The sequence below is a fragment of the Sturnus vulgaris genome, chromosome 30, assembly GCF_052056855.1.
Source record: "Sturnus vulgaris isolate bStuVul1 chromosome 30, bStuVul1.hap1, whole genome shotgun sequence".
Classification (NCBI taxonomy): domain Eukaryota; kingdom Metazoa; phylum Chordata; class Aves; order Passeriformes; family Sturnidae; genus Sturnus; species Sturnus vulgaris.
Genome location: NC_142272.1, coordinates 10,110 through 130,121, shown reverse-complemented (window position 1 = coordinate 130,121; position 120,012 = coordinate 10,110). Strand labels below are relative to the sequence as shown.

The window sequence follows — 120,012 nt, the reverse complement described above, 5'->3', positions numbered from 1 at the left end:
CAATGCCTGCCGATCGATTAGATCGGCGATCGATTGCCAATGCCTGCCGATCGATTAGATCGGCGATCGATTGATCGCGCCTGCCGATCGATTAGATCGGCGATCGATTGCCAATGCCTGCCGATCGATTAGATCGGCGATCGATTGCCAATGCCTGCCGATCGATTAGATCGGCGATCGATTGCTAATGCCTGCCGATCGATTAGATCGGCGATCGATTGATCGCGCCTGCCGATCGATTAGATCGGCGATCGATTGCCAATGCCTGCCGATCGATTAGATCGGTGATCGATTGCTAATGCACACTCGTTGCACACCCTTTGCAACACTGTTGGGTGACAGTGGCACAAAATCCACACTTTGCTCTCTTTTCCAACAGGAGATTCCTGTCCCTTCAGCGTTTTTAGGGCTGAATCCTCCATTAAACCTGATTTGGATCTTTCCATGTGCTGTCCTTTATTTTTTTTAAGGAAAAGGTCCAGGTTTGTCCTAAATCCAGTGCTCTGCTGGGATTGTTCCTGTGGTGTTTTTTGCCAAAAAATCCCTGTTTTGCTGATGGATTTCCACAGAATCCCAGAATGGATTGGGAGGGATGCTAAAGCTCATCCCATTCCACCTCCCACCATCCCAAGGATGGGGAGTCCTCTGGGAATGCCCTCACAAGGAGGGATTCCTTCCCAAAGTCCCACCCAAACCTCCAGATCCCAGTGGGAAGCCACTCCCTGGGTCCTGTCCCTCTTTCCTTTGTCCCAAATCCATTCCCAGCTCTCCTGAAAGGACACCCTGAAGCCTTCTCCAGGCTGGAAAATCCCATTTCCCCCAGCCCTTCCTAGGAGTTTTTTGGGGGAAAATGAGGAGGAAAAAACTGAAGCAAATGCCCATTCCTAGCTGGGACCAGTGCCCAGAATCCCAGCCTCCTTCCCTGGTGACCCAAAACTTGTCTCACAGAGCCCCCAGTTCCCACTGAGTTTTATTTATTTATTTATTTATTTATTTATTTATTTTTTAAGGAGAAGGGAGAAATCCCAAACTTTGCTTTTCCTCCATTTTCTTCCCCTCCTGGCTGGGTACAATCCTGATTTTCTGAGGGTCTCCCCACATTCCCTTTCCCCCTCTTTCCCCCAGCCCCATCCCACTTTTCCAAGGATCCTGGAGGGGTTTCTTGGAGGGGGTGCCCCCAGCAGGGACCCTCGAATTTTCTGCTTGGCTGCACCAGGAGGGGAAGGGTTTGACCCCAAATCCTTTGTGCAGAGCTCCCATTAGGAGAGCCTCTTAAAGGACATTTTTGGGTGGAAAATCCTCTTTAATCCCCCAATCCTCCTTAATGAATTTACCCTGCCAATGTTTTGGTACTTGGCCACAACTGCTGTGCTTGAAGCTGGGAGGGTTTAAAATTCAAATTCTGCCCCGAAATGTCTTTCTTAAAAGCTGTTTTTGAAAACCCTTTCAAGTTATAATTTCTCCAAGAGAAGTTTTGCCATGCACAGAGGCAAAAAGGGGAGTTTTGACCCCAAAGAATTGGGATGAAACTCAGGAATTCCTCACCCAGGTGCTGCCTGGGGCCTCCTGCACAAGGAAGTCTGAGCTGGTTTGGGCTCTTCTGGGTCACTGGGCTGATTTTCGTCAAGATCATTTAAAAAAAATCCCATTTCTGATCTTTTTGCCTGTAATGAACAGCCTGGTGAGGAGCAGAATTTTCATCCGGGATTTTTTATGGCACAGCAAGACGGGAGGACCACGGAGTCTCCTACTTCCAGTGCTGCAAAACAGCCCAAAATGGAGTTTTTGCAGGTAAAAACCAGGATAAAATCCATGGGGAGGAGGAGACAGCCACCCCTTGCCCTGGTGACACCAAGATTGTGCCAGTCCTAATTATGGGACAAGAATTCCACAATTAAACCTCCTGCTTTTCCAAGATTTTTCACTTCTAAGTTTTTCCCTTTTCTTTTTTTTTCCGGCTTTTTTGGGGGTTTCCCCTCTCTTTTCCCTTTTAGTTTGAAGTATCCCAACCCAAAAACTTTGCAGTTTTAACACAAAATGAGGATTTTAAAGGGATTTTTTTCCCAACATAAAGAACTTTATAGTGATTGAAAGGGGGAGGATATATTTGAATCACTGCACACACACCCCCTCCCCCCCCAAAAAAAAGACTCAATTCAAATTTACTTTCCACCAAAAGTTTTTTTTTTAGATTTTTTTTCATTTTATACCAACAGATGTTAAAAAATACAGACTTGTTTTACAAGAATAGCACCATTTTTTGATTTTTTTGTGTGTTTTTTAACTCATATTATACATGAACACTCCTGCTGGGGGGAAGGGGCAAATGTGGGGAAAGGAGGGGATTTTTGATACCTGGATTGGTGAAATCCCATTTTTTTCGGGGAAAAAGGGATCACTGACATTCCCACCTCCACCTGACCTCAAAAACAGGTCTTCCAGGAAGAGAATAAATAAATATTAATGGGTTTTTCCTTTGATTCTGGTGTTGGGATGAGGTGGTTGCTCCCTGATTCGGGGTGAGCCCTTTCAGTGCAGAACTTCTCAGCTCCTTTTTGGGGTGGATCCCGTTTCTTGTGGTTTTTTTTTTTTTTTTTTTTTTTCTTAAGGAATCGGGCCGGGCTTTTTAAAAAAAAAACAAAAACCAAACCAACAAACAAAAACCACGACAACCAAAAACAAACAACCACACCAAAAAAATCCTTTTTTTTTTTTTTTTTACAAGAAGCAGACGGGGCCGAGGTCCACCCCGAACTCCTGCTCGGGGCCCCCAATGTCCATAGGTGCAATGTCCACGATGGGCAGGCGCGAGGTCTTCTGCGAGCGGTACTCGATGACAGTCCTGCCCCACTTCCCCGTGTGTTTCTGAGGGAAAAACGGGCAAAAATGGGATTATTGAATCCTCCAGAACCTTCCCAATCTCATTTTGAGCCCCATTTCATCACTAAACCCAGAAGGGCCGCGCTTCCCAGCGCGTTTCTGAGGGAAAACGCTGGAAAATGGGGTTTGGAGTCCCCATCCCTGGAGCACCAGCTGCAGCTGTGGCTCAAAGCCTGGTGGCGCTTGGTGACAAGATGCTGTCACCTCAGGCGTCACCCTTGCTGACCTCCAGGCTTCCTCCCCACCCGTTAACCCCACGATTTCCAGAGTCTGCCCCCATTTCCCCCCTCCCTCCCTGGCACCCACCGTGCAGCCGTCCTCCAGCACGCTGTAGGTGAACCTGCTGTTGCCCTCGGCGCGGATCTCGACATCGTTGGAGCCCTGGATGAGCAGCGCCTTCCTCAGGCTGCCCGACTCCTCGTCCAGGTAGGCCACGCTGTTGCGGCAGTGGTAGGTGACGTTCTGGGAGCCCTCGGTGGACAGCAGCCTCAGGAAAGTCATCTGGATGTTGGCCGTGTTGGGTGCCAGGTCCTCAGCACCGTAGCTGAACTGCAGGGAGGAGGGAGGCCTTCAGCTGGCTTTTTTGGGGGAGTTTTTCAGGGGAATTCCCAGGGTTTGTTTGCCCAGAGGGGTGTAGGTGTCATGGCCTTATGCCAAGATTTCCATGGAAGTCTCTAAATCCACCAGTTCTGGTACAAAACCCATAAATTTCACCCCAAGGAAGGACACCGCTCCAAGATTTCCATAAAGTCCTCTGGACCAACCAGTTCTGATCCAAATGCTATCTATTTCACCCCAAGGAGGGACATCAACTCCAAGTTTTCCATAATATCCCCTAAATCAACCAGTTCTGACCCAACCAGCACTGATTCCACCCCCAGGATGGACATCAGCTCCAGGATTTCCATATAATCCTCAAATCACCCAATATCTGATAGAATCACCAGAAATTTCACCCCAAGGAACGACATCAGCTCCGACTTTCCCATAAAATCCCTGCCCACCCCTTTTCCCTGCGTGTTCTCTGTGCTCATCCCGGCCGGACACTCACGTGGAAGCCGCCGTTGATGGTCTCGGCGAACCAGACGTGCTTCTTCTCCTTGGCTTTGCTACTCCACCAGTTCTTCCTGGGGATGCTGCCGGGGCTGGGGTACACGCATGTCTCCCCCGTGGCCATGTTGCAGAAGACCTTGATGGCATCCAGGGTGCAGCCTTGGTTGGGGTCGATCCAGTAATCACCTGCGGCCAGAGGGCATGGAGTGAGTGACCACATGGTCGTGGGGTCAGCGAAGAAGTCACCATGGTCCTTGGTGTCCAAGTGGGCAGTGGAGGGGACAGGGAGGAGGGGGGGACGCAGGGATGGAGGCAGGGATGGACACAGGGACGGACACAGGGACGGAGCCTCTCTCTTACCGCTCTTCCAGTCGGGGTGGCAGAGTTTGATGTCTCGGCAGGTCCTGGCCGGGTTCTTGCGAGAGCCCTCGGGGCTGCGGATGCTCTCGATCTGGTTGTTGAGGGCCTTGAGCGTGGCGTCCACCTCGGCATCGTGCGGCCGCAGCCCCGGCGCCGCCTCGTCTGCCCGCATGTAGCGCCCGGGGTCGGGGCCCTTCTCGGGCTGCCCCAGCCCCGCGAACGCCGACATGTCGATACCGGTGCCGGGGGGCCCGGGGGGGCCGGGCGGGCCGGGGTTCCCGGGGGGGCCCTGCGGGAAGGAGCAGTGGTCATGGGGGGATCGGCCGGGGGTTGGATCCCCCTGCCCCCCTGAATCCTTCTGTCCCTTGCAGGATCCCTCTCTCCCGCAGGATCCCTCTTCCTCACAAGATCCCTCTCTCCTCTCTCCTGCAGGATCCCTCTCCCCTGCAGGATCCCTCTCTCCCGCAGGATCCCTCTCCCCTGCAGGATCCCTCTCCCCTGCAGGATCCCTCTCCCCTGCAGGACTCCTCTCTCCCTCAGGATCCCTCTCCCCTGCAGGACTCCTCTCTCCCTCAGGATCCCTCTCCCCTGCAGGACTCCTCTCTCCCTCAGGATCCCTCTCCCCTGCAGGACTCCTCTCTCCCTCAGGATCCCTCTCCCCCGCTGTCCCCACTCACCGCCGGGCCGGGCTCGCCGCTCCTCCCACGGGGTCCAGGGGGGCCGATGGGTCCGGGCATCCCATTGGAGCCGTCCTTGCCCGAGGGGCCCACGGGGCCGGGGGGACCCTGAAAAACCCCAAAAAGGGCTCAGAGCACAGCAGAAGTAGGATTGCTACCCCCAGCGTGGCACCAGTCCAGGGGCGCCTCCTTTTCTCCTTTTCCCCCCAGAATTCCAGGACTTACCCTGGGCCCAGAGGGGCCTGCAGGCCCGGCAGCACCCTGGTCTCCAGATGGACCCTGAGAAGGACAGGAAGGTGGAGGATTTGGGATCCCACGGGAGATGTGGGATTTGGAGTGTGGGACGTGGGATTTGGGATCTGATGTGTGGGATGTGGGATTTGGGATCTATGGGGGTCTGTGATCCCAAACCTCGGCACTTACCGGGGGCCCGGGCAGTCCCTGGAGCCCGGTGAAGCCCCGGTGCCCCTTCAGGCCGCGCTCGCCGGCCTCGCCCGCCTCGCCTTTGTCACCGCGCGGCCCCTGGGGACCCTGCAAGGGGGACACGGCGGGTCAGGAGCGGGGGTGATGCCAAACCAGGATCCCAAACCGGGATCCTCAGAATTCTGGGTGGGAATCACTCACCGGCATCCCCCGAGCGCCAGCAGGGCCGGAGGGACCCATGGGACCCTGAGCACCCTGCCGGAGAAAGGAGAGGAGTCAAAAACAGCAGGAATGGGATTTGGGATTGGAGGTGTGGGAATATGGGGGTATGGGGTTTGGGATGTGTGATTTCGTCTTTCCAACTGCCCGGGGCACTGCAGATATTCCCAGTTTTATCTCCTGTGGTTCCCAGCTCATTCCCAGTTCCAGCTCCTGGGGTTCCCGGTCACATCCCAAACCAGGCTCGCAGGAATTCTCAGGAAGACGCTTGGAGCTGCTCCCGTTGCCGTTCCCAGATAGTCCCAAACAGCTCCGTTTACCGGGATAATTCCCGGTAATTCCGGTCTCCCCCCATCCTGGCGTGTCCCGCTCACCGTCTCTCCTCTGTCTCCCTGTTTTCCAGTGGGTCCCACGGGGCCAGGAGCGCCGGGAGCGCCGGGAGCACCGGGAGCACCCACGGGGCCGGTCTCGCCACGATCGCCCTGGGAACAGGGAATGGGGTCAGGAATCCCCGGAATTCCGGTCCTTGGATGGGACCAGGAGATATCCGGGACAAGGGAATGGAGTCAGGAATTTCGGCTCTGGGATGGGAGCGAGCACAGGGATAATGGGAGATCCCGGGAATTCGGGCGCTTGAGAAATCCGGGATGAGCTCACCTTCACTCCGGCCGCCCCATCCCTGCCTGGGGGTCCGTCAGAGCCGGGATTTCCCTGGGAAAAGAGGAGGAACTCAGATTTTACCTTTGGGATGGGGGGAAAAACTCATTTTTCTAGGCAAAATCCTATGGCAAAAACGTGCCGGGATTTTCCGGGATCAACCTTAGGGCTGTCCCTGCCCAGAATCAGACAGGGATCCATCCTGGATATTCCAGACATTCCCAATTTTCCTACCTCCCTGCCGGGCTCTCCGGCTGGTCCCGTCAGCCCCGGGGGTCCCACGGGCCCGGGGGGTCCCCGGTCACCAGCAGATCCAGGTGCTCCCTGTTTTCCAGGCTCTCCCTAAAAAAAAAACCGAGAAACCCCCGCCGTGAGTGAGCCCAGGATGAGGGATCGCTGCTCAAAGGGAAGGAAATATCGGATTCGGGCTTTTTCCCCTTTTCCGTGTGTCATTGACGGCAAATTTTTATGGAAAATGTATCACGCTTGCTTGGGTTTTTTTTTTGGTTTTTTTTTTTTTTTTTTAGGGTTTCGCTCACCGAGGGTCCGGGCAGCCCCGGGAATCCTCGCTCGCCGCGCTGTCCCGGCAGCCCCACGATGCCGCGCTGCCCTGCCAGCCCTTGGGGACCGGGGGGACCGTCCGGACCCTGCGGGGACACGAAGGCAGTCAGCGCCACTCGGGGAGGCGGTGCCGGAGGGTCCAGGGGGTGTCCCCAACTCCCAAATCCCAAATACCGCGGGTCCGTCCTCGCCAGGCTCGCCCTTCTCGCCGGGGGGTCCAGCGGGGCCCTGCAGCCCCGGGTCTCCCGCTCGGCCCGGAGGTCCCGCGTCGCCCCGGGCGCCTTTGGGGCCGTCCTTGCCCGCGGAGCCGGGGGGCCCGGGGGGCCCGGGGTTACCCTGCGGGAGAGATCGGGGTTAGAAGGAACTCAGGAGGGGTTTCGGTATTCCTGATCCATCCCTAAACCCATTCCTGATCCAGTGCTGGCGCTGCTTGGGGACAGGGGAGCGCTAGGATTGTCCCTTTGGAAGGGGTGGGGAGTGGAACCCGGGGGTGGCTTTGGCTCAGGGACAGCGCGGGGAGCGGCGGCAGCCCGGCCCCCAAAGCTGGGGGTCAGCGATCCCGGCTGATCCCGACTGTCCCTGATGATCCCAGGGCTTCCCCAGGGATCGCACCTGTCCCAAAATGAGCTGTTCCCAAATAATCCCAGTTTTCCCCCAGTGATCCCAGCTGTCCTGAGCAATCCCAGATCTTCCCAAGCCATTCTGGTTGCTCTGAGTGATCCCGGCTTCCCCCAGTTACCCGAGCTTTCCCAAGCGATCCCAGTTCCCCCCAGTTGCCAACACCAGTTGCCCCCAGCTCACGTTGGGGCCAGGGGGTCCGACACGTCCGGCTGCTCCGGGGAATCCGGTGGCTCCCTGGGAACGGAGGCAAGAGGGGGTCAGATCCTGTCCCTCCCCCGCTCCCCTCCCCCTTCCCCATCTCCTCCCCCACCTCTCCCCACTCACCGGGGGTCCCTGAGCACCCCGGGCTCCTTTGGGACCGGTGACACCAGTGGGACCCTGGGAAGAGATGAAAAGCAATCAGGACAGCCAGGACATGGAGATTCCCAGAACTCCTGGGATAAGGGACCCCTGCAAGGGCTCAGCCCCAATTTTGGGGGTCCTGGCTGGACCCACCTGCGGTCCAGGAGCCCCAGAGGGACCCTGAGGCCCGGGGGCTCCGGCGTCGCCCTTCTGGCCAGGCTCTCCCTGTTCGCCCTTGGCTCCGGGCTGGCCATCGGCACCCTGGGAAAGAGCCACGGTCAGTGGCCAGGAGTCACTGGGAAGACTGGGATAGACTGGGGACAGAACTCACCGGAGGTCCGGCGAATCCAGCAGGGCCGGGGGCTCCAGGCTCTCCGCGCTCTCCCTGTGGGGGAAACGGGGCGAAAATCAAGGGAATGGGGCAAATGTGGCACTGCCAGCACCGGCAAGGGGACAGGTGGCACTTACAGGGGCACCGCGGGCACCGGCGGCTCCAGACGGGCCGGGGGGGCCAGACTCGCCCTGGAAAGGAGAGAGGGGGAGTTGTGGGAGATGGATGGGGTCTGTCCTGGGGATCGGCTGGGATCTGTCTCTGTGGGAGCAGTGGCGGGGTCACTCTGGTCTCACCTTCTCACCATTGGGGCCAGCGGGGCCGGGGGGGCCAATGGGACCCGTCAGACCCTGTAGGGACAGAGGGGACAGTGAGGCCACCAAGAGCATCCCTGGCTGGCCACCATGAGTGTCCTTGACCGGCCTCCCTCCTGCCCCGTCCCAGTCCCACTCACGCGAGCTCCGTCCTTTCCGGGGGCTCCCTCGGGTCCCTTCTCTCCGACGTCTCCCTGTGGAGTGGGACAGGGCCAGCGTGAGCCCAGCTGAGCCCTGGTGGCACTGGTGGCACCCCGTGACCCTCATGTCACCATCACTCACCCTGTCTCCCTTGGGACCAGCGATGCCAGCAGCTCCTCTCTCCCCGGGCATTCCCTGCAGCCCTGGGGGTCCTTGGGCACCATTGGGGCCGGCGGGGCCAGTGGCGCCCTAAAACGGCAAAGGGACATTATTGGGGACATTATCCTGTCATCCCCCCCTGGTGGCACCGAGCCACCCAGCGCTGTCCCTGCGTGTCACCCACCTTGGGTCCGTCGGTGCCGGGGGTGCCGGGGAGGCCGCGGGGCCCCTGCAGGCCCTGGGCGCCAGGAGAGCCGCGCTCGCCGGGGAAGCCGCGCTCGCCCTGGGGACAGCGGGGACAGGTCAGCAGGGACACCGGGACACGGGTGGCACCAGGGCAGGTGGGCAGGGCATCGTCCCACACTGTCCTGGAGGGACTGGGAGAGACTGGGATGGGGACAGAACCAGCACGGAGCTGGTGGCCCTGGGGACCCCCCAAAAATCTCCATGGGATGAGCCCAGTCTGCGAGGACAGGTGACATTGGGGCGCCCCAAGGGTGACACTCTGGGACACCCCAGGGGACAGCTGACACTTACCCTGGGACCCACAAGCCCGGGGGCTCCAGCTTCTCCAGGAACACCCTGTGGGAAGGGGACAAAGGGGTTTGGGGTCAGACCTGGGGGATCTGGGGGATCTCGATCCTACCGGGGGGGGTCAGGGGGGTCTCACCTGATCTCCAGGTTTGCCGCTCTCACCGGGGGGACCTGGTGGCCCTGGTAGGCCCTGGGAAGGGAAAGGAGCCACGTGAGAAGAGTGACAGCGAGACCCCGGGGTGTGGGGTAGCATCACCCTAAGCCCCAAATCCCAAACCCCAAATCCCTGTGCTCACCTGGAAGCCGGAGGGGCCGGGGGCTCCTTGCTCTCCCCTCTCTCCTGCCGGGCCCTGCGGGACGGATGCTGCTCAAGGACCCCAAAAACCTTTGGGAAGTCAGACTTCCCCCACCCCAAGATTTTGGAGATCCCACCAGCCCCAGCACCACAAGGGCTGGGGATTTATGGATTTTGGGATCCCCCGGCAGATCCAGGGGGGTTTTTAGCCCAAATTGGGATTTTTAGCCCCAGTCCCGAGCTCGCCCCGTTGCACTCACGGCAGGTCCTGGGGGTCCAGCGGCTCCGGTCTCTCCGTCCTTGCCAGGAAGTCCCTACAGAGAAGGGAAACCTCACTGAGCCCCAGATCCCATAAATCTCATTTCTCCCCCTTCCTGTGTCTCAGTTTCCCCTTTAGGTGGCTTTTACGGTGGAGTGGCACCAAAAGGGGAATTTTTGGGGGTTTGTGGGGACAGAAAACCTCACCCTCAGCCCTGGTGCTCCAGGAAGTCCTTTTTCACCAGCTTTTCCAGGCTCACCCTAAAAAAGGATGGAGAATTTGAGGTTCCAGCCCCAGGGAGAATTCCCAGGTTTTTTTAGAGGAAAAAGGGTCCGTACTCACATTGGCACCTTTGGGACCAGGGAACCCCATAACGCCAGGCTGGCCCCGAGCCCCCTGGGGGCCAGGGGGTCCAGGGCGTCCATCCTCGCCAGGGGCACCCTGTGGGGACAGCAGGGTCAGCGGGGACAAGAGCCCACCCCAAACCCCAAACAACGCCAAACCCCAAGCCACCCCAAACCCCTAATGTGGTGTCACTCACCGTGGGGCCGACTTTGCCTTGGGGCCCAGCGTCCCCGGGGCGGCCCGTGAGACCCTGTGGGGACAAAAACGGTTTGGGGACATCCCCCGGTGTGGGGGGCCTGACCCCATGGCCATGGGGTGACCCCAAAGGGGACCTGTGTTCCCCACAAAGAGCAGGAAATCCCAAGGAGGATTTTTGGGAACACCAAATGCACCTTAGGAATCCCAGAGTATCTGAATTAGCAGAGAACATCTTAATTAACCCCACAGTTTCTTAATTGGTACCAAAGTTTCCTAATTAGCACCAAAGAGTGCCAATCACAACTCCAGGAAAGGTTTTAATGCCAAATAGCATCTTAGCTAACCCCAAAAAGACCTTAGTGACCCTAACAGCTCCTTAAACGACCCTAAAAGCACCTTATCAACGGAAAAGTTCCTTAACCACCCCCAAAATCCCTTTATTGACCCAAAAACACCTTAGCCACCCCCAAAATCTCCTTAAACCAACCCCAAAAGTGCCTTAACCGCCCCCAGAACCACCCTTACCAACCTCAAAAGTGCCTTAATTATCCCCAAAAGCATGTTAGTGACCCCAAAACCACCTTAACCAGCCCCCAAATCACCTCATTGACCCTAAAAGTGCCTTAACCAATCCCAATCCCCCATCCATCCCCCTGACCCCACAGGTCCCCATTTTTGGGGTCACCACTGTCCTCACCCTGGCTCCAGGCAGGCCGGGCTCTCCAGGGCGTCCGGGGTCGCCAGTGGCTCCTTTGGGGCCGGCCAGGCCAGCAGGGCCGCGCTCACCCGGGGCCCCCTGTGGGGGGATTTGGGGTCAGTTTGGGGGATCTGGGGTCAGTTTGGGGTTGTCACCCCCGGGACAGCCCCGGTGTCCCCAAAGTCCCACCTTGGGGCCGGCCAGCCCATCCTGCCCGGGGAAGCCGCGGTTGCCAGGAGCGCCCTGTGGGGGAAGATGAGGATTTGTGGGGTCAGAGAAGGATTTTACGGTTGAGGGGAAGATTTTTGGGATTGGGATCGATTGCTTGGGCTGTTTTTTTGGGGTCGGGGTCATTTTTTTGGGATCGCGGTTGATTTTGGGGTCGAGGGCACCACAGACCCTCTCTCCAGGTGGTCCCAAAGGTCCGGCAGCTCCGGGTTCTCCACGGGCTCCTCTCTTCCCTTCCTCCCCGGCCGGTCCGGGGGCACCTTGGGGTCCTGCAGGGCCCTGAGGACGAGGAGGAAAAGGGGTCACAAGGAGCCTTCATCCCCCCCGACCCCCCCCAGGGACAAATCCCATAAATCCGAGTCCCCCTTGTGTCCCCCTCGTGTCCCCGCTGGCGCCGGGCTCGGCAGGGCCCCATTGATGGTGGTTAATGAAGCGAGGGGGGAATGTCCCCACGGGGGGACACGCGAACACTGCAGCCATTGTCCCACTGTCCCCTCGGCCACCGTCCCCCTGCGGGAGGGGGACGCTGCCCCTCAAGGGGCCTCGTTAGGGGAACAGCTCGTTAGGGGCGAGGAGGCTCCGGAGGGGAGAGAGGGACTGTGGAAGGACACGGGCCTGGGGATGGACACTGGGCTGGGGATGGACACTGGGATGGACAAGAACACTGGGATGGGGAAGGACACTGGGATGGGGAAAGACACTGGGATGGACACTGGGATGGGGAAGGACACTGGGATGGGGAAAGACACTGGGATGGACACTGGGATGGGGAAGGACACTGGGATGGACACTGGAATGGGCAATGCGGGGCCAGGGCTGGACACTCAGTGGACAGTGAGGGCTGGGGCTGGACCCCTGGCCAGGGGCTCTGGGTGTCCCCCAGCCCGGACTCACCGTCTCTCCCTTGGGTCCCTGCTCGCCTTTGAATCCCGCAATGCCAGGTTCACCCTGGGGAGGGGGGACAATGTCACAACGTCCCCACAGCTGTCCCCACCCCATCCCTGTCCTGGTCCCTAGGTCCAGGTCCTTGTCCCCATCCCATCCCATCCCATCCCATCCCATCCCATCCCATCCCATCCCATCCCATCCCATCCCATCCCATCCCATCCCATCCCCACCCATCCCATCCCCACCCCTAGTGTCCCCTTAGGCGTCAGGACCGGGTGGCCCAGGGGTGACCCCGAGGTGACCCCGGGGTGACCCTGAAATGACCCTGGAGTGACCCCGGGGTGACTTTGGGGAGGGCACCCAAAGGAGTAAGATGTGAAGGGACGTGGCTTGGGCAAGAAGGGGCGTGGTCATCCTCGGGTTGGTGGGCGTGATCAACAGGCTTGGCGTGGGCAGTGGCCAGGGCGTGGGCAGTGGCCAGGGCGTGGGCAGCGTCCGGGGCGTGGGCAGTGTCCGGGGCGCGGTCACCGGCTGTGGCCGGGTCCCCGCAGGTACCTCGGGGGTCTCTCACCGTCTGTCCCTTGGGGCCCAGCGGGCCGGTGGCTCCCTGGGGTCCGGGTGGGCCGCGGGGGCCAGGGAATCCTGGAGCGCCCGCGATGCCTGGAGCACCCTGCGGACACCGGGTGACGTCAGGGACCCCGCAACAACCCTGTGTCCCCCTCAGTGTCCCCAAGGTCCCTCAGTGTCCGCCACCCTGAGTGCCCCACGACTCCCAGAGAACCCAAATGTCCCCAAATTCCAGCGCAGCCCTCGGCACCTGCTCCTCACCACGGGCCAGTCCCTGTCCCCATCCCCAGGGGCTCACTGGGACACCCCATCCCCGTGCCTGTCCCCATCCCTGTCCCCGTCCCCGCTCACCGCTGATCCCTTCGCTCCGGGGATGCCGTCGGTCCCGGGGTTCCCCTACAAGCAGATCCCGCTCAGCTCCGTGCCTCAGTTTCCCCGGATCCGGCCTCGTCCCCGCCGCTCCCAGCTCTTGAGACAACGCGGGGGGACAAAGCCACCAGGGAGAGGAGACGAAGCCACCAGGGCGACGGGACAAAAGACTTACGGGGGCGCCGGCGGGGCCGGGCGAGCCGGGGGTCCCGGATTCTCCGCGGGGCCCCTGGGCACCTTCGGGTCCTCGCGCTCCGGTGGGACCCGCTTCACCCTGGGGGGGAGGTGACAGACAGGGTCAGGGGTGACATCGGGACCCTCCTGTCCCCACCGGCACCAGCCCTGTCCCCTCACCTTGGAGCCGGGGGCGCCGGGGAAGCCAGGGGCTCCTGCGGGGCCGACGGGACCCTGGGGGCGAGAGGAGCGTGAGGGTCCCCCCGGGCTCTAGGGGGCCTTGGGGGGACCCTGCTGTCCCCTTGGGGGGTGTCACAAGGGCCAGGGACGCGCCAATTCCCCCTGGACTTACGGGGGGTCCGGCCGGGCCCGGGAGGCCGTCATTGCCACGAGCGCCCTGCGGGGAGACGGTGCCGGGGTCACGGGGGGTCCCCAGAGCCGGGAACGGGTCCCCCCCTGCCACCGCCGCGTGCCACCAGCGCCGCAGGTGACACCGCAGGTGACACAGCACTCACCGCAGCACCCGAGGGGCCTGGGCGTCCTCGCTCTCCGGGCAGCCCGCGGGGACCCTGTGGGGACAGAGGGTGACAGGTGAAGCCGGGGGTGCTGGCCCTGCCCGAGCGCACCCGGCCGTGCCTCAGTTTCCCTTTCGCACTCACCATGGGCCCGGGGGAGCCGTTCTCGCCCGGGGAGCCGGACTCGCCCTGCGGGGAGGGACAGAGGTGAGCACGGGGCGGGGACAGGCACGGTCCCCTGGAGTCACCGGGACCGTCACCGGAGCCAGGGGACAGTCACCCCAGCAGAGGGACAGTCACTGCACCCAGGGAATTGTCCCCAGCCCCAGGGACTGTCATTCCCTCTCACCTTGGCTCCAGGTGCTCCCGCTTCTCCCTTAGCGCCGTCCAGGCCGGGATAGCCCTGGGGACAGGGACACGGCAGGGATGTGACAATGACAGATCCACTCCGGGGGACACAGGGGACACGGAGACAGGGAAGGGACATTCACTCACCCGGTGGCCTTTGACTCCAGGCAGGCCGGGGGTCCCGGGGAAGCCACGAGCGCCCTGCGGGCAGCGGAGAAGGGAGAGTTGGGGACAAGGAGGGAACAAGGAGGGGACAGCGGTGGCTTTGTCACGGGGCCACGCTCACCTGGGGGCCGGGGGGGCCGCGCTCGCCAGATTTCCCGGGTTTGCCAGTCTCACCCTGCGGGGGAAATGGGATTTTTGAGGGGTTAGGGACACAAAAATGTCACTTTTTGTTCTTTCTCAGCCCGACTTCGGCAGCTGCCACCGCGGCTGAATGTCATGAATGTCACTCACGTCGTCACCGGGTTTGCCAGGAGGTCCCGGAGGTCCCCGGGGACCCATCGGACCCTGAAGGGGACAAAGAGGTGGTGGTGAGTGGTACTGGGGGGGCAGTGCCCTGATTCGGAGAGGGTTGGGGGCATTTGAGGACACTCACAGCAGCGCCTGGCTCGCCGGGCTCACCGGGGTTGCCCTGGAATCCTTGAGGACCCTGCAGGGACAAAGCGACATCAGCGGTGTGGCACCAGCCGGCCCAGACACCTCAAAATTGGAGGAGGGGAGCCATACTTACGGGGGAGCCAGAGGGGCCGGGGGGGCCGCGGGGTCCCATGGGGCCCTGGGGGAACACAGTGATGTCACACGGGGGGGTGACACCGGGTGGCGACACCTCCGAAACCACCAAAGTGCGGGAGCCCCCAAAACTGGGGGGTCCTGGAGTGGGAGTCCCAAATGGGATCGGTCTGCACGGGGGTAGGGAAGGGTGCGGGGTGTGGGGAGGAGGATCAGGGGATTTGAGGGAATTTAGCAGGAGGCTGATGGAATTTGGGGGGAATTGAGGGGATATGGGGGAAGTGAGGGGGATTTTGGGGGCTTTTGGGGTTTCGGGGATTTTGGAGTGACATTACCATGGGTCCCTGCATGACGCCCATCTGAGCCCCTCCAGCCTTCTCGTCGAAGCCCCCGGCCATCTGAGCCGCGAAGTTCTGCCAGGGAAAGGGGGTTCAGCACCCCAGAGACCCCAAAAAACCTCGAATTCCCCTCAAAAAAAATCCCAATTTTCATCAAAACCCTCCAATTCCTGTCCAAGTTCCTGCTGCTGCACTCAAGACTCACCCAAATCCCGTCAAAACCACCCCAAATTCCCTCAAATACCCCAAATCCCTTCAAAACCGCCCCAAATCTCCTCAACCCCCCAACCACCTCAAAAGCCCCCAAATCCCCTCCAAATGCCCCTCAATTCCCACCAAAATTCCAGGAAATCCACCCAAATTCCTGTCAACTCCCCCCCCCTCAAATCTCTTCAATTTCCCCCCAAAATCCCATCTACCCCCTCTCCCCCCCTCCAAATACTCACCCCCCCCAAGCCGGGGGGTCCCGGGGGGCCGGGGGGTCCGGGGGGGCCAGGATTTCCTGGGGTTCCGGGTTCCCCATCCCTGCCCCGCGGGCCGGGGGCGCCCTGGGGTGGGAGGCACAAAAAAAGGGATTTGGGGGAGCCACAGGGGATTTTGGGGGGGGTCCCCAGTTGATTTATGGGTTTTTTGGGGGAGGTCAAAGAGGATTTTAGGGTATCACAGAGGATTTTGGGAGGGTCACAGTGGATTTTTGGGGATATGGTGGGGTTCCCAGTGGATTTTTAGGGATTTTGGGGGACCCTCTCACCTTCTCACCCTTTTCGCCGCGGTCCCCTCGCTGTCCCTGCTCACCTGCGGGGCCCTGCGGGGGGAGGGGAGGAACAGGATGGGAGAGAGGGGGTCAGGAGTCCCCTCCCTTCTCCCGCCCCTCCCCCGCCCCCCCAGACTCCCCTCCCCCAAAAATTCCAGAGATTTCCCAGTCTGGAGCTGCTCCCACCTGCGGGCCGGGGGGTCCTCGGGGTCCTACGACCTGTGTGGACACAAACGGGGGCGACATCAGGGCTGGGGGGGGTGAGGTCCCGGCGCCTTTTTGGGATATCCCAACCCCGCCGCCCCACCCCCCGCCCCAGCCCCTTTTTGGGGTCTCCCCCCCACTCACATCTTTGATGTCACCGGGTTCACCTTTTTGTCCCTGCGAGGAGAAGCAAAGGGTGAGGACCCCAAAAATCGCCCCCAAATTCCTTTCTCCGCCCCCCTAGGGATGAGCGAAAAATCTCCCCAAAACCCCCCAAGGCAAAGGATGAACCCAGAGACCCCAAAACTGCCTCAAAATCCCCCCAAACGCCTCCCAAAGCCCCAAAACCACCCCAAAATTCGGGACAATTGCTCCCCAAATTCTCTCACCTTGGGGCCGGGTTGTCCTGTTAGAAACACCCAAAAAAAGAAAAATAAAGATAAATTAATTGAGGGGGAACACACGAATTTGGGGTGGGGGCAACACGAAGTGGCTCCATCCTGGGTGGGCTGTTGGGCCAAACTGGGGGGCACTGGGGGCTCCCCCAAAGCGAGGCCAGCAGCAAGATGGTCGAGGGGGCTTTTTGGGGGCAGTTCGGAGGCTTTTTGGGGGTGCTCAACCCTTTAATCCTCCCCCTCGGGCAGGGGCAGGGAAGGATTAAAAAAAGGCAACTTTGGGGATTTTGGAGGTTTGGGGGAAGCAGGTTTTGGGTTTTCCTTCATTTTGGGCTGAAATCCCACAATTGGGAACCCGGATCGGGGCTTTCTGTGGGGTTTCCATTCATTTTGGGATGCATTCCCACAATTTCGGGGCGTTTCCAACAAAGTCCTTCCGGGAGTGCAAAATCCCCTCCCACTCCGCTTTCCCCCATTTTTTTTCTGTCTAAAATCCCCCCAAACCTCCAAAATTTCAACCAGGGCTAAAAACTTCGATGATTTTTCCCCTGGGGCCGATTTCTCCCCTGTTGTTTCGGGGTGAAGTTGCCTTTTCCCCGCGTTGCCGCATGGATGGCGCCATCCATGGCCGGGTAATTTATTTATTAATTCGTTAATTCAAGGAAATAAATAAATTACAACCGCTGGGCTGCTCGGTGGGGCAAATGGGGCAGCACTCTCCGAAGGGGATCTCGGGGCTGGGGCAGTCCCGCAGCTCCTCGCAGATGATTTCGTCGCACAGCACTGTCCCCGTGTCGCACACGCAGATCCGGCACGGCTCCGGCTTCCACACGTCCTTGTCGCTATAGCGGTGCCCGTCCTGCAGGCAGCTGCCAGCCTCGGCTGCGGGGACAGCGCGGGGACAGCGTGGGGACAGCGCGGGGACAGCGCGGGGACACTCGGGGGGAGGTGGTGGCACTGCCAGCCTCGGGTGCCGGGACAGCGCGGGGACAGCGCGGGGACAGCGCGGGATAAGAGGGATGGCAATGCCAGCCCCGTCCTGAGCACGAGGAGGAGGAGGAAGGGGAGGCCAAAGGGGCCCCGCGGCCCCCAGTGAGGGGGGACAGCTCGGGGCCAGGCAGCAGCGGGGTGGTGGCACTGCCAGCCCCCCTTGGAGCCCCTGAGGAGGCCCCGAAGGGGACACAGCCCCGAGTAGCGACACCTCTCCAGCCCTCCCCCGGGTCCCCCCGAGTGTCCCCGAGGTTCCCGCGGCTCTGGTAGCACCAGTGTACCCACGGGTCGGGAAGAAGGGGGGTGGTGTCCCCAGGCTGACCCGGAGGTATCCGGGCGCTCCTGGAGTGTCCCGGGGGTCCCCCAGAGTCCCCAGGAGGTGCCTCGGGGTCCTCAGGCTGCACACCGGGGCCTCCAGGTGTCCCCAGGGTCCCTGGAATGTCTCCAGTGTTCCTGGAATGTCTCCAGTGTTCCCAGGGATGTCCCCAGGACACAGCCCAGGGCTGGCCCTCAGAGGACCCCCTGACCCCAGCCGAACCCTGTGACCCCAACCGGACCTCACTGTCCCCAGCCTGTCCCCAGCCTGTCCCCACCATGCCCCTGCTCCAGCTCATCTCCTGCATCCCCGGCTGTCCTTCTGTCCCCTCACTGTCACCTGCTGTTTCCCTGTCCCACCTGTGCCCCCCTCGGCCATCTCAGGCTGTCCCTGTCCGTCCCAACTGTCCCTGAACTCCGTCCACGCCACACACCTGGATCTCGAACTGTCCCCCAGTGTGCCACCGTGTCCCCTGCCCGCCTTGTGCCAACCTCCAGTGTCCCACGCTGTCCTTCCCTGCCCCACCTTGTCCCCCCACTGTCCTCCAGGCTGCCCCCGGCTGTCCCCGAAGCTGTCTCTCCCTGTTCCACTTCATTTCCCACCGTCTCCCGATGTCCCCAGCTCTCCTCGTGTGGTCCCCCCGCCTCCCTCCCTGTCCCCCACTGCACCCCCCCGCGCAACTAAGGTTGTCCCACATTTCTCTGACATTTTCCCCGGTGTCCCTGCGCTGTCCCACGGTGTCTCCCTGTGTTCCCCCTCCCCTCGCGCTGCTGTCCCCAGAAATGCCTCCAAGCTTTTCCCCTTGTCCCGTACCCCGTGCGTCCATCGCTGTCCCCCAAGATTCTCACGCTGTCCCCCGGTGCCTTCCTGCTGTCCCCCACGCTCCTCTCGCAGTCCCCCGATGTCCCCACACTCCGGTCTGTCCCCTCCCCGCCACACTGAAACTTTCCCCGTCCGTCTCACCCCGATGTCCCCCAAGTCCCCAGGCTTGCCCCCACCGTCCTCACGCCCCCGGTGTCCCCACTCTCCGAGCTGCCCTTCCCCGCCACTCTGAAACTTTCCTTCTCTATCCCAAAACATCCCTTAGTGTCCTCCGATGTCCTCTCCCTGTCCCCCATCCCCTTTCCGCTCCGTCTCCCCTCTGTCCCCATTGTTCCCCAATGTCCCCACACTGTCCCCCCCCTCCCCTTCTCCAACTTTCCCTCAACGTGTCCCATTCACCTCCCGGGGAATGCCCCAAAACTTTCCCATCCCTCACCCCGCTCCATCTCCGCTCCGTCCCCATCCCCGCCACTCACGGAGGTCTCGGTCCTGCGCGGCGGCGGCGGCGGCGAGGCACAGGAGGAGGAGGAGCAGCAGCCCCGGCCGAGGAGCGGCTCCGAGGACCGCGCCGGTGGCTGCGGGCTCCGTGCGGTGGCCGCTGCGGACCGAGCGGTGGCCGCCGGGGGCCGGGCGGTGTCCGGGCATGGCGAGGCGACTGCGCCCGATCCGCGCCCGGGGCCGGCAGTGCCCGTTCGGCCCCGAGGCCCCGTTTAAGTCCCGGCCCCGCCGCCCCCCGGAGCTGTAACCCGAGCCGGGCCGGCCCCGCCGGGCCCCCTGGACCTTCCCCCGGTGGCCCCGGACCCTCCCCCGGTGGCCCCGGACCCTCCCCCGGCCCCCGAGCCGGGCTGGCCCTCCCGAGCCCTCCCTGGGCACTCCCCCGGCCACCACCGGGGCCAGAGCGGGCGGAGGGACCGGACTGAGGGGGATGTGGGGTTTGGGGGATGTGGGGTTTGGGGGATGTGGAGTTTGGGGGATGCGGAGTTTGGGGGATGCCGGGGGTGAGGCGGCCCATCCCATCCCATCCCATCCCATCCCATCCCATCCCATCCCATCCCATCCCATCCCATCCCATCCCATCCCATCCCATCCCATCCCATCCCATCCCATCCCATTCCCATCCCCTTTCCCGTCCCATTTTTACCCCATCCCACCCCATCCCATCACCATTTCTGGGTCCTGGGAAAATCGGGATACCCCCGACCCCGCCCCGAGATGGGACATGGGACCCCCCGCAACTCCGTCCTCCCCCGCCCCCCTCGCGGTGTCCCCAAATCCCCGCCCCCCTCTGGGGCCCCTTGGGCCCAGCCCGACCCCTCCCCCGTTTCGTTGTCCCCATTCCCTGTGGAATTCCCCGCAGCAATTGTGGCATCAAGGGGGGGGACACGGGAAACCCCTCCGACCCCAAACTCAGCACAGCCTGGATCGGGGCCTGGGACCATCCCCTCTCCCCAAACCCCCCAAAATTCCCCCAAATACCCCATAAAGCTCCCCCAAATTTTTGGGAGTTAGGGTGGGATTTGGGGGGAGATTTGAGGGAGTTCTGGGAAGGATTCGAAGGGCTTTTGAGGGGAACTTAGGGGGGTTTTCAGGGGAATTTTGGGGGGATTTGAGGGAATTTTTGGAAATATTTTGGAGGGGATTTGGGGGGATATTTTGGGCGGGATTTTGAGGAGTTTGGGAGGAGTTTTGGGAGAGGGTTGAGGGCGATTTGGGGGATTTCGGGGTTGCCACCCCCAGCAGGTGGAAGAGCGCTCGGCGTGGCCGGATCTGGCCGGGATCGGGGCCAGGCCTTGGCTCCGGCTGCCGCTTTCCGATGGAACATAAAATTTGGGAATAAATCAAACAGCCAAGGTGGAGCTGCCCGACCCCTCCCTAATTTCTGGGGGAGCTCCGCCGCTGTCTCCAGGGTGACAGAGCCGGGACAGGGCCAGGGATGGCTCGTATTCCCCAAATCCCCCAAAACTCCCTCAAAACCGGAGTGGGGCCAGCGGGCGGGTGCAGCCCCTGCCATGGGGTGGGGACATCGCTTCCCGTTCTCCTCGGAGTGGGACATGCAGGTGGCACCGGTGGCACCGGTGACGGACAGACATCAGACTGGTGACACCTGTGGCACTGGGGAAATTGGCGGTGACAGAAGTAAAGCCAGGTCCCCCTCGACTTTGTCCCCTGGCCCCGGTCCCTGATGGCCACTCCAGAGCCCGGCGACAGAGGGGACAGCGAGGGGACCGCGGATGGGGGGGCGGAGCGGGGGCGTGGTTTGGGCTAGAACCGGCCCAGGGGTGGCACCGCCCCATTGTCCCCACGGGACTCGGGTTGTCCCCACCCCGGGGCCACCGCCCGCGAGCGTCACCCGGCCCTGTCCCCATGGAGCTGGGACTGAATTTTCCCAGTTTCCCCAAATCCCCCAATTTAGGATCAAGACTGCTCTGGGAGCGGAGGGGGAATTCCGTTTTTACCATTTTTCGCCATTTCCCCTCGTTTCCCCCCCATTTTTACTCCAATTTTGCCCTATTTGTCTCCCTTTGGCTCCGTTTTTCCTCCCATTTCTCCCCAGATTTTGACTCATTTTTGCCCCATTGTAGCCCCATTTTTACTCAGTTTTGGTCCCATTTTACCCCAATTTTTCCCCATTTACGTCCCATTTAAACCTAATTTCTGCCCCATTTTTACCTCATTTTGCCCTATTTTAATTGCATTTCCCCCATTTCTGCCCCATTTCCCCCCATTGTTACACCAATCTTGCCCAGTTTTAAGCCCATTTCCCACCACTTTTACTCAATTTTTTGCCCCATTACTGCCCCACTGTTCCCCTACTTATGTCCCATTTTTACCCCTTTCACCAATTTCCCCCATATTCCTCCTAATTTTGTCGCATTCCCCATTTTTATACCATTTTTACTCCCTTTCCCTCCAATTTCTGCCCCATTTCAGCCCCTTTTTTACCCAAATTTCCCCCTATTTCTGCCTAATTTCCCCCAATTTTCGCCCGACTTCTGTCCCATTTTCCCCCCGAATTTCTCCTCACTTTTCCCCCTTTCCCCCCCATTTCCTCTCTTCCCTCCCAATTTTTCCCACTTTCTCGAATCACCCAAACCCAGAGAGACAATTCCTCACCGAGAGGGAGCCAGGAATTTATTATTCCCTACAAAAAAGGGGTTTTTTTTAAGCACAAAAACTCCCCAAATTCATTTTTTTCCATCTTGCACCTTGCAAGAACCTCAGATCTGGCCCCAAATATTTCCCGGGGTACTTTTGGGGTTGGGGAGCAGAAAAAGGATCTTTGTCCCCACCAAAACCCCCAAATTTTATTTTTTCCTCCTAATTTCACAGCCGTTTCACTCCGTATTTTAAATTATACTATAAAATTTCCAATTAAAAATCAATATTTAATAATATTAAAATGGTATCTTTTTTGAACCTCAAACTGATTTTTCAGGGGATGCAAAACCCCGGAAAATCTCTAGTTTTGGGGAGACAAAACCCTCAAAATCCCCAATTTTGAGGCGAATTCATGAGATAAAAGCGATTTTGAAGACCCCAAGCCTCAGAGAAAACCCGATTTTGGGGCGAATTTACTCCGCAAAAAATAAATTGGAGGGACACAAAATCTGCTTTTATTCCCTAAACTCCCCCCAAATCCCAAATCCTCGCCCCAAATCCCTTTTTTCCACTTAGAGTCTTCCCTTCACCTCCTTTTCCCGGCAGGTAGAAGCCCCAGAATTCCCTTTTTCGCCCCATTTTTGGGGGTTTTGTCGCACAGAGCCCCTTTGTCCATTTTCCCCCTGGAAAGGTGGTAAGGGGCCCGAAATGGGGGAAAAAAACGGGAATTTTTGTGGGATGAGGTCAAAGCCTTCCCCCTGCGCGCGGCCTCTTCCTCCTCCTCCTCCTTTCCCTCCTCCCCCTTTTTTGGGATGAAAAGGCGATTTTTTGGGAAAGGTACAAAGGGATCCTTTCAGGGAGAGCGGGGGGAGCTCAGGGCCCCGCCGGGAATTTTTCTGGGGGTTATTTTGATTTATTTAGGTTTATTTTGATTTATTTTTTATTTTTAAATGCTTTTTTTTTTTTTTTTGCATTTTTTGGGTCGAAACTTTTTTTTTTGTTATTTTCTGTATGTTTTTGGGATATTTTTCGAGTATTATTTTTATTTTTTCAGGGGGGTTTTGAATTTTTTGAATTTTTTTTGTGTATTTTTCAAATATTGTCTGGCATTTTTTGGATATTTTTGTGTATATTTTTATATACATTTTTTGTGTATTTTTATATTTTTGGGGTTTTAATAAAAAAAATCGGTGCAATTTTTAATATTTTTGTGTGTGGGGGGGTTATATTTTAAAAATATTTGGGGGTATTTTTTTTGGTGGTTTGTATTTTTGGAGTATTCTTGGGTGAAGCTCTAGGAATTTGGGGCAAAATCCTGGGAATTTGGAGTGAAATTCTTGGGATTTGGGGTAAAATCCAGGGATTTTTGTGTGAAATGTTGGGAACTGAATGAATGGGTTTTGGGGATTCCTTGGGATTTTTAGGTGTCGTTTTAGGGATTTCTCCCATTCCCAAAGAGGATTTTCCCCCTGGAATTCCCGGACTTTTCCCCTCGGGGTTGCTCCATGTAGAGGGAGTCGTTGCACCTTTAATTTTTTAGGATCCCCACCCCCATCCCCCTTTGGGATTTTTGCCCCTGAATACCTGAAATTCAGGATTTTCATCCAGCTCCAAACCTTTAAAGTTTCCCTTTTTTCCCCTGCCTGAAGCGGGGAAGAGGCAAAAAACCCCGGGATTTAGGATCCTTTGATGGCGAATTCTCCCATCCCCCCATCCCCAAAAAACCCTATTTGGGGTGGCACCGAGCCAGGGCCCCAAAAGCCACGGGGACAAAGCCGGCCCTGTGTCCCAGAACCGAAAAAATCCCAATAAATAAATAAATCCAGGGAAAAAAATTAAAAACCACCAAAAACGCCCAAAATCCCCCAAAAAAACCCCGACCCTAAAAGGGATTTTTTGATGGGGGCTGGGCTGAGGGTCCCAAGGTTTGAAGGGAGATCAGGTTCGGGATTTTTTTTTTTTTTTTTTTTTTTTTTTTTTTTTTTTTAGATTTTTTTTTTTTTTTTAAGTGGAAAAAAAGCTCAGCGGGGCCTGTGGGTTAATTAATTAATTAATGAGGGCTCGGGGCTGTGGGGGATTAATGGAGTCGGGGGGGGGGGGGGGATCGTTAGGAGGAATTAGGATCAGGAGGCTCCTGGAGTGTGAGGACCCTGTCCCTGCTTGGGGTTAAAAAAGACCCAAAATTGCCCCAAATAACCTCAAAATTGGGGTTTAGGAGGAGCAGCTCTGATCTGGAGGGTTTGAGGTGAAAAATGACCTCAAATTACCCTGAAGTTACCCCAAAATGACCCCAAAATTGGGGTTTGGAGGGCTAAAAATTACCCTAAATTACCCCAAAGTGACCCAAATTGGGGTTTTGGAGGGGGTAGCTCGGACCTGGCTGGGTTTGGGGTTAAAAATTACCAAAAATTACCCAAAATTACCCCAAAATTACCCCAAACTGGGGTTTGCAGGGGTAGATGTGACCTGGCCATGTTTGGGGTAAAAAATGACCCAAAATGACCCCAACACGACCCAAATTTGGGGGCTTAGAGGGGCAGCTGTGAATCCTGGGGTCTCCCAGCTCCGAATTTGGGGTGCCAACCGTGGATTTTGGGGAATCTGTCCCAGATTTTGGGCCATTTTTCCTGGATCTGGGGGCTCTGTGTCTGATTTTGGGGGCATTTTTTGTGTTTTGGGGCATTTTCCCGGTTCTCAGGGTGCCTGCCCCGGGCAGCACACGGGGCTCGATGTCCCGGAATTTTTTTTTTTTTTTTTTTGAATCCTGGGATTCCCGGGAGAGCCGAGGTTTGCCCGGCCCGGCCGCAGCTCCACAAAGGGCGCCTTTATCCCAAATCCCGGCTTTTTCGGGGAATTTTTGTAAAAATAGTGGTGGAGCCAGCGAGGGTGGGGGGCAGGGACCTTTGTCACCTGGAGCCAGGGAATTCCTGACGGGATTTGAGGAGACTCCCGTGGAATTTGGGGTCATTTTCGGATGGGTTTTGGGGCATCTTCCCGGGTCTGGGGGCATTTTTACCCTTTTGGGACATCTCCCCTGGATTTTTGGGTATTTACCTCAGATTTGGGGCATCTTTCCCCGACCCTGGGGCTTTTCCCAGATTTTGAGGCATGTACCCTGGATTCTGGGGTATTATCCCAATTTTGGGTCATTTTCTCTGGGTTTTGCATCATTTTCCCTGGATTTTGGGGCATTTTTCCCTGATTTCTCTGGCTGAGGGCCCCAAGCCCTTTCCCTGGGATTCCCACCCAAGGAGCACAAAAAGCAGGAAAATTCCACAATTCCAGGATTTTTTTCAGATCTTTAATTCCAATAAAAGATAAAAAAAGTAGGAAACAAATCTGGTATAAAATAGGGAAGAGAATTTGGGATCCAAAGGGACACAAAGGACTGGGAAAAAATGGGAAAAAGGGCTCAAAAATTCGGGAATTCGGTACAAAACTTCAGCTCCCAGCTCGGGAAAAATAGAAAAAATTCCCAGCTCCCGCAGAGGAGGGAAAATACAAAAATTTGCGATTTTTTCCCACTTTTCTTCTCCTTACAAATCTTTTCCATCAGGAAGAGCAAATCCAGAGGCCTGGGAAGCTCCAAAAAATAAAATCAGGAATAAATTAATCCAGGGAAAGGGGTGTGAAAAGCTCCCCAGATAAATCCTGGGTTTTTTTTGGGAAAAATTGAAGAGATTCCAGGATTTTGGGCCTTTTCCCATGGTTCTGCAGTTCCTGGGATTTGGGAGGGCTTTTTTCCTGGAAAAAGTGGGAAAAGCAGCTGGAAAAAGCAACAGGAGTAGCTTGAAAAGGAGGGGAGCATTCCCAAAAATTCTCATAAAATTCCGGATTTTGCTCAGGTTTTGGGTATAAAGCTTGGGTATAAATCCAGAGAAATTCTAGCATTCTGGAGCTTAATCCCAGAAAAAAAACATGCTAAAAAGCTGCAATTTAGGAAGAAAATCTGGTAAAAAATGGGATTAAAGCAGGAATTATTCCCAGGGATCCCACTCCAGGTTTTCCCATGGATAAAATCCCCAAACGTTGGGAATGAGGTGGAAAAAATTGGAATTATCTCCAAAAACTCCCTCCAGACCCAAATCCTTCCTTTGCTTTTCCCAACCCAAATCCATGAGGGCACCTCCCTTTTCTTGAAAATCCGGCTCCCAAAAGCCCAACATTCCCAATTTTCCCCATCCCGGCAGATAGAGAAGCAGGAAAAACCATCCTGGAATCTCAAAAAATGGGAAAAAACCTCCACAAAATCCCAACTGTGCTTCCAAACTTTTCTATTCCCCCCAAATCCAAGGGGGGTATTTTGGGAAGAGCAGGACCCGCAGTTCCTTGGCTGTGTCCCGAGGAGAATCCCGGGATTCTTCTGATCCAAATCTCTGGAATTTCGGGATTTTTCCGGCATCAGAGGAGCTTCCTGTGCAGGATTTCCCAGGCCATCCTCTTCCGGAAGTAGGGCATGTGTTGCTTTGGGAATTTTAGGAAAGAAATGGTAAAAAATGGCAATTTTGGTCAGGGTTTGCTTGTCCAGGGGCAGATTCATGCTTTATTTCCATGGAAAATCAGGGAAAAGGGGGAAATCTGGGGCTTTGGGTTTGTAGGAATGGGGGAAGAAGTGGGAATTCTTGGGATTCAGGCAAAAAATGGTGGAATTTATCCCAGATTTCGCTGGGGTTTTGGGGAATTTGGAGTTTTCCTGGCCCTGGGGGTCTGGGGACTGAGGGAACTTGGGAATGTTAAAGGAGGGAAGTGGGATATTCCTGGAGGTTGGGAATGGGGAGTAATCCAGGAATTCCTTGGGATTTTGGGGAGGAATGGGGGATTTGTCCCAGATGCTGGGGGGAATTTTTTGGCTTTTCCCTGGCACTGGGAGTTGGGAGCTTTTTCCCAGGGACTTGGGAACAATTCCCGGTGGGGGGCTGGGAATGGGAAATAAGGTGGGAATTGGGTGAGAAATACCGGAATTTCCCCCAAATTTCACTGGATTTTCGGGATTTCCCCTGGCGGGTTTTTGAGTCGGGGAATTCAGGAATGTGGGAGTTCCAGCAATTCCCTGGAGCGTGGGTACCTGGGTGAAATTGATGGGCTTGTCCTTGGAGATGCACTCGGCGTATCTGCAGGCGAACATCCCGCAGTCGCTGCCGTTCATCTGCTGCGGGATCTCCTGTGGAAAAACAGGAATCAACGTTCCCAAACTCCCCCACTCCCCGTCCCATCATGCCCCAAACCCCCGGGGCCAGGAAAATCCCCCAAATCCCAGTGAAATCTGGGGAAAAATTCAAGTGGAACCGTCTGCCAGGAAAACCACAGAAGTCCCAGAATTCCAGAATTTTTTTTGGGCTGGACACGTCCCAGAATTCCAGGGCTTCTTGCATTTCCACCTTCCCCAAATCCCACCTGAACCCTTCCCCTTGATCTCATCCCTGTGAAAAATTTTCTCTCCCAAGATTTGGGATTTGTTCCCTCCTTTTCTTCCCAGGAACTCCTGAGGGAAAAGGGGCCCAAAAAGGGCCAAGGATTTTTTGGGAGTTCTGGGCTTTCCAAACCTGGCTCTTCTTGCTCAGCAGGGCCCATCCATTGGTGTCGAATTCCTTCTTTTTCTTATCCAAACTTTCCTGTTTCAGGTATTGCCTGCAGGAAAATGAGCAGGAAAAGTTGGAATTCATGGAAAAATGGGAATTCTGAGGTTTTTCTCTGTTTGGCCATTCCCAAAGTGACTTGGGGTGAGGATTTACAAATTAATCCCCCGCCCAAAAAATCTAAAATTTCATCAGGAGAGGCCGAATCTCATGGGGGTAAAAAAAGGGAGAGATTTCCTGGGATTTGTGGGAGGCAATTTCAAGGAAGTTCAAGGAATTTTCCAGGTCCTGGAAGGGAAGAATGAGCCTGAAAAAGGGAGCAAAAAAATGACCCCAGAGGGCCCAAAAATGACCCCAAAAATGGGCAACGTCGGTGTTTCCAAGGCTGGAGAAGCAGGAGTGGGACTGTCCCAGGGAAGAGATTTCACTCACAGCAGGATCCTGCAGGCCTCACTGTTGATCCCCCCCATGGAATCGTAGTACGTGATGGTTTTTTTCCTAAAATCCACAACCTGCACAGAGAAAAATTCCTTAGAGTGGGCAAAAAAGTCAGGAATTCTCCTTGCAGGACAAAAAAAAATTCAGGTTATTTCACACCAGAGAAGGATTTTCCCCATCTCCTGCTGTGTTTTTAAACCACTGAATGTTTAAATCATCCTCTAACATTGTAATTTATAATTTATTATTAGGAGTAGTAGTAGTAGTACTATTATTCCTCTCACAGGTTTACAACAATTTTGTCCCCCTCTCAAGGCTTCAGTCTGGGTGGTTTTTGGTGCTTTCCCTCCCCATTCCCACATCATTTGCGGTGGAAATGACCTCTTTTCCATGGAATTAATTAACAATTCAAGAAAGGAATTAATAAATTGAGGAGGTTTTTGCTAAAGGAGCTGAAAATCCCTGCAGGATCCCAGGAGCCAGGGGAAAGCATGGACAAAGGAGAGGGAATAGTGAAATAAAGTGAAATATCTGTGGCCTAAATCTCTCTAACAAGATCCTATGGCACCAGGAGTTGGTGGGAACGGGGTAATTGGATCTTCCCAAGGGAATAAATTCCCTAAAATGACCTCCAGGCTGAATTTAAGGACTAAAATCCCCGCAAAAAGCTGCTCCTACCTTTGTATTTCTCTTTAAACTCGGATTTGAGCCACAAACACCAAATTTTCCCCTCAGCATCACCCAAAACAAACAAAATTTGGGCCTTAAATACCCAATTGAGGATTTTAAGGAATTAAGTCACCTCCAGCCTGAATTTAAGGACTAAAACCCCCCCCAAAAAACCTGCTTCTAGCCTTGTACCCACTTTAGGTTTTAATTTAAGTCACAAGTACAGATTTTTCCCATCAGCATCACCCGAAACCAATGAAACTTGGGCCCTGAACTCCAAGCTGAAGATTTTCAGGGTAATTCAGGCACTCACAGCCAGGCACCAGTGCACTCCCAGGTGGATGGGCACCAGGAGCAGATCCACAGAGAAAATATCCACTTTTTTTGTCCATCTCTTCACAGCCTGGTAGCCTGCAGTCTTTAATTTGGTGAAGAAAAAGGTGTTGAAGGCATGGACTGCAGGCAAATCCTTCTCCTTGCTCCTCTCCATCAGCAAATTCATGTAAAAATTGATGATCTGGGAAAAGAAAGGGAAAACAGACAGGATTTTTTATTTTTCTAAATAGATTTCTATTTATTTTATTATGGCGCTCGGATTTGTGGCCCTGTGTAAAGTTAGGCAATAAACCCCCAAAAAGGAGGATTTGCATTAAAACCTTCAAGAAAACCCAGGGGGCTTTGCAATAGTTCCATAGTATTAAAAGCATTCCAGAAAAAATCCAAGGATTTTTAGTAATCTGCCTTTATTTAAGTCTGTATTTAAGATTTACTTGCTGTTTTCCCTGTTCACATCAACCCCATCCTCCCTCTATCATTAATTCCCCCCCTCAGTTAAACTGGTTTTATTTTACACAGCTTTCACCATGGATTTATTGCTCCAGGGTGGGAATACCAACCCACAAATCCCCTCCCAGCACCAAACCCACCCGCTTTTCCCTGCCAAGCTGCTGGAAAGGGGAGTTCTGGGGATTTCACCTCGTCGTTGAGCCAGTTGAGGTTGTTGAGGGTCTGGATGTCCTTCCTGGTGATGGTGAGGCGGAAAGCCTCGCTCAGCACCTCGTCCTGGTTCCCCCCTCGGAAAAGGCTCTTGATTTCCTTCTCCATTTCCTGCGGCAAGGGGAGGCAGAATCCCTGCTTTTCCAGACCCCAAATCCCCAGGGCCTTAACCCCACATTGATTCTTTGTCCCTTGAACCGTAAGGTCAATGCGAGGAGGGCGTGGGGCTCCATCCCTGTGCCCGAATCCCAGAAATCCCATTAGCATTCCAGCTGCTCCTGGCTCCCAGCCTCACCTCGGTGATCTCTGGGAATTCCTCGTCGCCCTGGCCCACCCGGGCACGCTCCGGCCCCTCCGGCCCCACGGCCACCGGGATCTCCTTCTCCAGGGGCACGCGCAGGTGCAGATCCACCAGGTCCTGCACGGAGCGTTCCCGCTCCTGGAGGCGCTGTGGGAACGAGAGACCCGGGGTCAGGGAATGGGGAATTAAGAGAGCCAGGATTACGGATTATCCTCCAAAAGGCATTTGGGATCGGGGAAAAGGAAAATTTAGGACCAATAAAATTGGGTAAAACCTCCAGGATCATGGAATTAACCCTTCCAGAGCCACCCAACCCTGGTCCCCAAGTACCACATCTGCATTTTTTTCCCCATTTCCATGGATTCTGACCCCTTTTCCAAGCCATGACCACCCTTCCAGTGCCAAAATTTCCAATTTGACATAATTTCCCATCTGGGACAACATTTCCTCTTTTCCTTGCTGTTTATCCCAGGATTGGGAAACACAAAGGACTTTTAAAAAGTTGATTTTTCCTGCTTTTTTCCCGTTTTTGCACTTCTTTCCCCCCGTTTTTTCCAATCCAGGGCATTTTTCCATGTAATTCTCACCTGGCTCTGGAGCTGCAAGGCCAGAGCTTTCTGCTCCTCGATTTGCCTCCACCTCTCTCTGGCTCGGGAGTCATAGACGCTGGTCCTGGAAGAGCCAGGATTTTCATGGAAAAATCAATTTTAAAAAATCAGGATTTTGGTTTTTGCACCCCAAAAGTCCCAGGAAAAGGCAGCAGGGAATATTAACTCACAGCTCTTTGATCCATAGCTCGGCCTGGAAAAAGGGGAGGCTGGAAAGAGGGAGAAAGGAGGGTTGGAAGTGACCAAAAATCCTGGAATTTCCCTAGAATTCCCTCATTTCCCAAATTCTCATCCTATCCCTCTTCATTGTCACCTCCCTGTGTCCCTAAAAATCCCCAAAATGCCCCCATTTCCCACCCCTCACCTTGGAGCCGGAGTCCTGGAATCCTTGACCTTGAGCAAAATGACGGAATCTGACCCTAAAAATGGGAAAAGTTCCTGGAATTTTGTCCCCCTTGATTCCCATCCCAAATCCTTCCCTTCCCGATCCCAAATAAAAACCCCGGATTTGTTAGGGAATGTAAATCCTTTTCCCAGGGTTTGGGGTTATTTGGGATTTGCTTTCGATTTTGTTTGGGACATGCAGGGCTTCTGGGATTTATTTGGGATTTTTTTGGGTATTTTCTTTGGGATTTTTTGGAGGAGTTTTTTTTATTTTTAAAAATTTATTTCAGATTCTTTTTCTTTATTTGGGATTTTGGTACTTTTGGGGGATTTTTTTTTTGATTCCTGGGGTTATTTTCCTGGAATTCTCGGGGATCTTTACCTTCACTCTGTGCCCTGGCCACTGGCTCCTCCTCCTGCTGCTGTGGGGCCGTGGAATTCCGGGGCTGGAACCCCCCAGGAAACCCCGGAGAGGGGCTCAGGGGGGGATTTTGGGAATTCTGGGGCGGCTCCAAGGGATGTGGAACAGGACCCGGAATTTTGCGAATTTCCAGCGCCTCGGGATCGTCCCTGGGAGCCTCTTGGGGCAGGGAGGGGCCAGAACGGGGACAGCGGGAGCTGCAAAAAGAACCCAGTCAGGGAAATTCCTGGGAAAAGACTGGAGATTTAGGATTTGGAGAGGGGTTTGGGGATTTCTTGGGATTAGGGAAGAGTTTTTTGGAGAGGTTTGGGATTTGGGTTGGGCCTTTGGTGATTTTCAGGGATTTGGGGAGGGATTTTTGGGACTCGAGCAGGGATTTGGAGACTCTTTGGGACGTGGGGCAGGTTTTTTGGGATGCTGTCGACTCACAGGTGGAAGGGCAGCAGCGGGGAGGGTTTGCAGCTGGAGAATCTCTTCCCGGTCACCATCTGCAGCAGCTGCCGGTAAATCTCCCGCTCCTCCTCCCGCACGGTCTGTGGGGAAGGACCATGGAAAAACATTCCTGTCAAAACCGTGGAATTCGCTGAATTCACTGGGATTTCCCCCAAATTCAGGGGTCTGCTGGAATCCCATGAAGGCAATGCTGAGAAAAAAACCCGAAAGTCGGAATTTAGCCCAGGAATTTCATTGTTTAACTGTAGCAGCGCCCCCAGCTCTGCCTCAGCCCCCCCTCCAGTCCCAGGAAAGTGCCGGGATTTCCCTGGATTTCCCCGTTCCCAGTCCCGTCACCTCCTCAGCTGCACTCAGGAAGCGCCGTGGGGCCTTCTTGGGGCTGCGGCGGCTCCAGGAGGGGCTCGGGGCTGGCTTGAGTGGGAAAGAGGCTCCGTGGAGGGCGGATTTTCCCCCAAAAGTGCCGGAATTCCCACTGGAAGGAGGAAAAAACACCTCAGGTTTGTGGTAAATCCCGAAAATTGGTTTAAAAGCCCAAATAAAATCAACAAAGGAGAAATTAAATGCCCAAAAATTCCAAATAAATCCCTCCCCAAAAATCCCCCAAAGAATCCTCAAAATCCCAAATAAAATCCCCAACCATTCTCCCCAAAAAACCCAAATAAAACCCACAAAAATATCACCAAAATAAACCCACCCTCCCAAAACCCCCCAAATAAATCCCCAAAATTCAAAATTCCACCCTCTCAAAAATCCCAAATAAAACAAAACAAAAAAAATCTGCCAAGAAACCCACACTGCACCCAAAAAACCCAAAAATTCTCCCCCCAAAAACCAAAATGTAGCTGTTGGTCAGGGATTTAACCCTTTGAGAGCGGTGCAAATAAGACATGCAGCTGCATAGTCCCCTCTCAAGACAAGAGAGACCTTCTTAGGCAAAGAAGGCATTTTATTGAGAGCACGATTTGTACTTGCAGGGTGTTCTGCAGAGCTAAGACAAGACAGCAGCTCATTGGATAATTGGGAAAACGCCTCTGGGACAGCACTGCACAATGAGTCCCACGGCCAGCACCAGGTGTTAATCTAATGTTATTAATTCCTTTCTATTTTGACCAAATTATCATCCTGGAAGAATGCCTCCCTTACCGGAGCTGAACACATTACCAGCTTGGGAACGGAGCTGAGAGAATCAGGAGAAGCTCCAGCTTGGGAATGGTTTTCCTGGCTGTAATTTTCCTAGATCTCTAACAGCGTGTCCACACCAAAATCCCAAAAAAATCCCCCAAAATATTAAATTTAAACCCCCCAAAAATCCCAAGACTCTCCAAAAAAATCCCAAAAATATCAAATGAAACCCTGGAATCCGGGATCTGCCGCACCCACCTGGAATTCTTCCGGGTCTCCAGGAAGGAGCCTCGGCTCCCCCGGGGCTTGGAGCTCCTCCACTGCCCGTTGGCTCCCGGCAATCTTTCGGGAATTTCTGAGAGGAAAAACACCGGGAATTCCCAAGACCTCCCAAATTTCCCTTTCTCCAGGGGTTGTTTTCAGGGAAAACAGCCCCAAATCTCAAATTCCAGAGGGAAAACTCACCTGGGGTGTAGCTGAGGGAGCAGGAGGAGTTCCCGGCAGGGCACGAGAAGCCGCTGAGTTTGGAGGGGAAAAACTGGGAAAAAGAGTGAGAAAATTTCAATATTTTGGTTACAAGTGGGAAAATATCAGGGAGGAATCCAGGAAAATTACAGGGAATAGAAAAGGGTGTTCCCAGGGTTGGCTGGGAACGGTGGCAGGAATTCACAATTCACAAGTTCATGATTCCCAAAATTCACAATTCCTAACAATCACAGCTCCCAAAATTCCCAACCCCCAAAAGTCCCAGCTCCCAAAACGCAAAACTCCTGAAGTTCACAATTCCTAAAATTCCCAACTCCCAAAATTCACAGCTCCTAAAGTCACAACTCCCACAACTCACAACTCCCAAATTTTATAGAGAGAATTTATGGAGCAGAAAGAACCCAAAGACTGCTGGAAAAATTCAGAATTTCGAAGCTCTGCCGGCAGCTCCGGGCCCGGGGTGGATCCCACACTTGGGGTCTCCATTCCGGGCAAATTCCAGGTGGGATTCCCACATCAGGAACCGAGTAAACCCAAAAATGGGTTTGGGATCTGACTTTTGGAGTCTTGAGGCTGCGTTTTCCCAGAGAAACCGCGGATGGAAGTATCCCAAGAGCACCCCGGCATGGGGGAATTGTCCCAAATATTCCCGAAATCGGCTTCCCGCCCAAATCCTGCTGCAATTCCATGAGGGAAGGAGCCGAGGTGGCTCCGGCCCCGACGCAGAAGAGGCCCGGGCACCCTCAGCCCCATGCCCGCAGCCCGGCGCCGCACCTTGCTTTCGGCGCCGAAGCCCTTGAAGGCCGGGCCGGGCCGGGCCCGCGCCGCCCCCCGGGCCTCCATCCTCATTGGGGGCGGCGGCGGGACCGGGCACGGGGAAAGGCCCGGCGGCGGCGGACTCCGGTGTGAGGGCAGCGGGAGGGAGAGCAGCGGAGTCCGGGAGCGGAGCAGGGCCCCGAGCCGGCCACCCGACCGGAAGCGGAAGTGACACCGGAAGCGTCCCGAGCGCGCGCGGTTGTCCCGGGCTCGACGGCGGCAGCGAGGACGAGGTGTCGGAAGCGGAAGTGAGCGCCGCGGGAGAGGCGCTGCCGGAAGTGGCGTAAGAGCAGGGGAGCGAGAAGCGCAGTGCTGGGAGAAGAGAGCGCCCCCTGGCACTTGGAGGTCCAGGGTGGCAGCGCAGAGAGGACGGGTCACCCTGGACGGGGATGTGACCCTACAGGGGGCCACTCTGTGGTGAGCGGTCATTCTGTGGGGGCCGTGACCCTGTAAGGGGTTACCCTGCAGGGAGGGTCACCCTATAGGGGATGGTCACCCTGCGTGGGGGATCACCCTGTATAAAGTCACTGTGTGTGCAGGTAACCTTATAGGGGGTCACCCTGTGGTGGGAGAACGGGGTGCTGCCTCATAAGGCACCACCCTGTGAGGATATCATCCTATAGGGGGTCACTCTGTGTGTGTGTATCCCATCACAGCTGGTCCCTACAGCCGATCTCATCACAGTCGATCCCATTAGAGCTGATCCCATTTCAGTTTCTCCCTATGGTGAGCCCTGTTATAGCTGGTCCCTGCATCCAGAGCTGTTACAGCCGATACCATCCCATAATAGCGGATCCTATTAGAACCGATCCCACTACAGTCAATCCCGTAATAGCCGGCCCCTGCAGTCGATCCCATAACAGCCGATTTTGTTACAGCTGATCCCGTCACAGCCTATCCTATTACTCCAATCCCATTACCCCGATCCCGTTACAGCTGATCCCATTACATCTGATCCTCTTACACCGATCACATTACCCCGATCCCGTTACATCTGATCCCGTTACCCCGATCCCATTACAGCCGATCCCATTACCCCGATCCCATTACAGCGCTCCCCGCAGCCAATCCCAGGTCCCAGCCCGTGTCCCCGCGCTGTCCCCAGGGCATGGTGGCGCTGTCCGGCCTGTCCCCGGGCCATGGTGGCGGTCCCGCTGTCCCCGGGACTGGGTCGGTTCCTGGCCCCGGCCGCGCTCTCCTTGGCCGCGCTCCTTCTCCTCCTCCTCCTGTCCTTCGTGCCCCCCGCCCCGAGCCGGCGTCGCTCCGCAGGTCAGTGCTCCCGGTGGGCAGCGGGGACTGGCGCCAGTAACGGCCCCGCACCGGCACCAGTAACGCCCGCGGACCAGGACCGGCACCGAGCTGGAGCCGGGAGGGGCAGAGGCAGAGAGCGGGGACTGGGACCAGTAAGGAAAGCAGAGCAGATCCCACTGGGAACAGCGACCGGGACCAGTAACGGCCCCGGACTAGGACGAGTAACGCCCCTGCACCGGGACCGGCGATGAACTGGAACTGGTCAGGGAGAGGTACTGGAATCAGCAGGGAACAGGGACTGAGACCAGTAGCGCCCCCAGACTGGGACCGGCAGAGAACCAGAGCCGGGAGAGGCATCGGCACGGAATGGGAGCTGGCTCCAGTAACATCCCTGGACTGGCACCAGTAACGCCCCCGCATCGGGGCCGGCAGCCAACAGGAACCGGGAGAGGCAGCGGCAGGGAATGGGGACTGGGACCAGTAAGGAAAGCAGCCTGGAAACAATGAGGAGTGCAGAGCAAGTCCCGCAGGGAACACAGACTGGGAGTGGTAAGGACAGAACTGGGACCAGTAAGGAGGATAAACTGGCACCAGTGAGAAGGGCAGATCAGTAACCACGGGGAATAGAGACTGGCACGAACAGGGAATGCAGACTGGAACCAGTAAGGTCAGAGTGGCACCAGTAAGGACAGACTAGCCCCAGTAAGGAGTCCCCCAGCGCCCCCCCGGGCGGGAGTGTCCTGGCGGTGGCAGCGGGGCTGTCCCGGTGTCCCTGTCCCCGTGTTCCTCCCCTAGCGGTGCCACTCTGCGCTGGCAGCGCCACCCGGAGGGACAGAGCCTCCCTTCCCGCCTTGGGATTTGCCCGAATTTCCCGATTTTCTCCAGGCAGGAAAATGCCCCCGAGCCCCGTGGGACCCCGGCACGCTGAGACCCTGGGGTCGGCAAAGCCATCGCCGTCCTCACCTCTGGGGGGGACGCGCAGGGTAAGTGGACCCCAACCCCCAGATCGCCAGGATCCCAAATCCCCGCGACTCCAAAACCCCCGGGATCCAAACCAACGCCCCAAATCCCTAGAAATCCTCCCAAATTTCTCCCCCCTCCCCCTAAAACTCCCAAATCCCCCGGGATCCTGAAATCCCTGGGATCCCAAAACCCCCCGAAATTCCTCTCAAATCCCTAAAAATCCCCGCCAAATCCCTAAAATCGCGCCTTCTGGGGTAAAAATCGGTATTTTGATCCCACAACCGTCGGCGTTTTCCCTGGACTGGCGTTTGGGGAATGACCTTGGCGGGATTTTGGGGGTCGGGCAGAGCTCGAGGAGAGTTTTGCGATGTCGGGAACAACGGTGACAAAATTCGGGGAGGGGGATCCAAGAGGACGCTGGTGGCACTTTGGCATTGAGCCAGAATAATCAGGATTGCCCAAACTTCCGAGGATTCATCCCTAAGTTTGAGATTTTTCGGGGGGTCCCAAGGATGGGGGGCGGACGGACATTGGGGGATTCCAGGCCGGGGTGGCCCCCCCGGAGTGTCCCCTTACCCCCCCCCCCCCCCCCCCCCCCCGTGTTTGTCAGGCGCTGCCACCAAAGGTCACCAGGGCAAAAATAACCCAGGGGGTGGCAGCTGCAAGGGGGGAGAAGGGGGGGGCGGGGGGGGCCGGATTTGGGGTGTCCCTTGGAGGGTGGCAGCCGCAGGGAGGTGACAGGGTGGTGGCTTTGGGGATGTCCACGGAAGGTTGCAGGTGTCTGGGGGGGGGGGGTGACAGCAATGTCCCGCAGGGATGAATGCGGCCGTGCGCGCCGTGGTGCGCGTGGGAATCTACACCGGGGCCAAGGTGTTCTTCGTGTGTGAGGTCAGTGCCAGCCCCAATCCCAAAACTCCATATCCCCACCCCAAAACTGGGGAAAAGGTGTCATTTAACCACTGTCCACTCTGTCCCCCCAGGGCTACCAGGGGCTGGTGGACGGCGGAGAGCACATCAAGGAGGCCACGTGGGAAAGCGTGTCCATGATGCTGCAGCTGGTGAGGGACACGGACAGGGACAGGAACAGGGGGACACAGGGACACTGGGGGAATCTGCTCTTGGACTGGGGGGAGGCACTGGTGTGCTCCTCACTGGTCCCAGTCTGAGCCCGAGCTCAGCAGAAAATGACCCAAAACCAGAGCTGGAATGGGGGAGGGAGAGAGGGGTGGACACGGGGATGGGATAGGGAGGGTGGTGGACGGACGCAGGGACGGACAGACAGTCCCAAGGCCACCCACCCCCCGCCGTCCCCAGGGCGGCACGGTGATCGGCAGCGCGCGCTGCCAGGATTTCCGCACGCGCGAGGGACGGCTCCGCGCCGCGCGGAACTTGGCCAAGCGCGGCATCACCAACCTGTGCGTGATCGGCGGCGACGGCAGCCTCACCGGCGCCGACACCTTCCGCGCCGAGTGGGGCGGGCTACTGGCAGAGCTGCTCAAAACCGGTACGGGGAGACACCGGGGGAGCCCCGAAACCACGCCGGGGTGAGGGAGAGGGGCAGAGGGAAAGGGTTGGAGTTAAATGAGAAAGGTTTGGGTTCAAAAACGCACAAAAGTTCAGGTTTTGGCACACAGAAATGTCGATTTTTCCCCCTAATTATGGAAGTTTAGGGCAGCTGTGCTCCCCAAGGGGACAATTTGGCGGGGAGACACAGAGACAACAGGAGTGTGTAAAGGTTTGGTTCCAAATCAGGATGTGAAACTCAAACAATGGGTTTTTTCCCTAATTATGGAGGTTTGGGGGACTGTTGAAGATATTTTTTAGGGGGGACACAGGGAAAAGAGGTGTGCTTGAAAAAATCAGGGTGTGGCACTCAAAAATGGGTGTTTTTTTCCCAAAATGGAGATTTGTGGCACCCCTTCCTCCTAAGGGGACATTCTGGGGAAGGTCCCACATTAGGAAAAGAGGGTGTAGAAAGGTTTGATTCCAAATGAGTTTTGGTTCCAAAATCAAGGTGTCTTATACAAAAGTATGGAGTTTTGTCACCCAAGGCAGAGCGTTTTCCCCCCTAACAATCTCTGTGACACCTCTACCCCCCGAGTGACCATGCGGGGGGGTGACGTCCCCCTCCTGCCCACCCCTTCCCCAGGTGGCATCACAGCGGAGGAGGCGCAGCACTCGAGCCACCTGAACATTGTGGGCATGGTGGGCTCCATCGACAATGACTTCTGCGGCACCGACATGACCATCGGCACTGACTCGGCACTGCACCGCATCATCGAGATCGTGGACGCCATCACCACCACGGCGCAGAGGTGACAGGAACACCCTTGTTGTCTCCAACCCCTCGTGTCCCCATTTCGGGTGGGTGGGGTGACACTTTCTTGTCTCCACAGCCACCAGAGGACATTCGTGCTGGAGGTGATGGGGCGGCACTGCGGGTATGTCCTGGTGACACCCGGGAGGGGTTCTTGACACCCCCAAAATTGGGGGAAGTGGCTCAAAAGCTGTTTTTGGCCCCATTTCAGGTACCTGGCACTGATCACGGCCCTGGCCTGCAGTGCTGATTGGGTTTTCATCCCTGAGTCACCCCCTGAGCCCCTGAGGACGACTGGGAGGAGCACCTGTGCAGGAGGCTGGCCGAGGTGGGAGGGAGAGATGGACACAGAGATGGAGAGATGGATGGATGGATGGATAAAGATGAAGGATCTCCCCCGTTCCCATTCCTGTTATCACCTCGTGTTCCCCCCAGACCCGTGATGGCGGCTCCAGGCTCAACATCATCATCGTGGCCGAGGGTGCCATTGACAAGCACGGCAAGCCCATCACCTCGGATGACATCAAGGACGTGAGTGGGGACGAGGGCACAAAGGGGACAGGGGGACAACTCCCTTTGCCCCTCCCCCCCCCCCCCCCCCCCCCCCCCCCGCTTTTTGGGGCCAGTCCCAGAGCTCTCCTGTGTCTCCACAGCTGGTGGTGAAACGTCTGGGGTACGACACCAGGGTGACCATCCTAGGCCACGTCCAGCGCGGGGGGACCCCCTCAGCCTTTGACCGCATCCTGGTGGGCACCTCCTTCCTCGCTCTGGTCCCAAATGAGGGGACCTGGAGGTGGCAGCTCCCACCGGAGGTGAGAGCCCCCCCTGGGAGGTGACAACCCCTGTGTCCCCTCAGGCCAGCAGGATGGGTGTGGAGGCTGTGATGGCGCTGCTGGAGGGGACACCGGAGACACCGGCCTGCGTGGTCAGTCTGTCTGGCAACCAGGCTGTGCGCCTGCCCCTCATGGAGTGCGTCCAGGTGGTGAGTGGGGGTGGGGGACACTGGGAGTGGCCCCAGGCCCAGCCCAGGCATGGTTCCCACACCTGAGATGTCCCCAAACCCTCCAGTGTCCCCAAATCTACCCCAGGGATGGATCCCACCCCAGGACATCCCAATCCCACCCCAGTCCCACTGAGGAAACACCGATCCCCCCCCAGTCCCACCCCAGAACACCCCAATCACACCGCAGGGACAGACCCTACCCCAATCCCCCTCTGTGCTCCCAGACCAAGGACGTCACCACAGCCATGAACGAGGGACGCTTCGAGGACGCATTGAAGCTGCGGGGCCGGTGAGTGGCACCTCCCTGTCCCTGTCCTTGCATTCCAATGTCCTCAAAATGTCCCAAACCCCCAGTTTCCCCGATTTTTAGGAGCTTCCAGAACAACTGGAATGTCTACAAGCTGCTGGCTCACATCCGTCCGCCTGCCACCAAGGTAGGGGGCACTGGGGAGGGCACGGGGGAGGGACTTGACCCAAGACACCCAAATCCCACCCCAGGACACCCCAATTCCATCTCAAGACACCCCATTCCTACCGCTGTCCCCAAGGCCACCCCAAGCTCACGGCTGCCCCTAAGGCCCACTGACCCCTGTGCCCATGTCCCTGACGCTGTCCCTGTCCCCAGAGCGGGTACACGGTGGCCGTGATGAACGTGGGCGCTCCGGCTGCGGGGATGAACGCGGCCGTGCGGGCGACCGTGAGGATCGGGCTCATCCACGGCCACCGCATGCTCGCCGTGCACGACGGCTTCGAGGGGCTGGCCTTTGGGATGGTGAGATCCTACAGGGAATGGGGTTGGGATGGTGAGATCCTACTGGGAATGGGGTTTGGGATGGATTTGAGGGGCTGGCGTTCAGGATGGTGAGATTCCTATAGGGAAAAGAGGTGGGAAAAGGGAGTGGGAAGTGCAGGATGGGTTTGAAGGGTCGGGTTTTGGAATGGGGAAGATTCCAGTGGGAAAAGTGTTTGGGAAGCGTGAGATGGATTTGAGGGGCTGGATTTCAGGATGGGGAGATCCCTGTGGGCAAAGGGTGCAAGAAAAGGGCCTGGGAAGGGGCAGCTGTGGCCCTGCAGGGATGGGGATTCCTCAGGAATTTCTTGGGAGGGGGGTGTTTAACCCCTGTACAAACTCCAGCCCTGCTGTGGGTCTGATCTGCTGCTGTCCCCGAGTCAGGGGACATTGTGTGACACCCTGAGAGGGCCGAGGGGACATTGTGGGACCCCAGTATGGTTCTGACAGGGCTGAGGGGACATCATGTGACCTCAGTGTCGCACAGATAGGGCTGAGTGTGACCCCAGATTTTTCTCCCACCCCATTAATCCCTTGTTTCACCCCCCAGGTGGAAGAGATTGGCTGGAATACCGTGGGCAGCTGGACAGGGCTGGGAGGATCTAAACTGGGCACCAAGAGGTGACTCCCGCCCCCCACCCCACCATGTGGGATCATTTGGTCATCCTGGCCAGGCTTATCCAGGGGGATTTCCCCTTCCCAGGACTCTGCCCAAGAAATATTTCGAGGAGATCAGTGCCAACATCAGCAAATTTGGGATCCATGCACTCATAATCATCGGCGGCTTTGAGGTCAGTGGGGTGTGGACAGGACGAGGTCCACAGGGTGTGATCAGTGGGGCTCGGTCAGAGCATGTTTGGGGCGTGGTCAGGGAGTGGTTAGTGTCCCCCAGGCACTCACAGGCAGCCTGGAGCTGGTGTCCCCATTGTCCCTTGATGTCCCCATTGTCCTGCAGGCCTTCACGGGTGGCCTGGAGCTGGTGGAGGGCCGGGCGCACTTCGAGGAGCTCTGCATCCCCTTGTGCATTGTCCCCGCCACTGTCTCCAACAACGTCCCCGGCTCTGACTTCAGCATCGGCGCTGACACCGCCCTCAACACCATCACCACCGTGAGACCCCAAATACCCGCCCTAAATCCCCCTCATGCCAATCACCATCGCCACGGTCAGATCCCAAATCCTGTATCCCAAACACCATCACCACAGTGAGATTCCAAATCCTGTATACCACACGCCTCCTGATCCCAAACACCATCACCATAGCGAGACCTCAGTGGAAGCAGCGAAATTCCCCTGATCCCAAAGCTCTTCTCGCACCACCATCACCAGGCTGAGACCACGATGGAAATCCCCAACTCCCCTGCCCTTAAATCCCTTTTCCCGACGCCAAATCCCCCATTTCAGACATGTGACCTAATCAAGCAGTCTGAAGCAGGCACCCCAATCCCCTGCCCTAAATCCCTTTTCCTGACCCCAAATCCTGTCCCCATTGCAGACGTGTGACCTGATCAAGCAGTCGGCTGCGGGCACCAAGCGCCGTGTGTTCATCATCGAGACCATGGGCGGCTTCTGCGGTTACCTGGCCACCATGGCCGGGCTGGCGGCTGGGGCCGACGCCGCCTACATCTTCGAGGAGCCCTTCAGCAGCCGTGACCTGCAGGTGGGGTCAGCCCTGTCCCCTGTCCCCACTGTCACCAGGGTGGTGCAGAACGAGCAGGTTTCCACTCCTGACTCCACTCCTGACCCCGCAGGCCAATGTGGACCACCTGACAGAGAAGATGAAGACAACTGTGAAAAGGGGACTTGTGCTTAGGTGGGCCCCGACTTTGGGGGGACCTCGTGTCACCCCTGGGGGCATTGGGTTTGGGCTCAGGGGAATTGGGGTGTCACTGTGGTGATGGGTTGGGAATGGAAGATTCGGGGTCTCACCGTGGTGCTGGTGTTTGGGCTCAGTGGAATTTTTTGGGATGGGGTGAATTGCGGGATTTGGACCTGACCCTCTCCCTGCTGTAGGAACGAGCGCTGCAATGAGAACTACACCACGGATTTCATCTACAACCTCTACTCTGAGGAGGGCAAAGGGGTCTTTGACTGCCGGAAAAACGTCCTGGGGCACATGCAGCAGGTGGGAATTCCCTGGGAATGGCATGAGGGTTTGGGTATTCCCCTGAGAACGGGGTCGGGGGGATTTCCCCTGCTCATCTCGGATTCTCCTGGCACAGGGAGGCAGCCCCACCCCTTTCGACCGGAATTTCGGTACCAAGATGGGTGCCAAGGCCGTGGCCTGGATCACCGGGAAGATCAAGGAGTGCTCCCGGCATGGTGGGTGCTGCTTGGAGGGAGGATCCCACAGGGACTCCAGAGTGACACTACATTCCCAAAACATTCCCAAAAGGCCCTCCCGTGGAATTCTGGGGAGTGTTCTCTGCTCCTGGATGATCCCAAACATTCCTAACCTCCCCTCCCATATTCCTGGAAGATGCCAAATATTCCCAACCCCTGCTCCAGGAGGATCCCAAACATTCCCAACTTCACTTCCCAGATGTTCCCCCCTTCCTGAAGATTCCCAAACATTCCCACCTTTCCCTCGCACATCCTTGGTGGATTCCAAATATTCCGAACTCGCCTCCAGGAGGTTCCCAAACATTCCCGTGTCCCTCCCAGGCCGGATCTTTGCCAACACGGCTGACTCGGCGTGCCTGCTGGGGATGCGCAAGCGCAGCCTGGTGTTCCAGCCCATCGCCGAGCTGCGCCAGCAGACGGATTTCGAGTGCGTGCCCCTCCCTTCCCCACCCGGAAAGGTGGGACAAAGCTCGGGATCCCTCCCCAGGGATGTCCCCAGCCCGTCCCTGTCCTGTCCCCTCAGGCACCGCATCCCCAAGGAGCAGTGGTGGCTGAGGCTGCGGCCCATCCTCAAAATCCTGGCCAAGTACAACATCGAGCTGGACACGTCGGAGACAGCGCACCTGGAGCACCTGACCCGCAAGGTCCTGGTCCCTGAAGCCACCCTGTGACAGGGACAGTGGCCACAGCCAGCCCTGAGGAACCCCAAAAATCCCCTTTTCCCACAGCCTTTTGGGGCTTTTCAGGGATTTTATGGGATTTTGAGAAGCGGTCCCCAAGTAATAGTGTGATGAGATGAGGATGGGTGGTGGAAGTTGAGGTTTTTAGGGTTAAAAGTCACAAAATGGAGATGTTTCAATAAATTCAGTGCTTGTCCAAGTGCTCCAGGTCTCTGTGAATCCATGGAAAGGCAAACCTGGATCGCACTGACCCCAAATCCCTCCTGATCCTCATGATTTCACTGCCCAGCATCACAAAGAGGGATAAAAGAGGTGGAATTTGAGCCTTCGTCCCCAAGTTCCTCCCAGAAAATAACAATGACAGTTTTTAGCTGCTTGGTTTCACCTCGGAGAGCTGCTCTTCCATTGGATCCTGGAATAGATCCCCAAAACCCCCCCCCAAACCAACACCATAGGGTGAATTCCTGGTGGGAAACCTCAGAAAGAGCCTGAGGAGGTGGGAGGGAAGCCATCAGCTCCATGTGAAGCTCTCTGGAGATTTCCTTGGCCCACAAGAATTTCAGCCCTGCAAAAGTTCAGATCCAAACCTGGATCTTTTGATTTTCAGCCAACACATCTCAGAGGAATTCTCTGCATCCCAACCCTCAATTGCATTGGGTCTTTCCTCAAAGGAGAGTTTTCCTTTAAATCCTTCCTTTCCCAAGGCAAAAAAAAAAAAAAAAAAAAAAAAAACCAACCCCAAAAAAGAAGGGAAAAACAGATTAATCCAACAGCTGGGATATAATTTGCCATCAGAGGGATATTGTTCATTGCAGGAGGGTGAAAGCGGGGACAGGGGGAGAAGTGGAGGGGACGGGGGGAAAAATGGAGGAGACAGAGAGGAGGAACCATGAGAAGACAAAATGGACGGGACAGGGGGAGGAAATGGAGGAAGTGTTGAGGGGCCAGCGGGGTTCCGGGTGGCCGAGAGGAACAAAAACCACGGAGAGAAACCCGGCCAGTCGCGAAGTGAGCGGGGAACCTCTCCCAGGAGCCAGCGGTGATCTGGGGGAAGGGTGGGTGTCCCTCCCTCAGGTGAGCAGCAGCAGGTACTCCTTGAGGCAGGCAGGCAGTGGCAGCTGCTGCACGGCCTGGGGCAGGAAGCGCAGGCCAAGCGAGCGGCGCACGGCGTAGCGCGACAGCGCCTGCAGCGTGCCTGGTGCCGAGCACAGCAGCGTCAGCCGCTGGCAGAGCTGCGGGTCCCGGGCCACCTCCCAGGGCAGGCTCCCATTCTTGCGCAGCTCGAAGTGTCCCGTGGCTCTGTGCAGCAAATCCAGGCAGGAATCCTCACGCTCCGTGCCCAGGCCCCGCACCAGCAGCGCCACCAGGCGCGAGATGGGGCTCTGGCCCTTCAGGTTGACCACGCGCACCTCGGCGCCGAAGTCCAGCAGGACGCTGACGCTCTCCAGGTTGCCCTTCATGGCCGCCCAGCTCAGGGGGGTGTCGTTGTTGTAGTCCAGTGCATTGACCAGGGCGCCGTTGGCCAGCAGGGCCCGCACACACTCGGCGTTGTTCTTGAAGGCCGCCCAGTGCAGCGGTGTGTCCTTGTTGCCATCCAGAGCGTTGGGGTTGGCTCCGTACTCCAATAAAATCTCCACACAGGTTTCATCTTTTTCTGCTGCATAGTGAAGGGCTGTGCGGTTGTAGCCATCCAGGGCGTTCACCTGGGGGAGAAAATAAAGGTTTGGGAGTCAGGGAGAAGCCCCAGCTGGATCTGGCAGCAAAGGAACAGTCAAAGGTACCAAATGTAGCCAGGGGAAAGTGGGGTAAAAGAATACAGCAAATTTAGGGTTTAATTCTTCCTTCCCAACCTCCCAAAACGTCAGCGCAAAAATTTAGGTTTCAATCCTATCTCCTCACCTTCCCAAAATCTCAGCGCAAACATTTAGGTTTTAATTCTCCCTCCTCAGCCTCCCCAACAGCTCAGCACAAAAATTTAGGTTTGAATCCTTCCTCTGCTCCCAAAACCTCAGCCCAAAAGTTCCCTCCCTGCTGGGACAACAAACATTCCCCTGATGCTACTTTGCGAGAGTTTACAAACCCACGGAATATCCTGAGCTGGAAACGACCTACAAAGATCATCAAATCCAAGCCCTGGCCCTGCACAGGACACTCAAAAATCCCGCCTGATGCTGGGAGCATTATCCAAACCCCAGTCTTTGGAGCTTGTGCCCCATAACACTCTGAGGGAATAACTTTTTCCCAAAATCCTACTTAAACACATCAGCTTTAACCCCAGCTGTTTATCAGCCCCTCCCGACTTCCCCACCCCTTTCGACGGCATTTTCCATCTGTTTTCGGTTTTTCCAAAGCTTTACCTCAGCTCCTTTTTGCAGCAGGAGCTCCACGCAGTCGGCATCAGCCACCATGCAGGCGCAGTGCAGGGGTTTGAGGGTGCCGTGCAGGCAGTTCACATCGGCGCCCTGGGGAGCACAGGAACCCCCTCGGGTCAGGAACTCCCCCCTTCCATCCCTTCAGAAAGGGTCAATTCACACAAATCCCGGGGTTTGCAGGAACTGCCAAGGGCAGGAATCGCCTCGGGGTCAGCAAATCCCACCCTTTTCCTGCCCTTCCTATCCCCTCAGAAAGGCTTAATTGAGAGAAATCCCGTGGGTTCATTCGCAAGAACGCTCCCGGTCTTAATCCCGGCTCCCGCTTGTGTTTCACCAATTCACTGTCACGAAACAGTGCCGGAGACTCCCCCGGCCTCGGGGATCCGGAGGGGCGAAGGAAAAGCCTAGAGTCTCTAAACCAACCGGAGATGCCCTTATCTTCCCCTCTCGGGATCGGAAAATCCCGCCAGGGAGTCCTCACGGAGGCTCCGCAGGGACCGAGACAGCCGAGGACAGCTCGGCAGGGCCCGTCAGATGGACCCGGAGCCCTCGGGGGACTCAAGCAGGCCGGCCCAGCCGCGGAAGAGGGGGGATGTCCCGGCTGCGGGGGCTCACCCGGCCGATGAGATCCTCCACGTTGTCCCGGGGGAAGGAGCGGATGGCGGCGATGGTGCGGATAAGGCGCTCGGACAACGAGTACTTGCTCTGGATGCTCTGCATGATGTACCACATGGCGCGGGCCGCGCCGCGGCATCCCCGGCCGGCCCCGCCGAGCCCCGCGCCGGACCCGGGGCGGGGAGAGGAGTGGCCTGGGCCGGGCCGTACCGCAGGAGAGTCCGGAGGTGGAGCCGCAGCTGTTGCGGAGGAATCCGGAGTGGTCTCGGGGCAGTTCTGAGGGACCCGGGCCGCTCCCGGAGCGTTCCCGGAGCAGCGGCGACCGCGGGCCAAGCTAGACGCGGAAATGCCGCTAACCAGAAGTTACGTCACACCACGTGTCCGCCCCGCCCTCCTCGCCACCAATCCGACTCCGGCGCCTCCGCCGGTCCCGCCCCCTCCATGCTTTGCGTCCAATCCTCAGCACCGACCGCCTTTACGCCGCGCCTCCTAGCGGATTTCCACCAATCCGCGCTTTTCCACGATAACGAAGGCCCCTCCTCCATAGACCCCCCCCCCAACCCCCTCACTTCTCCCCAATTTCCCCTAATTTCCCCCCAAACGTCGCTTTCCCCTTTTGCTCGCCCACACCGGGGCACAATCCAATACGAACGCAGCACCGGCAACACAACCTCGAAACGTAACCGGTGGCGGGGGCCACGCGGTGGAGGCCACGCTCCCTCCTCCCCCCCGGCCCCACAAACGGACACAAAATTGGCATTTTTAAAATTCATTTTTAACTTCTGTCCCCAGCCACCTCCAGAGAAGCGCCGGAGCTCCCGTGCAGGAGCCTCGGATCCCTTCAGAGGTCCCTGTTTGTCCTTTATGGCCGCGGATTGGGATCCCACTGGGAGGGCCCCTCCCTCGCCGGCCGCAGAGCAGAACCCTAAATAAGGGGAAATGGTCCTGGCTACCGAATTTCGGGGTGGCTACCGCATTTTGGGGTTGGCTACCACATTCCGGGGAGTGGCTAATAACTTTTGCAGGGGCTTGGCTACCGAATTGGGGGATGTGGCTACTGAATTTGGGGACTAGCTACTGAATTAGAAGATTTTGTCTTGATTTAGGAGGAAAAGGGGAAGGATAAAGGGGGGGGGGCAAAGGGGATGGGGCGGAGCTGGAGTCCTCCCAGTGCTCCCAGTAACACCAAGACCCCCTCCCAGTGCTTCCAGGAACCCAAATACTCTCCCAGTAAACAAATCCCCCCTTCCAGTCCCTCCCAGTGACCCTTCCCAGTTTATCCCAGTCCCTCCCAGTTTATCCCAGTCCCCCCAGATCCCCCTCTCCCCGTCTCTCGATTTATCCCAAGGCCCCCAGTCCCCTCCCAGTCCCTCCCACTGCCCCCAGTACCTGCCCTTCGGTTGTCCCAGCCGTGGGGGGCACTAAGGAGGGAAAGGGGTGTTAGGGGGTTTTGAGGTCACCCCACAGATCGGGGTCAGCGCTGAAGGGTTTCTCTGAGAGGGCTTGGGGTTCTGTAGGGGGTTTGCGGATCTCTGGGCTCCTTTTGTGGGGGTTTGGGGTCCCTTTGGGGAGAGATCAGGGGTTTGGGGGTCCCTCCTTGGAGATAAGGAAAGGGGGTGAGGCTTGGAGCTGAAGGGTGGGGCTTAGGACATTATTTTGGGGTAAATCCTGTAGGATTTGGAGTTGCTCACCCATGCTGGAGACCAGAGGAGTCCCTGAATCTCTGTAGGCTACGCCAACCTGTGGGGGGCACGCAAAGCATTGTAGGAACAGCCCCTATTTTGGGGTGGCTCCTGTTTGGGGTGAGGTCTCACCTGCCATCCTGGGGTGCTGTGGGACCGAGGGGGCTCCAGTGAGGACAAGCGGCTGCAAAAGAGTGGTGGGAGGTTTCGGGGACCCCCCTTTTCAATTGGGAGAATCCCACCCCAAATTTAGGATGCCCCCCCCTTACCTGACCACTTGGCTGCTCAGCTGCCGGCGGGGCTGCGCGGTGACTGGAAGGGAGACGGAAAATTTGGGGAGACTCCTATGAACAAGGAGGGGATGGGGAGGGGTTTTAGGGTGTGGAAGACCTCCTTAAAAATTTGGGAGGCACTTACCTGACTGTGTGGGGGAGGGACGGGGGGTGCTGCTGTGGCTGCTCCAGCGCCAGCCCGGGGATAGCTGTGGGGAGATTTGGAGGGCAGTTTTGGGGGAGAGGAAGTTTGTTGGGACAGCTTTGGGGTGAGGGAAGGGGCAGGAGAACTTTGGGGGGCAGCTTGAAAGTTAGGCAAGGGGCAGGGGGGCTTTGTGAGAGCAATTTCGGGGTGAGGGAAGGGGTGGGGGGACTTATGGGGGAGTTTGGGGGCCAGGGAAGGGGGACTTTGGGGGGCAGTTTGGGAGTGAGGGTAGGGGTGGGGGGCTTTGGGGGGCAGTTTGGGGGCCAGGGAAGGGGAAGGAGGCTTTAGGGGCCACCTGCATGCGGCGCAGCTCTGCATTCTCCCGGCGAAATGACTCCACCTCCCTGAGAAGGAAAGTGGCCAGAAGGATGAGGACTCTCACCAAGATGTTGACCAAGGAGTGCTGCCTCACCCACATGCCCAGAGGAGCCCAAGATGGAGGACCCCCTACCATGGTGTCCCACTCACCTACTCATCTCCCCCAGCTCCTCTCTGGCCTTCTCCAGCTCTGCCCGTGCTCGCCAAGCTCTGTCCCGGTGCGTGTCCACCTTCAGCTGCGCCTGTCCCAGCTGGAACTGGCACACCTGGGGGACGTGGGTCACCCCCTTGTACGCCCCCAGCGTGTGGGGTTGGGGACAGTGGTGGAACCTCATCCCCCATCACCTGTGTCCTCCTCACCTTCGTGATGTGGGCGAGGTGCTTGAGGGCGAGGTCTGCTGGGTTCTTGAAGAAAACCTTCACCTCTGGGTGCATCTGTTGGGCATAGGGGTGTCAAAAGGATGGGAAGAAGGTTGGGAAACGGGAGGGGAAAAGGCTGGGAAGGGGTGAGGGGAGATGGGGTACAAGATGGTGGGCACTGGCCTGCTGGGATAGAGGCAGGTAGTGGCATGCAGTGGCACAGACCGGGCAGGGACCTGTGGTAGAGGGAGAAAAAAAGTGAGAAAAGTGAAAGAAAAATGTGTCCGAAAGTCCCAAAAATTGTGTTCCTTGAGGAAAATGGACCATTTCGTCTCATTTTAGAGTTTTCAATTGAGGCAGGATCTTCCATTTCCCATCATTTGGAAGATAGAAACTGAGGGGAAACTCTCTTTTCCTGGTATTTTAGGGGTTTAAATTGAGCGTAGAGCCCATTTTATTTGCTTGAGTTGAAGTGACCCCTCCTTTCCCCCTCATTTTAAGGGGTTAAATCAAAGTTAACTCCCCCTTTTCTCTCCCCCTTTTTTAAAGGCTTAAATTGGGAGTTTTCCTCAATTTTACCCGTGCCCCCACAGTCCTCGCACAGGATGTGGCCGCAGGTGGTGATGGCGAACCGGGCGCCCTCTTGGCGGAAGCAGCACCAGCAGTGGAACCAGTCCATGGCGGGGCCGGGGTGAGGAGCCGCCTCTGATGCCTCTGCACGTGAGAGCCTGGGAGGGAATGAGGGGAAAAGGTGAAGGGAAAAGGGTGGGAAAAGGTGAGAGAAAAAAGGGATGGAAATGTGAGGGAGGAAGGTCTGGAAGTGTGAGGTGAAAAAGGGGAGGAAACGTGAGGGGGGAAAAAAGGCGGGAAATGTGAGGGGGGGAAAAAGGCGGGAAACGTGAGGGGAAAAAGGGCGGGAAAAGGGAGGGGGGAAAATGGCAGAAAAAGGATATAAAAAGAGCAAGAAAGGAAAGAGATGAAAAGAGTGGAAAATGTGGAAAAACAGTGGAAAACAGATGAAAACAGTGGAAAAAGAGCCACCTGGATGGGGACAAGGAAACCAGGATGGGGGACACCAGGATGGGGGACAGTAATACCCGGGTCTGTGGGGACTCTCAATGGGGATAGGGAAACTGGGATGGGGATAAGGACACCAAGATGGAGATGCCATGAGGGGCCAGGATGAGGATGGAGACACCAGGATGGAAACCGGGACACCCTAAGGTTGATGATCCTACACCAGGATGATCCACACCAGGATGATCCCGTGGGGACAGTGGAGACACATGAATGGGGATGTTGGGATGGGGACACTATGATGGGGATGGAGACACTGTGATGGGGATGGGGACATTGGGATGGAGATGCTGGGATGGGGACGGCAGGGTGGGGACAGGGACTCCACAACGGGGATGGGATGGAAATCCTGGGACTTGGGCACATGGATCTGCTGATGCCATCAGTAAAAGGTCCCCAAGCAGCCTTGTCCCACCATGCAGATTTGGGGACACCAGCTGAGTGATGACATTGTCCCACTGTGAGATTTTGGGGTCATCCACAGTGATCTCAGTATGGCCATGCGGAGCTTTTCCCATCCTCCAGGAACCGGTGCCTGGGGTGGGGGAAAGAGATGGGGGGCCCCTACTCCTACCCCAGCATCCCCAAACCCTCTGGGGGGCTTTGGAGGTGTGGCATGTAGAAAGAGCACCCCAAAAACCCAATCCCACAATCCCAGAATCTCATGATCCTCGGCCTCGTTGTCTAATTCCAACCATTTTTAATCCTTGTTGGGGGGAAGGAAGGGGGCAGGAAAAGCATCCCCAGAATATCGGGGGAGGGCCTCGGGGTTTGGAGGGTGCAGGAGGCACCCCAGAACCTCAATCCTACTATTACCTGATCCCCAAATTCCTCCACGCCACTGTTGAACCCTCCGGCCTCATTGTGCAATTCCAACAATTTTTAATTCTAGGGATGGGGGGAGAGGGCAGAAATGCACCTCCGGGCCCTCGTGAGGGGGAATCTGGAGGGGCACAGGGGCCACCCCAAAACTCCGATCCCTCTACCCCCCAATGCCGCTATCTCTGGATCCCGTGATCCCTCATTGTGTAATTCCAACCATTTTTTATTCCTGGGGCCGGGGAGGCAGGAAACCCCCCAATAAACGCTCTGGGGGGTCAATCAGGGATTCGGGGGGGGGGGGGGGGGGCGCAGGGGACATGCCGAAGCCCCAATCCCCGTCCCCGGAATCCCTGGATGCCGCTGCCGAGCCGTCCTCCCTCGTTGCGTAATTCCAACCATTTTTAATTCCCGGGGGGGCAGGAAACGCGTCGCTGCCGTTACACAAAGCAGGAAGGTGGGGGAGAAGTTTGGGGGGCCCCCTGTCTTTAGTCCCCCCAAACCCACCCTGTCCACTCCCCCCGCCCCGATCCATTTCCCGCTTGGAAAACATCCCCCCTTCCCAAAATAACAAAAGCCCAACAATACGAGGAATTCCCATAATTCCCCCCCCCACCAAAAGCGGGCGGTTTGGGGGTGTCCCTGCTGGGATCCGCCCTTTTTTTTTCCCTAGGGGTTTCCCCCGCCCAAATTCCCGTTTTTCCAAGGTTTCCACCCCGCTTTTCCTAGCGTTTTTTCCCCGCTTTTTTCCCAGTGGCGCATCCGGCGGGGAATGGGATGACGGGACCTTCCTGTTCCCGGCCCCGCTCCCGCCTCGCGCCCGGGGGACGCCCCCGCCACGACCCCCCCACACCTCCGAGCCCGACGGGACCCCCGGAGCCACCCCCAGGCCCCTCCGGAACCCCCCCGGCCCGTCCCGCTCCGCGGAGCCGCCGAGGTGAGTCAGGGGCGCGGGGGAAGGGCAGGGAGACGCCGTTTTTGGGGGGGAAGGGGAAGGAAAAGAGCGGAGACCCCCCTCCAAAAAAAACAAATAATTGCGAGACATCTCACCCCCCCCCCCAATTTGGGATACACCGATGTTGGATTTTGGATGGGGGAGGCGATGGAGAGGGGGCGCCGTTGGGGGGATGGAAATGAGGGAAAAAGGAGAGTGGGAACTCTCAAACAAAAAATTTGGGAGACCCACCCCACCAGTTGGATTTGCCCCCGGGTTTGTATTTGGGATGGGGAGGCGATGGCGGAGGGGTGGCAAAAGATTTGGGATGGGGGGGGATGTGGATGAACGGCGGGGTTTGGGGGTGGAAAGGGGAGGGAAGAGAGCGGGGACCCCCCAAAAAAATTTTGGGAGAACCCCCCCCCCCTTCCAACTGGGAATGCCCAGGGGATGGAGGGGAGCGATGCATTGGAGCCGGGAAGCAGCGGGGGCAGTGGAAATAAGACGCCTTTTTTAGGGTTGGAAAAGATGGAAAAAGGAGAGTGGGGAACACTCTCTCTCTAACCCCCCTCACCCCCCCCTTCCCCCAAATTTAGGAGACCCCTCCCCGATATGTGATACCCTCGGTCTTGGATTTGGGGGGGGGCGGCGATGGCAGGGGCGGCAATGGAACAGGAGTGGGGAGGTGCCTTTTTTAGCTTTGGAAAAGAGGGAAAAAGGAGAGTGGGGACGCCCCACAAAAATTTGGGAGCACCGCCTCCGCAGCTGGGGATAACCACACGCTTGGATTTGAGATGGGAGGGGAGGTGGATTTGGGCCTGGGGAGAGGGATCACGCACTGGTTTGGGGGGCAGAAATGGAGAAAATGAGAGTGGGGACCCCTCCAAAAAAATTGGGATACCCCCATGTTGGATTTGATGGGGGAGGCTGTGGATGAACCGTTTTGGGAGGGGGGACAGGAAAGGGAGGATCCCTAAAAAACTCTGGGAGTCGTCCCCTATATTGGATTTGGAGTGGGGGGAGAATTCTGGGGAAGGTTCCTGGGGCTCTGTCTTTCTTTTGTGCTCCCTTCCCAAAATTAAATGGGGGGAGGAAAAATGGGGGGGACTGGGGGTAATCTACGGAGACCCTGGGTGATTTGGGAGGCCCCGAGTGATTTTGGGGGGCACTCCTCGCTTTGTGACCCACCCCCATCTGTGTCCCTCCATTCCTCCACCCCTCCCCCCCCCCCCAAGATTTTGGGGACTGAGTCTGGAGCAGCTGCAGGACCTCCCAACAGAGAGCAGGTGGGGGAGGAATTGGGGAGTACAGGGTGATTTGGGGGGGCACAGAGGGATTTGGGATCATATGGAGGAGTTTGAGGTTACACTGTGGGATTTGGGGGGACATGAAGAGATTTGGGGTGACACAGAGAGTTTGGGGGGAACAGATAAGTTTGGGGGCAGAGAGGTTTTTGGGGGGATGAGATTTAGGGGGGCACGAGAGGATTTGGGATCACCCTAAAGGGTTTGGGGGGGGTAACATAGAAGGATTTAGGGGGGGTACAGGGAAATTGATGGGGACACAAAGGGATTTGGGGTCACAGAGAGGATTTTAGAGTCACACTGAGAAATTTGGGGGACACAGCAGGAATGCAGAACAAGATGCAAACAATCCTTTGGAATTGGGGGAGTGTGTGGGTTTCTGCAGCTCGGGAGAGTCCTGGGGGGTTTTAGGGTGCTCAGGGCCCCCTTTGATGCCACAGCCTCCCCGGGAGCCCCCATGGACCGGGACGAGCCAGACGTGGTGGAGCTGCAGGACTCGGACGAGGGTGACATGGTCCGGAGGGTCTTCATTGGTGAGAGGGAGACCCCAAAAGTGGGGGGGGGGGGGATTGGGAGGCTCCAGATAACCCAGAAAAGAGGTACAGGAAATTTTGGGGGGATCCAGGCACCCCAAGAAGGGGGTTCAAGGCACTTCTGGGGGTCTCCAGACACTGGAAGGGGGTAGAGACATTTGAGGGGGGCTCAGAACACTTCTGAGGGGGCTCCAGAAACTCCAGGAGGGCGCACAGCCCCTTTTTGGGATTCAATGAACATTTGGGATGGGAGTCTGGCCCCTTTTGGATCACAATGAATATTTGGTGAGGGGTGCAGCCCTTTTTGGGTCACAACAAACATTTTGGGGAGGCTCCAGGCGCCCTTTTAGGGCACAATGAGCATTGGGGAAGGAGGGCCCAGCCCGTTTTATGGGTACAATAAACATTTGTGTAGGGGTCCCAGCCCCTTTTAGTGTCACAGCAAAGATTCGGGTTGGGGTCCCAGCCCCTTCTGTTCTCTCACCCCCTGCCCGTGCCACCCCCAGACGATGATGGCATCGTGAGCGACGGCGAGGCCGAGGTGCTGCCGCACGAGATCATCCGCACGGTGATCCCGCACAGCCCCCTGCGCCCCCCGCCGCCCCGCGGGACCCCCGGCTCGGCCCCCGGGGGCTCCGAGGAGGGCGGAGGGAGGCGAGGCGGGGGCCGCCAGCGCCCTTTCATCTGCAACGAGTGCGGCAAGAGCTTCAGCCATTGGTCCAAGCTGCTTCGGCACCAGCGCACGCACACGGGCGAGCGGCCCAGCACCTGCGGCGAGTGTGGCAAGAGCTTCTCGCAGAACTCGCACCTGGTGCAGCACCGCCGCACCCACACCGGGGAGAAGCCGTACAGGTGTGGCCACTGCGGCAAGAGCTTCTCCTGGAGCTCCAACCTCATCCAGCACCAGCGCATCCACACCGGGGAGCGCCCGTACGGCTGCGCCGAGTGCGGCAAGAGCTTCACGCAGAGCAAGAACCTCATCAAGCACCAGCGCACCCACGCCGGGCCAGGGGCGGCGCGGCCACGGCGTTGCACCCACCCCACGGGTGCCCCGAGGGCGCTGAAGGGGCCGCGGGTGGGGGGCGAGGGCGAGGGGCCCGCGGGGAGCGAGAGCGGCCAGGAACCGCTGATCTGCGTGGAGTGTGGCGAGAGCTTCGCCCGGAGCGCCGCGCTCAGGAGGCACCGCCGGGGGCACCGCCCGCTCTTCGTGCCCTGAGAGGACATGGGGACACTGGAGAGGGCACAGGGACAGTGGGACACTGCCCTTGCTCTGCTTGGGGCATTGCCCGCTCTTTGTGCCCTGAGGGGGCACGGGACAGTGGCACCGGGGTGTGGGGACACAAGGACAGTTGGAGTACTGTCCACTCTTCATGTCCTAAGGGGGACACCGCAGTGGGGAACACAGGGACAGTTGGACAACGTTCTGGCAGCATCCGCTGTTGGTGCGCTGCGGGGGCACGGGGACACACAGACTGTGGACCACCCTGGTGAGGCACACAGGAACTGTGCCACAGACAGGGGACATCGTGTCACCATGCCTGGGGACACGGAGTGTTTCATGGGCAGGACGTGGTGACGGGGCTGGGGTCACTCGAGTTGTGCCACAGGTGAAACCAAGCTGGGAGACAGTGGGAGGGTACCCGAACTGGGACAAGGACAGGACACGGTGACTCCAAGGGGAAGGACACACGGACAGGACAGCGACACAGCTGATGTCCCCAAGCCCACCCCTTGCCCTGCGTCACCCTCGGTATCTCTTGCTGTCCCCTGTCGGTGCCACATCCCAGAGCTGTAAATAGTGGAACTGGGGAGGGACACGAGGGTGGGAGCTCGGGGGCGGGAAGTGACACTGGGACGCCCGTGTAGGGATGGGGTGGGGACCCTAGGAGGGGGGCAGGTGACAGCGGGACTCCCCTGTGTGGTGGAGAGGGGGCATGGACGAGGTCAGGCTGTGAATAAAGTGTGTTGGGGGACCTGGGCGTTAGTTTTGGGTGGGGGGGGGGGGGATGTGAAAAAACTGGGGGGGCAAAAGTGCCCCAAGGGGGGGGGGGGGTGGGAACGACCCCGGGAGGGAGAATAAAACCCCCTGGGGGAGGGAGGGCAAAAAGCCCCCGGGAGGGAATCTGGGGAGGGGCTCAGTTCAGTCCCTGCAAAGCCCCAAAAGTGGAGGAGTGGCAGAGGGATTTTGGGGGTCAAAAAAGGGTCTCGAAACTGAGAAGGGGATCGCGGGGAGGTCCCAAATTGGGAGGGAGTCGGGGCGACCCCAAAACCGGGAGTGGCGTTGGAGGGGGCAAAAGAGGTCTCACGTAAGTGGGACCCCAAATTCTGCGGGTGCAGCTGTGGCAGAGTCCCCCCACCATACCCCAAACTCTTCCTCTCAAGACCCCTCAAAAGCCCCAGATCCCACTCCGAGCCATCTCCCCTTTATTCCAGGGACTAGTACAAAACAGGGAAGAGCGTGTTGGGATTTGAGGGGGCTGCACCCCCAGACCCCCAGCGAGATTTCGTGCGCCTTGGCACGCGAAACTGCGACCCTGCGACCCCTGTGGCACCATCGGTTGCTGCTGCTTCTGCGTCATCTTCAGCACGGCTGGGGGGAAGCGGCTCGGGGGACTAGGGAGAGGTCGAGGGAACCATGAGGTGAGGCTGGGGCGGGGATTTGGGGGAGTCATAGCGGGCCGGGGACCTCAGTGCTGGAGTGGGACACGGAGGGAGGGGTGGGTGTCACGAGGGACTGCGAGGGGTCCGTGGGAGGTGCCTTGGGGGGGGTTGTGGGTGCTGGGGGAGGGGCTGAATGTGTTGGCGGGTCATTACGGGGGAACTGAGGGAGGGCTGGGGGTATCCAGGGGTGCTGAGACCGTGCCCCCTCCCCCCCCAGGACACCTCGTGTACGAATTCTTCGTGGGGGGGAAGCGGGATCCCCACTGGAGCTCCCCGAGAGGCTGCACTGGGAGCGGGTCAAGCTCTGTGCTCCGGTACACTGCGCCTTGTTGCACAGCTTGTCCGGGGCCACTTTCACCAGCCCTTTATTAGCCCAGACCCTTACTTCACTCAGGATCTCTCCTAATGATATTTCACCGCTCGTTAGTCCCGTCCTTATTAGTCCTGGCCCTTAACGAGCAGTTCTGGGCCTGCTTCCTAGGTCTTCCTTAGTCTGGATCATTGATGAGCGGGTCCTCTCCTAAATCCACTTCCTCGGGGTCTCATTAATCCCCTCCCTTAATGAATCCTGTTCCTGAAAGAGTGTCATTTCTTGGACTGGTTTCTTGGATGTTGGTTAGTCCCACCCCTTAATGAGCCAGGTCTCTTACGCCAGGATCTCCTCAGTCCTATCGCTTAATTAATGGCACTGTTTCGTTGCAAGTTCACAAGCATCTTTCCTGGTCGTGGTTCTCTGGACATTTATCAGTCCTGTCCCTTAAGCAGCAGGTTCTCTCCCAGGGCTGTTTCCTTGAGATCTTCCCATTTCAGTTCAGCTCTTCGATCAGCCGCTGACTCTGCACCACCTTGTCAGTACCAACACCCGAGGGCGGCAGGGGACCCCCGAAAACCTCTTTAACCCCATCCCTGATCACCCAGGGTGCTTGATCCACCCTCCCCTCCCCGGGGGGCGGCCGGGGGCCTCCCCAGACCTTCTCCAGCCCCTTCCTGATTTGGGCCACCGCCGCCTCCTCCGCCGCTACCTCGGCGTGAACTCCCCGCGCCTCCCGGGCTAGGTGGGCGAGCTCCTCGGTGGCCCCCCGGCTCCAGCTCAGCAGGAACCCGACCTTCCTCCGGGCCCCTCGGAAGCGGCCACGTTCGGGGGGCGGTAGCGCCCGCGCCCCCGCCCTCAGCAGCCGCCACAGGTGCCACAAAGCCGCTGCCACGTCGGCGCCGGGGTCACAACTATCGCGACCCTCCAGCAGCTGCGCAACGGCCAGGAGCGCCCCACTGTCGCCAAGGGGGCTCAGGGGCAGGCCCGCGGCTCGGGCGTCGCGCCGGGCGCTCAGAAGCGCCTCGGCCGTGCTGGTGAAGACGCAGCGGTCGCGGAGCGCCGCCGAGGCGGCGATAGCGGCGTCGGGGAGCTCGGGGAGCAGCGTCTCGTCCCCGCCGTGCAGGCTCAGCGCGAAGGCGTAACCGAACAGCGCGTTCGGTAGCTGGAAGCGCACCAAGGGGGACGGGGGCGCGGCGCGGAGGGCGCTCAGCGGGGACACCGAGGTCGGGACGGGCGGCGCGGGGCCGGGCTGACCTTCATCGCCCTCCTCATCCTCCTCCGTCCCCGAACCGGCCGCGAGCTCCTCCACTCGCCGCCGCCCGCGCCACCACCACGGCCGCCACCGCGGTAGCAGCGCCGCGGCCTCCCCGGAACTCAGCAATCGCCGGAACCCATCACGTTCCGCCTCGCTGAGCTGTTCCCACAGCCCGCGGCCTGTAGGCCACGAAGGATCCAGGGGCTCGCGTAACTCACGCAGCCCGAGCAGCGCGGGGCCCGGGGCAGAATTACGCTCAGCGCGCAACGCCTCAAGAACCTGATCGCGGTAAAAAGCCTCGGCGCAGGGGCCGTGGGCGCGGTAGCAGCGCAGGGAGCAGAGGCGGCAGTGGCAGCGCGGGCACGTGTAGGGGGGCGCAGAGACGCTGCAGAGCCCACACAGAGACTCCGCAATCACCGCCGCCATCTCGGGCGTCTGACCGCGCACTTCCGACGCCAGCAGCCCTCGGTACGCCGCGCCCCTCGGAGGCGATTGGTTAATCACTCGTCGCAGTCCGGGTCTCTCCGCCCCTTGGTTGCTTTCCGCCAGTCTCCGTCGCTGGGTGTTTCCATGCTCGCTCGGCCCGCCGCCCTCCTTAAGTGACTCCGCTCTCTCCGCCGTTCGGGTATTTCCGGCGGCAGTCGGCTCTTTTCGCGGGCTACCTGCAGAACCGGGCGTGCGCTATCCCTTGTCTCTATAACCTAATTAACTAATTAACGTAGCTAATTAACGCTCCCCTTAATTAGAGCCCTATTACAGAGCCTCCCGGGATCTGAGGGATCAGGGCAGGTGTTGCTCTGGGTGCGTGCTGAGGGGGAAGGATGGGCGGGCGGGATCCCCAACCGGCGGCGCTGCCTTCTCGGCACCATCGGGGGCGGCAGCGGCATTTGATCAGAGAGCCGTGTTTGTTGCTGCCACGGTCATTATCAGCTTGTGTGCATCTGCTTGCTGGCTCTATTTTTTCACCACTAAAAGTTCCCCGACTGGGCGGGATCGTTCCCGGAGGCAATGCGACACCGGGACGGCGCGCTGAGCAGAGGGAGCGAGCTCCAGAGTGATGCAGAGCGTCAGAAACGTGGCTGACGTCGCGATAGGCTCAGGAGAGATCAACACTTCGATGGTATTACATCTGTTTTTCAGCAGTTCATGTCCTCGTGCAAAATACTGTTTCAATTTCCTGTGATCAGTCAGGAGGAGGTGCTTGGCACTTCAAGAGCAGCCAGGGTTGAAGGTGGATGCAGCTTGGGTCCGGGAGCTATCCTGTTGGATTTGGAATTTAGGTGGCACACGGTTGGTTCTTGGCATCGGCCTGTGGACACAAACTGTGGGCTTTTGTGATTGCCCCTGCCTCGATCCATCACTTGGCCGTTGATCAGATCGGCGATCGATTGATCGCGCCTGCCGATCGATCAGATCGGCGATCGATTGATCGCGCCCGCCGATCGATTAGATCGGCGATCGATTGCTCATGCCTGCCGATCGATTAGATCGGCGATCGATTGATCGCGCCTGCCGATCGATTAGATCGGCGTTCGATTGATCGCGCCTGCCGATCGATTAGATCGGCGATCGATTGCTAATGCCTGCCGATCGATTAGATCGGCGATCGATTGAGCGCGCCTGCCGATCGATTAGCTCGGCGATCGATTGCTCATGCCTGCCGATCGATTAGATCGGCGCTCGATTGCTCATGCCTGCCGATCGATTAGCTCGGCGATCGATTGCTCATGCCTGCCGATCGATCAGCTCGGCGATCGATTGCTCATGCCTGCCGATCGATTAGATCGGCGATCGATTGATCGCGCCTGCCGATCGATTAGATCGGCGATCGATTGCTCATGCCTGCCGATCGATTAGATCGGCGATCGATTGCTCATGCCTGCCGATCGATTCGATCGGCGATCGATTGCTCATGCCTGCCGATCGATTCGATCGGCGATCGATTGCCTATGCCTGCCGATCGATTAGATCGGCGCTCGATTGCCAATGCCTGCCGATCGATTAGATCGGCGATCGATTGCTTATGCCTGCCGATCGATTAGATCGGCGATCGATTGATCGCGCCTGCCGATCGATTAGATCGGCGATCGATTGCTCACGCCTGCCGATCGATTAGCTCGGCGATCGATTGCTCATGCCTGCCGATCGATTAGATCGGCGATCGATTGCTCATGCCTGCCGATCGATTAGATCGGCGTTCGATTGAGCGCGCCTGCCGATCGATTAGCTCGGCGATCGAGTGCTAATGTCTGCCGATCGATTAGATCGGCGATCGATTGCTCATGCCTGCCGATCGATTAGATCGGCGATCGATTGATCGCGCCTGCCGATCGATTAGATCGGCGGTCGATTTCCAATGCCTGCCGATCGATTGCTAATGCACACTATTTGCACACTCCTTGCACACCCTTTGCACTCATACAGAGGCAGGAGGTTTCTCAGTTCTGGTCGGGGTTTTTTGGGGCGTTCATTCCGGGGGATTTCCTCAAGGATTGGGACACTCCTTGATTCTATCCCTTGCCTGTCTCCCAAGCGCCACCCTGTGGGCAGAGCGCGGTACTGCGCGCCTGCCTCTCCCAAGATGGCGGCTCGGGTGTCGCTCCCCGACCTTCTAACTCTGGCTGCAAAAGGAGGGTGGCACAGCAAGGAGCCCGCTCGCTCTAGTGGGATGCCTGCGCACGACGCCGACACCGAGCACAGGGGTGCGATTTTCGGCGGCGTTTCCCATCGTGCGGACATCTCCTTCAGCCCGCTTCGGCCCGGGGGAGAGGGGCGGGGCCGCCAGCGATGGTCCCGGCGCAGCCCGGGCAGGCTCGGGGCGGAGCCGGGGCTTGGCGAGGCGGGGCACGGAGGTCCCGGGGACGGGACCGGGCGGGGCCGGGGCGGTGCTTTAGGGGCGGTCCCCAGTGGTCCCGGGCGGCACCGGGGCCGGGGCCGGGTGATCCCGGAGCGGTACCGAGCTGTGCTGGGGACGGTGCTGCAGGGGCGGTGCCGGGCCCGCCTCAGGGTGATTGAATGCCCAGAAATCGCCTCCTCTGCCCCGTGCTCACACTGAGCTGCGGGCTGCAGCGTGCTGTCGGAGCTCCGCACACAGCACGGATTTGGGCTTCCCCTCTTCTCAAACCCTCTCCCCCTTCTTCCTCCTCCTCATCTTCCTCTTTGTCCTCTGTCACTGCTGAGGCTCTGGAAAGAACTGAAATTCTGCAGGGAGACATGTCCTCTCGTGGCCCCAGGGACTGCCTCGGCACGGGCCACGAGCGCCTCCGGCCCCTGCCTTCTCCTGCTTGAAAAGATCACCTGGAGCCCGAGCTCGGGGGGGTGAAATCAGCTGAAATCCAGGTAACTCTGTCAAGTGCCCCCCAGGGACATCGGCGGGGCTGGGGGATGAGGGTTTGAAACAGCAAATTCTTTGGAATATACACCTGTCCCTGTGCCGATGCTGCTGAGCTTCCTGCCACAGTATATCCCCACTCCATGAGGCGCTGTGAGGTTATGGCAGTGGGAATTGAGCAGGGAATTCGGGGCTATGGGCATAATTCACGGGAGCTAGCAAAGCTGACAGCCAACCCCAAATCGGGGCACAGCACAGAGAACAATCTGTGTGCTGCCCTGTCAGCTCAAGCCCCTGGGCTGGGAAGTATTGGGAGTTAAATGTATGGAATTACACAAATCACAGCAACTGGCATCACCCAGAGGGACAAACCAAGTCCCAAACAATTCCTCCACAGTCCACTCTGGGAAAAACACCCTGTGCTTGCCAGGAGCTCTGACCCTGCTTTTCCTACCAGCTCCTGAGCAGTGTCAGGGCCACCACGACGCCTTTAAAATCCAGATAAACCCCAAATCCTACACAGTGATTAATCCAAAGAAAGTACTGAATTGTTGTCATTAAAAGCTCAAAACTCATTAAGAATTCTATGACAACAGTGTAATGGACTCCCAGGAACCTCATGAATGCTCTCAGTTTCATTTTTGTGTATTTTTACTTCCTCATTTGGCAGCTTGTAAAACTTATCCTGGAATTCAGAGGTCAAGCAGGATCGACTTTGGATTGACCTTCACCTCTGGTCCCACTTTGTGCAAACACAACTCGTGCCCAGGTGGGTGAACTCATCACCTCAGCTTTTCACTCCAGAGTATCCCCTCCTTATTTCCCTGTAGATGAACTCAGATCCACTCCTCACCTCCACTGGTCATCCAAGCGTCCATTCTGTTCCCCACAGGCCCTGGTGGCCCCGGGGAGCTCCCTTGGCCTTTCTCCTGCCCCTCTGCAGCCCGAGGTCGCTACACAAACAGTTCTTGTGTCCCCTCTAAATGACCCCGGGTTTTCTGCTCAATGAATGGCATGACCCGTGCCCACTGCTCATGATTCACCCAACCAAAATCGAGAGCAAATGTTGCTTGGGCTTTAAGAACTTGAAATAACTCTGAAGCAAAAGAAATCACCTTTTTCTTCTGGTTTTTATTTTTATTTTTTCATTTAAGATGCTGGACTTGCCTCTGTGGATGTGTGGTGAGCTCTCACTGCAGGGGACTGTCAGGCCTGAATGGCTGTGAGTTCGTGTTCTTCTCAGTAGGGAATCAGAAATTATTCTTAGACCATAGAATTGTTTTCTGAAACCTTTCCCCTTTCCTCTTTGTGCCTTTGAATTTTTCAGCTGTTCCCTGTTGTCACTTCCCCTGCCTGACTTCTGTGCAGCTCCTAGCTGGGAAAAACTGGGAAAACTTAGGGGGTACAGAGGTGGAATTTTTGGCTGGATTTTTCTAACATTTCTAATTTTGCTGAACTTATTTCCCCAGTGAGAAGAGCACGAACTCACAGCCATGCAGGCCTGACAGTCACTGCGGGAAATCTGACACAGTATTAATAAGTAACCTTTCCTGAGAGCAGTCACCACCCCAGTCCTCCAGCCTTGTCAAATGTTTGCAATGAATGGACCCAAGTTCTAATCCTTAATCTAAATTTATGTCAGCTTTTGTTAGAAAGATACCGGACAGTAAATCATACAAGAGAATTTAAAAATTGCACAAAGAATAACAGGCCCAGACCAAACCCAACCGCCCCCATCAGTGCTCCACCCCAATTTTGGGAGAAACAGTGATACAGTTTATAAATACTCTCCTTCCACACTATTCAGTCCTTCACCGCACATCCCCAGAGAGGAGTCCCTCAGACCTTGCTCCCCTGAACACCAGGAGAGCTGGAGTTTCACCCAGATCCCACATTCCCATGGCAGTTAATCCCAGCAGGGAGGCAAAGAGGAACCCTGCATCCTCTGACATAGCCCACAGCACGGGCAGCACCAGGAGCCCTCCAGGCTCAGACCTCTGGTGCTGAAGCCTCTGGGCTTTGGCTGCTCAAACACCACAGCTCTTGGCAAAGATGCCAGGAGAGTCGTGATTCTTCCTGTCCTAAAAGAGAGGAGGAAAAGAAAATTAAGTCGACTGCAGAAGGATTCCAGCTCTCAACTTCTGCTCTGATTCCTCACTCTGGGGTTTTATCCATGACAAGTGACACCAATTCAGAGTGCCCTTTTCCAGCATTTTTATTCCTAACTATTTCAGACATTAAAAGGATGCTCATTTCTCTTATTGTATTCTTTGCTGAATTTTATTAGTGGCATTTTCATCCCAGACCCCACTTGTCAGTTCTTCAATCCTTTAGCACTGGACTTGGCACAAAGGGATACCCGTGGTGCTGCATCACAAGAAATCCCAAAGAGAAACCCCTTCCAAACCTGACGGAGAAAGCTTTCAAGGCACTCCAGAACACAGACAGCTGTTCCTGCCTTGTCAGGCCACACCAATTCTGTCCCATCCACCTGAGCTGTGCAGGTGAGGAAAAGTCCCCGATCCCGGTCCCTGTCCCATTTCCTCGTCCTGGTCCCCGATCCCGGTCCCGGTCCACGTCCCCGATCCCGATTTTCCCCCCCCGTCACACTGATTTTTCCCCCGATTTCTCAATGATTTTTTCCCCATTTCTCAATGATTTTTTTCCCCATTTTTTCCCATTTCTCACTGATATTTTCCCCCATTTTTCAGGGATTTTTTTCCCCATTTCTCACTGATTTTTTCTCCCATTCTTCATGGAGTTTTCCCTACGTTTTTCACTGATTTTTCCCCATTTCTCACTGATTTTTTTCCCCATTTCTCACTGACTTTTTCCCCATTTCCCCCCATTTCTCACTGATATTTCCCCCCATTTTTCATGGATTTTTTCCAGATTTATCCCCATTTCCCACTGATTTTTCCCCATTTCTCACTGATTTTTTCCCCCCATTTCTTACTTACGTTTTTCCCCGATTTCTCATTGATTTTTCCCCCCATTTCCCACTGATTTTTCCCCATTTTTCATGGATTTTCCCCCCCCGTTTCTTACTTATGTTTTTCCCCGATTTCTCATTGATTTTCCCCACCCATTTCCCACTGATTTTTTACCCATTTTTCCCCATTTCTCACTGATTTCTTCCGCCATTTTTCATGGAATTTTCCCCCCCCATTTCTCACTGATTTTTTCCCCATTTCTCACTGATTTCCCCCCCCATTACTCACTGATTTTTTCCCCCCATTCTTCATGATTTACAGGATACTCTATCGTGAATGGAAAGCAATTAAAGGAAGGGGGGAGGTTACCAGCCACCTGGTCAGCTCAGACAGCAGAGCTGCACACGCTTGTGAGAGCCTGTGAATTATAGCAGGACAAGACATTAAATATATTTACTGATTCTAAATATGCATATGCGGTAATACATGCATTTGGAAAACTATGGGGAAAAAAAGAGGTTTATTAAGCTGCAGAAGAAAGAAGAAAATAATTGGTTTACAAGGGATGGCAAGCAGTGGATACCAAAAGCTCTAGCCTTACAATTGTTAAAACAACTTCATTAAAGGAGTCGTTCTGTGCCTTCTTTGGGGTGAGGAAAAAAGGCTGAGGGGGGCTCCGACGTGGTTTGGGGCACCCCAAGGTCCCTGGGAGAGGGAGCCGGGCTGCGCTGGAGGAGCAGGTGAGTCGGGCATGGGGGGGGGTCATGGTGGGTGCCAGAACATTGAGAGGGAGGGGTGGGTGTAGAATGCATGAAAAACAGAACCTTAAAAAACAGCTAAATATAGTCTAAAAGGAATGTTTTATTGGTTTGTGTTTGGATAGAGGTAGGGATTTTTTATAGATACTGTAAATATAAAAGAAAAGATAAAGAATAAAAATACATAAGCAAATATAAGTAATCAATATATAAATATATTACATTACATTATATTTTGTTATGAAAATAGAAATATATAAATATTCAGACTTTAAAAGGAATTTTGTATTGGTTTTTATTTGGTTAGAGGAGGGTTTTTTGAAAATAATATAGGCAAAAATATACAAATATGCAAAAATAGATACTGACATAAAATTATGATAACTATATATGCATATATAAATATATAGAAATATAAAATACATGTATGTAGTATGTAATATAAATAATTTATCGATTTTAATACGTTATATTAAATAGTATGTTATAATAGAATGTAAATAGCATCTAGTATATTAATATACTAGTAAAAACTACATTAAATAGTATATAAATATAGAATACACAATATAGACATATAAATCTACAGATATAAATATGAAAACTAAATAGAAAAATATATTCAAATATAACTTAAAATAAACGAGTTTTTTGTTTCTATTTGGTTAGAGGCAGAGCTTTAAAGAAATAATATTAAAAACTATAAACCTACAAATATATATGGATATAGATAAAATAGAAATAATATTAGTAATATAAATCTATGTATATAATGAATAATAAAATAATATTGTATATATGATAAATAGAATAGCAATTAAATTGAATATATGAAATATGTCTAGATTATGACTATAAATTAAATATTAAAAAATAGATGATTTATATATATAAAAGGGTTTTTTTTTCATTTAGTCAGAGGCAGGGCATTTTTAGTTTGGGTCGGGGTTTTTTTGGGGCGTTCATTGAGAGGATTTTATGACGGGTGGGGACTCTGGTGCTTGGAACTCTCTCCCTTCTCTGTCTGTCCCTGACAGGGCGGCAGTGCCGGGCTGAGTTGGGCGGCAGTGCTGCCGCCGTGTGGACACAGGCGGGTACTGCACCGTGCCCCTCTCAGGATGGCGGAAGGGCCCGCGGGCCGGGACCCAGCCCTGCGGCAGCGCTCAAGATGGCGGCCTCTCTAGGACCCCGGCGGATAGGGGCCTACATAAAACGCCTGCCCGCGCCCGCCGGCGCCCTCACGCCCGCGGCACCGCGGACCGCGCGGCCGTTGTCGGCACGCTCTGAAACATCCGGGAAAATTGTCGGCGAGCGGATCGGCGTCGGCGATGTAATCAGGCATCTTATGCCTACACACCGGGGTCCTGATTTTTTCCCGCCCTTTCTGCCGCCATTTTGGGAAGGTCAGGCGGGGTGCCGCCCGAGCCGCCATTTTGAGAGTCCCGACACACTCAAGATGGCGGCCTCACTAGGACCCCGGCGGATAGGCGTCTACATAAAACGCCTGCCCGCGCCCGCCGGCGCCCTCACGCCCGCGGCACCGCGGACCGCGCGGCCGTTGTCTGCAGGCTCTGAAACGTACGGGAAAATTGTCGTCGAGCGGATCGGCGTCGGCGATGTAATCAGGCATCTTATGCCTACACACCGGGGTCCTGATTTTTTCCCGCCCTTTCTGCCGCCATTTTTGGCAGGTCGGCCGGGGTGCCGCCCGAGCCGCCATTTTGAGAGTCCCGACACACTCAAGATGGCGGCCTCACTAGGACCCCGGCGGATAGGCGTCTACATAAAACGCCTACCCGCGCCCGCCGGCGCCCTCACGCCCGCGGCACCGCGGACCGCGCGGCCGTTGTCGGCACGCTCTGAAACATCCGGGAAAATTGTCGGCGAGCGGATCGGCGTCGGCGATGTAATCAGGCATCTTATGCCTACACACCGGGGTCCTGATTTTTTCCCGCCCTTTCTGCCGCCATTTTTGGCAGGTCAGCCGGGGTGCCGCCCGAGCCGCCATTTTGAGCGTCCCGACACGCTCAAGATGGCGGCCGGTCTAGGACCCCGGCGGATAGGCGTCTACATAAAACGCCTGCCCGCGCCCGCCGGCGCCCTCACGCCCTCGGCGCCGCGGACCGCGCGGCCGTTGTCTGCAGGCTCTGAAACGTACGGGAAAATTGTCGTCGAGCGGATCGGCGTCGGCGATGTAATCAGGCATCTTATGCCTACACACCGGGGTCCTGATTTTTTCCCGCCCTTTCTGCCGCCATTTTTGGCAGGTCGGCCGGGGTGCCGCCCGAGCCGCCATTTTGAGAGTCCCGACACACTCAAGATGGCGGCCTCACTAGGACCCCGGCGGATAGGCGTTTACATAAAACGCCTGCCCGCGCCCGCCGGCGCCCTCACGCCCGCGGCACCGCGGACCGCGCGGCCGTTGTCGGCACGCTCTGAAACATCCGGGAAAATTGTCGGCGAGCGGATCGGCGTCGGCGATGTAATCAGGCATCTTATGCCTACACACCGGGGTCCTGATTTTTTCCCGCCCTTTCTGCCGCCATTTTTGGCAGGTCAGCCGGGGTGCCGCCCGAGCCGCCATTTTGAGCGTCCCGACACGCTCAAGATGGCGGCCTCACTAGGACCCCGGCGGATAGGGGCCTACATAAAACGCCTGCCCGCGCCCGCCGGCGCCCTCACGCCCGCGGCGCCGCGGACCGCGCGGCCGTTGTCTGCAGGCTCTGAAACATCCGGGAAAATTGTCGGCGAGCGGATCGGCGTCGGCGATGTAATCAGGCATCTTATGCCTACACACCGGGGTCCTGATTTTTTCCCGCCCTTTCTGCCGCCATTTTTGGCAGGTCAGGCGGGGTGCCGCCCGAGCCGCCATTTTGAGCGTCCCGACACGCTCAAGATGGCGGCCGGTCTAGGACCCCGGCGGATAGGCGTTTACATAAAACGCCTGCCCGCGCCCGCCGGCATAAAAATAAATATGCATAAATATAAACATAGACATAAACATGCACAAACGTAAACCTGCATAGATATAAACATAAACAAACATAAACATAAACATAAACATAAACATAAACATAAACATAAACATAAACATAAACATAAACATAAACATAAACATAAACATAAACATGCAAAACAATAACAATAAATATAAACATAAATAGAAATAGAAATACAAACATTAAAAAAAATCAGTGAGAAATGGGGTAAAATCAGTGAGAAATGGGGGGGAAAAACCATGAAAAATGATGGAAAAATCAGAGAGAAATGGGGGAAAAATCGGTGAGGAATGGGGAAAAAGATCAACGAAAAATTGGGAAAAATCAGTCAGAAGTGGGGGATAAAAATCAGTGAGAAATGGGGGGAAAAGTCGGTGAGAAATGGGAAAAAAATCAGTGATTAATGGGCGGGAAAATGCATGAAAAATGGGGGGAATAATTCAGAGAGAAATGGGGGCAAATATCAGTGATAAATGGGGGGGAAAATCAGGAAATATCCATGAAAATTGGGGGAAACATCCATGAAAAATGGCGGAAAAAATCAGTGAGAAATGGGGAAAAATGGGGAAAAAGCAGTGATAAATAGGGGAAAAAATCAGTGAGAAATGGGGGAAAAATGCATGAAAAATGGGGGGAAAATGTTTCTCAGTTCTGGTCGGGGTTTTTTGGGGCGTTCATTCCGGGGGATTTTCTCAAGGATTGGGACACTCCTTGATTCCATCCCTTGCCTGTCTCCCAAGCGCCACCCTGTGGGCAGAGCGCGGTACTGCGCGCCTGCCTCTCCCAAGATGGCGGCTCGGGTGTCGCTCCCCGACCTTCTAACTCTGGCTGCAAAAGGAGGGTGGCACAGCAAGGAGCCCGCTCGCTCTAGTGGGATGCCTGCGCACGACGCCGACACCGATCCCACGGGTGCGATTTTCGGCGGCGTTTCCAATCGTGCGGACATCTCCTTCAGCCCGCTTCGGCCCGGGGAAGAGGGGCGGGGCCGCCAGCGATGGTCCCGGCGCAGCCCGGGCAGGCTCGGGGCGGAGCCGGGGCTTGGCGAGGCGGGGCACGGAGGTCCCGGGGACGGGACCGGGCGGGGCCGGGGCGGTGCTTTAGGGGCGGTCCCCAGTGGTCCCGGGCGGCACCGGGGCCGGGGCCGGGTGATCCCGGAGCGGTACCGAGCTGTGCTGGGGACGGTGCTGCAGGGGCGGTGCCGGGCCCGCCTCAGGGTGATTGAATGCCCAGAAATCGCCTCCTCTGCCCCGTGCTCACACTGAGCTGCGGGCTGCAGCGTGCTGTCGGAGCTCCGCACACAGCACGGATTTGGGCTTCCCCTCTTCTCAAACCCTCTCCCCCTTCTTCCTCCTCCTCATCTTCCTCTTTGTCCTCTGTCACTGCTGAGGCTCTGGAAAGAACTGAAATTCTGCAGGGAGAGATGTCCTCTCGTGGCCCCAGGGACTGCCTCGGCACGGGCCACGAGCGCCTCCGGCCCCTGCCTTCTCCTGCTTGAAAAGATCACCTGGAGCCCGAGCTCGGGGGGGTGAAATCAGCTGAAATCCAGGTAACTCTGTCAAGTGCCCCCCAGGGACATCGGCGGGGCTGGGGAATGAGGGTTTGAAACAGCAAATTCTTTGGAATATACACCTGTCCCTGTGCCGATGCTGCTGAGCTTCCTGCCACAGTATATCCCCACTCCATGAGGCGCTGTGAGGTTATGGCAGAGGGAATTGAGCAGGGAATTCGGGGCTATGGGCATAATTCACGGGAGCTAGCAAAGCTGACAGCGAACCCCAAATCGGGGCACAGCACAGAGAACAATCTGTGTGCTGCCCTGTCAGCTCAAGCTCCTGGGCTGGGAAGTATTGGGAGTTAAATGTATGGAATTACACAAATCACAGCAACTGGCATCACCCAGAGGGACAAACCAAGTCCCAAACAATTCCTCCCCAATCCACTCTGGGAAAAACACCCTGTGCCTGCCAGGAGCTCTGACCCTGTTTTTCCTACCAGCTCCTGAGCAGTGTCAGGGCCACCACGACGCCTTTAAAATCCAGATAAACCCCAAATCCTACACAGTGATTAATCCAAAGAAAGTACTGAATTGTTGTCATTAAAAGCTCAAAACTCATTAAGAATTCTATGACAACAGTGTAATGGACTCCCAGGAACCTCATGAATGCTCTCAGTTTCATTTTTGTGTATTTTTACTCCCTCATTTGGCAGCTTGTAAAACTTATCCTGGAATTCAGAGGTCAAGCAGGATCGACTTTGGATTGACCTTCACCTCTGGTCCCACTTTGTGCAAACACAACTCGTGCCCAGGTGGGTGAACTCATCACCTCAGCTTTTCACTCCAGAATATCCCCTCCTTATTTCCCTGTAGATGAACTCAGATCCACTCCTCACCTCCACTGGTCATCCAAGCGTCCATTCTGTTCCCCACAGGCCCTGGTGGCCCCAGGGAGCTCCCTTGGCCTTTCTCCTGCCCCTCTGCAGCCCGAGGTCGCTACACAAACAGTTCTTGTGTCCCCTCTAAATGACCCCGGGTTTTCTGCTCAATGAATGGCATGACCCGTGCCCACTGCTCATGATTCACCCAACCAAAATCGAGAGCAAATGTTGCTTGGGCTTTAAGAACTTGAAATAACTCTGAAGCAAAAGAAATCACCTTTTTCTTCTGGTTTTTATTTTTATTTTTTCATTTAAGATGCTGGACTTGCCTCTGTGGATGTGTGCTGAGCTCTCACTGCAGGGGACTGTCAGGCCTGAATGGCTGTGAGTTCGTGTTCTTCTCAGTAGGGAATCAGAAATTATTCTTAGACCATAGAATTGTTTTCTGAAACCTTTCCCCTTTCCTCTTTGTGCCTTTGAATTTTTCAGCTGTTCCCTGTTGTCACTTCCCCTGCCTGACTTCTGTGCAGCTCCTAGCTGGGAAAAACTGGGAAAACTTAGGGGGTACAGAGGTGGAATTTTTGGCTGGATTTTTCTAACATTTCTAATTTTGCTGAACTTATTTCCCCAGTGAGAAGAGCACGAACTCACAGCCATGCAGGCCTGACAGTCACTTCGGGAAATCTGGCACAGTATTAATAAGTAACCTTTCCTGAGAGCAGTCACCACCCCAGTCCTCCAGCCTTGTCAAATGTTTGCAATGAATGGACCCAAGTTCTAATCCTTAATCTAAATTTATGCCAGCTTTTGTTAGAAAGATACCGGACAGTAAATCATACAAGAGAATTTAAAAATTGCACAAAGAATAACAGGCCCAGACCAAACCCAACCGCCCCCATCAGTGCTCCACCCCAATTTTGGGAGAAACAGTGATACAGTTTATAAATACTCTCCTTCCACACTATTCAGTCCTTCACCGCACATCCCCAGAGAGGAGTCCCTCAGACCTTGCTCCCCTGAACACCAGGAGAGCTGGAGTTTCACCCAGATCCCACATTCCCATGGCAGTTAATCCCAGCAGGGAGGCAAAGAGGAACCCTGCATCCTCTGACATAGCCCACAGCACGGGCAGCACCAGGAGCCCTCCAGGCTCAGACCTCTGGTGCTGAAGCCTCTGGGCTTTGGCTGATCAAACACCACAGCTCTTGGCAAAGATGCCAGGAGAGTCGTGATTCTTCCTGTCCTGAAAGAGAGGAGGAAAAGAAAATTAAGTCGACTGCAGAAGGATTCCAGCTCTCACACTTCTGGGGGGGGAGAGGGAGGGGGAAGTGATTTGCCTAATTTCCACTGAAATCAGAGGTAAATGGTTCTAATCTGTATCCTTGGAAATCTGCAATTAGATATTTCGTCAACACTGGATTTAGTCTGTTAAAAGCTGTACATTTTTCCCTCAACCATACTTTATGCATACTAGAGAAATAAATTTGCACGTTTTCTGGCTTTTCTGACATTTCCTGGCTTTTTAATCCTAGTCTTTGCCTTCTGAAAAGCATTAATTGACTCAATTTTCACTCATGACAAATCCACCTGGTTTTTAAAATATGAGATTTTACATTCATAGCGACAGAATTTTCATTGACATTTAAACTTGACTGAAAAATGTGCATGATTTCTTCCGTGTTACCCTGAATGAGAACTCTATCTGTCAATTTAAATAACTTTCACTCTTTTCTTATTCATCATACAGCTTTTATCCCTTCAGATACCTTTGCTTTCTATCTATATTGTACAGCAAACCTCCACAACTTTAACTTTTCCATCTTTTCTGAGACATGTTTTCTTGTATTTCAATTACCAGTGGCCTGGCGTTTCATTTGCTCTGGCTTTCTTTGTGACTTTTGTTACCTTATTTAGCCCACGAAAACACCCACAGGGAATATAACCACAGCAGCTTATCAGAGCTGTAAAATTGAGGCTACATTTCTGATGTGCAATATGCTCTTGCAGTACCTTCACGAGGGCATTCTGCATACAGCAGGAGAATATTTACTGATGTACTAGTGCAATAATGACCCACCTGCCTCTGCTCCTCTCTGGGGCACTTTCTGTCTGTAGGGATTGGAATTAACGACAGTCTCTCTGTGCTGCCTGATGTCAGAGCTGAGAAAGGTGTCGAGGATATATAAGAGTCGTGAGACTTGCCAGAAAGGAAGAGGGAGAAGGATACTCCAGAGCCAGATGCAAGCGTGGAATTGTTGCATGCACACTTCCTGCTAACCAAGAGGGCTTGCTGGCTTCTCCAGTTAGATCTGTGACCACAAAAAGGTAAATACTTTGCCTTTTTTCTTACTTTCCCTGCAGTGTAAAAGATGCGCCTTTAGAAAAGCACTATATCCCCTATTATTAATCAAGAGCATTTTTTCAGGAAAAGACTAAGACAGCTTTAAAGTAAACTGCACTGGGGACCAGATTTTGAGACTGGGATATGCCAGGAAACGCAAATCAGAGATAAGGGATAGGATTGAAACTACTGGATGGAAAATGAGCATTTACTGCTGAGAGCTATATTTCTGAAACTGAATTGTGTCACTAAACTTGAAGGGATCATTTTTCTCACTCTAGCTTGTGAAAAAGACTAATTGCTCTTGATTTAGGACAGAATGGGCATCGGTGATAGGATGTGCTGAAGAGTATTTGGGTTAGCTTTCAGTTTTGAATCACTGTTCTTTTCAGAAAGTTTGGAAGGGAAGATGCGCAACCTGAAGTTGTCAGTTTTCTTCATTGCACTTTCTGTCACTCTGAGCTGTTTGGAAGCTACACCTATTGAGGGGTGAGTGACAAATAATCATGTTTATTTCTTTTTAGGGAAAAAGGTGTTCAGATTATTGCATGAGTTGCTTTTGCTTTCATGTCTTAAATAATATAAAAATAGAGTTATTCAAGCTCACTGTTTTATTGTTGTTCAGAGATTACTGTCTCTGGCTGATGATCTATCTGATGGTACTTCCAAGAGACAAGGATGGATGTTGCCTGTAATGTCACACAATACACTCTCAGGACTCAGTGAGGAAATGCCAGAACAACCAGCAGCAAAGACAAAAAGGTATTGATTTTCCTTGTTTCTTCCAGCCATATCAGATTGAATCATGAAGCAAACTTTGTTCCAGTGATATCCTGCTATTCGAGAGACTTTGCTTCTGCTTTTTTTCCCTCAGGAAAAAAAAAAAAAGATATTAAAATATCCTTCTACTAAACAGAGCTTTCCTATAAGCATAAAGATCAGCTTTTCTGTAACAAAAAGATCAAAGCATTTAGGGTCGAAAGTGAAATCCAGGGACTTTGTTTCAAATCATTTGATCATTTTACGATTATAAACTTTCTTAAATTAAAGAGGCTGCAAACTCTACATTACCTTGTGAAGAAAGGTGCATTTTGCAAGCGCCTTCCTTTTTAAAAAGTTCATCAGATTTCCAAGCCTGGAGGGGAAAGAAAAGAAAACATACCCTTCTTAATAATACTGCAGCTCTACTGGAATGGAATTATTTTATGGTAAAAATGCTTTCAGTAATTAAGCAATTTTAAAATCACATAATTAAATATTAATCATAGGAAGAAGGAAAAGAAGAAATTGATTCTGAGAGAATTTCACTTGTCTGAAATATATTGTTATTTATAAATTCAATTTCAGGACCTCTGTGAGAACCAGTTGCTATTTGAACCTTGTGTGGTAAGGACTTGAATAAAACCAAAAGAAATATCCATGAAAGTCAATGGGAGGTTATATAAAGCCCTATGCAACAATTTTCTTGTAATGCAATTACACATTTAAAATATTAATTGCTTAAGAACTGCTGCCTATCTACTAATCAAGAACCTGTATAAGACAGACATTCCTTTCATAGCTGCCTTTCCTCTTGTATTATTAGATCAATACAAATAACTTCAAAAGGTTATATGACATTTTAGATGATAGATTTAATAATCAGTAAGCAAAGGAACACATTGGTAACTGCTCAGAGTTTGAAACTGGGATATAGCTGCTCTTCACAGTAAATTTTAGCCACAAAGTGATATCTAATTCATGCCATATCAGCATGAAGAAGTCCAAGAAAATATGCAACAACTCAGTAGGCAATCTCTGCGAGCAAGTATTTCTGTTTGAAGGAAGAACACAGTAATCTAAGAAACAAGTCTGAAAACCCAAGCTAACCATTACATTGCAATTTAAAAAAACCCCTCGTGCTACATAGGTTTTACGTGGAGTTCTGTAAATGATCTGTCGGTTCAGATCATAAAATGTTATTTCTAGATACGGATCCTTCCTCGGACACTCTTTAAAGTATCATTCAGCAAAGGATTTTCTCTCACCACAACAGAACTTTCAATTTGCTGGTGTTTCAAAAGAGATGTGGCAGGTTTTTTTTTTTAGATGAAACCTCTGTTTAGTCAGAGCTAAGTGGGAGAGAGACAGAGCAAAAGACCCTCCTAAGTGATTCTGCAGTTGGCAGAAGCTGGCAATGCCTGCTACTTCTCATGATATGTGGTGCAGATGGGAGAAAGAGTCTTTGGGTTTAATCCACTTGCTGTGGACTGGAATATTACCACTCACTTCAGTGAGAGCAGGATGTAATTCTGTGAAAACATGAGAACTGAATAAATGTTAGTGATCATCATTATGTTAGTAATCCTCATGATATCAGCAAGAGCTCTAAATAGATTTAGAAGTTCAGCTGAAAGTTAAACATTTAATCATTGCTTTCACTTTGTGTCTCACCTATACTATCATTACAGGTCTTCTAAATGTCATAAACTGCTGTGCAGGATATCAATAAAAACGACATATGACAGTTCATGTCTCTGCATTTGAATAACCTCCATCATTAAAACTGATAATAGCACCCAGCACAAGGATTTTTTTCAGGAACAAAGTAGGTGGTGGGAAGATTCTAATGTTCCTGTATTTGTGCACATATTAAAAGAACTCCCACATTAGCAGAGCTCAAATGACTATGAGAAGTGGCACACTCGATGGCTCATTGTTTGACTTACTGCTGGCTGTCTTTGTTTCACCTTGGCAGTCACCAGCTGGAGAAGAGGAGATGCAACACGGCCACGTGTGTGACGCAGCGCTTGGCCGATTTCCTGGTGCGCTCCAGCGGCAGCGCCGGGGCCCTTTACCCGCCCACCAACGTGGGCTCCAACACCTACGGAAAGAGGGACAGAGAGCCCCAGAGCCACGCACAGCTTTAGGCTCTGGAGATGGCTGCTGACACTAGAAGCTCAGTTTTTATTGTATCAACAACCTCTCGGTCATTTATTACTTGTACAGTCTTACCAGTGCCTTGTTTTCTCTGTGTGTGTGTGGGGGTATGTGATTTATGTTCATCATTCCACCATGCATGTACAATGACATGCATAGGCTATTCTTCCAACCCCATTAAGAACTCCAGAAATCTGCTTGTTAAAATCCTTTGTAAAAATCTGTCACGATAATAAATGGAAAAGTAATGGCAACAATGTTATTATTATTATTATTATTATTATTATTATTATTATTATTATTATTATTATTAAAAGGATGAAAAAGATAACCCATGATGTGTATGTCTTTATAGTCACAGTCTGGTAAGAGAAAGAAACCGCCTTAATTAAAGAACAATAAATATCAGAATGCTAGCAAAAGTTATGTCCTAATGAAAGTAAAACAGAAGAATCTTCTGTTTTTTAAACATCTACAGCATCTTGTCTGGTACAGTTGAAGGAACAACTAGATGAGAAAAGATGCTGCATTGTGCACCATAATCAGACAATTATGCAGTTAACTGATTGGCCTGTTTCCACTATAACATACAGCAAGCAAGGAAACGTGGTCTTGCAGCACAGACTTCTGTGCCTACTGAGCAGGGGATTTTAAGGATTTGCAGTTCTTATGTTAAGATGATATCAGTAAAATGTAAGCATAATAAGTATAATAATATATGTAAGTATAATAAATATGAATAAGAGATAGCTCTGATACAATCTAGGAGAAACTCCCGTCCTTGGGTATTCCTTTCCTTAACTACAGTAACAAAGGGAAGAGAAAAAACAATGAGTAGCTCAAGAACCAAAACACATCATAGAAACTCAGTAATTTTTTCCACTGGCATACTTAAATTGCTACCAAAATCCAGGGGAAATATTTCAGAGATGGGCAGACCTTAATGAGAATCTGACGGCATTATTTTCTCCTATCTCAGCCCAGAATCAGGGCAGGCTTAAAAACCTTTAAGTTCCTTTAAATTTTAAGCAAATTTTCATAGAGGTGAGCTGTTTCATTTCACAGAAATGGCTGTTTTGTCCACACTTCCTCAGTGAAGGGTTCACTGTTGTCCGAAAAACATTATTGTCCAATTACGAAAAACATTCAGCAGAACCTTAGTTCTGGAGAGGCAAATGAAAGTTCAATAACTGCCTTCAGTTGGTTTGTTTCCATTACAAAGTATACCTCGAAATAGAAACATTTTTGCTAATTTAATGTTAAATGGCATATTCACATCATTTCACACACAAAAAAATGCATGGGAATAAAAAGTACAGGATTCCTACTGTAAAAAGTGTTATTAATTACTCTCTTTATTGAGGGAAGTTTCAACCTTCATTAAAGTTCTAATGGATATGAATTCTGAATTTTATTGAGAAAACCGTTTATATGCCATTGAACTAATACTTCTGCCGGCTTGAAATGCCTTCCATTCCAGTTACTTTTGAGTTACGCTGCACACACACTGTGCGTTTAATTTGTTTTTAATTTAGAATATTTATTTCATTCATTAACATTTCAGAAAACAAATGAGAGAGAGGACAGCTTTCAAGTGTCTCTGCGAGATTGTTTGTACAGAGCAGTAACCAAGTGGAGCCTTCCCTGTGGGTAGCTGCTGATCTCTAGGCTGATCCCAGCCCGGAATATGAGCCACGCTTTATGCACCAGATTTTGTTTTTTCAGCTACCATTTGACAAACACTAACAAAGCACAGGCTGTCCATGCACAGGACCAGTGAAACTGGGTACATGATTTTCTGCCTCACACACTCTCGAATCTGGTGGATTGGATACCAGCATCTATTTCACACAATCAAACTATTCCACAAATACTGAAAAATCTAACTCGGTTCCTAAGTCAGTGAAACCACCAAGAGAGAAAAGAGGGGGACCATCTCACCTGTCTTTAGCTCCTCTTTGTCTAACCAGTTGTCAGCGCTCTCCTGCTATTTGGTGGAGGAAGACTACTTCCAATTCATCCCAGCTTAGACACCTATTTTAGGATGGGATTAATCCCTCCTGAAGTGCCTCTATTTCTTCGCTGATGATAGAGAGTGTCTAGACAATTAGCTGAAAATGAGCACTTAGAATTAAGATAACTAGAGTTAGTTGACAGGAATCTCATCTGCATTTGGTATGAACCGTTCAAACTAAAATCAAAGAGAAAAAGATTTGGTAAAAAAACCCCACACCACCAGCACCTCAGACTCCAAATCAACTTTCATTCTGAGCTACGTTAGTTAATTCATCAGCCAGAGCATCTTGAGAAACTTCCTTCAGTGAGATTTGTTCCCGCCCGTACTCCCTTGAGAAGACAGCTCTGCTCCCTCCCTCCTGCTGTTGCTGCACTTGGCCTCTCAGAGACGAAGCATCTAGCCATAGTAAGGCTGGATACAAGCACAGTCCAGGGCTAAATGAGCCAGGAAAAGAATGGACTGTAATGGAAAAAAGAAAATAAATACATTTATTTAATAATGAATTAATTACTAATAAGCATTTAAGCATTACTTCATCAGCTCTGCAAACAGCATGGCCAGAATTTTCTGTGCATTTTTAAAAATCCCACTATGTATTTCTAGGCTTCTTCAGGGATGTAAATATTACTTGAGAATCGAGCCTTAGATAGATTGGATTCTTTTTCAATTCATCTGGCTTCCCTCCACCTTTCAGAGAATATGCAAGCAAACAAAAAATACAAAAGAGGAAAATTAAGAATACAGACAATGTGATAAACATGGCATTATTCCCCTTAAAAAACCGAAGATACTAAACCTCTGCTTTTTAGCATGTAAGTAACGAAGTCACACACGCCGCATATCAGGCAATGTTTAAATACAAAGCCAGTCCTAAAAAAGTCCAAGTGCACAAGCATAAAATAAAGCAGGAATATTTTGTCTAAGGATATATCGCTCAGTATTACCCATTAGCATTCCTTGTTTAACCTTTTATTGCATCTACTTATGTTAGTCACTTAAATCTTTAGTCTTTAAATCTCTGTTGTTTCCCCCCACTTTCTACACAAGGCTTTTACTTTTTAATGCATTAAAGGCTATTGTTGCAGCCACAGAACACTCCCATTGCACTTACCTATGCCCGATATGCAACAAATAGAAGTAAGAAAGCCTTCTCCTGCTGATATGACCGCTGCTCTTCCGGCCCTGCAGCCTCTCACCCCTACACCCTTCTAGAAACTCATGGCTGCTATCTTGCTGTGCTGCATCAAGAACAAATATGTTATTGAAATATAGAAATCATTGCCACCTGGAATAGGGTTCTGCAGTTGCTACTGCCCGAGGAATGAAAGGAAAACAGAGGTGGCCACACTGGCTGCACACTTGAATGCAATTACACAGCTGAATTCATGCACAAGTAAAATATAACCCGAAGGAAAGAAAAAATTCCGGTTTTCTAGTGAAGCACAGAACAGCATCAATTTCCACAAACTCAGGCTCAGTCCGAGTAAGAGCTGCAGCGCCACACTGCCTGGGGGGTTCTTCACTCCTTCCACACCCCAGTCCCCTCTCTCCAGCAGAGCAGCAACATCCAAGCTCGGTGTTCCAGCTGCTCATGTCTCTTTCAAAGAAAACTTAGCAATAAAAGCAGCTGTGAGTCAGGACGACAGCCGAGTTTGCCCTTGAAAGGAGGTGGTCACACACAGTGAAAGACAAAATGCACAGAGAGCTCCTAAGGAAAAAAGGCAGCGACCACGTCTTTTCCCTGGGCTCTGCAGGGGAGGGGCTGTGCCGGCAATGTCCCTCCTGTGCCAAGTGTCACGATCCAAAAAAAAACCAACCCCAAATTATGGATTAGGATTATTGATTAGCAGGAGCGTGACCAGAGCCCCGGCAGGACGGCAGCGCAGCGCCGCCTGGCGGCGGAGCAGGAGAGCAGCGCCGGACCCCGTGCCAGTGTCGGTATCGCCGCGTCCCCTGCTAGCCGCGGCCATGCCGGTCCCGATGCCGCCCACGCCCCCCCGCGCGGCACCGAGTCGGCCCTCCGCCCGACTTCGTCGCGTCTCCGCCGTCGCTGTCCCTCCCGCCCCGAACTTCGGCGCCGCGGCCCGCCTCTTGGCATCATCTCGTCAACGCCCCACGGCGTCTCGCCCCCCCGCGGGACCCGAGCGTCCCCCGGGTCACCCGTCCGCAACACCGCCGCTCACCGCCGCGTCAGCCGGCCGGCCCACCCCCCCGCGGGACCTCGACAGCACATCCCCGCAGATCATAACGCCGGCGAGCAGAACGTCATGCGGGCCGCCATATTTGTCCGGTATCACGTGACCGGACGGGCGCCGCCATATTTACTGTTAGGGGCGGTCCCTGGCGGCCCGGCGGGGGCGGAGAGTGGGGAGGAGGCGGGGACAGTGGGCGGGGACACGGTGACGGCACTGATGGGGGTGGAGCCGAACGTGGCGGGAATGGGGGGTTCTGATAGGCGGGCCGGAACTGCCTCGGGCTCTGATTGGCTGGCCTGGCCATAAATAGCGTGTATTTCGCAGGGTCGGGGCACTGCGGAGGCGGCGGCGGAAGAGGTAAGGGCGGGATCTGAGGGGGGCGGGCGGCGGTTAGGGGTGGCGCCGGGGCCCGGGGTGGGTCGGCGGGCAGGCCCGAGCGGAGCTGCGGGGCGTGGTGGTGGGGGGGGCGGGGCCCAGGGGGAGGTGGCGGGGCCGGGCCGGGCGGCGCGGGGGGGGGGGGGGGTCGGCCGGGCCGGGCGGCGCGGGGGGGGCGGCGGCGGCAGGGCCGGGCCGGGCGGCGCGGGGGGGCGGCGGCGGCAGGGCCGGGTCGGGCGGCGCGGGGGGGGGGGGGGCGGCAGGGCCGGGCCTGGCGGCGCGGGGGGGGGGGGGACGGCAGGGCCGGGCCGGGCGGCGCGGGGGGGGCGGCGGCGGCAGGACCGGGCCGGGCGGCGCGGGGGGGGGGGGGGCGGCAGGGCCGGGCCGGGCGGCGCGGGGGGGGGGGGGGGGGGGGCGGCAGGGCCGGCCGGGCGGAGCGGCGCGGGGTGGAGCGCAGCTGAGGGGCGGGGCCCGCGGCGGAGCGCGGCCGCTGGGGCCCGGCGTGGCGTGTAGGGGGGGCGGCTACTGGGTCTGGGGGACTCCAGTGAGGCAATTTATATGGTTTCAAGTATTGGGAATAAAGGTGCTTTTTTATGTTTTTCTTATCTCTAAGCTTTATATGATTTAATCGCGTTTTCTTCTTTCTTAGACTGAAACTGAGAGGCTGGAGCTGAGGAAGCAGAGCTGGAGAAATACGGTAAGGTTTGAAAACATAACTGCTTTGGGGCTGTGTTAGGGCATATGGAGGCACGATGGTATGTGTGTGGCTGGATATTAAATCACTAAGGGATATGAAAGGGAGTCTAGAGATGTTAATGGGGTAAGGATTCTCAGATTGTGGCTGAAATATGAGTTCAGGAGGTGCTCAAACCACAGAGAGGGAGAGGTAAAAAAAATATCCTGCCGTGGAAAGCAGAAAGACCATTACATGGCACAGCCGGAGCAATGTGGATCCAGAAGCGAAGCAGAAGAACTGGCAGTTGAATAAAGCTTGTGGTTTGAAAAAGAGCTGAAATCACAGGGGGTGGGCTAAAAGGGGTGTCTGAAATGATTGACTCTGAAATCGCTCGTGCCGGGTTAGAAGGGATGGAGGTGAAATCGCCGTAGGAGCGGGATACGGACTGGGGCAGGCTTCGAGGCTCTGGGGCGGGAGGTGAATTGGTGCGGGGCTGGAGCCAAGACACAGATGCTGTGCATTGAAGGTGGAGAAGATTGCTCTTGCAGAGATGGAGAAAGGCTCAGGTGAAGTCAGAAGAGCAGAGCTGGCAGTTGAATAAAGCTTGTGGTTTGAAAAAGAGCTGAAATCACAGGGGCTGGGGCAAAAGGGGTGTCTGAAATTATTGACTCTGAAGTTGCTCGTGCCGGGTTTGAAGCCGTTATCGGGGTAGACGCCATAGGGGTGCCATCGAGACGGGGCGATCCGTGCGCCAAGATTGGCACAGGTCCGGGCTGTTGAAGGTGGGTCTGGGTCGCGTGCCAGCGCATGGAACGGGGACACGAAGGGCCGTAATAGGAGGGGGGACCGTAGGGCCGGAGGTGAAATATCCATGGGAGCGGGATATGTACCGGGGCAGGCTTCGAGGCTCTGGGGCGGGAGCTGAATTGGTGCGGGGCTGGAGCCAAGACACAGATGCTGTGCATTGAAGGTGGAGAAGATTGCTCTTGCAGAGATGGAGAAAGGCTCAGGTGAAGTCAGAAGAGCAGAGCTGGCAGTTGAATAAAGCTTGTGGTTTGAAAAAGAGCTGAAATCACAGGGGCTGGGGCAAAAGGGGTGTCTGAAATTATTGACTCTGAAGTTGCTCGTGCCGGGTTTGAAGCTGTTATCGGGGTAGACGCCATAGGGGTGCCATCGAGACGGGGCGATCCGTGCGCCAAGATTGGCACAGGTCCGGGCTGTTGAAGGTGGGTCTGGGTCGCGTGCCAGCGCATGGAACGGGGACACGAAGGGCCGTAATAGGAGGGGGGACCGTAGGGCCGGAGGTGAAATATCCATGGGAGCAGGATATGTACCGGGGGCAGGCTTCGAGGCTCTGGGGCGGGAGCTGAATTGGTGCGGGGCTGGAGCCAAGACACAGATGCTGTGCATTGAAGGTGGAGAAGATTGCTCTTGCAGAGATGGAGAAAGGCTCAGGTGAAGTCAGAAGAGCAGAGCTGGCAGTTGAATAAAGCTTGTGGTTTGAAAAAGAGCTGAAATCACAGGGGCTGGGGCAAAAGGGGTGTCTGAAATTATTGACTCAAGTTGCTCGTGCCGGGTTTGAAGCCGTTATCGGGGTAGACGCCATAGGGGTGCCATCGAGACGGGGCGATCCGTGCGCCAAGATTGGCACAGGTCCGGGCTGTTGAAGGTGGGTCTGGGTCGCGTGCCAGCGCATGGAACGGGGACACGAAGGGCCGTAATAGGAGGGGGGACCGTAGGGCCGGAGGTGAAATATCCATGGGAGCGGGATATGTACCGGGGCAGGCTTCGAGGCTCTGGGGCGGGAGCTGAATTGGTGCGGGGCTGGAGCCAAGACACAGATGCTGTGCATTGAAGGTGGAGAAGATTGCTCTTGCAGAGATGGAGAAAGGCTCAGGTGAAGTCAGAAGAGCAGAGCTGGCAGTTGAATAAAGCTTGTGGTTTGAAAAAGAGCTGAAATCACAGGGGCTGGGGCAAAAGGGGTGTCTGAAATTATTGACTCTGAAGTTGCTCGTGCCGGGTTTGAAGCTGTTATCGGGGTAGACGCCATAGGGGTGCCATCGAGACGGGGCGATCCGTGCGCCAAGGTTGGCACAGGTCCGGGCTGTTGAAGGTGGGTCTGGGTCGCGTGCCAGCGCATGGAACGGGGACACGAAGGGCCGTAATAGGAGGGGGGACCGTAGGGCCGGAGGTGAAATATCCATGGGAGCGGGATATGTACCGGGGGCAGGCTTCGAGGCTCTGGGGCGGGAGCTGAATTGGTGCGGGGCTGGAGCCAAGACACAGATGCTGTGCATTGAAGGTGGAGAAGATTGCTCTTGCAGAGATGGAGAAAGGCTCAGGTGAAGTCAGAAGAGCAGAGCTGGCAGTTGAATAAAGCTTGTGGTTTGAAAAAGAGCTGAAATCACAGGGGCTGGGGCAAAAGGGGTGTCTGAAATTATTGACTCTGAAGTTGCTCGTGCCGGGTTTGAAGCCGTTATCGGGGTAGACGCCATAGGGGTGCCATCGAGATGGGGCGATCCGTGCGCCAAGATTGGCACAGGTCCGGGCTGTTGAAGGTGGGTCTGGGTCGCGTGCCAGCGCATGGAACGGGGACACGAAGGGCCGTAATAGGAGGGGGGGGCCGTAGGGCCGGAGGTGAAATATCCATGGGAGCGGGATATGTACCGGGGGCAGGCTTCGAGGCTCTGGGGCGGGAGCTGAATTGGTGCGGGGCTGGAGCCAAGACACAGATGCTGTGCATTGAAGGTGGAGAAGATTGCTCTTGCAGAGATGGAGAAAGGCTCAGGTGAAGTCAGAAGAGCAGAGCTGGCAGTTGAATAAAGCTTGTGGTTTGAAAAAGAGCTGAAATCACAGGGGCTGGGGCAAAAGGGGTGTCTGAAATTATTGACTCTGAAGTTGCTCGTGCCGGGTTTGAAGCCGTTATTGGGGTAGACGCTGTAGGGGTGTCATCCAGATGGGGAGATCTCTGTGCCGAAATTGGTGCAGGCGTGGGGTATTGGAGGTGGGTCTGGGTCAGGGGCATGGGGGCTAGGGGGCCGGGGGGGACCAGAGGCCAGACAGTCAGTGCTTTAGGGGGCCTGGGCATCCTAGGGCAAGGTGGCTCACAGGTCAGCAGGGCCAGGTGGTCATGGGGCCTTGCGGCCACGGGACTTGGGGGCTAGGGGGACAGTGGACCCATGGGCCAGGGGTTCAGAGGCCAGGGGCCTAATGGGTCATGGGAGCTGGGGGGATGAGGTGCCCAGGTTAGGGTTTGGGGTTGGACTTAGACTTGGGCTTAGTCTCCGTCTTGGGGTTGGGGTAAGGGGTAAAGGTTAGGGTTGGGGTTATAGTTAGGGTATGGGTAAGGGTACGGGTACGGCTTAGGGTACCGGTGAGAGTTAGCGTACGGGTTAGGGTATGGTTTAGGGTTAGCGTACGGGTTAGGGTATGGGTAGAGGTTAGGTTTAGGGTTAGGATTTGTGTTAGGGTTAGGGATATTTGGGTTACGGTTAGGGTTAGTTCAGTTAGGGTTATGGTTAGTGGGTTTAGGGTAAGGGTTAGGGTTATTTGGGTTAAGGTTAGGGTTAGGGATAGTGTTAGGGTTAGTTGGGTTAGGGTTAGGGTTATTTGGTTTAGGGTTAGGTTTAGGGTCAGGGTTAGGATTATTTGGGCGAGGGTTAGGGTTAGGTGGGTTAGGGTTATGGTTAGGGTTATTTTGGTAAAGGTTAGGCTTAGGGCTAGTGTTAGGGCTAGTTGGTTTAGGGTTAGGGTTATTTGGGTTAGGGTTAGGTTTAGGGTCTGGATCAGGGTTAGGGTTAGGGTTATTTGGCCTAGGGTTAGGGTTAGGTTTAGGTTTAGTTGGGTTAGGGTTATGGTCAGGGTTATTTTGGTAAAGGGTAGGCTTAGGGTTAGTGTTAGGGTTATTTGGTTTAGGGTTAGGTTTAGGGTCAGGGTTAGGGTTAGATTTATTTGGGCTAGGGTTAGGGTTAGGGTTTGTGTTATGGTTAGACTTAGTTAGTTTAAGGTTAGGGTTATGGTTATTTGGGTTAGTGATAGGGCCATTTCTGTTAGGGTTAGGGTTAGTTGCGTTATGGGTAGGGTTAGTTGGTTATGGTTAGGGTTATTTCGGTTAGTGTTAGGGTTACTTCGGTTAGGGTTAGGGTTAGGCATAGGGTTATGGTTAGTTGGGTTAGAGTTATGGTTAGGGTTATTTTGGTAAAGGTTAGGCTTAGGGTTAGTGTTAGGGTTAGTTGGGTTAGGGTTAGGGTTATTTGGTTTAGGGTTAGGTTTAGGGTCAGGGTTACTGTTAGGGTTAGGGTTATTTGGCCTAGGGTTAGGGTTAGGGTTATTTGGTTTAGGGTTAGGTTTAAGGTCAGGGTTAGGGTTAGGGTTATTTGGGCTAGGTTTATGGTTAGGGTTAGGCAAAGGGTTATGGTTAGTTGGGTTAGGGTTATGGTTAGGGTTATTTTGGTAAAGGTTAGGCTTAGGGTTAGTGTTAGGGCTAGTTGGGTTAGGGTTAGGGTTATTTGGTTTAGGGTTAGGTTTAGGGTCAGGGTTACTGTTAGGGTTAGGGGTATTTGGCCTAGGGTTAGGGTTAGGGTTATTTGGGCTAGGGTTAGGGTTAGGGTTCGGGTTATAGTTAGGTCTATGGTTAGTTAGGGTTATGGTTAGGGTTATTTTGGTAAAGGTTAGGCTTAGGGTTAGTGTTAGGGCTAGTTGGTTTAGGGTTAGGGTTAGGGTTATTTGGTTTAGGGTTAGGTTTAGGGTCAGGGTTAGGGTTAGGGTTATTTGGCCTAGGGTTAGGGTTAGGGTTATTTGGTTTAGGGTTAGTTGGGTTTGGGTAATGGTTAGGGTTATTTTGGTAAAGGTTAGGCTTAGGGTTAGTGTTAGGGCTAGTTGTTTTAGGGTTAGGGTTAGGGTTATTAGGTTTAGGGTTAGGTTTAGGGTCAGGGTTAGGGTTATGGTTATTTGGGTTAGTGATAGGGCCATTTCTGTTAGGGTTAGGGTTAGTTGCGTTATGGGTAGGGTTAGTTGGTTATGGTTAGGGTTATTTCGGGTAGTGTTAGGGTTACTTGGGTTAGGGTTAGGGTTAGGCATAGGGTTAGGGTTAGAGTTAGGGTTAGGGTTATGGTTAGGGTTATTTTGGTAAAGGTTAGGGTTAGTGTTAGGGCTAGTTGGTTTAGGGTTAGGGTTATTTGGTTTAGGGTTAGGGTTAGGGTTATGGTTAGGGTTATTTTGGTAAAGGTTAGGCTTCGGGCTAGTGTTAGGGCTAGTTGGTTTAGGGTTAGGGTTATTTGGGTTAGGGTTAGGTTTAGGGTCAGGGTTAGGGTTAGGGTTATTTGGGCTAGGGTTAGGGTTAGTTGGGTTAGGGTTATGGTTAGGGTTATTTTGGTAAAGGTTAGCCTTAGGGTTAGTGTTAGGGCTAGTTGGTTTAGGGTTAGGGTTATTTGAGCTAGGGTTAGGGTTAGGGTTAGGGTTATGTTTAGTTGGGTTTGGGTTATGGTTAGGGTTATTTTGGTAAAGGTTAGGCTTATGGTTAGTGTTAGGGCTGGTTGGTTTAGGGTTAGTGTTAGGGTTATTTGGTTTAGGGTTAGGTTTAGGGTCAGGGTTAGGTTTAGGGTTTGTGTTATGGTTAGAGTTAGTTTAAGGTTAGGGTTATGGTTATTTGGGTTAGTGATAGGGCCATTTCTGTTAGGGTTAGGGTTAGTTGCGTTATGGGTAGGGTTAGTTGGTTATGGTTAGGGTTATTTCGGTTAGTGTTAGGGTTACTTGGGTTAGGGTTAGGGTTAGGCATAGGGTTATGGTTAGTTGGGTTAGGGTTATGGTTAGGGTTATTTTGGTAAAGGTTAGGCTTAGGGTTAGTGTTAGGGCTAGTTGGTTTAGGGTTAGGGTTAGGGTTATTTGGTTTAGGGTTAGGTTTAAGGTCAGGGTTAGGGTTAGGGTTATTTGGGCTAGGTTTATGGTTAGGGTTAGGCAAAGGGTTATGGTTAGTTGGGTTAGGGTTATGGTTAGGGTTATTTTGGTAAAGGTTAGGCTTAGGGTTAGTGTTAGGTTTAGTTGGGTTAGGGTTAGGGTTATTTGGTTTAGGGTTAGGTTTAGGGTCAGGGTTACTGTTAGGGTTAGGGTTATTTGGCCTAGGGTTAGGGTTAGGGTTAGGGTTCGGGTTATAGTTAGGTCTATGGTTAGTTAGGGTTATGGTTAGGGTTATTTTGGTAAAGGTTAGGCTTAGGGTTAGTGTTAGGGCTAGTTGGTTTAGGGTTAGGGTTATTTGGTTTAGGGTTAGGTTTATTGTCAGGGTTAGGGTTAGGGTTAGGGTTATTTGGGCTAGGGTTAGGGTTAGAGTTAGGGTTAGGGTTATGGTTAGTTGGGTTAGGGTTATGGTTAGGGTTATTTTGGTAAAGGTTAGGCTTATGGTTAGTGTTAGGGCTAGTTGGTTTAGGGTTAGGGTTATTTGGTTTAGGGTTAGGTTTAGTGTCAGGGTTAGGGTTAGGGTTATGGTTAGTTGGGTTAGGGTTATGGTTAGGGTTATTTTGGTAAAGGTTAGGCTTATGGTTAGTGTTAGGGCTAGTTGGTTTAGGGTTAGGGTTAGGGTTATTTGGTTTAGGGTTAGGTTTAGGGTCAGGGTTAGGGTTAGGGTTATTTGGCCTAGGGTTAGGGTTAGGGTTATTTGGTTTAGAGTTAGTTGGGTTTGGGTTATGGTTAGGGTTATTTTGGTAAAGGTTAGGCTTATGGTTATTGTTAGGGCTAGTTGTTTTAGGGTTAGGGTTATTAGGTTTAGGGTTAGGTTTAGGGTCAGGGTTAGGGTTAGGGTTATTTGGGCTAGGGTTAGGGTTAGGGTTTGTGTTATGGTTAGAGTTAGTTAGTTTAGGGTTAGGGTTATGGTTATTTGGGTTAGTGTTAGGGCTATTTCTGTTAGGGTTAGGGTTAGTTGCGTTATGGGTAGGGTTAGTTGGTTATGGTTAGGGTTATTTCGGTTAGTGTTAGGGTTACTTGGGTTAGGGTTAGGGTTAGGCATAGGGTTAGGGTTAGAGTTAGGGTTAGGGTTATGGTTAGGGTTATTTTGGTAAAGGTTAGGGTTAGTGTTAGGGCTAGTTGGTTTAGGGTTAGGGTTAGGGTTATTTGGTTTAGGGTTAGGATTAGGGTCAGGGTTAGGGTTAGGGTTATTTGGGCTAGGGTTAGGGTTATTTGGGCTAGGGTTAGGGTTAGGGTTATGGTTAGGGTTATTTTGGTAAAGGTTAGGCTTATGGTTAGTGTTAGGGCTAGTTGGTTTAGGGTTAGGGTTAGGGTTATTTGGTTTAGGGTTATGTTTAGGGTCAGGGTTAGGGTTAGGGTTAGGTCTATGGTTAGTTAGGTTACGGAAAATCCCCCCGGAAAATCCCCCCGGAATCCCCGGGCAAATCTCCCCGGACTCCCCGAGAAAATCCCCCCGGAATTCCGCGGGAAAATCCCTGCGGAATCTCCGGGAAAATCCCCCCGGAATCCCCGAGAAAATCCCCCCGTAATCCTCGGGAAAATCCAACCGGAATCCCCGGGAATATCCCCCCGGATTCCCCGAGAAAATCCCGCCGGAATTCCCCGGTAAATGCCCCCGGAATCCCCGAGAAAATATGCCCGGAATCCCCCGGGATAATCGCCCCGGAATCCCCGAGAAAATATGCCCGGAATCCCCTGGAAAATCCAGCCGGAATCCCCGAGAAAATCCCCCGGAAAATCCCCCCGGAATCCCCGGGCAAATCTCCCCGGACTCCCCGAGAAAATCCCCCCGGAATTCCGCGGGAAAATCCCCCCGGAATCCCCGAGAAAAACCTCCCGGAATCCCCGCGAAAATAGCCCCAGACTCCCCGGCATAATCCCCACGAAATCCCCTGGAAAATCCCCCCGGAATTCCCGGGAAAATCCCCCCGGAATCCCCGAGAAAATCCCCTAGAATTCCCCGGGATAATCCCCCCGGCATCTCCTGGAAAATCCCCCCGGTATCGCCGAGAAAATCCCCCCGGAATCGCCGGAATAATCCCCTGGAATTCCCCGGGAAAATCATCCCGGAATCCGCGAGAATATCCCCCCGGTATCGCCGAGAAAATCCCCCCGGAATCCCCGGGATAATCCCCCGGAATTCCCCGGGAATATCCCCCCGGAATCCCTCGTAAAATCCCCCTGGAATCCCCGGGAAAATCCCTCCGGACTCCCCGAAAAAATCACCCCGGAATTTCCCGGGAAAATCCACCGGGAATTCCCCGGGAAATTCCTCGCTGAAACCCCTGGAAAATCCCCCCGGAATCCCGGAGAAAATCCCCCCGGAATTCCCCGGGAATATCCCCTCGGAATCCCCGGGAAAATCCCCCCGGACTCCCCGAAAAAATCCCCCCGGAATACTCGGGAAAATCCCCCCGGAATACTCCTGAAAATCCTCCCGGAATTCCCGAGAAAATCCCCCGGAATTCCCTGAGAAAATCGCCCCGGAATCCCAGTGAAAATCCCCCCGGAATCCCCGTGAAAATCCCCCCGGAATCCCCGGGAAAATCCCCCAGGAATCCCCTGGAAAATCCCCCAGGTATCCCCGATAAAATCCCCCTGGAATCCCCTGGATAATCCCCATGGAATCCCCTGGAAAATCCCCCAGGAATCCCCGAGAAAATATGCCCGGAATCCCCTGGAAAATCCCCCTGGAATCGCGGGGAAAATCCCCCCGGATTTCCCGGGAAAAATCCCCCCGGAATCCCCGATAAAATCTCCCCGGAATCCCTGAGAAAATCCCCCCGGAATCCGCGAGAAAATATGCCCAGAATCCCCGATAAAATCCCCCCGGAATCCTCGGGAATATCCCCCAGGAACCCCCGATAAAATCCCCCCGGAATCCCCCAGAAAATCCCCCCGGAATCCCCGACAAAATCCCCCCGGAATTCCCGAGAAAATCCCCCCGGAATCCCCGGAAAATCCCCGCGGAATTCCGGTCCATTTCTGTAGGAGAATAGTTTGTAAGGATAGTGCAGAAGGCACTAGTTGCCAACGAGTTACAGCTGTAGTGATTAGCAAGGAGTGGAAACAGCCTTGCCTGCCCAGTGAGGCTGGTTGTTATAAAAGCGTGGGTCAGCTGGCTGCCAGTTTCACTAAGCACAGCTCCAGCTGGAGGTGCAGAGCCTGCTGCAGTGTGGGCTGGAGCCTGCTGGCTGTGCTGCGAGGAGGAAGGGACACGTGGCCGTGCAAGGGATGGACAAGGTGAGAGGATGCTGTGTGTGGGACAGACAGGCTCAGGTGGCTGGGGAGGGGACAGGCTGGGGTTTAGCCAGTCGTACAGAGGAGAGGAGGAGTCGGTGCTGTGTGGAGCTGCCTGTGAGAAAAGGAGTCAGAGTTGCCTCAAAGAAATCTGTGGAGAGAAGGCATGAAAAGTGTGTAATGAAAGACTAATGTTGGTGCCTGTCATGTCTGTCTTGATATAATTGCTACACGTTTTCTCTGAATGCTTGAATTTAGACATAAAATGAAAACTTTATTGTAAGAAAGGAATGCATTTCTCACCAAAGTGGTGTAGGGTGGGGGATCACAACTCACAGATGGCCTGGAAGCGGAACGGCCACAGGGGTTACTGTAACTGGGCCTCCAGTACCAAAGCCCCAGTGGGTTTAAAGGCTAGAGCTGGGCTGGGATTAGCACGGGCTATGCAGCTGGGCTCATGCACAGGTCTGTCAGCACTCCTACCCGAGGACAGTCCCTCACCTAGGGAGAGGTTCTAGGCCTGGAGATGAGGCTGAGTTTGGGAAGGGTGATGAGGACATGGTTAGGGAGGGATGTAAATGCATATCAAAAGACTTAATTTTGAGGGGTGGCAAGCATTAGCTGTAAAACAGTAAGTATTTACAGCTAAAGGCTGGAGGTGGGGGCTGTCTGAGGAGGACAGGACTGTTTAAGGCTGAAGTTGGAAGAGAAACCTTGGTGAAGCTTTTGCGTTAGAAACGGCCTCACCTGCCAAATCAGATTTTTGTCTTCAGGATTGCATGAGTGAGGATGCCACAGCCAAGGAAAAGGTTCAGGTTTGGGAGGCAAAGGCGAGTTAGGCAGGGCTGCAGGGCTGGGGCTTGGCTGTTTCCATACTGCTCAGGGCAGCAAAGGGTTGCTGGCTCACTGGGCCTTGGATCTAGAACTCTTTCTGGAACAAGGTGGAGAGCTGAGGTTCATGCAAGGGGCCAGGAATTCTTTGTCTGACTGGAAAATGCCAGAGGGGCAGTGTGTGACTCGGATAGGATGATATGTTCGTCTGGCGAGAGTCACAAAAGAATATTTTGGTTTACTGATAACTGGGCAGCTCAGAAGTTACTACTTGACTTAGTTGCTGCTCCCATCTGTTGCACACATAAACAGAGCAAAGCAGACGAATTCTCTCGGAGCCTGAGGTCTTTGACTGGCCCTCCAAAAATGCTGCCCGCTAAAAAACAGACGTGGGGGAGGAAAGTTGTCAGATACAATAGAGCAAGAAAAGGACACGGGCTTCAAAGTGCCCTCCAGCAGACCACGGAAGTGACCTGTCTGGAAGTGAAACCAGCAGTCTGCTTCCCCAGCCTCCTGGAAGCCTCTAACAGCTACACAGGCAGTGAGGGGAGAGAACAATTCAACCTAAAAATAATTTTCAGTAGCGTTCTGCACTGCTGTTAAAAATACTGCAACCAGGGAATGTGGTGTGGTGATAACTATTAGGCCTGTAAGTCTGGTAACTGGGGCTTTTAGCTCAAACATCTCGGTATGGCTACTTTGAGCCTTGTAAAAGCTGCATTAAGTCCAATTTCTTGGGTAGTTCTACTAGCTCTAGCCTTGCTTTTCATCCCCTCAGTAACAAAGCAACTCCCTCTCGAGAATGTTATTTACTTTCCATATGATGTGCCTACCAATTTCTGGAATTGCAGATGTCTTTGGATACATGCGTAAATTTAAGTTTCAAGAAAGCTGTCAAGCTAAAACAAAGGCTTGCCATAATGCAGAAGAAAATGTTTTATGGAAGAACTGAGAGGTCCCTACCTGGGCATAGAATTTGCTATACTAAGGTGTGTTCCAAACGGATCTGCCATCTAAACAAGCAGAAAAATAGTTGGAATGTAGTGAGTTCAATTTAACTGTTGCTAGAAATAGGAATTATTAGCAGAGCTTGGAGCATGATATCACTAGCAGCAGTAAGACGCTTTTAGCTTGCTTCTCATAAATTACTTGTAAAAAGCATTTGTACCTAGTGTGTAGCAATTAATATTTCCCCATTTTCTTCCCCCCCGCCCCCCAGTCTCAGGTACTCCTTTTATTTTACCCTTTTCTGTCTTGTAACATCACCTTCCTTTATTTTATTCTATCTTCTGTTCTCAGAACATCGCAGCATCCTCTGTCAATGTGAAAGCATTTGTTCATCCTGTCTTGGAATGGCTGTCAATGTTGCCCTCTTCTGGATCACTTTTTTTTTTTTTTTTTTTAACAATACGTTGCTAAATGTCAGGAAAATTAATCCACAAACACCAGCGGTTTATGTCCAAAAAGGAAACAGAGGAGTCCTTTTTGCTTTATTCGAATAAAGGGAGAGGCCATGGGACATTCCCCTGGGATCTCTCAAATTTTTGGAGGACGCAGCCTCCTTTTTATCCTATTTTCCCGGCCGCATTTCCCTCTCTCTTTTCCCATTGGCTGAGGTACTTGAGAGGCACAGACTTCCTGGAACGCCTGATACCTGAAATTCCCCTCTAATGTATAACCCTCCCTTTTAATTTTTAATTCTTATAGAATTCATAGTTTCCCCCCGTTGCTTCTTTCATCTTTCGATATCCAATTTCATTTATCAGCAGCCCCGCAGTTTGTTTGTAAAGGCAAATATCTCTTTCCATTCATCAATCAGTGGAATCCATCCCATTGTTTCTTTTATCTCTCAGTGCTAGCCTTATCTACAGGCTGATCCACAGCTCATTTGTAAAGACAAATTCAACATTCCTCTCAGCTAATAAATGAGAAGTTAGCTGAAAAAAGTAAAAACTGGATTTTTTTTCTGGTGTGTGTCGGACAATACAGTGGAGAGAATTTGCGGGAGGATGATCGAGGATATCCTATTATAATATCGTTCTCGGACATTTTACTATTTTAGATCATCAGTTGTATTCTGAAAGAAATCTATTTTAATGATATGTGTACGTTTGCACGAAGTTATAGTTAAATATAGCTTGCGGCTGGGCTCTTTAATGACTAGGGGTATTTTTGGTTTTAATTCAATATTTTATGCTTGTGGTGTGTAGTGTGCTGATTTATTTTTTAATGTTATTTACTACGTGCGCTTTTGTTTTTGAGTGAAGGTAACTTTCTGGATGGCTTTGTATTTGAGGCAGAATGAATTGAAGTAGGTTTTTAAAACTGATTTTTCATATGTACGATGGGGAGTTTAGTAGGGGCAGCTCTGATGGTGGGGGCTTGGTTGTTAATTTTATCAGACGGCTTTTGTTAGATACAGCTTTTAATTCTGGAAAGTTTTTTTTTCTAATGTCGTGCTTTGAAGGTGGTTTTCGAGGATGTATGGTATAGCTTTATTTTGTTTGTAGATGGTGTATGATAAGGGCTATGGTCTATTTATCTAATGCCATGTTTTTTCATTCAGGTGTTGATAAGGGAGTTCTTGAATGGCGTTTTGTGTTGTTTTTGTTTTTGGTGGGGCGTTGTTTTTAAAGGATACCTTGATAAGGTTTGCCGATGGCGTTCTAGCCTGTAGCATAAGGCATAGGGTAGTTTTTGAATTATTTTGTGGTGGCTTTGATTCTTGCCAGTATGTAGTGTTTGTTTGAGGTAATGCTGTGTAGCTAATTTCTGTTTTCTTATTAATATTAGAATTGGAGTGTTGTAGTATATGGGCTGTTATTATATCATAGGGGTTCTATTTATTTGGTTTGATTGTTTTCTAGTTATGGATAATTTTTCTCAAAAAACCATTTTCAGAATTTCAGGCGTGACACAAAAGAACACTCAGATTGCTGGAAGGGAAACGTGTGCCCAGATTGTCTCGAAGCAGTGCTGCTGTCGGTTCTCGTTCAGTTGTGTCTTCTGAAAATGAGACTGTTGTATTCATTGCGCTGTGCTAAACACTTGTCATTCTCCCAATGCCAGGAAACAGATGAAGCTTGAAGAAAGAGGAAGGAATTTGGAAGCGTACAAACAAGCTGAGAAGAGGTTCAGAGATCAGGGTGCTCGCTGGCAGCAGGGGCTGGGGTTAGGGCTGAGCAGGAGCAAAGCCGGAGCACATCAACCTCACCTCGTGTTTTCTCGGGGGCTTTATGGCCCTGGCAAGAGAGAGATGTTCACTGATGAGTCCCAGGCCGAGCCGTGAGCACAGCATGTTGTGTTGGAGCTGGGGTTTTTTTTTGAGACGTTCAGCAGCCACACTCTCTAGTCAAGAGTCCTGAGGTTTGTTGCTGCTCCACTTTCATCCTCATATCCAGCTTCCAGCCCTTTTCTTCTCTCTGTCCAGTGTGTCTTTTGTGTTCCTTTCTTGTCCTGTGTGCTCCCCATCCCATTCCCGTTCCCTACGGAGGGGGAGGGTGTGGAGACTGGGGGCTCCGACGTGGTTTGGGGCACCCCAAGGTCCCTGGGAAAGGGAGCCGGGCTGCGCTGGAGGAGCAGGTGAGTCGGGCATGGGGGGGGGGGGGGGGGGGGTCATGCTGGGTGCCGGAACATTGACAGGGAGGGGTGGGTGTAGAATGCATGAAAAACAGAACCATAAAAAATACCTAAATATAGTCTAAAAGGAATGTTTAAATGCTTTTTATTTGGGTAGAGGCACGGTTTTTATAGCTAATATAAAAATAAAATATAAAGAATAGAACTAGATTGGTATACATGTAAAATATAATGAAATATAAGTAGCAAATATCTATGAAAAATCTAGTGTATAACAAATAATGCAAATATAAGAATATGTATAAATATAAAATAGAGCTATGAGAATGGTAATAAGAATGGGGTAAAACATCAGTGAGAAATGGAAAAAAACCACATGAAAAATGGTGGGAAAATCAGTGAGAAATGGAGAAAAATCAGTGAAAAACGGGGGGGGAATCTTTGAAAAATGGGGAAAAAATCAGTGAGAAATGGGGGAAAAGTCGATGAAAAATGGGGGAATATTCAGTGAGAAATGGGGGGGGGGGGGGAATCAGTGAGAAATGGGGAAAAAATCCATGGAAAACAGGGAAACAATCCATGAGCAATGGCGGGAACAGAGCGAGCTGTTGTCGCTCGTGCTGTGGTGGCCGATGCTGTGGGGAAAAAATAAGTGAAAAATGGGGGCAATAATCAGTGATAAATGGGGAGAAAATCAGTGATTAATGGGCGGAAAAATGCATGAAAAATGGAAGGAAAAATTCAGAGAGAAATGGGGGCAAAAATCAGTGAGCAATGGGGGGGAAAATCGGGAAATATCCATGGAAAAATGGGGGGAAAAAATCAGTGAGAAATGGGGGAAAAAATCAGTGAGAAATGGGGGAAACATCATGGTGAAATGGGGAAAAAAAATCTTTGATAAATTGGGGAAAAAAATCAGTGAGAAATAGGGGAAAAAAATCAGTGAGAAATGGGGAAAATATGGGAAAAAATCCACGAAAATTGCGGGAAAAAATGCATGAAAAATTGGGGAAAAATCAGTAAGAAATGGGGGAAAAATCCATGAAAAATGGCGGGAAAAATCAGATCGGCGATCGATAGCTAATGCGTGCCTATGGATTAGATCGGCGATCGATTGATCACGACTACCGATCGATTATATCGGCGTTCGATTGCTAATGCCTGCCGATCGATTAGACCGGCGATCGATTGATCGCGCCTGCCGATCGATTATATCGGCGTTCGATTGCTAATGCCTGCCGATCGATTAGCTCGGCGATCGATTGATCGCGCCTGCCGATCGATTAGATCGGCGTTCGATTGCTAATGCCTGCCGATCGATTAGCTCGGCGATCGATTGATCGCGCCTGCCGATCGATTAGATCGGCGTTCGATTGCTAATGCCTGCCGATCGATTAGATCGGCGATCGATTGCTAATGCCTGCCGATCGATTAGATCGGCGATCGATTGATCGCGCCTGCCGATCGATTATATCGGCGATCGATTGCTAATGCCTGCCGATCGATTCGATCGGCGATCGATTGCCAATGCCTGCCGATCGATTGCTAATGCCTGCCGATCGATTATATCGGCGATCGATTGATCGCGCCTGCTGATCGATTAGACCGGCGATCGATTGCTAATGCCTGCCGATCGATTAGATCGGCGATCGATTGCCAATGCCTGCCGATCGATTCGATCGGCGATCGATTGATCGCGCCTGCCGATCGATTAGATCGGAGATCGATTGCCAATGCCTGCCGATCGATTCGATCGGCGATCGATTGATCGCGACTGCCGATCGATTATATCGGCGATCGATTGCCAATGCCTGCCGATCGATTAGATCGGCGATCGATTGATCGTGCCTGCCAATCGATTATATCGGCGATCGATTGCCAATGCCTGCCTATCGATTATATCGGTGATCGATTGATTGCGCCTGCCGATCGATTAGATCGGCGATCGATTGATCGCGCCTGCCGATCGATTACATCGGCGATCGATCGATCGTGCCTGCCGATCGATTAGCTCGGCGATCGATTGCCAATGCCTGCCGATCGATTAGATCGGCGGTCGATTGCCAATGCCTGCCGATCGATTGCTAATGCACACTATTTGCACACTCCTTGCACACCCTTTGCACTCATACAGAGGCAGGAGGTTTCTCAGTTCTGGTCGGGGTTTTTTGGGGCGTTCATTCCGGGGGATTTCCTCAAGGATTGGGACACTCCTTGATTCCATCCCTTGCCTGTCTCCCAAGCGCCACCCTGTGGGCAGAGCGCGGTACTGCGCGCCTGCCTCTCCCAAGATGGCGGCTCGGGTGTCGCTCCCCGACCTTCTAACTCTGGCTGCAAAAGGAGGGTGGCACAGCAAGGAGCCCGCTCGCTCTAGTGGGATGCCTGCGCACGACGCCGACACCGATCCCACGGGTGCGATTTTCGGCGGCGTTTCCAATCGTGCGGACATCTCCTTCAGCCCGCTTCGGCCCGGGGAAGAGGGGCGGGGCCGCCAGCGATGGTCCCGGCGCAGCCCGGGCAGGCTCGGGGCGGAGCCGGGGCTTGGCGAGGCGGGGCACGGAGGTCCCGGGGACGGGACCGGGCGGGGCCGGGGCGGTGCTTTAGGGGCGGTCCCCAGTGGTCCCGGGCGGCACCGGGGGCGGGGCCGGGTGATCCCGGAGCGGTACCGAGCTGTGCTGGGGACGGTGCTGCAGGGGCGGTGCCGGGCCCGCCTCAGGGTGATTGAATGCCCAGAAATCGCCTCCTCTGCCCCGTGCTCACACTGAGCTGCGGGCTGCAGCGTGCTGTCGGAGCTCCGCACACAGCACGGATTTGGGCTTCCCCTCCTCTCAAACCCTCTCCCCCTTCTTCCTCCTCCTCATCTTCCTCTTTGTCCTCTGTCACTGCTGAGGCTCTGGAAAGAACTGAAATTCTGCAGGGAGAGATGTCCTCTCGTGGCCCCAGGGACTGCCTCGGCACGGGCCACGAGCGCCTCCGGCCCCTGCCTTCTCCTGCTTGAAAAGATCACCTGGAGCCCGAGCTCGGGGGGGTGAAATCAGCTGAAATCCAGGTAACTCTGTCAAGTGCCCCCCAGGGACATCGGCGGGGCTGGGGAATGAGGGTTTGAAACAGCAAATTCTTTGGAATATGCACCTGTCCCTGTGCCGATGCTGCTGAGCTTCCTGCCACAGTATATCCCCACTCCATGAGGCGCTGTGAGGTTATGGCAGAGGGAATTGAGCAGGGAATTCGGGGCTATGGGCATAATTCACGGGAGCTAGCAAAGCTGACAGCGAACCCCAAATCGGGGCACAGCACAGAGAACAATCTGTGTGCTGCCCTGTCAGCTCAAGCTCCTGGGCTGGGAAGTATTGGGAGTTAAATGTATGGAATTACACAAATCACAGCAACTGGCATCACCCAGAGGGACAAACCAAGTCCCAAACAATTCCTCCCCAATCCACTCTGGGAAAAACACCCTGTGCCTGCCAGGAGCTCTGACCCTGCTTTTCCTACCAGCTCCTGAGCAGTGTCAGGGCCACCACGACGCCTTTAAAATCCAGATAAACCCCAAATCCTACACAGTGATTAATCCAAAGAAAGTACTGAATTGTTGTCATTAAAAGCTCAAAACTCATTAAGAATTCTATGACAACAGTGTAATGGACTCCCAGGAACCTCATGAATGCTCTCAGTTTCATTTTTGTGTATTTTTACTCCCTCATTTGGCAGCTTGTAAAACTTATCCTGGAATTCAGAGGTCAAGCAGGATCGACTTTGGATTGACCTTCACCTCTGGTCCCACTTTGTGCAAACACAACTCGTGCCCAGGTGGGTGAACTCATCACCTCAGCTTTTCACTCCAGAGTATCCCCTCCTTATTTCCCTGTAGATGAACTCAGATCCACTCCTCACCTCCACTGGTCATCCAAGCGTCCATTCTGTTCCCCACAGGCCCTGGTGGCCCCGGGGAGCTCCCTTGGCCTTTCTCCTGCCCCTCTGCAGCCCGAGGTCGCTACACAAACAGTTCTTGTGTCCCCTCTAAATGACCCCGGGTTTTCTGCTCAATGAATGGCATGACCCGTGCCCACTGCTCATGATTCACCCAACCAAAATCGAGAGCAAATGTTGCTTGGGCTTTAAGAACTTGAAATAACTCTGAAGCAAAAGAAATCACCTTTTTCTTCTGGTTTTTATTTTTATTTTTTCATTTAAGATGCTGGACTTGCCTCTGTGGATGTGTGGTGAGCTCTCACTGCAGGGGACTGTCAGGCCTGAATGGCTGTGAGTTCGTGTTCTTCTCAGTAGGGAATCAGAAATTATTCTTAGACCATAGAATTGTTTTCTGAAACCTTTCCCCTTTCCTCTTTGTGCCTTTGAATTTTTCAGCTGTTCCCTGTTGTCACTTCCCCTGCCTGACTTCTGTGCAGCTCCTAGCTGGGAAAAACTGGGAAAACTTAGGGGGTACAGAGGTGGAATTTTTGGCTGGATTTTTCTAACATTTCTAATTTTGCTGAACTTATTTCCCCAGTGAGAAGAGCACGAACTCACAGCCATGCAGGCCTGACAGTCACTGCGGGAAATCTGGCACAGTATTAATAAGTAACCTTTCCTGAGAGCAGTCACCACCCCAGTCCTCCAGCCTTGTCAAATGTTTGCAATGAATGGACCCAAGTTCTAATCCTTAATCTAAATTTATGTCAGCTTTTGTTAGAAAGATACCGGACAGTAAATCATACAAGAGAATTTAAAAATTGCACAAAGAATAGCCGGCCCAGACCAAACCCAACCGCCCCCATCAGTGCTCCACCCCAATTTTGGGAGAAACAGTGATACAGTTTATAAATACTCTCCTTCCACACTATTCAGTCCTTCACCGCACATCCCCAGAGAGGAGTCCCTCAGACCTTGCTCCCCTGAACACCAGGAGAGCTGGAGTTTCACCCAGATCCCACGTTCCCATGGCAGTTAATCCCAGCAGGGAGGCAAAGAGGAACCCTGCATCCTCTGACATAGCCCACAGCACGGGCAGCACCAGGAGCCCTCCAGGCTCAGACCTCTGGTGCTGAAGCCTCTGGGCTTTGGCTGATCAAACACCACAGCTCTTGGCAAAGATGCCAGGAGAGTCGTGATTCTTCCTGTCCTGAAAGAGAGGAGGAAAAGAAAATTAAGTCGACTGCAGAAGGATTCCAGCTCTCAACTTCTGCTCTGATTCCTCACTCTGGGGTTTTATCCATGACAAGTGACACCAATTCAGAGTGCCCTTTTCCAGCATTTTTATTCCTAACTATTTCAGACATTAAAAGGATGCTCATTTCTCTTATTGTATTCTTTGCTGAATTTTATTAGAGGCATTTTCATCCCAGACCCCACTTGTCAGTTCTTCAATCCTTTAGCACTGGACTTGGCACAAAGGGATACCCGTGGTGCTGCATCACAAGAAATCCCAAAGAGAAACCCCTTCCAAACCTGACGGAGAAAGCTTTCAAGGCACTCCAGAACACAGACAGCTGTTCCTGCCTTGTCAGGCCACACCAATTCTGTCCCATCCACCTGAGCTGTGCAGGTGAGGAAAAGTCCCCGATCCCGGTCCCTGTCCCATTTCCTCGTCCTGGTCCCCGATCCCGGTCCCGGTCCACGTCCCCGATCCCGATTTTCCCCCCCCGTCACACTGATTTTTCCCCCGATTTCTCAATGATTTTTTCCCCATTTCTCAATGATTTTTTTCCCCATTTTTTCCCATTTCTCACTGATATTTTCCCCCATTTTTCAGGGATTTTTTTCCCCATTTCTCACTGATTTTTTCTACCATTCTTCATGGAGTTTTCCCTACGTTTTTCACTGATTTTTCCCCATTTCTCACTGATTTTTTTCCCCATTTCTCACTGACTTTTTCCCCATTTCCCCCCATTTCTCACTGATATTTTCCCCCATTTTTCATGGATTTTTTCCAGATTTATCCCCATTTCCCACTGATTTTTCCCCATTTCTCACTGATTTTTTCCCCCCATTTCTTACTTACGTTTTTCCCCGATTTCTCATTGATTTTTCCCCCCATTTCCCACTGATTTTTCCCCATTTTTCATGGATTTTCCCCCCCCGTTTCTTACTTATGTTTTTCCCCGATTTCTCATTGATTTTCCCCACCCATTTCCCACTGATTTTTTACCCATTTTTCCCCATTTCTCACTGATTTCTTCCGCCATTTTTCATGGAATTTTCCCCCCCCATTTCTCACTGATTTTTTCCCCATTTCTCACTGATTTCCCCCCCCATTACTCACTGATTTTTTCCCCCCATTCTTCATGATTTACAGGATACTCTATCGTGAATGGAAAGCAATTAAAGGAAGGGGGGAGGTTACCAGCCACCTGGTCAGCTCAGACAGCAGAGCTGCACACGCTTGTGAGAGCCTGTGAATTATAGCAGGACAAGACATTAAATATATTTACTGATTCTAAATATGCATATGCGGTAATACATGCATTTGGAAAACTATGGGGAAAAAAAGAGGTTTATTAAGCTGCAGAAGAAAGAAGAAAATAATTGGTTTACAAGGGATGGCAAGCAGTGGATACCAAAAGCTCTAGCCTTACAATTGTTAAAACAACTTCATTAAAGGAGTCGTTCTGTGCCTTCTTTGGGGTGAGGAAAAAAGGCTGAGGGGGGCTCCGACGTGGTTTGGGGCACCCCAAGGTCCCTGGGAGAGGGAGCCGGGCTGCGCTGGAGGAGCAGGTGAGTCGGGCATGGGGGGGGGTCATGGTGGGTGCCAGAACATTGAGAGGGAGGGGTGGGTGTAGAATGCATGAAAAACAGAACCTTAAAAAACAGCTAAATATAGTCTAAAAGGAATGTTTTATTGGTTTGTGTTTGGATAGAGGTAGGGTTTTTTTATAGATACTGTAAATATAAAAGATAAAGAATAAAAATATATAAGCAAATATAAGTAATCAATATATAAATATATTACATTACATTATATTTTGTTATGAAAATAGAAATATATAAATATTCAGACTTTAAAAGGAATTTTGTATTGGTTTTTATTTGGTTAGAGGAGGGTTTTTTGAAAATAATATAGGCAAAAATATACAAATATGCAAAAATAGATACTGACATAAAATTATGATAACTATATATGCATATATAAATATATAGAAATATAAAATACATGTATGTAGTATGTAATATAAATAATTTATCGATTTTAATACGTTATATTAAATAGTATGTTATAATAGAATGTAAATAGCATATAGTATATTAATATACTAGTAAAAAATACATTAAATAGTATATAAATATAGAATATACAATATAGACATATAAATCTACAGATATAAATATGAAAACTAAATAGAAAAATATATTCAAATATAATTTAAAATAAACGAGTTTTTTGTTTCTATTTGGTTAGAGGCAGAGCTTTAAAGAAATAATATTAAAAACTATAAACCTACAAATATATATGGATATAGATAAAATAGAAATAATATTAGTAATATAAATCTATGTATATAATGAATAATAAAATAATATTGTATATATGATAAATAGAATAGCAATTAAATTGAATATATGAAATATGTATAGATTATGACTTTAAATTAAATATTAAAAAATAGATGATTTATATATATAAATCGGGAAATATCCATGAAAATTGGGGGAAACATCCATGAGAAATGGGGGGAAAAATCTGTGAGAGACGGGGAAAAATGGGGAAAAAATCCACGAAAATTGCGGGAAAAAATGCTTGAAAAATTGGGGAAAAAATCAGTGAGAAATGGGGGAAAAATGCATGAAAAATGGGGGGAAAAGGTTTCTCAGTTCTGGTCGGGGTTTTTTGGGGCATTCATTCCGGGGGATTTCCTCAAGGATTGGGACACTCCTTGATTCCATCCCTTGCCTGTCTCCCAAGCGCCACCCTGTGGGCAGAGCGCGGTACTGCGCGCCTGCCTCTCCCAAGATGGCGGCTCGGGTGTCGCTCCCCGACCTTCTAACTCTGGCTGCAAAAGGAGGGTGGCACAGCAAGGAGCCCGCTCGCTCTAGTGGGATGCCTGCGCACGACGCCGACACCGATCCCACGGGTGCGATTTTCGGCGGCGTTTCCAATCGTGCGGACATCTCCTTCAGCCCGCTTCGGCCCGGGGAAGAGGGGCGGGGCCGCCAGCGATGGTCCCGGCGCAGCCCGGGCAGGCTCGGGGCGGAGCCGGGGCTTGGCGAGGCGGGGCACGGAGGTCCCGGGGACGGGACCGGGCGGGGCCGGGGCGGTGCTTTAGGGGCGGTCCCCAGTGGTCCCGGGCGGCACCGGGGGCGGGGCCGGGTGATCCCGGAGCGGTACCGAGCTGTGCTGGGGACGGTGCTGCAGGGGCGGTGCCGGGCCCGCCTCAGGGTGATTGAATGCCCAGAAATCGCCTCCTCTGCCCCGTGCTCACACTGAGCTGCGGGCTGCAGCGTGCTGTCGGAGCTCCGCACACAGCACGGATTTGGGCTTCCCCTCCTCTCAAACCCTCTCCCCCTTCTTCCTCCTCCTCATCTTCCTCTTTGTCCTCTGTCACTGCTGAGGCTCTGGAAAGAACTGAAATTCTGCAGGGAGAGATGTCCTCTCGTGGCCCCAGGGACTGCCTCGGCACGGGCCACGAGCGCCTCCGGCCCCTGCCTTCTCCTGCTTGAAAAGATCACCTGGAGCCCGAGCTCGGGGGGGTGAAATCAGCTGAAATCCAGGTAACTCTGTCAAGTGCCCCCCAGGGACATCGGCGGGGCTGGGGAATGAGGGTTTGAAACAGCAAATTCTTTGGAATATGCACCTGTCCCTGTGCCGATGCTGCTGAGCTTCCTGCCACAGTATATCCCCACTCCATGAGGCGCTGTGAGGTTATGGCAGAGGGAATTGAGCAGGGAATTCGGGGCTATGGGCATAATTCACGGGAGCTAGCAAAGCTGACAGCGAACCCCAAATCGGGGCACAGCACAGAGAACAATCTGTGTGCTGCCCTGTCAGCTCAAGCTCCTGGGCTGGGAAGTATTGGGAGTTAAATGTATGGAATTACACAAATCACAGCAACTGGCATCACCCAGAGGGACAAACCAAGTCCCAAACAATTCCTCCCCAATCCACTCTGGGAAAAACACCCTGTGCCTGCCAGGAGCTCTGACCCTGCTTTTCCTACCAGCTCCTGAGCAGTGTCAGGGCCACCACGACGCCTTTAAAATCCAGATAAACCCCAAATCCTACACAGTGATTAATCCAAAGAAAGTACTGAATTGTTGTCATTAAAAGCTCAAAACTCATTAAGAATTCTATGACAACAGTGTAATGGACTCCCAGGAACCTCATGAATGCTCTCAGTTTCATTTTTGTGTATTTTTACTCCCTCATTTGGCAGCTTGTAAAACTTATCCTGGAATTCAGAGGTCAAGCAGGATCGACTTTGGATTGACCTTCACCTCTGGTCCCACTTTGTGCAAACACAACTCGTGCCCAGGTGGGTGAACTCATCACCTCAGCTTTTCACTCCAGAGTATCCCCTCCTTATTTCCCTGTAGATGAACTCAGATCCACTCCTCACCTCCACTGGTCATCCAAGCGTCCATTCTGTTCCCCACAGGCCCTGGTGGCCCCGGGGAGCTCCCTTGGCCTTTCTCCTGCCCCTCTGCAGCCCGAGGTCGCTACACAAACAGTTCTTGTGTCCCCTCTAAATGACCCCGGGTTTTCTGCTCAATGAATGGCATGACCCGTGCCCACTGCTCATGATTCACCCAACCAAAATCGAGAGCAAATGTTGCTTGGGCTTTAAGAACTTGAAATAACTCTGAAGCAAAAGAAATCACCTTTTTCTTCTGGTTTTTATTTTTATTTTTTCATTTAAGATGCTGGACTTGCCTCTGTGGATGTGTGGTGAGCTCTCACTGCAGGGGACTGTCAGGCCTGAATGGCTGTGAGTTCGTGTTCTTCTCAGTAGGGAATCAGAAATTATTCTTAGACCATAGAATTGTTTTCTGAAACCTTTCCCCTTTCCTCTTTGTGCCTTTGAATTTTTCAGCTGTTCCCTGTTGTCACTTCCCCTGCCTGACTTCTGTGCAGCTCCTAGCTGGGAAAAACTGGGAAAACTTAGGGGGTACAGAGGTGGAATTTTTGGCTGGATTTTTCTAACATTTCTAATTTTGCTGAACTTATTTCCCCAGTGAGAAGAGCACGAACTCACAGCCATGCAGGCCTGACAGTCACTGCGGGAAATCTGGCACAGTATTAATAAGTAACCTTTCCTGAGAGCAGTCACCACCCCAGTCCTCCAGCCTTGTCAAATGTTTGCAATGAATGGACCCAAGTTCTAATCCTTAATCTAAATTTATGTCAGCTTTTGTTAGAAAGATACCGGACAGTAAATCATACAAGAGAATTTAAAAATTGCACAAAGAATAGCCGGCCCAGACCAAACCCAACCGCCCCCATCAGTGCTCCACCCCAATTTTGGGAGAAACAGTGATACAGTTTATAAATACTCTCCTTCCACACTATTCAGTCCTTCACCGCACATCCCCAGAGAGGAGTCCCTCAGACCTTGCTCCCCTGAACACCAGGAGAGCTGGAGTTTCACCCAGATCCCACGTTCCCATGGCAGTTAATCCCAGCAGGGAGGCAAAGAGGAACCCTGCATCCTCTGACATAGCCCACAGCACGGGCAGCACCAGGAGCCCTCCAGGCTCAGACCTCTGGTGCTGAAGCCTCTGGGCTTTGGCTGATCAAACACCACAGCTCTTGGCAAAGATGGCAGGAGAATCGTGATTCTTCCTGTCCTGAAAGAGAGGAGGAAAAGAAAATTAAGTCGACTGCAGAAGGATTCCAGCTCTCACACTTCTGGGGGGGGGAGAGGGAGGGGGAAGTGATTTGCCTAATTTCCACTGAAATCAGAGGTAAATGGTTCTAATCTGTATCCTTGGAAATCTGCAATTAGATATTTCGTCAACACTGGATTTAGTCTATTAAAAGCTGTACATTTTTCCCTCAACCATACTTTATGCATACTAGAGAAATAAATTTGCACGTTTTCTGGCTTTTCTGACATTTCCTGGCTTTTTAATCCTAGTCTTTGCCTTCTGAAAAGCATTAATTGACTCAATTTTCACTCATGACAAATCCACCTGGTTTTTAAAATATGAGATTTTACATTCATAGCGACAGAATTTTCATTGACATTTAAACTTGACTGAAAAATGTGCATGATTTCTACTGTGTTACCCTGAATGAGAACTCTATCTGTCAATTTAAATAACTTTCACTCTTTTCTTATTCATCATACAGCTTTTATCCCTTCAGATACCTTTGCTTTCTATCTATATTGTACAGCAAACCTCCACAACTTTAACTTTTCCATCTTTTCTGAGACATGTTTTCTTGTATTTCAATTACCAGTGGCCTGGCGTTTCATTTGCTCTGGCTTTCTTTGTGACTTTTGTTACCTTATTTAGCCCACGAAAACACCCACAGGGAATATAACCACAGCAGCTTATCAGAGCTGTAAAATTGAGGCTACATTTCTGATGTGCAATATGCTCTTGCAGTACCTTCACGAGGGCATTCTGCATACAGCAGGAGAATATTTACTGATGTACTAGTGCAATAATGACCCACCTGCCTCTGCTCCTCTCTGGGGCACTTTCTGTCTGTAGGGATTGGAATTAACGACAGTCTCTCTGTGCTGCCTGATGTCAGAGCTGAGAAAGGTGTCGAGGATATATAAGAGTCGTGAGACTTGCCAGAAAGGAAGAGGGAGAAGGATACTCCAGAGCCAGATGCAAGCGTGGAATTGTTGCATGCACACTTCCTGCTAACCAAGAGGGCTTGCTGGCTTCTCCAGTTAGATCTGTGACCACAAAAAGGTAAATACTTTGCCTTTTTTCTTACTTTCCCTGCAGTGTAAAAGATGCGCCTTTAGAAAAGCACTATATCCCCTATTATTAATCAAGAGCATTTTTTCAGGAAAAGACTAAGACAGCTTTAAAGTAAACTGCACTGGGGACCAGAATTTGAGACTGGGATATGTCAGGAAACGCAAATCAGAGATAAGGGATAGGATTGAAACTACTGGATGGAAAATGAGCATTTACTGCTGAGAGCTATATTTCTGAAACTGAATTGTGTCACTAAACTTGAAGGGATCATTTTTCTCACTCTAGCTTGTGAAAAAGACTAATTGCTCTTGATTTAGGACAGAATGGGCATCGGTGATAGGATGTGCTGAAGAGTATTTGGGTTAGCTTTCAGTTTTGAATCACTATTCTTTTCAGAAAGTTTGGAAGGGAAGATGCGCAACCTGAAGTTGTCAGTTTTCTTCATTGCACTTTCTGTCACTCTGAGCTGTTTGGAAGCTACACCTATTGAGGGGTGAGTGACAAATAATCATGTTTATTTCTTTTTAGGGAAAAAGGTGTTCAGATTATTGCATGAGTTGCTTTTGCTTTCATGTCTTAAATAATATAAAAATAGAGTTATTCAAGCTCACTGTTTTATTGTTGTTCAGAGATTACTGTCTCTGGCTGATGATCTATCTGATGGTACTTCCAAGAGACAAGGATGGATGTTGCCTGTAATGTCACACAATACACTCTCAGGACTCAGTGAGGAAATGCCAGAACAACCAGCAGCAAAGACAAAAAGGTATTGATTTTCCTTGTTTCTTCCAGCCATATCAGATTGAATCATGAAGCAAACTTTGTTCCAGTGATATCCTGCTATTTGAGAGACTTTGCTTCTGCTTTTTTTCCCTCAGAAAAAAAAAAAAAAAAGATATTAAAATATCCTTCTACTAAACAGAGCTTTCCTATAAGCATAAAGATCAGCTTTTCTGTAATAAAAAGATCAAAGCATTTAGGGTCGAAAGTGAAATCCAGGGACTTTGTTTCAAATCATTTGATCATTTTACGATTATAAACTTTCTTAAATTAAAGAGGCTGCAAACTCTACATTACCTTGTGAAGAAAGGTGCATTTTGCAAGCGCCTTCCTTTTTAAAAAGTTCATCAGATTTCCAAGCCTGGGGGGGAAAGAAAAGAAAACATACCCTTCTTAATAATACTGCAGCTCTACTGGAATGGAATTATTTTATGGTAAAAATGCTTTCAGTAATTAAGCAATTTTAAAATCACATAATTAAATATTAATCATAGGAAGAAGGAAAAGAAGAAATTGATTCTGAGAGAATTTCACTTGTCTGAAATATATTGTTATTTATAAATTCAATTTCAGGACCTCTGTGAGAACCAGTTGCTATTTGAACCTTGTGTGGTAAGGACTTGAATAAAACCAAAAGAAATATCCATGAAAGTCAATGGGAGGTTATATAAAGCCCTATGCAACAATTTTCTTGTAATGCAATTACACATTTAAAATATTAATTGCTTAAGAACTGCTGCCTATCTACTAATCAAGAACCTGTATAAGACAGACATTCCTTTCATAGCTGCCTTTCCTCTTGTATTATTAGATCAATACAAATAACTTCAAAAGGTTATATGACATTTTAGATGATAGATTTAATAATCAGTAAGCAAAGGAACACATTGGTAACTGCTCAGAGTTTGAAACTGGGATATAGCTGCTCTTCACAGTAAATTTTAGCCACAAAGTGATATCTAATTCATGCCATATCAGCATGAAGAAGTCCAAGAAAATATGCAACAACTCAGTAGGCAATCTCTGCGAGCAAGTATTTCTGTTTGAAGGAAGAACACAGTAATCTAAGAAACAAGTCTGAAAACCCAAGCTAACCATTACATTGCAATTTAAAAAAACCCCTCGTGCTACATAGGTTTTACGTGGAGTTCTGTAAATGATCTGTCGGTTCAGATCATAAAATGTTATTTCTAGATACGGATCCTTCCTCGGACACTCTTTAAAGTATCATTCAGCAAAGGATTTTCTCTCACCACAACAGAACTTTCAATTTGCTGGTGTTTCAAAAGAGATGTGGCAGGTTTTTTTTTTTAGATGAAACCTCTGTTTAGTCAGAGCTAAGTGGGAGAGAGACAGAGCAAAAGACCCTCCTAAGTGATTCTGCAGTTGGCAGAAGCTGGCAATGCCTGCTACTTCTCATGATATGTGGTGCAGATGGGAGAAAGAGTCTTTGGGTTTAATCCACTTGCTGTGGACTGGAATATTACCACTCACTTCAGTGAGAGCAGGATGTAATTCTGTGAAAACATGAGAACTGAATAAATGTTAGTGATCATCATTATGTTAGTAATCCTCATGATATCAGCAAGAGCTCTAAATAGATTTAGAAGTTCAGCTGAAAGTTAAACATTTAATCATTGCTTTCACTTTGTGTCTCACCTATACTATCATTACAGGTCTTCTAAATGTCATAAACTGCTGTGCAGGATATCAATAAAAACGACATATGACAGTTCATGTCTCTGCATTTGAATAACCTCCATCATTAAAACTGATAATAGCACCCAGCACAAGGATTTTTTTCAGGAACAAAGTAGGTGGTGGGAAGATTCTAATGTTCCTGTATTTGTGCACATATTAAAAGAACTCCCACATTAGCAGAGCTCAAATGACTATGAGAAGTGGCACACTCGATGGCTCATTGTTTGACTTACTGCTGGCTGTCTTTGTTTCACCTTGGCAGTCACCAGCTGGAGAAGAGGAGATGCAACACGGCCACGTGTGTGACGCAGCGCTTGGCCGATTTCCTGGTGCGCTCCAGCGGCAGCGCCGGGGCCCTTTACCCGCCCACCAACGTGGGCTCCAACACCTACGGAAAGAGGGACAGAGAGCCCCAGAGCCACGCACAGCTTTAGGCTCTGGAGATGGCTGCTGACACTAGAAGCTCAGTTTTTATTGTATCAACAACCTCTCGGTCATTTATTACTTGTACAGTCTTACCAGTGCCTTGTTTTCTCTGTGTGTGTGTGGGGGTATGTGATTTATGTTCATCATTCCACCATGCATGTACAATGACATGCATAGGCTATTCTTCCAACCCCATTAAGAACTCCAGAAATCTGCTTGTTAAAATCCTTTGTAAAAATCTGTCACGATAATAAATGGAAAAGTAATGGCAACAATGTTATTATTATTATTATTATTATTATTATTATTATTATTATTATTATTATTATTATTATTATTAAAAGGATGAAAAAGATAACCCATGATGTGTATGTCTTTATAGTCACAGTCTGGTAAGAGAAAGAAACCGCCTTAATTAAAGAACAATAAATATCAGAATGCTAGCAAAAGTTATGTCCTAATGAAAGTAAAACAGAAGAATCTTCTGTTTTTTAAACATCTACAGCATCTTGTCTGGTACAGTTGAAGGAACAACTAGATGAGAAAAGATGCTGCATTGTGCACCATAATCAGACAATTATGCAGTTAACTGATTGGCCTGTTTCCACTATAACATACAGCAAGCAAGGAAACGTGGTCTTGCAGCACAGACTTCTGTGCCTACTGAGCAGGGGATTTTAAGGATTTGCAGTTCTTATGTTAAGATGATATCAGTAAAATGTAAGCATAATAAGTATAATAATATATGTAAGTATAATAAATATGAATAAGAGATAGCTCTGATACAATCTAGGAGAAACTCCCGTCCTTGGGTATTCCTTTCCTTAACTACAGTAACAAAGGGAAGAGAAAAAACAATGAGTAGCTCAAGAACCAAAACACATCATAGAAACTCAGTAATTTTTTCCACTGGCATACTTAAATTGCTACCAAAATCCAGGGGAAATATTTCAGAGATGGGCAGACCTTAATGAGAATCTGACGGCATTATTTTCTCCTATCTCAGCCCAGAATCAGGGCAGGCTTAAAAACCTCTAAGTTCCTTTAAATTTTAAGCAAATTTTCATAGAGGTGAGCTGTTTCATTTCACAGAAATGGCTGTTTTGTCCACACTTCCTCAGTGAAGGGTTCACTGTTGTCCGAAAAACATTATTGTCCAATTACGAAAAACATTCAGCAGAACCTTAGTTCTGGAGAGGCAAATGAAAGTTCAATAACTGCCTTCAGTTGGTTTGTTTCCATTACAAAGTATACCTCGAAATAGAAACATTTTTGCTAATTTAATGTTAAATGGCATATTCACATCATTTCACACACAAAAAAATGCATGGGAATAAAAAGTACAGGATTCCTACTGTAAAAAGTGTTATTAATTACTCTCTTTATTGAGGGAAGTTTCAACCTTCATTAAAGTTCTAATGGATATGAATTCTGAATTTTATTGAGAAAACCGTTTATATGCCATTGAACTAATACTTCTGCCGGCTTGAAATGCCTTCCATTCCAGTTACTTTTGAGTTACGCTGCACACACACTGTGCGTTTAATTTGTTTTTAATTTAGAATATGTATTTCATTCATTAACATTTCAGAAAACAAATGAGAGAGAGGACAGCTTTCAAGTGTCTCTGCGAGATTGTTTGTACAGAGCAGTAACCAAGTGGAGCCTTCCCTGTGGGTAGCTGCTGATCTCTAGGCTGATCCCAGCCCGGAATATGAGCCACGCTTTATGCACCAGATTTTGTTTTTTCAGCTACCATTTGACAAACACTAACAAAGCACAGGCTGTCCATGCACAGGACCAGTGAAACTGGGTACATGATTTTCTGCCTCACACACTCTCGAATCTGGTGGATTGGATACCAGCATCTATTTCACACAATCAAACTATTCCACAAATACTGAAAAATCTAACTCGGTTCCTAAGTCAGTGAAACCACCAAGAGAGAAAAGAGGGGGACCATCTCACCTGTCTTTAGCTCCTCTTTGTCTAACCAGTTGTCAGCGCTCTCCTGCTATTTGGTGGAGGAAGACTACTTCCAATTCATCCCAGCTTAGACACCTATTTTAGGATGGGATTAATCCCTCCTGAAGTGCCTCTATTTCTTCGCTGATGATAGAGAGTGTCTAGACAATTAGCTGAAAATGAGCACTTAGAATTAAGATAACTAGAGTTAGTTGACAGGAATCTCATCTGCATTTGGTATGAACCGTTCAAACTAAAATCAAAGAGAAAAAGATTTGGTAAAAAAACCCCACACCACCAGCACCTCAGACTCCAAATCAACTTTCATTCTGAGCTACGTTAGTTAATTCATCAGCCAGAGCATCTTGAGAAACTTCCTTCAGTGAGATTTGTTCCCGCCCGTACTCCCTTGAGAAGACAGCTCTGCTCCCTCCCTCCTGCTGTTGCTGCACTTGGCCTCTCAGAGACGAAGCATCTAGCCATAGTAAGGCTGGATACAAGCACAGTCCAGGGCTAAATGAGCCAGGAAAAGAATGGACTGTAATGGAAAAAAGAAAATAAATACATTTATTTAATAATGAATTAATTACTAATAAGCATTTAAGCATTACTTCATCAGCTCTGCAAACAGCATGGCCAGAATTTTCTGTGCATTTTTAAAAATCCCACTATGTATTTCTAGGCTTCTTCAGGGATGTAAATATTACTTGAGAATCGAGCCTTAGATAGATTGGATTCTTTTTCAATTCATCTGGCTTCCCTCCACCTTTCAGAGAATATGCAAGCAAACAAAAAATACAAAAGAGGAAAATTAAGAATACAGACAATGTGATAAACATGGCATTATTCCCCTTAAAAAACCGAAGATACTAAACCTCTGCTTTTTAGCATGTAAGTAACGAAGTCACACACGCCGCATATCAGGCAATGTTTAAATACAAAGCCAGTCCTAAAAAAGTCCAAGTGCACAAGCATAAAATAAAGCAGGAATATTTTGTCTAAGGATATATCGCTCAGTATTACCCATTAGCATTCCTTGTTTAACCTTTTATTGCATCTACTTATGTTAGTCACTTAAATCTTTAGTCTTTAAATCTCTGTTGTTTCCCCCCACTTTCTACACAAGGCTTTTACTTTTTAATGCATTAAAGGCTATTGTTGCAGCCACAGAACACTCCCATTGCACTTACCTATGCCCGATATGCAACAAATAGAAGTAAGAAAGCCTTCTCCTGCTGATATGACCGCTGCTCTTCCGGCCCTGCAGCCTCTCACCCCTACACCCTTCTAGAAACTCATGGCTGCTATCTTGCTGTGCTGCATCAAGAACAAATATGTTATTGAAATATAGAAATCATTGCCACCTGGAATAGGGTTCTGCAGTTGCTACTGCCCGAGGAATGAAAGGAAAACAGAGGTGGCCACACTGGCTGCACACTTGAATGCAATTACACAGCTGAATTCATGCACAAGTAAAATATAACCCGAAGGAAAGAAAAAATTCCGGTTTTCTAGTGAAGCACAGAACAGCATCAATTTCCACAAACTCAGGCTCAGTCCGAGTAAGAGCTGCAGCGCCACACTGCCTGGGGGGTTCTTCACTCCTTCCACACCCCAGTCCCCTCTCTCCAGCAGAGCAGCAACATCCAAGCTCGGTGTTCCAGCTGCTCATGTCTCTTTCAAAGAAAACTTAGCAATAAAAGCAGCTGTGAGTCAGGACGACAGCCGAGTTTGCCCTTGAAAGGAGGTGGTCACACACAGTGAAAGACAAAATGCACAGAGAGCTCCTAAGGAAAAAAGGCAGCGACCACGTCTTTTCCCTGGGCTCTGCAGGGGAGGGGCTGTGCCGGCAATGTCCCTCCTGTGCCAAGTGTCACGATCCAAAAAAAAACCAACCCCAAATTATGGATTAGGATTATTGATTAGCAGGAGCGTGACCAGAGCCCCGGCAGGACGGCAGCGCAGCGCCGCCTGGCGGCGGAGCAGGAGAGCAGCGCCGGACCCCGTGCCAGTGTCGGTATCGCCGCGTCCCCTGCTAGCCGCGGCCATGCCGGTCCCGATGCCGCCCACGCCCCCCCCGCGCGGCACCGGGTCCGCCCTCCGCCCGACTTCGTCGCGTCTCCGCCGTCGCTGTCCCTCCCGCCCCGAACTTCGGCGCCGCGGCCCGCCTCTTGGCATCATCTCGTCAACGCCCCACGGCGTCTCGCCCCCCCGCGGGACCCGAGCGTCCCCCGGGTCACCCGTCCGCAACACCGCCGCTCACCGCCGCGTCAGCCGGCCGGCCCACCCCCCCGCGGGACCTCGACAGCACATCCCCGCAGATCATAACGCCGGCGAGCAGAACGTCATGCGGGCCGCCATATTTGTCCGGTATCACGTGACCGGACGGGCGCCGCCATATTTACTGTTAGGGGCGGTCCCTGGCGGCCCGGCGGGGGCGGAGAGTGGGGAGGAGGCGGGGACAGTGGGCGGGGACACGGTGACGGCACTGATGGGGGTGGAGCCGAACGTGGCGGGAATGGGGGGTTCTGATAGGCGGGCCGGAACTGCCTCGGGCTCTGATTGGCTGGCCTGGCCATAAATAGCGTGTATTTCGCAGGGTCGGGGCACTGCGGAGGCGGCGGCGGAAGAGGTAAGGGCGGGATCTGAGGGGGGCGGGCGGCGGTTAGGGGTGGCGCCGGGGCCCGGGGTGGGTCGGCGGGCAGGCCCGAGCGGAGCTGCGGGGCGTGGTGGTGGGGGGGGCGGGGCCCAGGGGGAGGTGGCGGGGCCGGGCCGGGCGGCGCGGGGGGGGGGGGGGTCGGCCGGGCCGGGCGGCGCGGGGGGGGCGGCGGCGGCAGGGCCGGGCCGGGCGGCGCGGGGGGGCGGCGGCGGCAGGGCCGGGCCGGGCGGCGCGGGGGGGGGGGGGGCGGCAGGGCCGGGCCTGGCGGCGCGGGGGGGGGGGGGACGGCCGGGCCGGGCGGCGCGGGGGGGCGGCGGCGGCAGGACCGGGCCGGGCGGCGCGGGGGGGCGGCGGCGGCAGGGCCGGGCCGGGCGGCGCGGGGGGGGGGGGGGGACGGCAGGGCCGGGCCGGGCGGCGCGGGGGGGGCGGCGGCGGCAGGGCCGGGCCGGGCGGCGCGGGGGGGGGGGGGGGACGGCAGGGCCGGGCCGGGCGGCGCGGGGGGGGGGGGGGCGGCAGGGCCGGGCCTGGCGGCGCGGGGGGGGGGGGGACGGCAGGGCCGGGCCGGGCGGCGCGGGGGGGCGGCGGCGGCAGGACCGGGCCGGGCGGCGCGGGGGGGGGGGGGGCGGCAGGGCCGGGCCGGGCGGCGCGGGGGGGGGGGGGGGGGGGGCGGCAGGGCCGGCCGGGCGGAGCGGCGCGGGGTGGAGCGCAGCTGAGGGGCGGGGCCCGCGGCGGAGCGCGGCCGCTGGGGCCCGGCGTGGCGTGTAGGGGGGGCGGCTACTGGGTCTGGGGGACTCCAGTGAGGCAATTTATATGGTTTCAAGTATTGGGAATAAAGGTGCTTTTTTATGTTTTTCTTATCTCTAAGCTTTATATGATTTAATCGCGTTTTCTTCTTTCTTAGACTGAAACTGAGAGGCTGGAGCTGAGGAAGCAGAGCTGGAGAAATACGGTAAGGTTTGAAAACATAACTGCTTTGGGGCTGTGTTAGGGCATATGGAGGCACGATGGTATGTGTGTGGCTGGATATTAAATCACTAAGGGATATGAAAGGGAGTCTAGAGATGTTAAAGGGGTAAGGATTCTCAGATTGTGGCTGAAATATGAGTTCAGGAGGTGCTCAAACCACAGAGAGGGAGAGGTAAAAAAAATATCCTGCCGTGGAAAGCAGAAAGACCATTACATGGCACAGCCGGAGCAATGTGGATCCAGAAGCGAAGCAGAAGAACTGGCAGTTGAATAAAGCTTGTGGTTTGAAAAAGAGCTGAAATCACAGGGGGTGGGCTAAAAGGGGTGTCTGAAATGATTGACTCTGAAATCGCTCGTGCCGGGTTAGAAGGGATGGAGGTGAAATCGCCGTAGGAGCGGGATACGGACTGGGGCAGGCTTCGAGGCTCTGGGGCGGGAGGTGAATTGGTGCGGGGCTGGAGCCAAGACACAGATGCTGTGCATTGAAGGTGGAGAAGATTGCTCTTGCAGAGATGGAGAAAGGCTCAGGTGAAGTCAGAAGAGCAGAGCTGGCAGTTGAATAAAGCTTGTGGTTTGAAAAAGAGCTGAAATCACAGGGGCTGGGGCAAAAGGGGTGTCTGAAATGATTGACTCTGAAATCGCTCGTGCCGAGTTAGAAGGGATGGAGGTGAAATCGCCGTAGGAGCGGGATACGGACTGGGGCAGGCTTCGAGGCTCTGGGGCGGGAGGTGAATTGGTGCGGGGCTGGAGCCAAGACACAGATGCTGTGCATTGAAGGTGGAGAAGATTGCTCTTGCAGAGATGGAGAAAGGCTCAGGTGAAGTCAGAAGAGCAGAGCTGGCAGTTGAATAAAGCTTGTGGTTTGAAAAAGAGCTGAAATAACAGGGGCTGGGGCAAAAGGGGTGTCTGAAATGATTGACTCTGAAATCGCTCGTGCCGGGTTAGAAGGGATGGAGGTGAAATCGCCGTAGGAGCGGGATACGGACTGGGGCAGGCTTCGAGGCTCTGGGGCGGGAGGTGAATTGGTGCGGGGCTGGAGCCAAGACACAGATGCTGTGCATTGAAGGTGGAGAAGATTGCTCTTGCAGAGATGGAGAAAGGCTCAGGTGAAGTCAGAAGAGCAGAGCTGGCAGTTGAATAAAGCTTGTGGTTTGAAAAAGAGCTGAAATCACAGGGGCTGGGGCAAAAGGGGTGTCTGAAATGATTGACTCTGAAATCGCTCGTGCCGGGTTAGAAGGGATGGAGGTGAAATCGCCGTAGGAGCGGGATACGGACTGGGGCAGGCTTCGAGGCTCTGGGGCGGGAGGTGAATTGGTGCGGGGCTGGAGCCAAGACACAGATGCTGTGCATTGAAGGTGGAGAAGATTGCTCTTGCAGAGATGGAGAAAGGCTCAGGTGAAGTCAGAAGAGCAGAGCTGGCAGTTGAATAAAGCTTGTGGTTTGAAAAAGAGCTGAAATCACAGGGGCTGGGGCAAAAGGGGTGTCTGAAATGATTGACTCTGAAATCGCTCGTGCCGGGTTAGAAGGGATGGAGGTGAAATCGCCGTAGGAGCGGGATACGGACTGGGGCAGGCTTCGAGGCTCTGGGGCGGGAGGTGAATTGGTGCGGGGCTGGAGCCAAGACACAGATGCTGTGCATTGAAGGTGGAGAAGATTGCTCTTGCAGAGATGGAGAAAGGCTCAGGTGAAGTCAGAAGAGCAGAGCTGGCAGTTGAATAAAGCTTGTGGTTTGAAAAAGAGCTGAAATCACAGGGGCTGGGGCAAAAGGGGTGTCTGAAATGATTGACTCTGAAATCGCTCGTGCCGGGTTAGAAGGGATGGAGGTGAAATCGCCGTAGGAGCGGGATACGGACTGGGGCAGGCTTCGAGGCTCTGGGGCGGGAGGTGAATTGGTGCGGGGCTGGAGCCAAGACACAGATGCTGTGCATTGAAGGTGGAGAAGATTGCTCTTGCAGAGATGGAGAAAGGCTCAGGTGAAGTCAGAAGAGCAGAGCTGGCAGTTGAATAAAGCTTGTGGTTTGAAAAAGAGCTGAAATCACAGGGGCTGGGGCAAAAGGGGTGTCTGAAATGATTGACTCTGAAATCGCTCGTGCCAGGTTTAGAAGCCGTTATCGGGGTAGACGCTGTAGGGGTGTCATCTAGATGGGGAGATCTGTGTGCCGAAATTGGTGCAGGCGTGGGGTATTGGAGGTGGGTCTGGGTCAGGGGCATGGGGGCTAGGGGGCCGGGGGGGACCAGAGGCCAGACAGTCAGTGCGTTAGGGGGCCTGGGCATCCTAGGGCAAGGTGGCTCACAGGTCAGCAGGGCCAGGTGGTCATGGGGCCTTGCGGCAACGGGACTTTGGGGCTAGGGGGACAGTGGACCCATGGGCCAGGGGTTCAGAGGCCAGGGGCCTAATGGGTCATGGGAGCTGGGGGGATGAGGTGCCCAGGTTAGGGTTTGGGGTTGGACTTAGACTTGGGCTTAGTCTCCGTCTTGGGGTTGGGGTAAGGCGTAAAGGTTAGGGTTGGGGTTATAGTTAGGGTATGGGTAAGGGTACAGGTTAGTGTTAGGGTACGGGTTAGGGTACGGGTATGGCTTAGGGTACTGGTGAGTGTTAGCGTACGGGTTAGGGTATGGTTTAGGGTTAGCGTACGGGTTAGGGTATGGGTAGAGGGTAAAGTTAGGGTTAGGTTTAGGGTTAGGATTTGTGTTAGGGTTAGGGTTATTTGCGTTACGGTTAGGGTTAGTTCGGTTACGGTTAGGGTTATGGTTAGTGGGTTTAGGGTAAGGGTTAGGGTTATTTGGGTTAAGGTTAGGGATAGGGTTAGTGTTAGGGTTAGTTGGGTTAGGGTTAGGGTTATTTGGTTTAGGGTTAGGTTTAGGGTCAGGGTTAGGGTTAGGTTTGGGTTTAGAGTTAGGTGGGTTAGGGTTATGGTTAGGGTAATTTTGGTAAAGGTTAGGCTTATGGTTAGTGATAGGGCTAGTTGGTTTAGGGTTAGGGTTAGGGTTATTTGGTTTAGGGTTAGGTTTAGGGTCAGGGTTAGGGTTAGGGTTAGGGTTATTTGGGCTAGGGTTAGGGTTAGGGTTATGGTTAGTTGGGTTAGGGTTATGGTTAGGGTTATTTTGGTAAAGGTTAGGCTTATGGTTAGTGTTAAGGCTAGTTGGTTTAGGGTTAGGGTTAGGGTTTTTTGGGTTAGGGTTATGTTTAGGGTTAGGGTTAGGGTTAGGGTTATTTGGGCTAGGGTTAGGGTTAGTTGGGTTAGGGTTATGGTTAGGGTTATTTTGGTAAAGGTGAGGCTTAGGGTTAGTGTTAGGGCTAGTTGGTTTAGGGTTAGGGTTATTTGGGCTAGGGTTAGGGTTATTGGGGCTAGGGCTAGGGTTAGGGTTAGAGTTAGGTCTATGGTTAGTTAGGTTACGGTTATGGTTAGGGTTATTTTGGTAAACGTTAGGCTTAGGGTTAGTGTTAGGGCTAGTTGGTTTAGGGTTAGGGTTATTTGGTTTAGGGTTAGGTTTAGGGTCAGGGTTAGGGTTAGGGTTATTTGGCCTAGGGTTAGGGTTAGGGTTAGGGTAAGGGTTAGTTGGGTTATGGTTATGGTTAGTGTTATTTTGGTAAATGCTAGGCTTATGGTTAGTGTTAGGGCTAGTTGGTTTAGGGTTAGGGTTAGAGTTATTTGGTTTAGGGTTAGGTTTAGGGTTAGGGTTAGGGTTATTGGGTCTAGGGCTAGGGTTAGGGTTAGAGTTAGGTCTATGGTTAGTTAGGTTACGGTTATGGTAAGGGTTATTTTGGTAAAGGTTAGGCTTATGGTTAGTGTTAGGGCTAGTTGGTTTAGGGTTAGGGTTATTTGGTTTAGGGTTAGGTTTAGGGTCAGGGTTAGGGTTAGGGTTATTTGGGCTAGGGTTAGGGTTAGCGTTAGGGTTAGGGTTATGGATAGTTGGGTTAGGGTTATGGTAAGGGTTATTTTGGTAAAGGTTAGGCTTAGGGTTAGTGTTAGGGCTAGTTGGGTTAGGGTTAGGGTTAGGGTTATTTCGTTTAGGTTTAGGTTTAGGGTCTGGGTTAGGGTTAGGGTTAGGGTTATTTGGGCTAGGGTTAGGGTTAGGGTTAGTTGGGTTAGGGTTATGGTTAGTTGGGTTTGGGTTATGGTTAGGGTTATTTTGGTAAAGGTTAGGCTTATGGTTAGTGTTAGGGCTAGTTGGTTTAGGGTTAGGGTTATTTGGTTTATGGTTAGGTTTAGGGTCAGGGTTAGGGTTAGGGTTATTTGGGCTAGGTTTAGGGTTAGGGTAAGGGTTATTTGGGCTAGGGTTAGGGTTAGGGTTATGGTTAGTTGGGTTAGGGTTATGGTTAGGGTTATTTTGGTGAAGGTTAGGCTTATGGTTAGTGATAGGGCTAGTTGGTTTAGGGTTAGGGTTAGGGTTATTTGGTTAAGGGTTAGGTTTAGGGTCAGGGTTAGGGTTAGGGTTATTTGGGCTAGGGTTAGGGTTATGGTTAGTTGGGTTTGGGTTATGGTTAGGGTTATTTTGGTAAAGGTTAGGCTTATGGTTAGTGTTAGGGCTAGTTGGTTCAGGGTTAGGGATAGGGTTATTTGGTTTAGTGTATGGTTTAGGGTCAGGGTTCGGGTTAGGGTTAGGGTTATTTGGGCTAGGGTTAGGGTTAGGGTTATTTTGTTAAAGGTTAGGCTTAGGGTTAGTGTTAGGGCTAGTTGGTTTAGGGTTAGGGTTAGGGTTATTTGGTTTAGGGTTAGGGTAAGGGTTATTTGGGCTAGGGTTAGGTATAGGGTTAGGGTTAGGGTTATGGTTAGTTGGGTTAGGGTTATGGTTAGGGTTATTTTGGTAAAGGTTAGGCTTATGGTTAGTGTTAGGGCTAGTTGGTTTAGGGTTAGGGTTATTTGGTTTAGGGTTAGGTTTAGGGTCAGGGTTAGGGTTAGGGTTATTTGGGCTAGGGTTAGGGTTAGGGTTAGTTGGGTTAGGGTTGTGGTCAGGGTTATTTTGGTAAAGGT

The 120,012-nt window shown here is 52.7% G+C and overlaps 9 protein-coding genes and 4 long non-coding RNA genes across 24 annotated transcripts; 4 read left to right on the top strand and 9 right to left on the bottom strand.

The window, feature by feature from the left end:
- Window positions 1-2,161: 2,161 nt before the first annotated feature.
- Window positions 2,162-21,381, bottom strand: COL2A1 (collagen type II alpha 1 chain). Its single transcript, XM_014893101.2, has 55 exons — window positions 21,377-21,381; window positions 19,183-19,622; window positions 17,260-17,460; window positions 16,573-16,589; window positions 16,328-16,360; window positions 16,166-16,198; window positions 15,977-16,030; window positions 15,672-15,773; window positions 15,223-15,300; window positions 14,889-14,933; window positions 14,754-14,807; window positions 14,612-14,665; window positions 14,442-14,495; window positions 14,303-14,356; window positions 14,157-14,210; window positions 13,952-13,996; window positions 13,808-13,861; window positions 13,645-13,689; window positions 13,473-13,526; window positions 13,294-13,392; window positions 13,101-13,145; window positions 12,754-12,852; window positions 12,189-12,242; window positions 11,466-11,573; window positions 11,256-11,309; window positions 11,067-11,165; window positions 10,368-10,421; window positions 10,169-10,267; window positions 10,033-10,086; window positions 9,828-9,881; window positions 9,569-9,622; window positions 9,409-9,462; window positions 9,276-9,320; window positions 8,923-9,021; window positions 8,721-8,828; window positions 8,579-8,632; window positions 8,421-8,474; window positions 8,262-8,315; window positions 8,125-8,178; window positions 7,947-8,054; window positions 7,776-7,829; window positions 7,632-7,685; window positions 7,005-7,166; window positions 6,809-6,916; window positions 6,504-6,611; window positions 6,270-6,323; window positions 5,987-6,094; window positions 5,595-5,648; window positions 5,394-5,501; window positions 5,196-5,249; window positions 4,971-5,078; window positions 4,294-4,582; window positions 3,932-4,119; window positions 3,187-3,429; window positions 2,162-2,865 (listed from the first exon to the last, which is right to left on the bottom strand). The coding sequence occupies exons 1-55, from the start codon at window positions 21,379-21,381 to the stop codon at window positions 2,719-2,721; spliced, it is 4,818 nt and encodes a 1,605-aa protein (XP_014748587.2). The 3' UTR covers window positions 2,162-2,718.
- Window positions 21,382-25,084: 3,703 nt separating this feature from the next.
- Window positions 25,085-34,298, bottom strand: LOC106863608 (sentrin-specific protease 1-like). Its single transcript, XM_014893102.2, has 16 exons — window positions 34,034-34,298; window positions 33,239-33,311; window positions 33,032-33,128; window positions 31,988-32,123; window positions 31,628-31,731; window positions 31,160-31,395; window positions 30,758-30,812; window positions 30,564-30,602; window positions 30,373-30,457; window positions 29,780-29,932; window positions 29,464-29,595; window positions 28,802-29,005; window positions 27,814-27,893; window positions 27,349-27,433; window positions 26,871-26,966; window positions 25,085-26,269 (listed from the first exon to the last, which is right to left on the bottom strand). The coding sequence occupies exons 1-16, from the start codon at window positions 34,106-34,108 to the stop codon at window positions 26,207-26,209; spliced, it is 1,713 nt and encodes a 570-aa protein (XP_014748588.2). The 5' UTR covers window positions 34,109-34,298; the 3' UTR covers window positions 25,085-26,206.
- Window positions 34,299-35,658: 1,360 nt separating this feature from the next.
- LOC106863611 (ATP-dependent 6-phosphofructokinase, muscle type) lies at window positions 35,659-43,623 on the top strand. Its single transcript, XM_014893105.2, is given in 24 exon segments — window positions 35,659-35,875; window positions 36,212-36,309; window positions 37,104-37,177; window positions 37,270-37,347; window positions 37,604-37,793; window positions 38,439-38,604; window positions 38,686-38,730; window positions 38,818-38,887; window positions 38,890-38,934; window positions 39,042-39,137; window positions 39,260-39,352; window positions 39,463-39,588; window positions 39,834-39,898; window positions 39,980-40,043; window positions 40,235-40,381; window positions 40,950-41,020; window positions 41,103-41,190; window positions 41,355-41,507; window positions 41,893-42,057; window positions 42,149-42,210; window positions 42,411-42,522; window positions 42,620-42,719; window positions 43,062-43,167; window positions 43,264-43,623. Coding segments are annotated over 22 exon segments (2,262 nt in total). The 5' UTR covers window positions 35,659-35,875; window positions 36,212-36,309; window positions 37,104-37,105; the 3' UTR covers window positions 43,412-43,623.
- Window positions 43,624-44,181: 558 nt separating this feature from the next.
- ASB8 (ankyrin repeat and SOCS box containing 8) lies at window positions 44,182-46,786 on the bottom strand. Its single transcript, XM_014893109.2, has 3 exons — window positions 46,408-46,786; window positions 45,778-45,882; window positions 44,182-45,123 (listed from the first exon to the last, which is right to left on the bottom strand). The coding sequence occupies exons 1-3, from the start codon at window positions 46,522-46,524 to the stop codon at window positions 44,491-44,493; spliced, it is 855 nt and encodes a 284-aa protein (XP_014748595.1). The 5' UTR covers window positions 46,525-46,786; the 3' UTR covers window positions 44,182-44,490.
- Window positions 46,787-47,160: 374 nt separating this feature from the next.
- RNF212B (ring finger protein 212B) lies at window positions 47,161-51,479 on the bottom strand. 4 transcript variants are annotated; one of them, XM_088180699.1, is made up of 10 exons: window positions 49,824-51,479; window positions 49,245-49,319; window positions 49,035-49,150; window positions 48,862-48,910; window positions 48,507-48,570; window positions 48,359-48,401; window positions 48,222-48,273; window positions 48,099-48,147; window positions 47,797-47,828; window positions 47,161-47,332 (listed from the first exon to the last, which is right to left on the bottom strand). In XM_088180699.1, the coding sequence occupies exons 1-10, from the start codon at window positions 50,685-50,687 to the stop codon at window positions 47,270-47,272; spliced, it is 1,407 nt and encodes a 468-aa protein (XP_088036825.1). In that variant the 5' UTR covers window positions 50,688-51,479; the 3' UTR covers window positions 47,161-47,269. The 4 variants fall into 4 exon arrangements, with proteins under 4 accessions (XP_088036825.1, XP_088036827.1, XP_088036826.1 ...); XM_088180701.1 differs by lacking the exons at window positions 47,161-47,332; window positions 47,797-47,828 and adding an exon at window positions 49,428-49,480 and having other exon boundaries at window positions 47,841-48,147; window positions 49,824-49,972; window positions 51,138-51,479; XM_088180700.1 differs by lacking the exons at window positions 47,161-47,332; window positions 47,797-47,828 and adding an exon at window positions 49,428-49,480 and having other exon boundaries at window positions 47,841-48,147.
- Window positions 51,480-51,917: 438 nt separating this feature from the next.
- LOC106863609 (uncharacterized) lies at window positions 51,918-55,878 on the top strand. Its single transcript, XM_088180703.1, has 3 exons — window positions 51,918-52,077; window positions 53,819-53,911; window positions 54,418-55,878. Exons 1-3 carry the CDS (start codon window positions 51,918-51,920, stop codon window positions 55,125-55,127), a joined length of 963 nt encoding a protein of 320 aa, XP_088036829.1. The 3' UTR covers window positions 55,128-55,878.
- A 991-nt stretch (window positions 55,879-56,869) lies between these two features.
- On the bottom strand, window positions 56,870-58,599 carry ZNHIT2 (zinc finger HIT-type containing 2). Its single transcript, XM_088180860.1, has one exon. The coding sequence runs from the start codon at window positions 58,564-58,566 to the stop codon at window positions 57,379-57,381; it is 1,188 nt and encodes a 395-aa protein (XP_088036986.1). The 5' UTR covers window positions 58,567-58,599; the 3' UTR covers window positions 56,870-57,378.
- A 2,420-nt stretch (window positions 58,600-61,019) lies between these two features.
- LOC148220816 (islet amyloid polypeptide-like) lies at window positions 61,020-76,054 on the top strand. 3 transcript variants are annotated; one of them, XR_015808815.1, is made up of 10 exons: window positions 61,020-61,479; window positions 62,142-62,240; window positions 63,759-63,975; window positions 65,031-65,144; window positions 69,549-69,707; window positions 70,370-70,468; window positions 72,653-72,862; window positions 73,271-73,367; window positions 73,504-73,640; window positions 75,329-75,432. XR_015808815.1 is itself a non-coding variant. In XM_088180859.1 (8 exons), exons 6-8 carry the CDS (start codon window positions 73,288-73,290, stop codon window positions 75,785-75,787), a joined length of 387 nt encoding a protein of 128 aa, XP_088036985.1. In that variant the 5' UTR covers window positions 63,834-63,975; window positions 65,031-65,144; window positions 69,549-69,707; window positions 70,370-70,468; window positions 72,653-72,862; window positions 73,271-73,287; the 3' UTR covers window positions 75,788-76,054. The 3 variants fall into 3 exon arrangements, 1 of the variants encoding a protein (XP_088036985.1); XR_015808814.1 differs by lacking the exons at window positions 65,031-65,144; window positions 75,329-75,432 and adding an exon at window positions 75,616-76,054; XM_088180859.1 differs by lacking the exons at window positions 61,020-61,479; window positions 62,142-62,240; window positions 75,329-75,432 and adding an exon at window positions 75,616-76,054 and having other exon boundaries at window positions 63,834-63,975; window positions 73,506-73,640.
- On the bottom strand, window positions 62,583-63,986 carry LOC148220818 (uncharacterized). The gene is made up of 2 exons (XR_015808817.1): window positions 63,879-63,986; window positions 62,583-63,552 (listed from the first exon to the last, which is right to left on the bottom strand). It is a non-coding gene; the product is annotated as an uncharacterized LOC148220818 (long non-coding RNA).
- LOC148220817 (uncharacterized) lies at window positions 73,472-75,726 on the bottom strand. The gene is made up of 3 exons (XR_015808816.1): window positions 75,587-75,726; window positions 73,950-74,013; window positions 73,472-73,747 (listed from the first exon to the last, which is right to left on the bottom strand). It is a non-coding gene; the product is annotated as an uncharacterized LOC148220817 (long non-coding RNA).
- A 5,012-nt stretch (window positions 76,055-81,066) lies between the features above and the next one.
- Window positions 81,067-109,718, top strand: LOC148220813 (islet amyloid polypeptide-like). Of its 7 annotated transcripts, none has more exons than XR_015808810.1 (11): window positions 81,067-81,081; window positions 97,556-97,714; window positions 98,377-98,475; window positions 100,041-100,210; window positions 101,266-101,379; window positions 103,213-103,371; window positions 104,034-104,132; window positions 106,318-106,527; window positions 106,936-107,032; window positions 107,169-107,305; window positions 109,283-109,718. XR_015808810.1 is itself a non-coding variant. In XM_088180856.1 (8 exons), the coding sequence occupies exons 6-8, from the start codon at window positions 106,953-106,955 to the stop codon at window positions 109,452-109,454; spliced, it is 387 nt and encodes a 128-aa protein (XP_088036982.1). In that variant the 5' UTR covers window positions 100,069-100,210; window positions 101,266-101,379; window positions 103,213-103,371; window positions 104,034-104,132; window positions 106,318-106,527; window positions 106,936-106,952; the 3' UTR covers window positions 109,455-109,718. The 7 variants fall into 7 exon arrangements, 2 of the variants coding, with proteins under 2 accessions (XP_088036982.1, XP_088036983.1); XR_015808809.1 differs by having other exon boundaries at window positions 100,025-100,210; XR_015808807.1 differs by having other exon boundaries at window positions 99,994-100,210.
- On the bottom strand, window positions 98,818-100,221 carry LOC148220815 (uncharacterized). The gene is made up of 2 exons (XR_015808813.1): window positions 100,114-100,221; window positions 98,818-99,787 (listed from the first exon to the last, which is right to left on the bottom strand). It is a non-coding gene; the product is annotated as an uncharacterized LOC148220815 (long non-coding RNA).
- On the bottom strand, window positions 107,137-109,393 carry LOC148220814 (uncharacterized). Its single transcript, XR_015808812.1, has 3 exons — window positions 109,254-109,393; window positions 107,617-107,680; window positions 107,137-107,412 (listed from the first exon to the last, which is right to left on the bottom strand). It is a non-coding gene; the product is annotated as an uncharacterized LOC148220814 (long non-coding RNA).
- Window positions 109,719-120,012: the final 10,294 nt, after the last annotated feature.

Bases quoted from the DNA above. Each gene is read 5' to 3' on its own strand.
- COL2A1 (XM_014893101.2), bottom strand. The intron at 8,316-8,420 runs GTGAGACCAGAG...TCTCCTTTCCAG, and splicing joins CTGGCCCCAATGGTGAGAAG to GGCGAGTCTGGCCCCCCCGG. The intron at 6,095-6,269 runs GTGAGCTCATCC...CCCTGTTCCCAG, and splicing joins ATGGGGCGGCCGGAGTGAAG to GGCGATCGTGGCGAGACCGG.
- LOC106863608 (XM_014893102.2), bottom strand. From the start codon at position 34,108: ATGAGGATGGAGGCCCGGGGGGCGGCGCGGGCCCGGCCCGGCCCGGCC. The intron at 31,396-31,627 runs GTGAGTCGACAG...TTCTTTTTGCAG, and splicing joins CCGCTGCTGCCCTTCCACCT to CTCCCGCTGTCCCCGTTCTG. The intron at 29,006-29,463 runs GTGAAATCCCCA...TTCTTTTCCCAG, and splicing joins TCAACTGGCTCAACGACGAG to ATCATCAATTTTTACATGAA.
- ASB8 (XM_014893109.2), bottom strand. From the start codon at position 46,524: ATGTGGTACATCATGCAGAGCATCCAGAGCAAGTACTCGTTGTCCGAG. The intron at 45,883-46,407 runs GTGAGCCCCCGC...TGTGCTCCCCAG, and splicing joins TGGAGGATCTCATCGGCCGG to GGCGCCGATGTGAACTGCCT. The intron at 45,124-45,777 runs GTAAAGCTTTGG...TTTCTCCCCCAG, and splicing joins TGCTGCAAAAAGGAGCTGAG to GTGAACGCCCTGGATGGCTA.
- RNF212B (XM_088180698.1), bottom strand. From the start codon at position 50,687: ATGTGCCCAAGTCCCAGGATTTCCATCCCATCCCCGTTGTGGAGTCCC. The intron at 48,911-49,034 runs GTGAGTGGGACA...TTTCCTTCTCAG, and splicing joins GAGCTGGGGGAGATGAGTAG to GGAGGTGGAGTCATTTCGCC. The intron at 48,148-48,221 runs GTGAGACCTCAC...TGCCCCCCACAG, and splicing joins ACAGCACCCCAGGATGGCAG to GTTGGCGTAGCCTACAGAGA.
- LOC106863609 (XM_088180703.1), top strand. From the start codon at position 51,918: ATGACGGGACCTTCCTGTTCCCGGCCCCGCTCCCGCCTCGCGCCCGGG. The intron at 52,078-53,818 runs GTGAGTCAGGGG...TTGATGCCACAG, and splicing joins CGCTCCGCGGAGCCGCCGAG to CCTCCCCGGGAGCCCCCATG. The intron at 53,912-54,417 runs GTGAGAGGGAGA...TGCCACCCCCAG, and splicing joins GGTCCGGAGGGTCTTCATTG to ACGATGATGGCATCGTGAGC.
- ZNHIT2 (XM_088180860.1), bottom strand. From the start codon at position 58,566: ATGGCGGCGGTGATTGCGGAGTCTCTGTGTGGGCTCTGCAGCGTCTCT.
- LOC148220816 (XM_088180859.1), top strand. From the start codon at position 73,288: ATGCGCAACCTGAAGTTGTCAGTTTTCTTCATTGCACTTTCTGTCACT. The intron at 73,368-73,505 runs GTGAGTGACAAA...TGTTGTTCAGAG, and splicing joins GAAGCTACACCTATTGAGGG to ATTACTGTCTCTGGCTGATG. The intron at 73,641-75,615 runs GTATTGATTTTC...TCACCTTGGCAG, and splicing joins CCAGCAGCAAAGACAAAAAG to TCACCAGCTGGAGAAGAGGA.
- LOC148220813 (XM_088180856.1), top strand. From the start codon at position 106,953: ATGCGCAACCTGAAGTTGTCAGTTTTCTTCATTGCACTTTCTGTCACT. The intron at 107,033-107,170 runs GTGAGTGACAAA...TGTTGTTCAGAG, and splicing joins GAAGCTACACCTATTGAGGG to ATTACTGTCTCTGGCTGATG. The intron at 107,306-109,282 runs GTATTGATTTTC...TCACCTTGGCAG, and splicing joins CCAGCAGCAAAGACAAAAAG to TCACCAGCTGGAGAAGAGGA.